This window comes from Heteronotia binoei, chromosome 12 (genome assembly GCF_032191835.1).
Source record: "Heteronotia binoei isolate CCM8104 ecotype False Entrance Well chromosome 12, APGP_CSIRO_Hbin_v1, whole genome shotgun sequence".
Classification (NCBI taxonomy): Eukaryota; Metazoa; Chordata; class Lepidosauria; order Squamata; family Gekkonidae; genus Heteronotia; species Heteronotia binoei.
This window is the reverse complement of record NC_083234.1, coordinates 8,286,731-8,427,013: the sequence shown is the minus strand read 5'-3', so window position 1 is coordinate 8,427,013 and position 140,283 is coordinate 8,286,731. Positions and strand designations below refer to the sequence as shown.

At 50.9% G+C, this 140,283-nt stretch overlaps 5 protein-coding genes and 1 non-coding gene across 8 annotated transcripts in view; 2 read left to right on the top strand and 4 right to left on the bottom strand.

Annotated features, from left to right (window-relative positions):
* Window positions 1–18,587: 18,587 nt before the first annotated feature.
* ALG9 (ALG9 alpha-1,2-mannosyltransferase) lies at window positions 18,588–72,998 on the bottom strand. The gene is given in 16 exon segments (XM_060250453.1): window positions 18,588–19,488; window positions 27,954–28,084; window positions 29,864–29,993; window positions 31,126–31,273; window positions 32,607–32,736; window positions 36,355–36,462; window positions 36,464–36,510; window positions 44,187–44,309; window positions 51,681–51,786; window positions 56,356–56,443; window positions 58,412–58,547; window positions 60,108–60,196; window positions 63,226–63,296; window positions 66,077–66,211; window positions 71,119–71,257; window positions 72,784–72,998. Coding segments are annotated over 16 exon segments (1,824 nt in total). The 5' UTR covers window positions 72,903–72,998; the 3' UTR covers window positions 18,588–19,364.
* Window positions 70,390–70,461, bottom strand: TRNAT-GGU (transfer RNA threonine (anticodon GGU)). Its single transcript has one exon. It is a non-coding gene; the product is annotated as a tRNA-Thr (tRNA).
* Window positions 72,999–77,112: 4,114 nt separating the features above from the next.
* FDXACB1 (ferredoxin-fold anticodon binding domain containing 1) lies at window positions 77,113–88,662 on the bottom strand. 2 transcript variants are annotated; one of them, XM_060251128.1, is made up of 6 exons: window positions 88,539–88,662; window positions 86,301–86,495; window positions 84,836–84,992; window positions 82,377–82,580; window positions 81,718–81,876; window positions 77,113–78,482 (listed from the first exon to the last, which is right to left on the bottom strand). In XM_060251128.1, the coding sequence occupies exons 2-6, from the start codon at window positions 86,482–86,484 to the stop codon at window positions 77,306–77,308; spliced, it is 1,881 nt and encodes a 626-aa protein (XP_060107111.1). In that variant the 5' UTR covers window positions 86,485–86,495; window positions 88,539–88,662; the 3' UTR covers window positions 77,113–77,305. The 2 variants fall into 2 exon arrangements, with proteins under 2 accessions (XP_060107111.1, XP_060107112.1); XM_060251129.1 differs by lacking the exon at window positions 88,539–88,662 and adding an exon at window positions 88,404–88,536.
* On the top strand, window positions 88,359–109,897 carry CFAP68 (cilia and flagella associated protein 68). Of its 2 annotated transcripts, none has more exons than XM_060251131.1 (4): window positions 88,359–88,479; window positions 101,710–101,937; window positions 104,293–104,359; window positions 109,536–109,897. In XM_060251131.1, exons 2-4 carry the CDS (start codon window positions 101,713–101,715, stop codon window positions 109,712–109,714), a joined length of 471 nt encoding a protein of 156 aa, XP_060107114.1. In that variant the 5' UTR covers window positions 88,359–88,479; window positions 101,710–101,712; the 3' UTR covers window positions 109,715–109,897. The 2 variants fall into 2 exon arrangements, with proteins under 2 accessions (XP_060107114.1, XP_060107113.1); XM_060251130.1 differs by lacking the exon at window positions 88,359–88,479 and adding an exon at window positions 96,695–96,830 and having other exon boundaries at window positions 109,536–109,735.
* Window positions 109,898–111,415: 1,518 nt separating this feature from the next.
* Window positions 111,416–120,484, bottom strand: CRYAB (crystallin alpha B). The gene is made up of 3 exons (XM_060250858.1): window positions 120,235–120,484; window positions 113,585–113,707; window positions 111,416–111,753 (listed from the first exon to the last, which is right to left on the bottom strand). Exons 1-3 carry the CDS (start codon window positions 120,430–120,432, stop codon window positions 111,550–111,552), a joined length of 525 nt encoding a protein of 174 aa, XP_060106841.1. The 5' UTR covers window positions 120,433–120,484; the 3' UTR covers window positions 111,416–111,549.
* A 14,057-nt stretch (window positions 120,485–134,541) lies between these two features.
* The window catches only part of HSPB2 (heat shock protein family B (small) member 2), a 20,135-nt gene continuing 14,393 nt past the window's right edge, over window positions 134,542–140,283 (top strand). Inside the window, exon 1 of the mRNA XM_060250958.1 lies at window positions 134,542–134,722. Coding sequence (XP_060106941.1) covers window positions 134,629–134,722 — 94 coding nt within the window. The 5' untranslated portion in view covers window positions 134,542–134,628. The remainder of the gene's footprint in view (window positions 134,723–140,283) is intronic.

Below are 140,283 nucleotides of genomic sequence, written 5' to 3'. Positions count from 1 at the left end.
GCCATTGGCTTGATCCAACATGGCTTCTCTTATGTTCTTATGTGACACAGACTGGATGGGCCATTGGCCTGACCCAACATGGGTTCTCTGATGTTCTTATGTGACACAGAGTATTAGACTGGATGGGCCATTGGCCTGACCCAACATGGCTTCTCTTATGTTCTTATGTGACTCAGTGTTGGACTGGATGGGCCATTGGCCTGATCCAACATGGCTTCTCTTATGTTCTTATGTGACACAGAGTGTTGGACTGGAGGGGCCATTGGCCTGATCCAACATGGCTTCTCTTATGTTCTTATGTGACAGTGTTGGACTGGATGGGCCATTGGCCTCATCCAACATGGCTTCTCATGTTCTACACAGAGTGTTGGACTGGATGGGCTATTGGCCTGATCCAACATGGCTTCTCTTATGTTCTTATGTTTGGGGGGGGGCTCAATATCAGGTGGGTGGGAGTGGCTGGTATCGCCACCTGTTCCCAGGTCTCCTTTGCACTTGGCGGGAGGGGGGGAAGCAGATGCCCACCCTCCCTCCAAGGTTTTGAGGGTCTGCATAGCCCCAGGCAGCAAGTTGGCCAGGTGCCCATGTGCATGGTGTAGTGAAATTAGCTGCCCACCGAGGGCAGTTGTGTGTGGCTCTCCCCACCTTGAGCAGTGACCCACCACTCTACCCACTCACCCTGCTTTTGGAGAACTGCTGCTAAGGTTGGTTTTTCCCCCAGTAAGGGTATTTGTTGGTTTGTGGAGGCAGCAGGAAAAGAGGACAACCCAGCATGAGATAGAATCATAGCGTTGGAAGGGACCTCCAGGGTCATCTAGGCCAGCCCCCTGTTCAATGTTGGAACTTCACAAATACCTACACACACACACATACATCCCCAGTGATCCCTCCTCCAAAAGTTGGCAAAAACCTCCAAGATTCCTCCAAAAGTTGGCAAAAACCTCCAAGATCCCTGGCCAAATTAGCCTGGAGAAAAAATTGTTGCCTGACCCCAGAGTAGGCTTCCCAAACCTGCCGCTCTGGCGGGAGACTTCTGTGTGTTCGCAGCCTCATCTCCCGCTCTTCAAAACTCTGGAAGCGGGGGTGGGGGGTGGAGGGGGGGGGGAGAACATACCTTTAGGCTTCATGGTGTAGAGCTCCTGAGCCGTTTGCAAAATGTCTGCCCCTTTAAGGCTGGGCAGGAAGCAGGAAGGGCTTCTGAGAACGGCCCCTCCCTTTCTTTTGCTTTCGTTTTCACAGGAAGTAGAGTTGTCTGGAGGAAGATCTGGTAAGTGTGTGTATGTGTGAGAGGGAGGGGACAGGGGATTCCCTAGTTTGGAGGCCCTCCCCCCCTTTAGAAAGCGTGGGGGGGGAGGGAAATGTCTACTAGGCACTCTATTATTCCCTATGGAGAACGATTCCCATAGGGAATAATAGGAAATTGATCCGTGGGTATTGGGGGCTCTGGGGGGGCTATTTTTTGAGGTAGAGGCACCAAATTTTTAGTATAGCATCTAGTGCCTCTCCCCAAAATACCCCCCAAGTTTCAAAACGATTGGACCAGAGGGTCCAATTCTATGAGCCCCAAAAGATGGTGCCCCTATCCTTAATTATTTCCTATGGAAGAAAGGCATTTTAAAATGTGTGCTGTCTCTTTAAATGTGATGGCCAGAACTCCCTTGGAGTTCAATTATGCTTGTCACACCCTTGATCTTGGCTCCACCCCCAATGTCTCCTGGCTCCACCCCCAAAGCCCCCAGATTTTTCTTTAATTGGACTTGGCAACCCTACCCCAGAGTGACAATGCGCATTTCCCTGGGTGTGTAAGAAAGGCCCACTGACACAACCCTTCCTGCTCTCCTTCTCATGATCTGCATTGCTGTCTGATGACCATCTAGCCTCTGCTTAAAAACCTCCAAGTCCTACGAGGAAAGGTTGAAGGAGCTGGGGATGTTTAGCCTGGAGAGGAGATGGCTGAGAGGTGATAGGACCACCATCTTCAAGTACTTGAAGGGCTGTCCTAGAGAGGATGGTGAAGAATTGTTTTTTGGTGTTTAAACAATTTCATTGATAACATATGGTAACAATATCTAATTATATCATTACTGTCTCTAACCCATCTGATATTTTCCAATCCCCCCTCCCTCCGTTACTAGACTCTCGCCGAGGTTATATACCGTATATACTCGAGTATAAGTCGACCCGAATATAAGCCGAGGCTTCTAATTTTACCCCAAAAATCTGGGAAAACTTATTGACTCGAGTATAAGCCGAGGGTGGGAAATGCAGCAGTTACTATTCCTGTGGCAGGTAAGGCCACAATGCTGCTTGCAATGAAAGATGAGGAGAATGGTGGTGCAGAACACAAATCAACAATACCAAGGCAGAAGTCATTTCTGGTCAGACTGAAAACACCAGTCCCAGCACGACCCCTCCCCCTTCACTGAGGAGAGGAGAGCAGGGGGCAGCTTTAGCTGTCCTTGGAATTCCGGGGATGCGGGCGGAATAGTGACTCGAGTATAAGCCGAGGAGGGGTTTTTTCTGCCCAAAATTTGGGCAGAAAAACTAGGCTTATACTCGAGTATATAGGGTACTTAAGTTCAGTTATAAAGGTACCCTTAACCAATCAAAGTTCAATATCTTTCTTTTCTCATATTCACATTAAAAAATTGTCCAATGTTTTTTTACATTCCACTCTTTCTCTATATATCCTCTAAATTTCTTCCACTCCTTTTTAAACACATCCAAATCATAATCTCTTAAAGTTCTTGTTAATTTGTCCATCTCACTCATGAGGAATTGTTTTCTGTGGCTCTGGAAGGTAGGACCAGAACCAATGGGTTGAAATTAAATCAAAAGAGTTTCCAGCTCAACATTAGGAAGAACTTCCTGACCGTTTGAGCGGTTCCTCAGTGGAACAGGCTTCCTCAGGAGGTGGGGGGCTTTCCTTCCTTGGAGGTTTTTAAACAGAGGCTAGATGGCCATCTGACAGATATGAAGATCCTGTGAATTTGGAGGGAGGTGTTTGTGAGTTAAGAGCGGTTCCTCAGTGGAACAGGCTTCCTCGGGAGGTGGGGGGCTCTCCCTCCTTGGAGGTTTTTAAATAGAGGCTAGATGGCCCTCTGACAGCGATGAGGATTCTGTGAATTTAGGGGGAGGTGTTTGTGATTTTCCTGCATTGTGCAGGGGGATGGACTATTTGACCCTGGAGGTCCCTTCCAACTTTATGATTCTATGATTCCTTCCTTCCTTCCTTCCTTCCTTCCTTCCTTCCTTCCTTCCTTCCTTCCTTCCTTCCTTCCTTCCTTCCTTCCTTCCTTCCTTCCTTCCTTCCTTCCTTCCTTCCTTCCTTCCTTCCTTCCTTCCTTCCTCAGGAGGTGGTGGGCTCTCCTTCCTTGGAGGTTTTTAAACAGAGGCCATCTGACAGCGATGAAGATCCTGTGAATTTAGGGGGAGGTGTTTGTGTGTTTCCAGCATTGTCCAGGGGGTTGGACTAGATGACCCTGGAGGTCCCTTCCAACTCTATGATTCTATGAAGGAGAGCCCACCACCTCCCCAGGGAGCCTGTTCCACGGAGGAACCGCTCTGTCAGGACGTTCTTCCTAATGTTGAGCTGGAAATTCTTCTGATTTCATTTCAACCATGATGGACTAAACGAAGGAAGGCACAGCTTTCAGTCTGCAAGACCTGAGCAAAGCCGTCAAGGATAAGACGTTCTGAAGGTCATGAAATCATGTGGTTGTCATGAATCAGAAACGACAGCACTTCACAGACACGCACACACACACACACACACATACAGAGGAAGGAGGCTGTACAAGTTGGTGTTTCCCCAACAAACTACAGTAATTCCCAGGATTCCTTGGGAGAAGCCATGATGCTGAGTTGGTGTTCAAAGGTGGGTTCTGTTGGCATAGAGAGAGGTCACTGCCACAAAGCCAGCAGTGGCGAGGGGAAAGGCCTGCGGCTCATTGAGAGGCATCTGCTTGGCCTGCAGAAGGTCCCAGGTTCGATCCCCGGCATCCCCAGTTGAAAAAGATTAGGTAGGAGGTGAGGTGAAAGACCTCAGTCTGAGACCCTGGAGAGCTGCTGCCAGTCTGAGTAGACAAGGTATCACAGGGTCTGATTCAGCAGAAGGCATCTTCATGTGAGCTCTTAAAAGGTAAAGGAAAGTTCCCCTGTGCAAGCACCAGTCATTTCCGACTCTGGGGTGACGTCGCATCACATTTTCACAGCAGAATGTTTATGGGGTGGTTTGCCATTGCCTTCCCCAGTCATCTATGCTTTCCCCCCAGCAAGCTGGGTACTCATTTTACCGACCTCGGAAGGATGGAAGGCAGCGTCAACCTTAAGGCAGCTACCTGAACCCAGCTTCCGCTGGGATCGAGCTCAGGTTGTGAGCAGAGCTTGGACTTCAGCACTGAAGCTGACCGCTCTGCGCCACGAGGCAAATAATTCTGGCTGCCCTCTGGCTCTCCTTTCACGCCCCCCCCCTTTGCTCTTCATAGCCCCTGCAGCGGCCCCCCCTCCCCCTTTTATCATCTCTTTAACTCGCCCTTGTTCTCGTCCAAAGTCCAAACCCTTCTGCTCTTGTTGTGTGAAGGTTTTCTTGAAAAACAAGCACATTGTTGAGCAGCGGCCAGCGGGGCCTGGTTCAGCACTTCCATTCCCCCTCCTGTCAGGACCCTGAGGAACAGCTTCCAACGCCCTGGGATGGTTTGTTTTTCCCCCTTGACTTCTGAAAAGGTGATTGAAACTTTTTAAAAAGTTCCAGTTGCTTTGTTGCATGACCTTGGGCTAGTCCCGCCCGCTCAGCCTCACCCACTTCACGCGGCTGTGAGGAGAAAATAAGAACATAAGAGAAGCCATGTTAGATCAGGCCAATGGCCCATCCAAAATGGAAGCCGTTCTGGGCCCCTTTTCAGGAGCAAGGCAGGGGAGCCGTAAAGAATAATGAAAGGCTGGTTCAAACAGAAGCTCCTCTATGTTGCCAGTTTGTGGGATTGGTCGGTGAGCCTGGCTCCTTGTCTGCCTATAGCTTGCTTGTGAGGGGTGTAAATTCCACACTGCCCTCCAAGAGAGGTCTCTGCCCCAGAGGCTTGCTCCTCTCAGCTGTGACCGTGCAGAAGACCACAAAGGTGGTGAAATGCCCCCTCTAAGCCAGGGGTGGCCAAACTGTGGCTCTGGAAAATGGTGAGCTAGTTCACACCCGCTCTTTCACACATATTGTGTGGCTCTTGAAGCCCCCACTGCCCTGTCGGCTGTCTTGGAGAAGGCATTTCTCTCTTTATATCACTTCTCCAAGCCAAGCCAGCTGGTGGCTTGGAGAATGCATTTAGAGTTAAAGTTGCTTTCTTTCCACCTCCCCCATCTATTTGCATTCCTTCCTTTCCTTCCTTCCTTGCGGCTCTCAAACATCTGACGCTCATGTGTTGTGGCTCTCAAACATCTGACATTTATTCTACGTGGCTCTTATATTAAGTAAGTTTGGGCCATATTAAGTAAGTAAGTTTGGGCTCTAAGCTGTGTTGTCTCGTGAGTGAAAATTCTACTTTGTGAGCTACTGGTGGCATTGAAGTCATACGCTACTGCATAAATGAGTTCGCTCCGGGGCCATCCTTCCTGAGCTAAGACAAAAATGTGTGAGCCGGAGGCTAAAAAATGAGTGGGTGTGAGCTAGTTCACACGCACTCAGCTTAGAGATGTGAGTTTCCAGCTTTCAGCCGGGGGAATGACAGCAAAGGCAGCTCTTTGAGCTGAGCCCTAAAGGGAGAGCAGAGAGGCAGCCACACACAGGAGCTGCAGGCCAGAGATGGGCAGAGCCTTTGCCAGCAGGCAGCCGTGTGCTGAGGGACCTCCATTTAGTCAAGCTTCTAGTCCACAAGACAATCCTCTCTGTGCTTTTTTAACCATTGGAGAGGGTTTAATGCCCAGAGGCAGTTTTTCCGGCTTGTGCTTTCTTGGGCTGCATGGAGAGAGGGGCAGAAAAATCAACATTAACTTTACAAGATGAGGACTCGGGTTGAAATCCAGCAGCGCCTTAGAAACCAGCAAGATTTTCAAAACCGGCTTATCCCAAGGGTGGCCAAACTGACTCGGGAGCCACGTGTGGCTCTTTCACACATATTGGGCGGCTCTCGAAGCTGCACTGCCCTGTTGGCTGGCTTGGAGGAGGCTGCTGCTTGGAGAATGCATTGGAAGTTAAAGTTGTATTGCATAGTGAATGCTATGCATTGATGAGTCGACGGATGAGAGATAACAAGCTCTTTATTAGGTACAGCATAGTGGGTGGCTGCACTACAAGACTGGGAACTGGGCCAACGGGGCCAAACTTATATACATCCCTGGGTTCCGCGCAAGCACGTTATTGGGTCATTCAAATCGGCGGGGCTTGTGATTGGTGCAGGGCAGCAGGGATTTGGCTCCTGCAGCCCATTGTTCCCAAGTCCCCAAGCTCAGTCCGTATGGCTCCAATGTGCCAGGCAGGAACACCCAAAGTCTTCACTTGAGTCCCATACATAACAAGTTGCTTTCTCTCCACCTCTCTCTCCTGCATCTATTTCTTCCTTCCTTCCTTCCTTCCTTCCTTCCTTCCTTCCTTCCTTCCTTCCTTCCTTCCTTCCTTCCTTCCTTCCTTCCTTCCTTCCTTCCTTCCTTCCTTCCTTCCTTCCTTCCTTCCTTCCTTCTCTCAAACATCTGATGTTTACTCTATGTGGCTGTTGCATTAAGCACATTTGGCCACTCCTGGTTTATACTGTAAGGCAGGGATGGCCAACGGTAGCTCTCCAGATGTTTTTTGCCTACAACTCCCATCAGCCCCAGCCATTGGAAGAAGATGATGATATTGGATTTATATCCCGCCCTCCACTATGAAGAGTCTCGCAGCAGCTCACAATCTCCTTTCCCTTCCTCCCCCACAGCAGAAACCCTGTGAGGTGGGTGGGGCTGAGAGGGCTCTCACAGCAGCTGCCCTTTCAAGGACAACCTCTGCCAGAGCTATGGCTGACCCAAGGCCATCTCAGCAGGTGCAAGTGAAGGAGTGGGGAATCAAACCCGGTTCTCCCAGATAAGAGTCCGCACACTTAACCACTTCACCATGCTGGCTGGGGCTGATGGGAGTTGTAGGCAAAAAACATCTGGAGAGCTACCATTGGCCACCCCTGCTAGGGCTTTTGAGAGTCAACGCTCCCTTTCTCAGATACCATCAGACTCCTGAAATCTCATTACCTGCCCCCCCATCTTGAGGGTGTTCCAGGACTCGAATCCAGCCCTTCTAATGCAGACCAACACAGCTGTCCTCTGAAACTATCATTCAGAGGCAGATAGAGCAACCAGTAGGAGAAGAGCTGAGCTGTGTGTGTGAGGGGGGGGTCTTGTCCTCCCCCTTCAACTCCTCTCCTGAAGGCCATCCTCTTTTTTGCCCTCTGCTGGGAATTGGAAGGGAAACACAGCCCTTCGGAGAGCTGGCGGAGGGAGGCAGCCGCTGGGCCGGAGCCAAAACCAACTGAAAGTCAAAGGGCTCCCTGGAGAAGTTTCACTACATTCCTCCCGGCTGGCCGGTCACAAGGCGACTGGAGTGACGCAACCTTCTCGGTTTACTGGAAGCGGCAGCCCCCGAAAGCGCCCAGAAATGCCCCCTGCGCTCCTTCCCAGGCAGGCCGCCCAAGGCTCCTCATGTCAAGACAGCGTGCGGTTGCAATAAAAAAGGCGAACGCCGTGCTGGGAATTATTAGGAAGGGAATTGAAAACAAATCAGCCAGTATCATAATGCCCCTGTATAAATCGATGGTGCGGTCTCATTTGGAGCACTGTGTGCAGTTCTGGTCGCCGCACCTTGAAAAAGATATTATAGCATTGGAGAAAGTACAGAAAAGGGCAACTTGAATGATTAAAGGCCTGGAACACTTTCCCTATGAAGAAAGGTTAAAACGCTTGGGGCTCTTTAGCTTGGAGAAATGTCGACTGCAGGGTGACATGAGAGAGGTTTACAAGATAATGCATGGAATGGAGAAAGTAGAGAACTAAGTCCTTTTCTCCCTTTCTCACAATACAAGAACTTGTGGGCATTCGATGAAATTGCTGAGCAGTCGGGTTAGAATGGATAAAAGGAAGTACTTCTTCATCCAAAGGGTGGTTAACATGTGGAATTCACTGCCACAGGAGGTGGTGGTGGCTACAAGCATAGCCATCTTCAAGAGGAGATTGGATAAAAATATGGAGCAGAGGTCCATCAGTGGCTATTAGCCAAAGTGTGTTTGTGTATATATTTTGGCCGCTGTGTGACACAGAGTGTTGGACTGGATGGGCCATTGGCCTGATCCAACATGGCTTCTCTTATGTTCTTATTGGGAAGTCAGGGGGTTTTTTTTGGGGGGGGAGAGGTGTGAAGAATGCCCCCTGCTGCCCATGGCAGAGGCTCAGGGGTGGCACTGCCAACAGTGAGAGCCAATTTGGTGTAGTGGTGAAGTGAGCGGACCCTTATCTGGGAGAACCGGGTTTGATTCCCCATTCCTCCACTTGCACCTGCTAGCATGGCCTTCGGTCAGCCATAGCTCTGGCAGAGGTTGTCCTTGAAAGAGCAGCTGCTGGGAGAGCCCTCTCAGCTCCACCCACCTCACAGGGTGTCTGTTGTGGGGGAGATTGTGAGCTGCTCTGCGACTCTTCCGAGTGGAGGGCGGGATATAAATCCAATATCTTCATCTACCTCACAGGGTGTCTGTTGTGGGGGGGAAGGGAAAGGAGATTGTGACCCGCTCTGAGACTCTTCGGAGTGGAGGGTGGGATATAAATCCAATATCTTCATCTACCTCACAGGGTGTCTGTTGTGGGGGAGGAAGGGAAAGGAGATTGTGAGCCGCTCTGAGACTCTTCGGAGTGGAGGGCGGGATATAAATCCAATATCTCCATCTACCTCACAGGGTGTCTGCTGTGGGGGAGGAAGGGAAAGGAGATTGTGAGCCGCTCTGTGACTCGGCGATTCAAAGTGGAGGGCAGGATATAAATCCAATTTCTTCTTCTTCTTCCAGGGCTGCCGCCAAGGGAACCATTGTGGGTTGCCACCAGTGTTCCCTCTAAGCTGACTTAGTGTGAGCTAGCTTACAGTTTTTTAGCCTCCAGCTCACACATTTTTGCAGGACCAGATCTGCATGGTTTTTTGGGGGGGCGGGGGCAAAATTAAAAAAATGACATCCCCTTATGGGCCCATTCTAATTCATGGACCCATAGAATAGAATGGACTCTATACCCAATTTGGCACCGCCTGGGGAAAGCACCCCCCTTTCCCTCCACTCCAGATCCAGCCCTGCATTTTTGTCTCAGCTCAGGAAAAATGGCCCCGGAGCAAACTAATTTATGCAACAGCTTACAGTTTTTATGCCAGGAGCTCACGAAGTAGAATTTTTGCTCACAAGACTCCAGAGCTTAGAGCAGGGGTGTCAAATTTATTTGTTATGAGGGCCAGATCTGGCATAAATGAGACCTTGTCGGGCTGGGCCATAAAATGTATTGCCAGGGAGCTGAAATATAAACTTTATAAGGGACACAGACCAACACAATTACAGATTTTGTATCTCTCCCATGCGGTCGAGGGAACTGGGCAAAGGGAGCTGTGGCTCTTTCTCTCCCTTCCCAGGAGATGAGGAGGGGGCACAGCCACAGTCAATAGAAGGAAAAGGGGGCTTGCTCTGTCGCTCCTGTGCGATTGAGCAAGCCTGGCAAAAGCAAGCTGTGCTGTAGAAGGAAGCGAGAGAGAGTGAGAAGGAAGCAGACTTGCTCGCGGGCCTGATGGGAGCCCTTCAGGGGCCTGATTTGGCCCTGGGCTGTATGTTTGACACCCCTGGCTTAGAGGGAGTATTGAGATGGAGGTTTTAGTACTACAGAGATTTATGTTCATAAATGGCGTAGGAAGCAAGTAATTGCGGAATTCGCATCTTGGATGCTTGTGGGAGCCCTGACAGTGACCTAAGTCCCTCCCTTCAGACCACCCTATTCCCGCCCCGCCCCCATCATAGGGTGAGTGGCCACGAAGGAAAGAGCCTTCCAGTTGGCAGCAACCAGGAAATCATGCTGCCAACGGGTCATTTTGAAGATGCACAGAAGACGACAACGACTGCAGATTTATACCCCGCCCTTCTCTCTGAATCAGAGACTCAGAGTGGCCTACAATCTCCTTTCCCTTCCTTTCCCACAACAGACACCCTGTGAGGTGGGTGGGGCTGAGAAATCTCTCCCAGAAGCTGCCCTTTCAAGGAAAACTCTGCCAGAGCTATGGCTGTCCCAAGGCCATTCCAGCAGCTGCAAATGGAGGAGTGGGGAATCAAACCTGATTCTCTCAGATAAGAATCCGCACACTTAACCACTACACCAAACTGGCTCTCACAAGGACAGCTCTGCAAGAGCTATGGCTGACCCAAGGCCATTGCAGCAGCTGCAAGTGGAGGAGTGGGGAATCCAACCCGGTTCTCCCGGATAAGAGTCCGCTCACTTAACCACTACACCAAACTGGCTCTCACAAGGACAGCTCTGCAAGAGCTATGGCTGACCCAAGGCCATTGCAGCAGCTGCAAGTGGAGGAGTGGGGAATCCAACCCGGTTCTCCCAGATAAGAGTCCGCTCACTTAACCACTACACTAAACTGACTCTCACAAGGACAGCTCTGCAAGAGCTATGGCTGACCCAAGGCCATTCCAGCAGCTGCAAGTGAAGGAGTGAGGAATCAAACCCGGTTCTCCCAGATAAGAGTCCACACACTTAATCACTACACCAAAATGGCTCTCAGAAGGGCTCCTATTGTTTTTGGCTTATGGGATTCCACTGCTGAGTCAGTAGCTCTCTGGGGCCAGCTTCCTGTTTTGGGGTGTTGGCTGGTTCTGAGTTGTTTAAAAATCTGTTGTCATTGGAGCCGGCTCTCCTGCAGAGGACAAAGGGGTGGGATAGAAATGTTCTCATAAATATTTTGATCAAATGGAGGGTTCAGAATCGAGCATTTTGTGCGGTATTAGCCTCTTATGGCAAGCGCGTGGTGTCCTGGGGTGTTGCTGAAAGTGAGGCCTGGCTACTGCAAAGCTTTTTGTGCGCTGCACCGCCAGAGTTTGGAGTTGCCTCTTGGAACTCTCTGCTCGGCAGAAAGTCTGCTTTTTTCCGTTGTTCAAATCTGTTTGGAGAGTATGACATCCTGAATCCTTCCTCTTCTGGTCTGAGTTGTTTGCCTGAAAGAATCTATTCCCCACCCGCCCATAAGCACTCAAGCCCCCTTCAGAGAGCCAGTTTGGTGTAGTGGTTAAGTGTATGGACTCTTATCTGGGAGAACCGGGTTTGATTCCCCACTCCTCCACTTGCACCTGCTAGCATGGCCTTGGGTCAGCCATAGCTCTGGCAGAGGTTGTCCTTGAATGAGCAGCTGCTGTGACAGCCCTCTCAGCCCCACCCACCTCACAGGGTGTCTGTTGTGGGGGAGGAAGGGAAAGGAGATTGTGAGCCGCTCTGAGACTCTTCGGAGTGGAGGGCGGGATATAAATCCAAGATCATCTTCTTCATCATCTTCTTCAGTCTCGCCAGCTTTGCCATGGAAGTTTGCCAGTCTCTTATACTCAATGCAGTGACTCCAATCCAATCACCTTTATTGGCATAAATGTGGTGACTCTTTAATGCAGGGGTGTCAAACTCATTTGTTATGAGGGCCGGATCTGACATAAATGAGACCTTGTTGGGTCAGGTTTGCCCAGAGGCAATGCTGCCAACCACTGCCCAGAATCCACTGCTGCAGTTTGGGGCAGTGGTTAAACACGCCAACTCTTATCTGGGAGAACTGGGTTTAATTCCCCACTCCTCCACCTGCAGCTGCTGGAATGGCCTTGGGTCATAGAATCATAGAGTCGGAAGGGACCTCTAGTCCAACCCCCTGCACAATGCAGGAAACTCACAAACACCTCCCCCTAAATTCACAGGATCTTCATCGCTGTCAGATGGCCATCTAGCCTCTGTTTAAAAACCTCCAAGGAAGGAGAGCCCACCACCTCCTGAGGAAGCCTGTTCCACTGAGGAATCGCTCTAACGGTCAGGAAATTCTTCCTAATCTTGAGTCAGAAACTCTTTTGATTTAATTTCAACCCATTGGTTCTGGTCTGACCTTCCGGGGCCACAGAAAACAACTCCACACCATCCTCTATAGGAGAGCCCTTCAAGTACTTGAAGATGGTGATCATATCACCTCTCAGCCGCCTCCTCTCCAGGCTAAACATCCCCAGCTCCTTCAACCTTTCCTCATAGGACTCGGTCTCCAGACCCCTCACCATCTTCGTCGTCCCCCTCTGGACCCGTTCCAGCTTGTCTCTATCCTTCTTAAAATGTGGTGCCCAAAACTGAACACAATACTCCAGGTGAGGTCTTACCAGAGGAGAGTAAGGCGATACCATCACATCACATGATCTCGACACTAGACTTGTGTTGATACAGCCCAAAATTGCATTTGCCTTTTTACCCACCACATCACACTGGTGATTTATGTTCAGCGTATGATCCACTAAGACCCCCTAGATCCTTTTCGCACAGACTACTGCTAAGACAAGTCTCCCTCCCAACTATAGCTTTTGCAGACAGTCCTTGGAAGGGCAGCTGCAGTGAGAGCCCTCTCAGCCCCACCCACCTCACAGGGTGTCTGTTGCGGGGGAGGAAGGGAAAGGAGATTGTGAGCCGCTCTGAGACTCTCAGATTCAGAGTAGAAGGCAGGGTATAAATCCAGTATCCCCATCCCTATCAGTCTGCTGCTCTGGGCCTGTTTGTCCCCGTTGCCATGTTGCTCAGGTTAGCCCAACAGCAGCTCTTTCCTTCCCCTGCTAAAGGAACAGGCAGAGTTCCTGGCGTTCCTGCAGTTGGGCTGCGCTCACTTCCTGGTCCAGCACTGAAATAGCCCTGCGGCTCTCCTACTTAAAACCTCCAAGGCGCGCGGGGGGGTGTGTGTGTGTGTGTTGAGAACTGAACACTCCTTTTTGTTGTTGTTCCCTCGCAGTCGAGTCCGACTCTTTGCGACCCCCTGGACAAAGTCCCGCCAGGCCCTCCTGTCTTCCACCATCCTCCAAAGTCTGCTCAAATTCGTGTTTGTTACATCAGGAACGCTGTCCAGCCATCTCCTCTTTTGCCGTCCCCTTCTTCTTTGGCCTTCTGTCTTTCCCAGCATCAGGGTCTTCTCCAGCGAGTGCTCCTTTCTCATTGGGTGGCCAAAGTATTTGAGCTTCAGCTTCAGCATCTGACCTTCCAGGGAACAGTCAGGGTTCATTTCTCTTAGGACTGACTGATTGGATCTTCTTGCAGTCCAAGGGACTCTCAAGGGTCTTCTCCAGCACCACAGCTCAAAAGCATCTATTCTTCTGCGCTCAGCCTTCCTGATGGTCCAATTCACAATTCACAAATTGTTGTTGTTCAGTCGCACAGTCGAGTCCCGACTCTTTGCGACCCCCTGGACCAAGCCATGCCAGGCCCTCCTGTCTTCCACCATCCTCCGAAGTCAACAACAACAACAACAACAAATTTTATTTGTATCCCGCCCTCCCCGCCGGAGCAGGCTCAGGGCGGCTAAAGTCTGCTCAAATTCGTGTTTGTTACATCGGTAACTCTGTCCAGCCATCTCTTTTGCCGTCCCCTTCTTCTTTGGCCTTCCGTCTTTCCCAGCATCAGGGTCCTTCCCAGTGAATGCTCCCTTCTCGTTGGGTGGCCAAAGGACTGGAGCTTCACCTTCAGCATCTGGCCTTCCAGGGACGTTAGAACTGACCGAGAGGCCTCAGCCACCCGGGAGTGGACGGGGCCCACTGGCCAGGATTAGCCCTTAGCCCCGATGTGATGCAGCCCGATTTCTCTGGGCTTTCTGTACTAACCAGGGCAGCCGATGCTCTGACTGAAGTGACCGTTGCAGCAGTTTGCTCTTGGTTACAGGAGCGGCTGCCGAAAACAGGCAAAGCCCCCCTTGTTTCTTCTGCCCCCCGTTTGGCGGGGTTTGGGGCGGGGGGGGGGGAGAAGGGAAGCTGCTATTTATAAGGCCACCTTGTCTGAGGCAGCAGTTTCCTCGTCTAAGAATAGGCCCTGAGCTCACTGGCGGCGTGACTCACGCTGGGTTGCATCAACCAGCACAGCAGCTCCAGGAGTCGTGACTCGCTGAACTCCCAACTGTTGTTTGCTTTCTTCTCCCCCCCCCCCAAGAAACACACAGAACTTCTTCCCTGCTGTGCTGAGGGGGAAGGGGCAGCCGCCCAGAAAAATCCATCGACGAAGAAAACCGTAGATTTATACCCCACCCTTCTCTCTGAATCAGGCTCAGAGCGGCTCACAATCTCCTTTATCTTCCTCCCCCACAACAGACACCCTGTGAGGTGGGTGGGGGTGAGAGAGCTCTCCCAGAAGCTGCCCTCTCAAGGACAGTGTCTCAGAGCGGCCTGCAATCTCCTTTATCTTCCTTCCCCACAACAGACACCCTGTGAGGTCGGTGGGGCTGAGAGAGCTCTCACAGGGGCTGCCCTTTCAAGGACAACTCTGTGAGAGCTATGGCTGACCCAAGGCCATTCCAGCAGGTGCAAGTGGAGGAGTGGGGAATCAAACCCGGTTCTCCCAGATAAGAGTCCGCTCACTTAACCACTACACCAAACTGGCTCTCATTTATATCCCATCCTCCACTCTGAATCTCAGAGTGCCTCACAATCTCCTTTATCTTCCCCCCCGACAACAAACACCCTGCGAGGTGGGTGGGCTGAGAGAGCTCTCCCAGAAGCTGCCCTTTTAAGGACAACTCCTGCGATAACTATGGCTGACCCAAGCCCATTCCAGCAGCTGCAAGCGGAGGAGTGGGGAACCAAACTCAGTTCTCCCAGATAAGAATCCGCACACTTAACCACTACACTAAACTGGCTCTCATTTATATCCCATCCTCCACTCTGAATCTCAGAGTGGCGCATAATCTCCTATATATTCTCCCCCCACAACAGACACCCTGTGAGGTGAGTGGGGCTGAGAGCCTCTCACAGAAGCTGCCCTTTCAAGGACAACCTCTGCCCGAGCTATGGCTGACCCAAGGCCATGCCAGCAGGTGCAAGTGGAGGAGTGGGGAATCAAACCCGGTTCTCTCAGATAAGAGTCCGCACACTTAACCACTACACCAAACTGGCTCTCCACGCTGATAACATCACCGAGTCACATAAGGAGGCACCTAATCGGGCACCCTCAGAAGGCGGGCACCCTAGGCAATCACCTAGTTTGCCTATTGGCAGGGCCAGCCTTGCTTCTGGGCCAATTCCCTTCAGGTCGCGTGATGAGATCTAGTGTCAGCCCCTCTTTGTAGCCCGGGGGGGTTCCCCTGTGGTGCTAGTGGGCACCATAGTGCCCTGTGACCTTCCCTGGGGCCCGCCAAGTGTTCTTCAAAAGTGGGCCTTTCCAGGTGGAGGTTTTGCCAAGCAAGGCTTGTGATTGGCTGCTGGACACCTGCTTTGCCTGCAGATGGTCCCAGGTTCAATCCCCGGCATCTCCAATTAAAAGGACCAGGCAGGAAGTGATGGGAAAGACCTCAGCCTGAGACCCTGGAGAGCCGTGGCCAGTCTGAGGGCACTAAAGGTATGATTCTGTATATGGCAGCTTCACATGTGTTCAGTGCTGCTTTGAAGAAGATATTGGATTGATATCTTATCCTCCACTCAGAGTCTGAGTGGCTCACAATCTCCTTTATCTTCCTCCCCCAACAGACACCGTTTGAGGTGGGTGGGGCTGGAGAGGGCTCTCACAGCAGCTGCCCTTTCAAGGACAACCTCTGCCAGAGCTCTGGCTGACCCAAGGCCATTCCAGCAGCTGCAAGTGGAGGAGTGGGGAATCAAACCCGGTTCTCCCAGATAAGAGAGCTATGGCTGACCCAAGGCCATCCCAGCAGGTGCAAGTGGAGGAGTGGGGAATCAAACCCGGTTCTCCCAGATAAGAGTCCGCACACTTTAATCACTACACCAAAATGGCTCTCGACTGTGCCGGCAGCTGCCCCCACAGCGCAAAGATCTTCACTAGGTGACCGCAGGCAAGCTTCGATGGCCATTTTGTGGCTCCACCCACTACGTGGTGTCAGGACTCCAAATGCATCTGCAGGCTTTAAAAGGTCGGGTAATCTCCCTGACTTCCATAGTGAAAATCTGTTCCTAGCCAGAGCCGCACCCTCCCTCTCCCACCTCCTCACTGGCCACAGCACCTCTGGTATTCCAGCCTTCTCCAAACCTCATTCTTCCAATCTGAACTGAACTCCCTTTGAAAGAAGGGGGCTGGAGGGACACACTGAGGCGGTCGCCTGTCGCTGGTTCCCCACTGGTGGAAATGGCTCGTATGTTAATACTCACAGGGAAACACACAGCAAATTTCTCTTCCCTCCCCCCACCTCTTGCAATTCAGTTGAATGCAGGGCTCATTTTGTAGCCGGAGCTCCTTTGCATATTAGGCCACACCTCCTCGATGCAGCCAATCCTCCAAGAGCTTACAGGGCTCTTCTTACAGAGCCTACTGTAAGCTCTTGGAGGATTGGCTACATCGAGGAGGTGTGGCCTGATATGCAAAGGAGCTCCTGCTACAAAAATAAGTCCTGCTTGAATGTATCAAAAGAGGACGGCCAGCTCTCAGCCACTGGAGCCGGAGGAACACAGCATCACGTCTGCCTCCATTTTCTCTTCTTAAAAGGAATGCTAAGGGCCTGTTCCATTTGTCTCACGGTAGTTCACGTCTAGGCGGGGCCAGCCCTAGACTGTCTGGCATCCTAGGCAAAGCTAACTTCTGGTGCCCCCCCCCCCACTGATAACATCATTGAGTCACTTAAGGAGGAGCCCAATTTGGCACCCTCAGAAGGACAGCATCTTGAACATATGAAGCTGCCTTCTACTGAATCAGACCCTCGGTCCATCAAAGTCAGTCTTGTCTTCTCAGACTGGCAGCGGCTCTCCAGGGTCTCAAGCTGAGGTTTTTCACACCTATTTGCCTGGACCCTTTTTTGGAGATGCCGTGGATTGAACCTGGGACCTTCTACTTACCAAGCAGATGCTCTACCACTGAGCCACCGTCCTTCCCCTTAGGCAATGGCCGAGTTTGCCTAGTGGCTGGGTCGGTTTTGCTTCTGGGCAAGTTCCCGGCAGGTTGCATGCTGTGTTCCCTCTAAGCTGAGTTAGTGTCAGCTAGCTCACAGTTTCTTAGCCTTTGGTTCACACATTTTCCTCTCAGCTCAGGAACCACGGTCCCAGAGCAAACTCATTTATGAAGAAGTTGAAGAAGATGATGACAATATTGGATTTATATCCCTGCCCTCCCCTCTGAATTTCAGAGTCTCAGAGCGGCTCACAATCTCCTTTCCCTTCCTCCCCCACAACAGACACCCTGTGAGGTGGGTGGGGCTGAGAGAGCTCTTACAGCAGCTGCCCTTTCAAGGACAACTCTTGCAAGAGCGATGGCTGACCCAAGGCCATTCCAGCAGGTGCAAGTGGGGAATCAAACCCAGTTCTCCCAGATAAGAGTCCGCGCACTTCACCACTACGCCAAACTGGCTCTCACAAGGACAGCTCTGCCAGAGCTATGGCTGACCCAAGGCCATTCCAGCAGGTGCAAGTGGAGGAGTGGGGAATCAAACCCAGTTCTCCCAGATAAGAGTCCGCGCACTTCACCACTACGCCAAACTGGCTCTCACAAGGACAGCTCTGCCAGATCTATGGCTGACCCAAGGCCATTCCAGCAGCTGCAAGTGGAGGAGTGGGGAATCAAACCCGGTTCTCCCAGATAAGAGTCCGCGCCCTTCACCACTACGCCAAACTGGCTCTCACAAGGACAGCTCTGCCAGAGCTATGGCTGACCCAAGGCCATCCCAGCAGGTGCAAGGGGAAGAGTGGGGAATCAAACCCAGTTCTCCCAGATAAGAGTCCGTGCACTTCACCACTACGCCAAACTGGCTCTCAGTAGCCAAATGGCTCTCTCACAACTTTAATGCCAGTAGCTCACAAAGTAGAATTTTTGCTCATGAGACTCCACAGCTTAGAGGGAGCACCGGTTGCAGGTTGCCCCAACCTAGCAGTTCAATCGACAGTAATCAGATGCTCTTTTCTCTGGAGTAAAAGCTCTGCGTACCCCCAGCCCTCTTCAAGATGCAAAGGAATCAGAAATAAAAGTTTGAAATGAATAAACAATGCTTCCAACGGAGAGCATTCCCTCCTCCAGGGAAACCTTTCAATTGCCAGAAAATTCATAACGCTGCAGGTCAGCCGCAACCAGGAAATGTTCCTGCTCTTCTCTCCGCCCTGCCGCCAAATAGGTCCGTAATAAATTAGGATGTCCTTGATAAAAAGCAGCTGTCCTCTCCCACCCACCTCCCAGGGTTGACTGAGCTTGTTCCAGAGCAACTTCCTTGTTTGTAAAGCCTTAAATCCCTGCTCCAACCGCAGACAAGAGCCCTTCCCTATAACCCCTGGCAAACGAAACCACCCGCCGCTCCAGACCCTTCTAGGAGATGGGATGCAGATCCGGAGGCCGTGCACACCAAGGCAACGGCTGGGGGGCTGTTGACAAGCCGGGAGGTCAGGAGGGGGGGGGGCAGAGAGAGAAACAGAGAGACAGAGACTCACTTTCAGTCCATGGTCAAATTGTGCTTGGAGGAGGCAAAGTCTAATTTTTTAATGAACGTTACAGACAGTTTCATCACACAGTACAGCCCAAAATAAACAAGCCCGAGGAGGGCCTCGCGTTTCCCCCGACATCTTTGCAATATTCTGAATGTACAGAGCTCGGGCCTTTCCCACAGAGCCTAGATGAAGCTTCTAAACCCCTCTTTGTGGCAGGTGCTGACAAAGACAGCGGGAAGGAACGCCACCTACACAAAAGTCACGTCCTGCTAAATTATGCCACTAACGACATCTGTTTCTGAAAGTGCAAAGTTCTGCTCGCCTCCTCTGGGTCTGTTTTGGGACCAATTTTGTCCGTAGGCCCGAGGGACTTTTCGGAGTTCCTGCAGGCCATCGTGAGTGTCTCTCTTTTGAAGGCCCCTCCGAAAAGAAACAGGAACCTCCCCCCTTCCGGAGCGAGTGAGATGTTCTGCAGCGCAGAGAACAGCTGAAAGACAGGTAGCGCTCTCTTGAGACGGGGCCGCACCTGGGAAATCGTCCCAGACTTCTGCTCCTGTCCCCTCTTTAGCAAGAGAGCAGCAGGGGGACGGCCTAGGAGAAAGCACAGAACCCCCAGCCACGGGCCGATCGTGTCGCCAGTAAGAGCCTGCAGAACGAACAGCCAAAGGGGAATCCTTCACAAGCTCTCTTCCTGGCACCCCTGCTGTCCTCTGTGTACAAATGTGGGGGAAGGAGGTGGGGATTACGGAAGCAGAAAGCCAACCCTTCTGGCTGATTCTCTTAGCCTCCCGTTTTCTTCCGGACTTGCTTCGCTCGCCGGGGCTTCAGGATGGTGTAGTTCACGTACGTTGTGTGCTGGTCGGACAGGAAGGGGACATAGAAGGCCCGGAACAACTTGGAGGACCTGGAAAGACATGCAGCTTTAAAGCTGTACTCTTTTGCTTTCATGTGTGAAAAAGGCACGGCGGCCTTGAGTTCAAATTCAAGTTAATCCCCCAGCCCTTCTGCTTGCTAGTTCCTTGAAAATGTTCAGCTGGATTCGAGTCCAGTAGCGCCCACGAGACCAACGAGATCCTCAGGGTATCAGCTTTGACTCTCGAAAGCTGATACCCCCCAAAATTATCACTGGCCTCTTAAGGTACCCCTGGACTCGAGCCTGGCTTGTCTACTGAAGACCGACACGGCTCCCTTCTTGAAAAAGTTTAGACCCCTTCCTCTCCATCAAGGACCGTCTCTTCCCGTATATGCCCCGGAGGTCGCTTCGTTCGGCCTCCCAAGATCGACTGACTGTCCCCGGCCCAAGAGATGCCCGTCTTGCCTCTACCTGGCCTTTCTTGGTCCTGGCCCCAACCTGGTGGAGTCAGCTCCCTCTGGAGATCCGGGCTCTACCTGGCTTGCTGGCCTTCCGTAGGGCCTGTAAAACGTGCTGTTCCGCCAGGTCTTCGGGTAAGGCGGCGGGCATCTACCCATTAGATCGGTTGGCCTCCCCTACTGTACTATCCTACTGCGCTGTGAAGCTGCATCGTATTGTTATACCATCTTCCTATATGGCCCGGCTCAACCGGCTGAACGTTGTAATCGGTTTTTATTGTTACGCTGTTGGGATTTTATTATTTGCGTTGCGCTCCGCTCTGAGCCCCCCGTGGGGAATGGGCGGAAGAGGAACGAACAAATAATAATAATTTTTCAAAAAGGCAGCTAATCCCAATAAAACCAAGACACCCACGGAAGCAAAACCAGCTGCACTGAAATGACAGCCGTGCAATCCTAAGTCTGGGAAGGAGCAAACTGAAAGTGTTTTGTTTTTACCTCAGGCTCCTGGAAGACTCTCTTCCCGCCTCCTTCCTCCGGCCTTGCCTTTGCTAAGCGCGAGCGGTCTCCCTTGCTTTCTCGGGTTACCAGGCTCTTGTAACAACCCAATATTAATGCTCTTCAGCAACGTCTTCTATCTTAATATATATTTCTATTAAGAGCTTAACCCTATCCAAACATATGCATTTATCCAGACGCACAAGCCTTCTGGAGTTTGCTGGCCAATAGCTCTCTGCAATATTTTTATTAGAAGCAAGCTGTTCTTATAGATCAGGAGTGGCCAGCGGTAGCTCTCCAGACGTTTTTTGGCCACATCTTGCTTCCTCGGCACTGCCTCGTTCCCCAGGCAGAGCTGGAGCGGCAGACTTTTCTCCCGGAGGACTTGCGCCGAGAGGCCCATTAGCGGGCTCTGGGGAGAGTCTGCGAGTCGCAAGCCCTTGTGAGCGAAAGCGAGAGGTGTGCCTTGGGCCTTAGGCATTTGGGCACCCTGCCCCAGGCTCTGCAGTTCTTCCGAGGTGGCAAAGTGGGGGGGGGTCTCCCCTGCAAGAGCCACGGACCCTCAGCTAAGCACAGTACCCCTCCTGCCACCAAAACCGGAGCGCATTCAGCAGACGCTGCCTGCGTAGCCTAATTAGTCGATGGCTTGGAGTGCTCTCTAATTCAATTAGCGGCCCCATTTATCAGAGCCAGTGGAGGGTTGCAGCGGCCCTCGCTGACGTCAATCGGGGAGACTCGGTGTCCCAGAAGCCTCTGGTTCAGCGAGCAGGAATCGAGCAGCTGGGGTCATTTGTTTCCCGAAGCACCGGAGCTGCCGGGGCTCGAAGAACGGAGCGCCCAGTGTTCAGACGGGGCCGCGCCACCCTGTTCCCCCAGCAGCTGCGCAACCCCCTTTCCGGGCCCTTCCTCCCCCCCGCCGCCGAAAGCCAGGATTCGGAAGCGACTCAAAACGAAACTGGCATCTGCCTTGCTCTGTTTGCACGGTCCGCTCTGAGCGCAAAAACACGCGGCCCTGGCACATCTGTGTGACAGGGAACTTTTCGGTCTTAACAACCGATTCTAGAAATTCACCCAGAACGCACGGGGCTGTCATCAGCAACTGTCGTCTGCGAGTGATTATTTGCAGTCCGCCTGGGGCCTAGAGAGGGGGCATCGATGCCGGCTGTTCTGGCATTTCCCCGGGCGGCTGGAGGGCTACGCTTTGCCAGAGGCCGGCGGGGCCAGGCAGCCGGAGGGGCTGCGACTGTTTGCAAACAGCCACGTGACCTCCCTGTGCCTCTCCGGTCAAATTCCTGTATCTGAAAATAGCCGATAGCTATCAACAGCCCACTTTTTAATGCTTTATTTCTTTTTCGGGCTGCTGCGTTCGGGTCAGTGAAGCAGCTGCCAGATCTCGGAGCCTGCCAAAATTCAGGGCTCGCTCCCTTTCGCTCCGCTTTCGAAATTGGAGCGCCCCGTCCTATCGGAACCTCGGCGAAGAACCTCACCCAAAGTCCAGATTTGTATCGAAAACAGCTTCAGGGGGAAACTCTGGCTCTTGTGGGAGTCTTTACAGATTAGTATTTATTATTATTTATTACGTTAGAAGATATTGGATTTATATCCCGCCCTCCACTCCGAAGAGTCTCAGAGCGGCTCACAATCTCCTTTACCTTCCCCCCCACAACAGACACCCTGTGAGGTAGATGAAGATATTGGATTTATATCCCGCCCTCCACTCCGAAGAGTCTCAGAGCAGCTCACAATCTCCTTTACCTTCCTCCCCCACAACAGACACCCTGTGAGGTGGGTAGGGCTGGAGAGGGCTCTCACAGCAGCTGCCCTTTCAAGGACAACCTCTGCCAGAGCTATGGCTGACCCAAGGCCATTGCAGCAGCTGCAAGTGGAGGAGTGGGGAATCAAACCCGGTTCTCCCAGATAAGAGTCCGCACACTTAACCACTACACCAAACTGGCCTCCCAGGGATGGCCAAACTGTGGCTCTGGAGCCACATGTAGCTCTTTCACACATATTGTGTGGCTCTCACTGCCCCATCAGCTGACTTGGAGAAGGCATTAATCTCTTTAAATCCCTCGGAGAACTGCATTTAAAGTTGCTTTTTGTCCGTCTCTCTCTCTCCCCCCCATTAAATTTGCCCTCCTCCCTCCTTGCGGCTCTCAAACAGCTGATGTTTATTCTTTGTGGCTCTTGCATTAAGCAAGTTTGGCCTCCCCCTGTGTTAGACTTATATCCCGCCTGTTCTCCGAACACTCAAGGCGACTAGCAACCTAAGATAACGATGTTAAAACAGTAAAACAATAAAGCAGTCAGATAAAATCGCGATGGTGCTACTTCCTCTATTCAGGCAAGATCATATAGTGTTTCCCTTTCTCCAAAGCCGTCAGATCCTAGGCGGTTGGTACAAATGCGAGACAGAGTCAGGCGAGGCGGCAGCCCTCTCCCGTTTAAACGTCATATGCCATCCGAAACAATTCAGTCTTGCAGGCCCTGCAGAACTGCGATAAGTCCCGCAGGGCGCTGATGGCTTCTGGGAGGGAATTCCAGATTGTTGGGGCTGCCACTGAGAAGGCTCTGGAGGAATTTAACCTAGCCTCTTTTAGCCTAGGGACAGCCGTTGAGAACTTGATCGATTAAATTTTGGCCGAGTCTAAACCATTCCGCACCCCGCCCTTCAAATCCCAAGCCCTTCTCCCTGAACAAAACCATGCGCAGGCAGCAACCGTTAGGTAAGTTCCAAGCTGGAAGACGTGATATCCTGACTGATTCCACCCTTCCCTCTTCAGAAAGGTGCTAGTTATTACTTTTAAAGCCCTGGATGGCTGAGGAACCATTTACTTGAGGGACCCGTCCATCCCCACACATTTCCCAGAGGGTACTAAGATCTGGATCCCAACATCTCCTAGTGATTCCCGGGCTGAGGGAGGCAAGATGAGTGACTACCAGGGATCGGGGCCTTTTCAGTGGCAGCCCCGTCCTGGTGGAATCAACTGCCGGAAGAGGTTAGGGCCTTGCACAACCTCGCCCAGTTCCGCAAGGTCTGTAAGATTGTACTCTTCCGGCAGGCCTTCAATCTACCGTAGGAGAATTCTGGAATAACCACCATCCAGGAACTATGAGGAACATCTAACGTGTCAGCACCAATGCTGCATATCAGGAGTGGTCAACGGTAGCTCTTCAGATGTTTTTTTACCTACAACTCCCATCAGCCTCAGCCAGCATGGCCAATGGCTGGGGCTGATGGGAGTTGTAGGCAAAAAGAACATCTGGAGAGCTACCGTTGGCCACCCCTGCTGTATATTGTTTTAATCTATGTGTTTCAGCTTATATATTTAAATGGTCTTATGGTTTTTATGACTGTGATCATAGCACGCTAGGACTCTGATGTAAGCCGCCCCGAGTCCACCTTGGCGGGGTATAAATCGAATTAAACAGCAACATTAAAGAAACAAACAAAAGCACCAGAGCTGTTCTAAACTGACAGGGACTACAGAGTGGGGGGCAACTGAAAAGCTGCCCCCCCCCTACAAGGCATTACGGAAATTTAGGGAGGGACGGTGGCTCAGTGGTAGAGCATCTGCTTGGTAAGCAGAAGGTCCCAGGTTCAATCCTCGGCATCTCCAACTAAAAAGGGTCCAGGCAAAGAGGCGTGAAAAACCTAAGCTTAAGACCCTGGAGAGCCGCTGCCAGTCTGAGTAGACAAGACTGACTTTGATGGACCCAGGGGGGTCTGATTCAGTCGAAGGCAGCTTCATATGTTCATATGTACCGAGAGTCTGCCCCCTTCTGATGGCGGGACGCAGAGCAAACCAGACTGAGCAGTGGGAGACGCAGACCAAGAGGCTGCCCTTCCCCCCCCCCCCCCCCAACAGCCGACAATCAAGTTTCTCTAGCTGTGAACGCATCTCGCACCGTTCTGATCCTCGGGGAGATTCTCACAGTTGCTGCTGTCCCTCCACCCACTCATCAAGCTATTTTATAAAAGGTAACAATTCGCAGTCACGCTCCATCTTCTTCTTTCTGTTTAGAGAGAGACAGAGGGAAGCGTGGGGAGTTCCGGGGAAGCCAGACGGTTCTGACGAGCCAGGCTGACGGCCGCCAACTGCAGGCTGGCGGGGAGGGTGAAGGGGTTGTTGCAGAGCTCTCGGCGGGGCCCCGCCTCTCTCTTTGGCTCCAAAAGGAAGTGCCCGAAGAATGCCAAGACACGGAGGAAAGTTGGCAGTGATGCTCTGTATTCTTGGTGCTTGGGAGGGGGGGGGGCAACAGTGGGAGGACTTCTAGCGCCCTGGCCCCACTGGTGGACCTCCTGATGGCGCCTGGAGTTTTTGGCCACTGTGTGACACAGAGTGTTGGACTGGATGGGCCACTGGCCTGATCCAACATGGCTTCTCTTAGGTTCTTTTGTCTGGAACAATAATGCTCTGTATTCTTGGCGCTTGGAGGGGCACCAGTGGGAGGGCATCTAGTGCCCTGGCCCCACTGGTGGACCTCCTAATGGCGCCTGGGGTTTTTGGCCACTGTGTGACACAGAGTGTTGGACTGTATGGGCTATTGGTCTGATGCAACATGGCTTCTCTTATGTTCTTATGTCTGGGGCAGTGATGCTCTATATTCTTGGTGCTAGGGCTTCTAGTCTGGCCCATTGATGGACCTCCTGATGGCACCTGGGTTTTGGCCACTGTGTGACACAGAGTGCTGGACTCGATGGGCCATTGGCCTGATCCAACAAGGCTTCTCTTTTGAACTGGCATAGTTGAACATTCCATTAAGACTACACAGAGTGTTAAAGCTGCAGTACTGCAGTCCCAAGCTCTGCTCATGACCTGAGTTTGATCCCCAGTGGAAGCTGGGTTTTCTGGCAGCCGGCTCGAGGTTGACTCAGCCGTCCAGCCTTCCGAAGTCAGTCAAATGAGTCCCCAGCTTGCTGGGGGGAAAGTATAGATGACTGGGGAAGGCAATGGCAAACTACCCCGTAAAAGGTCTGTCATGAAAACGTTGTGAAAGCAACGTCACCCTAGAGTCGGAAATGACTAGTGCTTGCACAGGGGACCTTTCCTTTCCTTGTGTGTTTGAGAACTGAGATGTGCTTTCCGGTTCCCAAATGGTTGTGTGTGGGTGGCTTATGCGCTGTTAAGTCCATAAGTGGTTATTAGCCACAGCATACTGCTAGAACTCTCTGTCTGAGGCAGTGATGCTCTGTATTCTTGGTGTTTGAGGGTGGGGGGCACAGTGGGAGGGCTTCTAATGTCCTGGCCCCACTGGTGGACCTCCTGATGGCACTTGGGGTTTTGGCCACTATGTGACACAGAGTGTCGGACTGGATGGACCACTGGCCTGATCCAACATGGCTTCTCTTGTGTTCTTCTGTGACACTGAGTGTTGGACTGGATGGACCACTGGCCTGATCCAGCATGGCTTCTCTTGTGTTCTTATGTGACACAGAGTGTTGGACTGGATGGACTACTGGCCTGATCCAACATGGCTTCTCTTATGTTCTTCTGTGACACAGAGTGCTGGACTGGATGGACCACTGGCCTGATCCAACATGGCTTCTCTTATGTTCTTCTGTGACACAGAGTGCTGGACTGGATGGGCCATTGGCCTGATCCAGCATGGCTTCTCTTGTGTTCTTATGTGACACAGAGTGTTGGACTGGATGGACCACTGGCCTGATCCAACATGGCTTCTCTTATGTTCTTCTGTGACACAGAGCGCTGCACTGGATGGACCACTGGCCTGATCCAACATGGCTTCTCTTATGTTCTTATGTGACACAGAGTGCTGGACTGGATGGGCCATTGGCCTGATCCAACATGGCTTCTCTTATGTTCTTCTGTGACACTGAGTGTTGGACTGGATGGACCACTGGCCTGATCTAACATGACTTCTCTTATGTTCTTATGTCTGGGGCAGCGATGCTCTGTCTTCTTGGTGCTTGGGGGGGGCACAGTGGGAGGGCTTCTGGTGTCCTGGCCCCACTGGTGGACCTCATGATGGCACCTGGGTTTTTTGGCCATTGTGTGCCACAGAATCTTGGACCGGATGGGCTACTGGCCTGATCCAACATGGCTCCTCTTAGGTTTTTATGACCAGGGCTGTCAAGGACAGCAGAAAAGAAGAAATGGACCCCTGGGAGTGAAAGCATGGGATCGAATTCTCCTGCCCGCCCCCCCACCCCCCATCAACTCAACCTCTCGTGGTAGAGCAGGTGGAGGGGGCAAGCAGCCCATGGTTGCCAGAAGATACCCCAGCCAAGTAGTAGAAGAGGAGAGGAAGGTTTTATACACCGCTTTTCTCTACCTGAAGGAGTCCCAAAGCAGCTTACAAAGCAGCTTTCCCTTCCTCTCCCCCCACAACAGCACCCTGTGAGGTAGGTGGGGCCGAGAGGGATCTGAGAGAATGGTGACTGACCCAAGGTCACCCAGCTAGCTTCCTGCAGAGGAATAAGGAATCAAATGTGGTTCTCCAGACTGGAGTCCACCACTCTTAAACACGACATGATGCTGGCTCTTAGGGCCAGATTCCTTCTAGAACTTGAACAGGGTTCCACGGTTCTGTTTCCACTGCAGTTCTGGTCGCACCCTGGGTCATGGTGAAGGAAAACCACTGGGGACAACTTCAGCCCACCCCTCAACAGCGGTGCCCGTGGTGTGGCTGTCACTACACAGAGAGGGGCCTCTGCAGACAAGTCCACGCATGCATAAAGAGACCCCAGCAGGCCTTTCTCCCCCCAGGAAGCGATGCCCAAGTGTCAACAGTTTCCCCCACTGCACCCAAGAAGATGAAGACAACGTTGCATTTATGTCCCACCCTATACTCTGAAGAGTCTCAGAGCGGTCACAATCTCCTTTACCTTCCTACCCCCACAACAGACACCCACCTGTGAGGTGGGTGGGGTTGAGAGAGCTCTCCCAGATGCTACCCTTATAAGGACAACTCCTGCAAGAGCTATGGCTGACCCAAGGCCATTCCAGCGGCTGCAAGTGGAGGAGTGTAGTGGTTAAGTGTGCCGACTCTTATCTGGGAGAACCGGGTTTGATTCCCCACTCCTCCACTTGCACCTGCTAGCATGGGCTTGGGTCAGCCGGAGCTCTGGCAGAGGTTGTCCTTGAAAGGGCAGCTGCTGTGAGAGCCCTCTCAGCCCCACCCACCTCACAGGGTGTCTGTTGTGGGGAGGAAGGTAAAGGAGATTGTGAGCCGCTCTGAGACTCTTCGGAGTGGAGGGCGGGATATAAATCCAATATCTTCATCTACCTCACAGGGTGTCTGTTGTGGGGGAGGAAGGGAAAGGAGATTGTGAGCCACTCTGAGACTTTTTGGAGTGGAGGGTGGGATATAAATCCAATATCTTCATCTACCTCACAGGGTGTCTGTTGTGGGGGAGGAAGGGAAAGCAGATTGTGAGCCGCTCTGAGACTCTTCGGAGTGGAGGGCGGGATATAAATCCAATATCTTCTTCTTCTCCCAGATAAGAGTCCACGCACTTAACCACTACACCAAACTGGCTCTCTCCAACATACCTTTATCTGCTTCCCACAGAGCTGGGATTCAATGGCCACTTACCTGGAACTATCTAGGAAAGGCTTGTAAGCAATACTGATCCATTCGTCCTTATTAGCAGCGTATCTCGGCTCCCGGGGTGTTTCCACCGGCGTGTCTAAATCCACCAGGTAGTGGCATTTGGAAATGTCAAACTGGGAAGAGAGGGAGAGTTCAGGTCAGCACCCTCTGCCTTTGCGAGGGTCAAAGGTCCCTGCAGTGGGGTTTTGCGGTGGTTGTTTGGTGCCTTCGAAACACATGCTGTTGCCTGTGCGATAACACATACAAACAACGCTTGGGGCCTCTTTGGCGTGTCGCAACACGCTGATGAGCAGGCAAATGAGCCGGGTTCTCCTGCATGCTTGGACATGCCAAAGAGCCCGGAAATTTGCCTTCTGTTTGGAAGCAACAGCTGCTGAAATCCCACTGACTTGATTTCTACCGTGGATTGTTCAGAACCGGGGCGTCGGGAGCACCGCAGCTGGAAGGAGGGTCGATTCTGAACAGCCCCCAAGACTATGTCTGTTTCACTGGTTTTATGCCTTTATCTGTTTCGTAGAATAAGCTGGCAACAAATTCTTTCTTAGGGAGCGCTGAGAGTCACGTTACCTGCTACAGAACCCAAAGCAATCAGAGAATCCCCCCTCAGGTCATGGAGGAGGAGGACTGCAGATTTATACCCCACCCTTCTCTCTGAATCAGAGACTCAGAGCGGCTTACAATCAACTATATCTTCTCCCCCCATAACAGACACCCTGTGGGGTAGGTGGGGCTGAGAGGGCTCTCCCAGCAGCTGCCCTTTCAAGGACGACCTCTGCCAGAGCTATGGCTGACCCAAGGCCATTCCAGCAGCTGCAAGCAGAGGAGTGGGGAATTAAACCCAGTTCTCCCAGATAGGAGTCCACACACTTCACCACTACAACAAACTGGCTCTCACAAGGACAGCTCTGCAAGAGCTATGGCTGACCCAAGGCCATTCCAGCGACTGTAAGTGGAGGAGTGGGGAATCAAACCCGGTTCTCCCAGGTAAGAGTACGCGCACTTAACCACTGCACCAAACTGGCTCTAAGTACAGCTCTAAGTACAAAGCCACAGAGGGGAAGTTCAAGCTTCACATCGCCATGAGACCTCAAACCGGAATGCCAGGCTGGGGTGAGGCAATGAAAGAAACAAATACTGTGGTGTACTGGCTAACAATGTTTGATAAAACCATTTAAAAACCTTTTTAATATCTTTTTTGTACTTCACTAGAAATAACAAGTCCATTCTCACATTCCGATATCACAAGAAAGGTCTGTGAGTACCTGGATGCAGGCTCATTTCGTCAATGGACTTCCTTGGGAGTAATCCTTCCTATATTTCTTCCAAGGTTACCAGCCTCTTGTAACAACCCAATATTAATGCTCTTCCGCAACGCCTTCTATCTTAATATATATTTCTATTAGGAGCTTAACCCAATCCAAACATATTCATTTATCCAGACGCACAAGCCTCATCCTGACGCAATAGCTTTCTGCAATATTTTTATTAGAAGCAAGCTGTTCTTATAGATCAGGAGTGGCCAACGATAGCTCTCCAGATGTTTTCCCCTACAACTCCCATCAGCCCCAGCCATTGGCCATGCTGGCTGGGGCTGATGGGAGTTGTAGGCAAAAAACACCTGGAGAGCTACCGTTGGCCACCCCTGTTATAGATGGCCAATTGCTCTGCTACTCTCTATAATCATTCATTCATTCATTCATTCATTCATTCATTCATTCATTCATTCATTCTTAGTTTCGAGCAAGCCATTCTCTTGACAGCAAATTAGCTCAAAGCCACTTAAGTGTAAAATTTTAAGCAGGCCAGTCCTGGGCTTCTTCTCTACTAGCAAATGCTCTATTCCAGCTGGGGTGAGGGACTCTGAGTCAGAGGACAGAGGTGGTGATACTCACGTATCGGGAGGGCTCTTCCCGGTTTTGGTCGTTCATATCGGCCGGAATGATGCGGGTGGCCGCCGGTCCTTTGGCAAAGGGTTTGGGCAACTGGCCCCGGAATTCCGATGGAATAAACTGAAGCTGCCAGCTACAGCCGTTGGGAGGGAAAAGGCGGATTAAAACCTGGGGTATTCTTCTTCACTTGCAAACAACCAATCCCAAGCAAGGGGCAGACTTCAGAAACTAAGCAGGGTCGACTTCGGCAAGTACTCGGATGGACTTGGAATATCAGCAGTCGGGGTGGCAGAGGCAGGCTTTATTCAGCCACCTCCAGGGCCCCAACGGGTCAGTCATTAGAGGTCGCCATGACTTCCAGGTATACACACACACATTTTAAAAATGCCAAAATAATAATAAAAATAAAAAAGGCCTGCCAAGCAAGGTACAGACTGCTCTAGACTGGCCCATGCTCTGCCTTCTGTGGCAGATTGATATGATCCCGCTGCGCATATGGCAAGCGGGTGAATTTTTACAGCCTCGTAATTAATGTTCCCTCTCAGCTTCAGAGCCTTGTGAGCAAAAATTCTACTTTGTGAGCTCCTGGCATGAAAGTCGTGAGCTGCTGCGCCAATTACGGTGCTCTGGGGCCATCTTTCCTGAGCGAAGACAAAAACCTGTGAGTTCAGTGGCACCTTTAAGACCAACAAAAATTTATTCAAGGAACGAGCTTTCATGTGCAAGTTTCTGAAGTGTCTGAAGAGGTGTGCTGGCGCACGAAAGATCGTGATCCTGTCGTGCATATGGCCATCAGGTGAATTTTTGCAGCCTCACAATTAATGTCCCCTCTCAGCTGCGGAGTCTTGTGAGCAAAAATTCTACTTTGTGAGCTCCTGGCATTAAAGTTTGTGAGCTACGGCATAAATTAAGTGCGGTCTGGGGTCATCCTTCCTGACCTAAGACAAAAATGTGTGAGCTGGAGGGCTAAAGATCTGTGAGCTAGCTCACGCTAACTCAGCTGAGAGGGAAAACTGTGAGTCACAATCCCTTCCTATTATTGCTACCCAATACTGGCCCCGATCCTTTTCTCTGTGGCTTGCAGTAGCTGAAGCCCAAGTCTTAACAGGTATCCGAGCATGCGCAGAGGATGTGGCAGTCGGGGTGGGCTGGCCCACTCACCAATTTAACCTTGGCTGCCCTCGTGGGCAGCATAATGCCCGGGTATCGGAAAGGGGCAAAGACACCTGCGATCGACTCTGCTCAGATTCCACCGCAATACTTACTTCTCCGGCAGGAGGAAGCTGCTGGGAAACCGATACCATTCCTTGCCGACGCAAACGTGGACCGGCCTCCCCTCCGGCACTGTGTGGATGGAGGGGTTGGTAGCAATTCGATGGAATTCCGGGTAAAGGTCAAGAGGGCCGTGGTAACCTGCAGGGAAGAAATATTCTCGATCAGGGACCGGACAACGCTCGGAACCACTTAAAACGGAGAGGAGCAGCCCAAAACTGTACAGGGGAAGGGAGTGTTCCAAAGTCTTGAGACGCAAACATCCTCCCCTCCCCCAATCAATTCTCCTTTAATGGCCACTTCAGGCTCAGAGAAATCCAACTGGGCTGAGCCTGTAAACAGAAGGCGGTGCTGAAAGCTGCAGACTTCGCCTAATTCAGTCCTTGTAATGACAAATGCCCGTGGCACAGAGTGGAAAGGCTGCAGTACTGCAGTCTGAACTCTCTGCTCACGACCTGCGTTTGATCCCGGTGGAAGCTGGTTTCAGGTAGCCGGCTCCAGGTTGACTCAGCCTTCCATCCTTTGGAGGTTGGTCAAATGAGACCCCAGCTTGCTGGGGAGAAAGTGTAGATGACTGGGGAAGGCAATGGCAAACCATCTCGTAAAAAAGTCTGCCGTGAAAACGTTGTGAAAGCAACGTCACCCCAGAGTCGGAAACGACTGGTGCTTGCACAGGAGACTACCTTTACCTTTAATGACAAAAAAACCTCTCACCTGGGTGGCTCAGGCTAGAATCATAGAGTTGGAAGGGACCTCCATGATCATCTAGTCCAACCCCCTGCACAATGTAGGAAACTCACAAACACCTCCCTCCCTCACAGGATCCACATTATTGTCAGATGGCCATCTAACCTCTGTTTAAAAACCTCCAAGGAAGGAGAGCCCACCACCTCCCAAGGAGGAAGCCTGTTCCACTGAGGAATCGCTCTAAAGATCAAGAAGTTCTTCCTAATGTTGAGCCGGAAACTCTTTGGATTTAATTTCAACCCACTGGTTCTGGTCCTACCTTCTGGGGCCACAGAAAACAATTCCACCCCATCCTCTATAGGACAGCCCTTCAAGTCCTTGAAGATGGTGATCATATCCCATCTCAGCCGCCTCCTCTCCAGGCTAAACGTCCCCAGCTCCTTCAACCTTTCCTCATAGGACTTGGTCTCCAGACCCCTCGCCATCTTCATCGCCCTCCTCTAGACCCGTTCCAGCTTGTCTATATCCTTGTTCTGACGGTGCCCCCCAAGATCCCTGGTCTGAGGCTTTGGTGAATCTCCAGCGCAAAGGAGCATCTGAGTCAGTCTCCAAAGACTCCTCTCTCCACAGGCGCAGCACCTTCTTGGGGTGCAGGCGGCCCCCGCGCTCCCCCAGGCAGCCTGGGAGGGAGCCTGGCGGCATGAGCAAGGAGCAGGCCACCTCGGAAACTTTTGGGGATATCTGCTGATGGTTTTGCAACTAACTAAGAAAGCTTTCCTGCACCAACCTCTGAACAGCGCCACGGAGCGAGACAAGGAGAGCAGCCCGAAGACGAAGACGGTCCCCAGCGCCAGCCAGTTCGAAGAGACGGTGTAGTGCTCCAGGCGGTAGCGTTGGAATATAAAGTGGTAGCACTTCTGAGGAGCGGAGAGGGAAGACAAGAATGGCACTGAGGCTCCAAACAAACAAGGTGGCCGGTGGGGCGGTGGGGGTGGTGCAGTGGTCAGAATGTCTGTCTAGGACAGGAGTGGCCAAACTTGATTAACATAAGAGCCACATAGAATATGGAGCAGAGGTCCATCAGTGGCTATTAGCCACAGTGTTTGTGTGTGTGTGTGTGTATTTTGGCCACTGTGTGATACAGAGTGTTGGACTGGATGGGCCACTGGCCTGATCCAACATGGCTTATTCTTATGTTCTTATAGAATAAATGTCAGATGTTTGAGAGCCTCAAAACAAGAATGTCAGAGTTTGGAGGAGGGGAGGGGAGGGGGAGGGGAGGAAGGAAGGAAGGAAGGAAGGAAGGAAGGAAGGAAGGAAGGAAGGAAGGAAGGAAGGAAGGAAGGAAGGAAGGAAGGAAGGAAGGAAGGAAGGAAGGAAGGAAGGAAGGAAGGAGGGAGGGAGAGAAGGGAAGGGAAGGGGGGGAGGGAAGGGGGGAGAAGGGAAGGGGGGAGAAGGGAAGGGAGGGGGGAGGGAAGGGAAGGGAGGAGGGAGCGAGGGAGGGGGGAGAAGGGAAGGGAAGGGGGAGAAGGGAAGGGAGGGGGGGAAGGGAGGGGGAGAAGGGAAGGGAGGGGGGGGAAGGGAGGAGGAAAAGGAAGGAAGGAAGGAAGGAAGGAAGGAAGGAAGGAAGGAAGGAAGGAAGGAAGGAAGGAAGGGAGGGAGGGAGGGAGGGAGGGAGGGAGGGAGGGAGGGGGGAAGGGAAGGGAAGGGAGGAAAATACATGAGGGGAGAGAGAAGTGGAAAGAAAGCAACTTTAACTTAAATGTTCTCTCCAAGCTGCAGGCTGGCTGTTGGAGAAGTGATTTCAAGAGAGAACTGCCTTCTCCAGGCCAGCTGATGGGGCAGTGAGGGCTTCAAGAGCCACACAGGATGTGTGAAAGACCCAGGCCTAAATCTCTGCTTTGCCACAGCAGCTCACGGGGTGCCCTTGGGCCAGTCCCACCCTCTCAGCCCGAGAAGCAGAGCAGAGCCAGGTGTTGCTCGAAGAAGCAGAACAAAGTCAAGAGTCCAGCGGCACCTTTTAGGCCAACAAAGTTTCATTCGGGGTGTGAGCTTCGTGCGCATGCATACGCAGAATGAAACTTTGTTCCTCTGAAAGATGCCGCTGGAGTCACACTCGGTTCTAAAGAGAATGATACAATAAGCGGCTTTGGGGTCCCCCGTGCAGAGAACGGCAGGCCTGGAAATCGCGTCAATAAAATGAGAATTTATGGGGTGGAGAAGTGAGTCAGGCAGAGTCTGCTCGAGGCCACTTCTCACATCAAGTTATCTTTGCACTGGTGCAGGAAAGGACCTTCTCACAGGCCGGGCACCACGTCACCCCGACTTCCAAATATAGGCACCCATTGCAGAACTCCCTGGGGTGCCACCTTCAAACGGGCACGCCTTGAACATCTCCCCCCCACTCCAGTTATCAGGTGCGAAACATCCCAAGGAATACTTGAGACCTGGGCCGCATCCACTGGGCGGCTCACTGGGCAGTCTCTCCACTCTGCTGGCTGCTCTGAATCCTTCTCCGATCCCAGACGAGCGTGCCAAAGTAGGGAGACGTCAGCAGAGAAGCCGACCGGCCACGGAGCAGGCCCGGCTTGGTGCTGCCTCTTCTCCTCTTCTTTCCCAAAAAAGGCAGGCCTGCCCGCACTAATGCCAGTTTGCTTCTGGGCTCAGCTCAAAGTGCTGGCATTGACTTTTAAAGCCCAGAATGGCCTGGTACCAACAGACCTCACAGACCACCTCCTTCCAAAATACAAAATTGACTCACTCCCGGTCATCTCTGGAGGCTTTGGTTGCTCCTGTCATTCTGAAGCCAGACGGATAGCAGCCCAGAATGGGCCTTCTCAGTCAGGCTACCAAAACTGGGCCTCCTTCCCAGAGAAATCTGTCTGTCTCCCTCTGTCAGCGTCTCTCACCAGGAGGAGAAGACTTCTTTGTTTTGTGTGGCATAACCACCCCCCCCCTCCAGTAACAGTTACTCTCCACCTTCTAGTGTTGCTTATGTGTTTCAATCAGGGCTTTTTGGGAGCAGGAACGCACAGGAACGCAGGTTCTGGCTGCCTTGGCATCAGGGGGTGTGGCCTGATATGCAGATGAGTTCCTGCTGGGCTTTTCCTACGAAAAACGGAGCCCCGGTTTTAATTATTTTATAATTTTAACTGCATTTTTTAATCGATCATATGTTTTAAAATTATTTTAAGTTCATCGCCTCGTGAACCCTGTTGGAGTGTGAGGTTCGGGGTGCGCACCACACAACTGGGCGGCCCAGGGAGAAAACAGGAGGCGAGGAGGCAGCTTTCATTCCCCAACGGCCAAAACGAGAAGGGAAGCAAACGCCCCGGGATATTCTGCAGTTCTGCTGGGCAGAAAGCAGAGACGACGGCAGGCCTCTCGCCGTCCAAACTGCCGCCAGGAGAAATCAACCGCCAGGGCTGTAAAAAATGGCTGCTATTCATGTCACTCAATGAAGCAGAGCATTCTGGCTGGACAGAAAAAGATTGCACAGGGGACGGAGTGCCCAAATGGAAGGCTGCTGCGGAGAGGGAGAGGGTGAGAGAGAGGGAGGGAGAGAGAGAGAAAGGGAGAGGGAGGGAGAGAGAGAGAGAGAAAGAGAGAGGGAGGGAGGCAGAGAGGGAGGGAGAGAGAAAGGGGGAGGGGAGGGAGGGGGAGAGAGAGGGAGGGGGAGGGAGAGAGAGGAGAGAGAGGGAGGAGGCAGAGAGGGAGGGAGAGAGAAAGGGGGAGGGAGGGAGGGGAGAGAGGGGGAGGGAGGGGGAGGGAGAGAGAGGAGAGGAGGGAGAGAGGGAGAGGGAGGGAGAGAGGGGGAGAGGGAGGGAAGGGGAGAGAGGGGGAGGGAGAAAGGGGGAAGGAGGGGAGAGAGGGAGGACGGAGGGAGGAAAAAGGGGAGAGAGGGAGAGGGAGGGAGGAAGGGGAGAGAGGGAGGGAGGGAGGAAGGGAGAGGGAGGGAGGGAGAGAGAGAGAAAGAAGAGAGGGAGGGAGGCAGAGAGGGAGGGAGAGAGAAAGAGGGAGGGAGGGGAGAGAGAGGGAGGGAGGGGGAGGGAGAGAGAGAGAGGAGAGGGAGGGAGAGAGGGTAGAGGGAGGAGAGAGGGAGAGAGAGGGAGAGGGAGGAAGGGGAGAGAGGGAGGGAGAAAGGGGGAAGGAGGGGAGAGAGGGAGGGACGGAGGAGGGAGGAAGGGGAGAGAGAGGGAGAGGGAGGGAGGGAGGAAGGGAGAGAGGGAGGGAGGGAGGAAGGGAGAGAGAGGGAGGGAGAGGGAAGAAGGGGATGAGAGGGAGGGAGAGCAGAGAGAAAGGGAGGGAGGATGAGAGAGGGAGGAAGGAGAGAGAGAGAGAGAATTTTGCAGAGATTCTGAGAATTTGACTCCGGAGCAGCTCACCCTGCCAGGAGCAGCTTCTTGCCCTCGTGGCTGCCAAGGCCTCAGGGGTGCTGTGGCAGAGTTTGGGCCTCAGGAGTCTTTCTGGGCTGCCTGCTGTCCGGACCCCTCCCCCACCCCTCCCCTGCCCCCCCGCCTCCCACAAAAACGCACCTGGAGGGCCGAGAGCCCCACAGCTCCACAGAGACAAATGAGGGGGTAGATGGGGTACAGGAATCTCTCTTCTTTGTGGGGCTGGCTGAAGAAGATCAGGATCCAGATGGTACATGGGAGAAAGCGTCAGCCAGTAAGGGCGGCCCAGGTTCTGAACTGGAAGGCACAAACAGGCGGGGCTTGAGGAGGGAAAGAACCTGGGAGGGGCTTGGTTAGGTTGGAACCCTCCCTCTGCCCAGCTCTCCACCGGCTGCTTCACCTTTCTAGCAAGGGCTGTTTGAGGAGGAAAGGGATCCAGGCTGCTAAAGAGTGAGCATGATCTGAGCGAGGGTTGCCAACTCTGGGTTGGGGGAAACCTGGAGATTTGGGCAGAGCTAGGGGAGGGGAGAGACCTCAGTGGGGTGAAATGCCACCAAGCCCACCCTCTGAACTGAAGCAGCCATTTTCTCCAGGGGAACCGATCTCTGCAGTACCGCTGTCATTTTGGGAGGTCGTGATGCCCTCCTTTGAACACAAGATGCTGGAGCGTGGAAGAACAGACAAGAGACTCTCCGTGTTGCAAAACAATTCTCAAAATATAATCACAATGCTTTCCATTCACAACATAGTATTACAATGTAAATTTCAGCAACAAATTCAGCGACAAATACCATCCAAAGCGTACAACTTCGCTACTGTCCATAAGATGATATCAGGTTCTTTCCAACAATACAGTCCGACGATGCAAAACCGTTCCGTTCTCGTTTTGGATCCTTTATGATCCTTCCTTTGGGACCGTCTTATTAATTTTGAATGCAGTAGTCGGATGGTGCCTTATTTCTTTACTATACACTGTTTTCCAGGCTGGTCTCTGGTTTATTTCATTACTAGAACGCTACTGTTTCTTTCTCCTTCTTTCAGCATTTCATTGTTTCACTGGGTTTCATTGCTGAAAGATGGAGAAAGAACAGTAGCGTTCTAGTAATGAAATAAATTGGAGAAAGCCTGGAAAACAGTGTATAGTAAAGAAAAATTTCTGCTGGAGACCGCTGCCAGTCTAAGTAGACAAGACTGACTTTGATAGACCCAGGATGGAGAGGGGCCATGGCTCAGTGGCAGAGCATCTGCTTGGTAAGCAGAAGGTCCCAGGTTCAATCCCCGGCATATCCAACTAAAAAGGGTCCAGGCAAATAGGCATGAAGAACCTCAGCTTGAGACCCTGGAGAGCCATGAATGGGGCTGTGGCTCAGTGGTAGAGCATCTGCTCGGTAAGCAGAAGGTCTCATGTTCAATCCCCGGCATCTCCAACTAAAAAGGGTCCAGGCAAATAGGCGTGAAGAACCCAGCTTGAGACCCGGGAGAGCCATGAATGGGGCTGTGGCTCAGTGGGTAGAGCATCTGCTCGGTAAGCAGAAGGTCTCATGTCAATCCCCGGCATCTCCAACTAAAAAGGGTCCAGGCAAATAGGTTATGAAAGACTCAGTTGAGACCCTGGAGAGCTGCTGCCAGTCTGAGTAGACAAGACTGACTCTGATGGACCGAGGGTCTGATTCAGTAGAAGGCGGCTTCATAATGTTCATAAGTCACTTTGAGAAAAGCAGGGTATAAAGAAGAAGAAGAAGAATTGCAGATTTATATCCAGCCCTTCTCCCTGAATCAGAGACTCAGAGTGGCTTACAATCTCCTATCGTATTCCTCTCCCCACAACAGAAACCCTGTGAGGTGGGTGGGGCTGAGAGGGCTCTCACAGCAGCTGCCCTTTCAAAGATAGCTCCTGCGAGAGCTATGGCTGACCCAAGGCCATTCCAGCAGGTGCAAGTGGAGGAGGGGGGAATCAAACCCGGCTCTCCCAGGTAAGAGAGCTCTGGCTGACCCAAGGCCATTCCAGCAGCTGCAAGTGGAGGAGTGGGGAATCAAACCCGGGCTCTCCCAGGTAAGAGAGCTCTGGCTGGCCCAAGGCCATTCCAGCAGCTGCAAGTGGAGGAGGGGGGAATCAAACCCGGCTCTCCAGGTAAGAGAGCTCTGGCTGACCCAAGGCCATTCCAGCAGCTGCAAGTGGAGGAGTGGGGGAATCAAACCCGGCTCTCCCAGGTAAGAGAGCTCTGGCTGACCCAAGGCCATTCCAGCAGCTGCAAGTGAACAGCGAGGAATCAAACCCGGCTCTCCCAGGTAAGAGAGCTCTGGCTGACCCAAGGCCATTCCAGCAGGTGCAAGTGGAGGGAGTGGGGAATTAAACCCGGTTCTCCCAGATAAGAGACTCACAACACACTTAACCACTACACCAAACTGGCTCTCACTCTTCTTCTTCCTGTACTTATAATTAACAATCACTCTCCAGTTCCAGAAACATCTCTCTCCTAATTTAGAAATATAATAATAGGAAAATCAAAATCAAAAAGCCTGCTCTCTGGGATTTGCCACCTACCTACAGAGTGCAGCAGAAGTTCATCCAAATACTCTAAGAAGCTTAAGATATCGAGGGGGGAAAGATGCTTTCTTAGGGATGGGCTCTTCCAAACCCTTCCCTGTCTACTTACAGAAGCAACTGCAAGAACACAAGAATTCTCCAGCACTTGCCTCGCTCTTTACTTCGGCTTCCCCCCCCCCCTCCCAGTTCTCCCCTAAATTAAGCAGGAAGTCATTTATTGGGAAATAACAGCAATTACTCCAATTTGTGAGGGTTGCGGAGGCAGCTTTGATCCACGTCAAAAATGTGAATTGCCCCGCAAAAGAGACTGCTTGGTGGTGTTAAACAAATCAAAGGCTGTGAGCGTTTCGCACACCCACAAGGAGTGCCGGAGAAGGGACCCCCTGCTGGCGAGGTACACGAAGCAGAAAAGGAACAAAATGTGAAATCTCGGCCTCTGCTGAGGAGCTTAGCCGGAGAGAGGTGGGTGTGTGCTTCCAACAGTCAGCACAAGGCTCGACGCATACTGTGTGCATCTGGTGCTCTCTAGTGGCCGTCCCTGAAAGTAAAAAGGTAGTCCCTGTGCAAGCAGCAGCCGTTTCCGACTCGAGGGTGACGTTGCTTTTACAACGTTTTCACGGCAATTTTTTTACGGGGTGGTTTGCCATTGCCTTCCCCAGCCATCTACACTTTCCCCCAGCAAACTGGGGACTCATTTGACCAACCTCGGAAGGATGGAAGGCTGAGTCAACCTCGAGCCGGCGACCTGAAAACCCAGCTTCCGTCGGGATCGCTCAGGTCTTGAGCAGAGCTTAGGACTGCAGTACTGCAGCTTTACCACGCTGCGCCACAAGGCTCTTTCCCTGAAAGTACAGGCTATTGTACATTGTATTTACATGTTGTTAGCCGCCCTGAGCCTGCTTTGCGGGGAGGGCGGGATATAAATAAAAAGTATTATTATTATTATTACCGTGTCTGACCAGGAGTTGGAGCAGCCTCTGGGGGGACCTTATGAAGCTGCCTTATATTGACTCAGACCCTTGGTCCATCAGGGTCAGTAATATGACTGGAAGCGGCTTTCTAGGGCAGGGGCGGTCAAACTTGCTTAACGTAAGAGCCACACAGAATAAATGCCAGATGTTTGGCAGCTGCAAGACCATGAACTTCAGATGTTTGAAAGCTGCAAGTCAGGAAGGAAGGCAAATAGATTGGGGAGGAGGAAGAAGAAGATATTGTATTTATATCCCGCCCTCCACTCTGAAGAGTCTCAGAGCGGCTCACCATCTCCTTTCCCTTCCTCCCCCACAACGGACACCCTGTGAGGTAGATGAAGATATTGGATTTATATCCCGCCCTCCACTCCGAAGAGTCTCAGAGCGGCTCACAATCTCCTTTCCCTTCCTCCCCCACAACAGACACCCTGTAAGGTAGATGAAGATATTGGATTTATATCCCGCCCTCCACTCCGAAGAGTCTCAGAGCGGCTCACCATCTCCTTTCCCTTCCTCCCCCACAACAGACACCCTGTAAGGTAGATGAAGATATTGGATTTATATTCCACCCTCCACTCCGAATCTCAGAGTCTCAGAGCAGCTCACAATCTCCTTTACCTTCCTCCCCCACAACAGACACCCTGTGAGGTGGGCGGGGCTGGAGAGGGCTCTCACAGAAGCTGCCCTTTCAAGGACAACTACGAGAGCTATGACTGACCCAAGGCAGTTTCAGCAGGTGCAAGTGGAGGAGTGGGGAATCAAACCTGGTTCTCCCAGATAAGAGTTCGCACACTTAACCACGACACCAAACTGGCTCTCCTAAGGAAGAGAGAGGTGGAAAGAAAGCAACTTTCTTTAAATGCATCCTCCAAGCTGCCGGCTGGTTCGGCTTGGAGACGTGCGTTAAAGAGAGAAATGCTTTTCTCCAAGTCCTCCGATGGGGCGGTGGGGGCTTCAAGAGTCACATGATGTGTGTGGAAGAGCCACGTGTGGCTCCTGAGCTGCAATTTGGCCACCAATGTTCTAAGGCAAGGGTGTCGAACACATTTGTTACGAGGGCCGGATCTGATATAAATGAGACCTTGTCGGGTGGGGCCATGTGTGTCCCTACTTAAGATTAGGTAGCAGAGATATAAACTTTGTAAAGGACACAGACACAAATATATATATATCTCAAGAAACCCTTAAAACATAATTTAAACGTTAGCACTTGTTGGTCTTAAAGGTGCTTTCTTTGTATTTCTCCCATGGGATCCAGGGAACTGGGCAAAGGAAGCTCTGGCTCTTTCCTGCTTTCCCCAGGGGACCAGGAGAAGGAAGGAAGAGAGGCTTGGCTTAGTAGCTCTGTTGTACGATTGAGAGAGACTGGAAAAACAAGCTCTACCATCCCCTCTTCCTCAGGGGAGGAGCCTCAGCCAATGGAGAAAACAGAGGCTTTGCTCTGTAGCTCCTGTGCGATTGAGGAAGCCTGGCAAAGCAAGCCGGGATGCAGAAAGAAGCAAGAGAGAGGGGAGAAGGAAGCAGAGGGCAGCCCATTGCCCGGGGGCCTGATAGGAGCCCTCCGGGGGCCTGATTTGGCCCCTGAAGGGCATGTTTGACACCCCTGTTCTGTGGTTTCAGGCAGAGGTCTTTCCCGTTACCTACCGCCTGGCCCTTTTGACCACAGAGGCCGGGGACTGAGCCTGGGACCTTCTGCATGCCAAGCAGAGGTGCCCCCACTAAGCCCTGCCATCTGCTGGCTCCTGGGATGCTCTCCGAGCTCCAAGTGGCCCTTGATCTGATCCAGGAACGCACTTCCTGTGTTCTTAAACAAAAGAGGAAGCCTGGGATGGTTTCACAGACGAGTTGGGCCACAACGGCTGGCGCTCCTGCTTTGCAATTCAAATGCCCAGCAGAGGTTGGTGGTGTTGCTAGCTTTAAAAAAAAAAAAATCAAAAGTAAACCATAGCAGGTTCTCCCTGCGAGACCACGCCTTGAATTCTTTTACAGATCCCTCCCCTGCCACTTCAGAGTGATCTGAACTCTCTGCTTACGACCCGAGTTCGATTCCAGCGAAAGCTGGATTCAGGTAGATGGCCAAAGGTTGACTCAGCCTTCCACCCTTCCGAGGTTGGTCAAATGAGTACCCAGCTTGCTGGGGGGGGGGGGAGTGTAAAAGACTGGGGAAGGCAATGGCAAACCACCCTGTAAAAAGTCTGCCGTGAAAATGATGTGAAAGCAACGTCACCCCAGAGTCGGAAACGACTCGTGCTTGCACAGGGGACCTTTCTTTTCCCTAGCTCTTGGAACTCCGTGGTGCAGAGTGTTAAAGCTGCAGTACTGCAGTCCTAAGCTCTGCTCATGACCTGAGTTCAATCCCCAGTGGAAGCTGGGTTTTCAGGTAGCCAGCTTGAGGTTGACTCAGCCTTCCATCCTTCTGAGGTCAGTCAAATGAGGACCCAGCTTGCTGGGGGGGGGGGGAAGCGTAGAGGACTGGGAAAGGCAATGGCAAACCACCCCGTAAAAAGTCTCCAGTGAAAACGTTGTGAGAGCAACGTCACCCCAGAGTCAGAAACGACTGGTGCTTGCACAGGGGACCTTTCCTTTCCCCCACCACTTATACTTGGGGAACTTTTCAAGTGAGGAACGTGGGCATATCTCAGCCCCCCCTGGCACAGCAGGCACGTGGGTTGCAAGGACATGTTCCCCAGAGGCCAGAACAATGTGGGGTGGAGGGCAGGCTTGCCAAATTTTGCTAGTTGGTTTTCAGAGGCTGCGACTACACACACTCCGTAATGCACCTTCAATCCACTTCCGATGCACTTTCCAACTGGAGTTTGCCAGTTCAGGCAGTAAAATGCAATTGAAAAGTTGTTGGCTATTCTTAGAGAAAAATATTATTTAGCAGAGCTAAAAACGAGCAGCGCGGCAAAAGAATACACAGCCGTCGTGTGTGTGGTTAAAAGGATATGATTGCTTTACTGAAAACTACAAGGGGAGAGTAAACTGGGAAGAAAAATAACAGATTAGGGTTTGTAGAATCTTTCGGGATCAAGTGCCGTGTTCTACTGGAGAAAGTTTTCCTTCCAGACGTTTCGTTCTCAGCTGCGGAGAACATCCTCAGTGGCGTTGAGGATGTTCTCCGCAGCTGAGAACGAAACGTCTGGAAGGAAAACTTTCTCCAGTAGAACACGGCACTTGATCCCGAAAGATTCTACAAACCCTAATGATGTTACCAGCCGTGAAAACCTGAAATCTTTGGAAAAATAACAGACACTAACTTCCAACATCTTTACAGCTAGAGAACAAATCTAGGAATGGCTTCTCTTCTTCAAGCTTAGACAAAGGGAGGAAGAGATGCCATGAAAAGCAGAATAGGCACTGCACTGATTGCCACTCAGAACACTCAATTGCAGGTCATCTAACTAAGACCTCCTACAGACTTCCGTGGGCTTTTGCTCTAGCTAACAGGTAGGTTACAGTAAACACATGGCGGGATGGTGGCTCAGTGGTAGAGCATCTGCTTGGTAAGCAGAAGGTCCCAGGTTCAATCCCTGGCATCTCAAAAAAGGGTCCAGGCAAATAGGTGTGAAAAACCTCAGCTTGAGACCCTGGAGAGCCGCTGCCAGTCTGAGTAGACAAGACTGACTTTGATGGACCCAGGTGGAGAGGGGCCATGGCTCAGTGGTAGAGCATCTGCTTGTAAGCAGAAGGTCCCAGGTTCAATCCCCGGCATCTCCAAAAAAGGGTCAGGCAAATAGGCGTGAAAACCTCAGCTGAGACCCTGGAGAGCCGCTGCCAGTCTGAGAAGACAATACTGACTTTGATGGACCAAGGGTCTAATTCAGTATAAGGCAGCTTCATATGTCCATGTGACTTCCTGTTGACCGACTACAACAAGGATAACTCTTATAATTACTGAAGTGTTGCAGATTTTCACATCCCAACAAAAGTGCACTGGAAGTGGATTGAAAGTGCATTATTTAGTGTCTGCGACTGCAGACGGAATAACCCAGATGCGGAATTACAGCTTAGCCCAGTCGAGACATCCACAACCATGGAATTAAATGCCCAGAACTATGGAAACAAAAAGGAGAAAGGTCAAATGGGCACGGTGGGAGAGAGGGGGAGAGGAGGCAAGGAGCTGTTTAGTGGGCACCAAAGACCCTGACCCCTGGGGGGGCCAGTCCTACTCAGACCCTACTTTAGCCTTCCGAGGTGCCATTTTCCAGGAGTGTACTGTTTTCTCTGTGCTCATAAAGTTAGGAAACCAGCTTTAACGTTTTGGGTCGGGCCCAAGATTCCCAGCAGAAGAAATTCTGCAAAGTTTGCTCTCCCAAACCCCTGTTCCCCAAGAGGGCTGCGGAGGCATTTGCCGAATTCCGGTGGGGGGGGGAGGGGAAGCACCACTCTCTTCAAGCCCTCTGCGTGAGTGTCCCCCGCCTGACCCCCAAGCAAGGGCCCGCGGCACTCACCGTGAAACTTCTGCAGCAGACTCTCCATGAGCAAGGTCAAGGGCAAGGCCAGGAACGCCAGCGCAAAGGCCACGTTGAAGTTCAAGAAGCCGTTGACAAAGTAGAAGGACCAGGGCTCCGTGCCTGGGGAGAAGCACACGGAAGAAGAAGAAGATGATATTGGATTTATATCCCGCCCTCCACTCCAAGGAGTCTCAGAGCGGCTCACAATCTCCTTTCCCTTCCTCCCCCACAACAGACACCCTGTGAGGTGGATAAGATATTGGATTTATATCCCGCCCTCCACTCTGAAGAGTCTCAGAGCGGCTCACAATCTCCTTTACTTTCCTCGCCCCTCACAACAGACACCCTGTGAGGTAGATGAAGATACTGGATTTATATCCCACCCGCCACTCAAAGAGTCTCAGAGCGGCTCACAATCTCCTTTACCTTCCCCCCACAACAGGACACCCTGTGAGGTAGATGAAGATATTGGATTTATATCCGCCCTCCACTCTGAAGAGTCTCAGAGCGGCTCACAATCTCCTTTATCTCCTCCCCCACAACAGACACCCTGTGAGGTAGATGAACATATTGGACTTATATCCCACCCTCCACTCCGAAGAGTCTCAGAGTGGCTCACAATCTCCTTTATCTCCCTCCCCCACAACAGACACCCGGTGAGGCGGGTGGGGCCTGGAGAGGGCTCTCACAGCAGCTGCCCTTTCAAGGGCAACCTCTGCCAGAGCTATGGCTGACCCAAGGCCATTCCAGCAGGTGCAAGTGGAGGAGTGGGGAATCAAACCCAGTTCTCCCAGATAAGAGTCCACACACTAACCACTACACCAAACTAGCTCTCCCTCCAAGAGGCCTTTGGGTGGGCACAGTCCAGAGGAACTGCTGTACGGAACCACAATACACTTCTTCAGGTCTAACAGGCCACACTCCGCTATCAGAAAACACAATCTCAGGGCAAAGGGAACGCTACAGCATGAAGAGACTCTGATCATCATTTCCAGCCCTCTTCACACGTTATTTTTCGGTGCATGTGCAAGATTTTGTCTGCCTAGAAGTACAAATTTAACAAAACAGCCTACCTGAAATCACCCACGCGTCTGATTCTTCGGGGGGTTGGAATTGAGTTTGGGCTACCTGTTGAACAGTCGCTCGACGGCAAGACCAGGTATGCAGTCACTGATAATGGAAAGGCCACAGCTAGCTCTCAGAGGTGAACGATTTGATGAGGGACACCCCCTCTTTTCCTTTCCTAGAGCCTGGGTTTCTAAGTAGGCTTGCCAGCTCCAGGTAGGGAAATTCCTGGAGATTTGGTGTGGAGAGACCTCAGTGGAGCACAATGCCATCCGGCCTACCCTCCAAACAGCCATTTCCTCCCGGGGAACTGATCTCTGCAGCTGGGAGATCCAGGGCTTTTTTTTTGTAGCAGGAACTCCTCTGCCTATTAGGCACACCCCTTTGATGTAGCCAATCCTCCAAGAGCTTACAGAGGCCCTGTAATGAAGAGCTTGTAAGCTCTTGGAGGGTTGGCTGCATCTGGGGGGGTGTGGCCTAACATGCAAAGGAGTTCCTGCTACCTCCCGCCCAAAAAAGCCCCGTTGATTGTTATTCTGGGAGATCTCCAGGCCTCACCCGAAGGCTGGCAACCAACGTCCCCAGTCTCTTTGCTGCTGTCCTTTCTGATGCCATACTCGGTCCTTTCGCTGCACAGAGCCGTTCACATGACTCTCTGCTGGCTTTCTACCAGCTCTGGAAAGAGGGCTCGTTTTCCTTCCTTAAACTCCGGTCCCTCCTCAACGCCAATCCCTCCTCAACTGGGCCGTAACTTCTACCACCGCCGTGGCCCTCTTTTGTTCTCACCCTGGCACTGGGGGAGCCACCTGCTCTCAAACCTGAAAGAGACGGGAAGCGAGACCAGCCGTCGCCTAGCAACAAGCCCTGGCAAAAGGCCTCAGTCTGCCATAGTAGCTGGCAGAGCCGTCGTGGGGCTCGCACGGCTGGCACCGGCTCTCCCACCCCCGCCTGCTAACGACAAATTCTTCCGTCCCCCCCTTCTCAGCCGTTCCTCCCCACCCTGTTTGTTTTTGGCAACGGCGCGTTCCCGATTTAGAAGCCTCTGCAGAAGCGCAGGATGTTTCAGGGATTAGAATAGTTCTGGGGTGACGCCTCGTTGCGTGCGTGGGGATATAAAAAGGCTGCTGGGAACAAAAGCCCTCGGGTTCCTCCCGCCCCGAGTCAGAAAGAGTCACCCGACAGCTGCACGGGGCGGGGAAGGGACCCTGTGAACCTGACACCTCGACTCACGTTCCCCACCGCAGCTCTCCTCTTCCTCCTCCAGGGTCAGCCCCGCGACACCACAAGGACCGTGTGCCAAGGAACGTGTGGCACGGGAAGAAGAAGATGATATTATATCCCGCCCTCCACTCCGAAGAGTCTCAGAGCGGCTCCCAATCTCCTTTCCCTTCCTCCCCCACAACAGACACCCTGTGAGGTAGATGAAGATATTGGATTTATATCCCGCCCTCCACTCCGAAGAGTCTCAGAGCGGCTCACAATCTCCTTTATCTTCCTCCCTCACAACAGACACCCTGTGAGGTAGATGAAGATATTGGATTTATATCCCGCCCTCTGCTCTGAAGAGTCTCAGAGCGGCTCACAATCTCCTTTACCTTCCTCCCCCACAACAGACACCCTGTGAGGTAGATGAAGATATTGGATTTATATCCACCCTCCACACCGAAGAGTCTCAGAGCGGCTCACAATCTCCTTTCCCTTCCTCCCCCACAACAGACACCCTGTGAGGTAGATGAAGATATTGGATTTATATCCCGCCCTCCACTCCAAAGAGTCTCAGAGCGGCTCACAATCTCCTTTCCCTTCCTCCCCCACAACAGACACCCTGTGAGGTAGATGAAGATATTGGATTTATATCCCGCCCTCCACTCTAAAGAGTCTCAGAGCGGCTCACAATCTCCTTTACCTTCCTCCCCCACAACAGACACCCTGTGAGGTGGGTGGTTCTGGAGAGGGCTCTCACAGCAGCTGCCCTTTCAAGAACAACATCTGCCAGAGCTATGGCTGACCCAAGGCCATTCCAGCAGGTGCAAGTGGAGGAGTGGGTAACCAAACCCGGTTCTCCCAGATAGGAGTCTGCCCACTTAACCACTACACCAAACTGGCTCTCACAAGGACAGCTCTGCCAGAGCTATGGGTGACCCAAGACCATGCTAGCAGCTGCAAGTGGAGGAGTGGGCAACCGAACCCAGTTCTCCCAGATAACAGTCCACGCACTTCACCACTACACCAAACTGGCTCTCCGGCCTCTCTGACCTCCGTACGCGTCCTGCCTTGCAAGTGAAGGTCTGCGGGAGCCATGCCCCTTGACCAGTGTTCCCTCTAAGCTGGGTTAGCATGAGCTAGCTCACAGTTTCTTTAGCCTCCGGCTCACACAGTTTTGTCTTCGCTCAGGAAGGAGAGCCCCAGAGCGTGCTAACTGATGCAGAAGCTCACCACTTTCATGTCGGTAGCTTGCAAAGGGGAATCTTTGCTCACCAGACTCTGCAGCTTAGAGGGAACGTTGCCCTCGACACGGAAGAGGAGCTGCAGAATGACCCTGCCTGCAGCCCGGAGACCTCTGCGGGTCCAGGAGGCCTTCGTGGGCCAGAAACAAGGGAGGGGGTGCTCCGATGGTCTTTGCCCTCAGGACAGTGGCGCCTGCTTCAAGATTCCGCCTCCTTTGAACATGAACATATGAAGCTACCTTGTACCGAATCAGACCCTCCTGGGTCCATCAAAGTCAGTCTTGTCTACTCAGACTGGCAGCGGCTCTCCAGGGTCTCAAGCTAAGGTTTTTCACGCTTATTTGCCTGGACCTTTTTTCGTTGGAGATGCCAGGGATTGAACCTGGGACCTTCTGCTTCCCAAGCAGATGCTCTAACCACTGTGCCACTGTCCCTCCCCTTAAGACATATGAACATATGAAGCTGCCTTCTACCGAATCAGACCCTCCTGGGTCCATCAAAGTCAGTCTTGTCTTCTCAGACTGGCAGTGGCTCTCCAGGGTCTCAAGCTGAGGTTTTTCACGCCTACTTGCCTGGACCCTTTTTAGTTGGCGATGCCAGGGACTGAGGTTGGGACCTTCTGCTTACATATGAACATATGAAGCTGCCTTATACTGAATCAGACCCTCGGTCCATCAAAGTCAGTCTTGTCTACTCTGACTGGCAGCGGCTCTCCAGAGTCTCAAGCTGAGGTTTCTCATGCCCACTTGCCTGGACCCTTTTTAGTTGGAGACGCTGGGGATTGAACCTGAGACCTTCTGCTTCCCAAGCAGATACTCTACCACTGAGCCACCGTCGCTCCTTAGAACATATGAAGCTGCCTTCTACTGAATCAGACCCTCCTGGGTCCATCAAAGTCAGTATTGTCTGCTCAGACTGGCAGTGGCTCTCCAGAGTCTCAAGCTGAGGTTTTTCACGGCCTATTTGCCTGAACCCTTTTTAGTTGGAGATGCCAGGGATTGAACCTGAGACCTTCTGCTTACCAAGCAGATGCTCTACCACTGAGCCACCGTCGCTCCCCTTTAAAGCTGCTGATGTTCCTGAGAGCCGGTGTGATGCAGCTGTTAGTGTGCTGGACCAGGATCTGGGAGAGCCAGGTTCAAATCCCTGCCTTGCCATGGAAGCTCGCTGGGTGACCTTGGGCCAGTCACACACTCCCAGCCTAACCTATCTCACAAGATTGTCATGAGGATGAAATGGAGGAGAGGAGAGGAGAGGAGGCCACCTTGGGTCCCCACTAGCGAAAAAGGTGGGGCGTAAGGAGATGAGGAGATTGGATTTGTACCCTGTCATTCACCTCTTGAATATCAAGAGTGGCTCACAATCTCCTTTATCTTCCTCCCCCACAACAGACACCCTGTGAGGTGGGTGGGGCTGAGAGAGCTTTTACAACAGCTGCCCTTTCGAGAACAGCTCCTACGAGAGCCATGGCTGACCCAAGGCCATTCCGGTCAGTGGGTGGTGGATGGGAGGCGCCAGAGTGGTGGGGAGATGGGGGCCACTAGAGCAGCAGCTGCAGAGAGAGTGGGGGCCACGAAAGTGGTGGGGAGACTGGGGCCATACAGCCGGAAGGGGGGGTTGAGTGGAGCGGCTGGCCACCCCCCACGGCTATGGGCCTGATGGGGACCTTCTGCATGCCAAGCAGAGCTCTTCCACTAAGCCACATCCCCTCCACCACAGTCACGCACAATGTACCCGATACGTCAAAAGCAATCAATTTTTGGCAACCAATCCAAAGCTTTCCTGTAAAGTCGCAAGGAGGCAGAAGAGGGAAGACCCCCTTGGTGTGCCAGAGTCCTACGCCTGAGCCGGCAGCTCCCTCCCACCCACCAAGCTCCAAAGCGAAGCGCGGCAGGACCTGTCCCGACACGCCCATGCTTGAATCATCCTCCCAAGCGGCAGTCAGCGCCGACACGCAGGCTCCAGGCCCAGCATTCAATGCCTTTCCAGGCAAGCTGCTCCTTTGTTCGCAGGGGGACGTTATATAAGCACCACTCTGAATTATCTTGGAGCTGCACTGGTCCCTGGAGGGCAATGTGGAGCCAGCTCACGCTCACGCACGAGATGCAGAAAGGTCAGGCTGATTACACCGATGAGCGCAAAAGCGGGCTCCTGGGTCTTACTGCAACGCATTCGAGCCTTGTGGTGCAGGGACCAAGGACACCCAGAAGGACAAGCTGCTGTCGTGCGCTCAGCACCCCACAGGCCATGCACCACATGCGAGCCAATGCCGTCCGTCTGGAAGCATCGAGCCTGGAGGCCACGCAGAGCACAGAAAAACCACAGCAGCAGCGCGAGGCTAGAGGGAACAACAGTTTGACTGAACGCGAAGCAGTTCTGTACAGAGGAACGATCGAGGCAGTGAAGTTTCTCGACTCGGCCGAGACACCAAACGGCGAGCGAACAAAGCCAAGGGGATGGCTCAGCAAGAGAGACGTGCTCCTGAAAGTTCCCCACAACGATTCTAGAGGGGGCACCCCACCACTGCAGCCCGTGCTCTCCCACAACCTGCAATGCTCCATTCTTTCTATATAGATCAGAACAGCGTGGCAGAAACACACTCTGAGCTTGCAAAGGGGCATCTTTTCCCAGTGTGCTTCTCTTGCACTTGTCTGGCTTAGTACAGAGCAGGGGTGGCCAAAACTTGCCTAACGTAAGAGCCATATACAATAAACGCCAGATGTTTTGAGAGCCGCAAGACAGGAGGGAGGGGAGGGAGGGGAGGGAGGGAAGGGAGGGGAGGAAGGGGAGGAAGGAAGGAAGGAAGGAAGGAAGGAAGGAAGGAAGGAAGAAGGAAGGAAGGAAGGAAGGAAGGAAGGAAGGAAGGAAGGAAGGAAGGAAGGAAGGAAGGAAGGGAGGGAGGGAGGGAGAGGGGGAGGGAGAGGGGGAGGGAGGGAGGGAGAGGGAGAGGAGGAAGAGAAATGAGGGGAGGGATGGAGAGAAAACAACTTTAACTTTAAGCGCATTCTCCAAGCCACCAGCTGGTTTGGCTTGAATAACGTGATTTAAAGAGACAATGCCTTCACCAAGCACATAATATGTGTGAAAGAGCCACATGTGGCTCCTGAGTCACAGTTTGGCCACCCCTGGCAGAGAGGGGAGGGGAGGAGGGAGGGGAGGGGAGGGGAGGGGAGGGGAGGGGAGGGAAGGGAAGGGAAGGGAAGGGAAGGGAAAGGGAAGGGAAGGGAAGGGAAGGGAAGGGAAGGGAAGGGAAGGGAGGGAAGGAGAGAAAACAACTTTAACTTTAAGCGCATTCTCCAAGCCACCAGCTGGTTTGGCTTGAATAACGTGATTTAAAGAGACAATGCCTTCACCAAGCCACATAATATGTGTGAAAGAGCCACATGTGGCTCCTGAGTCACAGTTTGGCCACCCCTGGCAGAGAGGGGAGGGGAGGGGAGGGGAGGGGAGGGGAGGGGAGGGGAGGGAAGGGAAGGGAAGGGAAGGGAAGGGAAGGGAAGGGAAGGGAAGGGAAATGAGGGGAGGGAAGGAGAGAAAACAACTTTAACTTTAAGCGCATTCTCCAAGCCACCAGCTGGTTTGGCTTGAATAACGTGATTTAAAGAGACAATGCCTTCACCAAGCCGCATGATATGCGTGAGTCCCAGTTTGGCCCCCCCTGGCAGAGAGGGACAAAACCAGCAAGGTGGTCTGGATGGCCTCTGTCCCCCCTGCCTAAGTGACCTTGTTTGGTCCAGCCTCGTTTTCAGTGGTGCAAATGAAGTCACACAAAATCCAAGGGGTCTCCACGCGAGTTGCACGGAGGGTGGCCAGCCCAGAGCTGGGTTGCAACTAAGGATCCCCCGGGCGCAGCCAGCTGCAGAGGCTAAAATTCCCTGGGCCAGCCAGCGGTGTGAGCCAGTCCCAAAGCACGTCTGGCCTCAGCAGCCCCTCCCTCCCCCCCGCAAAAGCACATCTGGCAATCGGCAGGAAGACTCACCATACAGATCCGGTCCGTGCGGCGTGAAGACGTTGTACAAGACGATGTTGAGCGGCGCAATCACCAGCTTCCCGTAATGATAACTGTCGGCCGCCACGAGGGGCACCTTCAAGAAGCAGGACAGAGTTTGTAAGTTCTCTCACGCTTTGCACGAGCGAAGAGCAGCATTTGAATTCTGTCTGTAAAGCTGAAGGTGCACACTGATCAGGACGTATCGTGGCTGTAAAGTGCCAGCGAGCCACAGCTGACTTATGACGGCCCCGGCAAGGGGCTTTCGAGGCAAGTGGGAAGGAGAGGGAGTTTGCCATTGCCTGCCTCTGCAGAGTCTTCCTTGGTGGTCTCCCTTCCAAGTACTGACCCGGCTTAGCTTCCAGCTTATGGCAAAACCAGCAAGGGGCTTCCAAGGCAAGCGAGAAGAAGCAGAGGTGGTTTTGCCATTGCTTTCCTCTGCAGAGCCTTCCTTGGTAGTCTCCCTTCCAAGTACTGACCCCGGCTTAGCTTCCAGCTTATGGCCACCCCAGCAAGGGGCTTTCAAGGCAAGGGAGAAGCAAAGGTGATCTGCTATTGCCTTCCTCCGCAGGGCCTGCCTTGGTGGTCTCCCTCCCAAGTACTGACCCGGCTTAGCTTCCACTTATGATGACTCCAGCAAGCGACTTTTGAGGCAAGGGAGAAAGCAGAGGGGGTTGGCCCCTGCCTTGCTCTGCAGAGCCTGCCTTGGTGGTCTCCCTCCCAAGCACTGATCCTGCTTAGCTTCCAGCTTATGGCCACCCCAGCAAGGGGCTTCCAAGGCAAGGGAGAAGCAGAGATGGTTGGCCATGGCCTTCCACTGCAGAGCCTTCCTTGGTGGCCTCCCTCTGAAGAACCAACCCTGCTTCGCTTCTGAGATCTGACGAGGTCAGGCCTTAACATGCCACCTTCCTTCATAAGAACATAAGTGGAGCCATGTTGGATCAGGCCAATGGCCCATCCAACACTCTGTATTACACAGTGGCCAACAAAAGCCCAAGTGCCATCAGAAGGTCGAAGGTCCTTCAGTGGGGCCACTGAGAAGTCCTCACACTGTTGCCCCTCCCAAGCACCAAGAATACAGGTCATCACTTGCCCCAGACAGAGTTCCAACAATACGCTGTGGCTAATAGCCACTGAGGGACCTCTGCTCCATATGCTTATCCAATCCCCTCTTGAAGCTGGCTATGCTTGTAACTGCCACCACCTCCTGGGCAGTGAATTCCCCGTGTTAATCACCCTTTGGGTGAAGAAGGACTTCCTTTTATCCATTCTAACCTGACTGCTCAGCAATTCCCCCAGAACTGAGCAATTCCCCCAGATTACAGAACTGCAATTTACAAGCTGGCTATGCTTGTAGCTGCCACCACCTCCTGTGGCAGTGAATTCCACGTGTTAATCACCCTTTGAGTGAAGAAGGACTTCCTTTTATCCGTTCTAACCTGACTGCTCAGCAATTCCCCCAGAACCGAGCAATTCCCCCAGATTACAGAACTGCAATTTACAAGCTGGCTATGCTTGTAGCTGCCACCACCTCCTGTGGCAGTGATTCCACGTGTTAATCACCCTTTGGGTGAAGAAGGACTTCCTTTTATCCGTTCTAACCTGACTGCTCAGCAATTCCCCCAGAACCGAGCAATTCCCCCCAGATTACTGAACTGCAATTTACAAGCTGGCTATGCTTGTAGGTGCCACCACCTCCTGTGGCAGTGAATTCCACGTGTTAATCACCCTTTGGGTGAAGAAGGACTTCCTTTTATCCGTTCTAACCTGACTGCTCAGCAATTCCCCCCAGAACTGAGCAATTCCCCCCAGTTTACAGAACTGCAATTTACAAACTGGCTATGCTCGTAACTGCCACCACCTCCTGTGGCAGTGAATTCCACGTGTTAATCACCCTTTGGGTGAAGAAGGACTTCCTTTTATCCGTTCTAACCCGACTGCTCGGCGATCCCCCCAGAACAGATTACAGAATTGCAATTTACATTGAATGTAGGACGGCTACCAAACCCTGCATCCCTGACACGGGTTAACGCCCTTTACCGTGTAACAGGCGGTTGTTTGCCACCTTTCTCCTTGCGGCACTCAAGGCGGTTTACAATAAAATCAAACAGTCGTGTGACACACATAAGAGACAACAGTTTAAGATCTCAATTAGGACTGTCAATAAATAAATAAATAACCCAATTAGTCAAACGCTGTCCTAAACGAATCTGTCTTCCACTCTCACTTAACCCTATGGCGCGATGTCATCACGACGTGTGCTTTCCTGGCACTGTCCGCATTGTTATCTGCTCCCGGCAGAGAGGTTCAGGGTGGAAACCCACAATGAGATCACATCCTGACTTGGGATGAACGATACCCCACAGGATAGAGCAGAAGTGGAGAAAGTGACACAGGGATTGCACTTTGGGTGGCGGCAACCCTGTCTGGCATAACATAAATTCTGTTTTTACATTTGTAAAAAAAAAAAGGTCAAGGTAGTCCCCTGTGCACACACCAGTCATTTCTGACTCTGGGGTGACGTTGCTTTCCCAATGTTTTCACGGCAGACTTTTTACGGGGTGGTTTGCCATTGCCTTCCCCAGTCATCTACGCTTTCCCCCAGCAAGCTGGGTCCTCATTTTACCAACTTCGGAAGGATGGAAGGCTGAGCCAACCTCGAGCCGGCTACCTGAAAACCCAGCTTCCGCTGGATCGAACTCAGGTCGTGAGCAGAGCTTGGACTGCGGTACTGCAGCTTTAACACTCTGCGCCGCGGGGCTCTTTTTACATTTGAGAGCCCCCCAAAGTTGGGCTGGCTAGTTCAACGTTGACTCTCAGACCCTCTTTTGGGGCTCTTATTGTTGAGTGAGGCACCCAGGTGACAAAGCAGAACAGCTCAGCAGAAGCCGCAACCAGCCAGCTGAGCCTCCGTCTCACTCGCTTTGAGGTTTCTCCGGAACTCCCTTCCGGCCTCGCTTCATGGTCTCGCTTCCTTCAGACTCCTCCTCCTCCACCACCACCTACTTTCTCTGCTTCTCATTCTCTGCACCATCCCTTCCCACCTCCCTTGCCTTTGAGGTCCCTGCTCCTTTTCCTCTTCTACTTCTTTCTCTGGGATCTTTTACTCTTGGGCCCGCGTGAAGCTTTAATCCCATACAAAGCGACAACTTTATTTATTTTATTCGCTCGATTTATATTCCGCCCTATCCCAAAAGGTAAAATCAAACCGATACAGAACAACTGGAACCGATACAATCTGTAAAATCAATAAATACAGTCAAAACTGTAAGACAGGGGTGGCCAACGGTGGCTCTCCAGATAGGGTTTTTTTGCCTACAACTCCCATCAGCCCCAGCCATTGGCCATGCTGGCTGGGGCTGATGGGAGTGGTAGGCAAAAAAAAACATCTGGAGAGCTACCGTTGGCCACCCCTGCTGTAAGAGAAACTTTCCACACAGAATCTGGACCTGTCGTGAGCTGTGGGCCTGGAGGCCACACACTCCCAGTCGTTTCCCCAGGTTTCTGAGGCTTTCTGCTCCCAGAGCTGGATTAACAATTAGGCCATGTAGGAACTGGCCCTAAGGGCCCTCATGCTTTTAGGGGCACTGCGTCAGCTTTCCCTCCTCTCTCCGTTTCCCCCCCCCGGCTTGCAGCCCTCCCAGCCTGAACATATGAAGCTGCCTTCTACTGAATCAGACCCTCGGTCCATCAAAGTCAGTATTGTCTTCTCAGACTGGCAGCAGCTCTCCAGGGTCTCAAGCTGAGGTTCTTCACACCTATTTGCCTGGACACTTTTTTTGGAGATGCCAGGGATTGAACCTGGGACCTTCTGCTTCCTGCACGCGCAGCCAGCAACTGAGCTGCTCTTTGCCCGACTTGCCTGGTGCGGCTGCTGCTGGCGTTGTCGCCAAGTTTGCCTCTCTCTGCCTCTCCCCTGCAGCTTAGGAAAAGGGGCTTTCGAGAAGGTGCCTGCAGGCTGCGACGGGGGCCGTGGGTGGTGGGGCAGGCAGATAATTTGCGATGGGCCCCCTAAGATTTTGACTGCCTAGGGGCCTCCATAGGGTTTAATCCAGCACTTGAGTCTGCTCCTGTGGCCCTCCTAGCTTATTGTTATGAGCTTACCAGACCTTAGGTGGAAGATTCCATTTTAGAACGCTCGCTTATATTTTAAAAAAACTTCCCTACAAACGGAACACAAACACAGCAAGGAAAGTGCAAAAGTAGAAACTGGAATTCGCCCGCAGAAATGTCTGCCGCAGTGGAGATCGTCCCACCCCCTCTGTGTCCTGCATGTGGCCAACCGGGCCAGAAGCTTCACTGCCACGAGTGACAAAGAGGCACTGGGGGTGGGGGGGGGGGGCTAAACAGAACCCAGACTTTCAAAAGAAAAATCCCCCTTCGCTTGTTGCTGACTGATGAAGAAGGGAACCGGTTTCTACTTCTGAACTCTCTTGTCCACGTGAACACCCATTGCTCAGGCACTGCTGTCCCTCTCTCGAAAGGAGCAGAAATGTTGAGAAATGTTGACCTATCTGCCCTGGCTTCAACGAGGAGTGGGTGAACGGTATGAAGGGTGAAAGTCTCTCCTGACAGAGATATCTGATACTGGTTCATGCGAAAGATGCGGGAGACAGAGATGCCCGCACTCCTCCCTCCTCAGCCCCGGCCAGTTGTGGAAACTCACCAGGAAGACAACCAAGGCCACGAGGGACCACTTCAGGAAGCTCCTCCATCTTCTCTTGAGTATCAGGAAGTCAAAGGCAATTGGAAGCCTAGCAAGAGAAACACCCGAGAGGACAGTTTTGTGGGAGGACAGTTTCAGAGGGCACATGAGAACTAGATTCAAGACTACAGTGTATATATTCAAGATCACAGTGTGTATATATATATATAAATTATTGGCCACTGTGTGATACAGAGTGTTGGACTGGATTGACCTGATCCAACATGGCTTCTGTTCTGTTCTTATGTGACACAGAGTGTTGGACTCGATGGGCCAGTGGCCTGATCCAACATGGCCTCTCTTATGTTCTTAAGACTAGCAGAATTTTAGAGACCAGCAAGATTTTCAGAGCATGAGTTTTCAAGAGTTTGATGGTATCCAAGGAAGGGAGCTTTGACTCCTGAAGGCTTATACCCCCAAAATCTTGCTGGACTCAAATTCAGCTATGAGAGGACACAGAGATGCTTTATGGGATGACTCCCTTCCCCAACCAAAGGAAACCCCTTGTGATGGAAGAACAGTCGGGAAAGAACTTCTAGTTGTTCCTTCTGAACTCTGTTTTTTTTTTGGGGGGGGGGGTGGAATTACTACTGCATGAAATCTTCAAAGCACGACATTGCAGCCTTTTAAGACAGAATCTGAACGAGCCGCCCTCGGAACTTCTCTTTCAAAATCGTGCAAATCATGGGATGCGCTTGAAAAATGCTAGCCGAAGTACTGCATAACTCCACCAGCTACAGCCTCGGCGCTGGAAAGTCCCCTTCATCTCAAAGGCAGTGCCCACACGTTCCTGCGCTTTCCTCTACAATTTTGAAGGTTAGAAACAGAGTTGGCTAAGAGACTCCTAAGAACTCACCAAGCGTCGCAGCATCTGCAGAGAATTCAAATCACTGCCCAAAATGACAAACCTCAAGACATGCAACTACACAGCTGCATCCAACACACATATACAAGCAGCTGGAGAGCCAGTTTGGTGCAGTGGTGAAGTGTGGGGACTCTTATCTGGGAGAACTGGGTTTGATTCCCCACTCCTCCACTTGCACCTGCTGGAATGGCCTTGGGTTAGTCATAGCCCTGGCAGAGGTTGTCCTTGAAAGGGCAGCTGCTGTGAGAGCCCTCTCAGCCCCACCCACCTCACAAGGTGTTTGTTGTGGGGGAGGAAGGAAAAGGAGATTGTGAGCCGCTCTGAGACTCTTCGGAGTGGAGGGCGGGATATAAATCCAATATCTTCATCTACCTCACAGGGTGTCTGTTGTGGGGGAGGAAGGTAAAGGAGATTGTGAGCCGCTCTGAGACTCTTCGGAGTGGAGGGCGGGATATAAATCCAAAATCTTCATCTACCTCACAGGGTGTCTGTTGTGGGGGAGGAAGGGAAAGGAGATTGTGAGCCGCTCTGAGACTCTTTGGAGTGGAGGGCGGGATATAAATCCAATATCTTCATCTACCTCACAGGGTGTCTGTTGTGGGGGAGGAAGGGAAAGGAGATTGTGAGCCGCTCTGAGACTCTTCGGAGTGGAGGGCGGGATATAAATCCAATATCTTCATCTACCTCACAGGGTGTCTGTTGTGGGGGAGGAAGGGAAAGGAGATTGTGAGCCGCTCTGAGACTCTTCGGAGTGGAGGGCGGGATATAAATCCAATCTTCTTCTTCATATTTACAAAACTGCAAGGTGGCTTTTAAAGGGGAATTAAGACAGATTCATGGAGGACTGGTCCACCAGTGGCTACTGCTTGCCAGGGCGATTAAAGGGAACCTCCACATCCTGAGGCGGCCAACTTCTGAATCCCCTTGCAGGCACTCAATTTACAAAATTTAGATCGCCAATCAGTGCTCAATAGCTGAAACGTTAAACCGGTGGTGCCTTTCCACCCGCCTATCTAGCCTTCTCATGCCCAATGAAAGCATCATCATCATCACATTTTATTTGTATCCCGCCCTCCCCGCCGAAGCAGGCTCAGGTCAGGAACACCTCCAGGCACAGGGGGAAGCACTCACGCCCCGTCGCCATTCGCTTACCCAAGTGCTGCGCTGAAGGGCCAGCCAACCAGGGCTCCGGCAGCCACTCCCATCACCGCCAGAGAGATCTTATCCGTGTACCACCCTGTCATCGCTACGACTGTGCTGTACATGCAGAAGCTGCTGGGGAGGAAGGCTGCAAAGCAGAAGGAGTGGGAGGAGTAAAAAACTATATCCAGAAAAAAATCTCCTGTACCTCCGAGGTTTCTTTCAGCACAGTCAGGTCGCCGGAAGTCTGTTTGGCAGAGGACTAGCAACCGAGTATAAAACTCAGTGCCCTTTCCAGAATCCTGAAATGTCAGCATTTATATTTGCCAAAGTTTCTGGCCCTCGCTGTCGTGGAGACAGGCTTGAAAGAGCACGTGCAGTGTTAGTTGAGCCTCGGAAGCCACATACAGGGAGGAGAGCAGCTAAACATGGAGCACCGCTTTTGTTTCTCAACACAACTCCCTGCTTTTTCCACAGAGACCCCCTTGGCGGCTCACGCACTTCCATCTTTCTCTCCCACCACAGTCTGGGACCCCTGTGCTTAAGTGACTGCAGCAGCTTTCCTGGGAAGAAAGGCCGAAGAGGCTGTGCCTTTTTTTGGATTTGAAAAGACGCGGCGAAGGGAAGGACGGAACAGAGGCTTGTAAAGCCTTGCATGGGATTGAGAAAGTGGACGCAAATAATTTCCTTCCTCCCTGAATACCAGAATTTGAGGGCATCCAATGAAGCTGACGGGTAGGAGGTTCAGGACAGACAGAGCAATTAAAACATGGAATTTGCTGTCAGAGGATGTAGCGATGGCCACAGGCATAAGTGGCTTTAAAAGAGAATTAGACAGATTCACTGAGGACTGGTCTATCAATGGTTACTAGCCCTGGTGTCTAAAGGGAGCCTCCACATTCAGAGGCTGTCAACCTCTGAATCCCAGTGCCAGAAGGCAACATCAAGGGAAGGTCTGGGCCTCTCTGCCCTGCAGTTCACTTTCCAGAGGAACTGGTTGGCCCCTGTGTGAGACAGGATGCTGGACTAGATGGACCCTCACTGGTCTGACCCAGCAGGGCTCTTCTGATGCTCTTCTCAGGGGAAGGCCTTGGCCCTTCTGCCCTGTTGTTGGCCCTCCAGAGGAACTGGCTGGCCACTGTGTGAGACAGGAGGCTGGACTAGATGGACCCTCCCTGGACTGATCCATCAGGGCTCTTCTGATGTTTCTCTCAGGGGAAGGCCTCAGCCTCTCTGCCCTGTTGTTGGCCCTCCAGAGGAACTGGTTGGCCCCTGTGTGAGGCAGGAGGCAGGACTAGATGGACCCTCCCTGGTTTGACCCAGTAGGGCTCTTCTGATGCTCTTCTCAGAGGAAGGCCTTGGCCTCTCTGCCCTGTTGTTGGTGCTCCAGAGGAACTGGCTGGCCACTGTGTGAGGCAGGAGGCAGGATTAGATGGACCCTCCCTGGTTTGACCCAGTAGGGCTCTTCTGATGCTCTTCTCAGGGGAAGGCCTCAGCCTCTCTGCCCTGTTATTGGCCCCCCAGAGGAACTGGCTGGCCACTGCATGAGACAGGATGCTGGACTAGATGGACTCTCCCTGGTCTGATCCAGCAGGGCTTTTCTGGTGTACCAAAGCAAAGCAAATCCTGCTAGAAATCTCCTTCATCACCAAATGTCCAAGATCAGACTAGCCCCAACAACCCTCCACCTGTTCCCTTCTTAGCTTACCAGCCGCTGAGCAGAACATCCCAGTGCTGAGGACTAAGAACGCCAACATCAGGCGGCTGACGTGCAGCCCGAATTTCTTGCACACTGTCCTGGGGAAACAGAGGGAAGAGCATAAGAGAGCGCCGTTGCACAGAAGAATCAACAGCCAGTGCAGTTGGAAATGCATAGCAGACGTTACTTTTCTCCCTTTCTCACAATACGAGAACTTGTGGACATTCAATGAAATTGCTGAGCAGTTAAGAACATAAGAACATAAGAGAAGCCATGTTGGATCAGGCCAACGGCCCATCAAGTCCAACACTCTGTGTCACACAGTGGCAAAAAATTTTATATACACACATACACTGTGGCTAATAGCCACTGATGGACCTGTGCTCCATATTTTTATCTAAACCCTTCTTGAAGGTGGCTATACTTGTGGCCGCCACCACCTCCTGTGGCAGTGAATTCCACATGTTAATCACCCTTTGGGTGAAGAAGTACTTCCTTTTATCCGTTTTAACCTGTCTGCTCAGCAATTTCATCGAATGCCCACGAGTTCTTGTATTGTGAGAAAGGGAGAAAAGTACTTCTTTCTCTACTTTCTCCATCCCATGCATTATCTTGTAAACCTCTATCATGTCACCCCGCAGTCGACGTTTCTCCAAGCTAAAGAGTCCCAAGCGTTTCAACCTTTCTTTATAGGGAAAGTGCTCCAGCCCTTTAATCATTCTAGTTGCCCTTCTCTGGACTTTCTCCAATGCTATATCCTTTTTGCGGTGCGGCGACCAGAACTGCACACAGTACTCCAAATGAGACCGCACCATCGATTTATACAGGGGCATTATGATACTGGCTGATTTGTTTTCAATTCCCTTCCTAATAATTCCCAGCATGGCGTTGGCCTTTTTTTATTGCAAACGCACACTGTCTTGACATTTTCAGTGAGTTATCTACCATGACCCCAAGATCTCTCTCTTGGTCAGTCTCTGCCAGTTGGGTTAGAACTGATAAAAGGAAGTACTTCTTCACCCAAAGGGTGATGAACACATGGAATTCACTGCCACAGGAGGCATAGCCAGCTTCAAGAGGGGATTGCATAAGCATATGGAGCAGATGTCCATCAGTAGCTATTAGCCACAGCTTATCGTTGGAGCTCTCTGTCTGGGGCAGTGACGCTCTGTATTCTTGGTGATTGGGGGCGGGGGGGGGCACAGTGTGAAGGCTTCTAGTGTTCTGGCCCCACTGGTGGACCTCCTGATGGCACTTGGGGTTTTTTGGCCACTGTGTGACACAGAGTGTTGGACTGGATGGGCCATTGGCAAAAATCAACATGGCTTCTCTTATATTTTCATGTCTGGTGCAGTGATGCTCTGTCTTCTTGGTGCTTGGGGGGGCAACAGAGGGAGGGCTTCTGGTGTCCTGGCCCCACTGATGGACCTCCTGATGGCACTTGGGTTCTTTGGCCACTGTGTGACACAGAGTATTGGACTGGATGGACCACTGGTCTGATCCAACATGGCTTCTCATATTCTTATGTCTGGGGCAGTGATGCTCTGTATTCCTGGTGCTTGTGGGAGAATAGTGGGAGGGCTTCTAGTGTTCTGGCCCCACTGATAGACCTCCTGATGGCACTTGGGTTTTGGCCACTGTGTGATACAGAGTGTTAGACTGGATGGGCCATTGGCCTGATCCAACATGGCTTCTCTTATGTTCTTCAGACTGCCCCCCTAGCGAGGTTTTCACTCCCCCATTTTGCCATCCCTGCAAGCCAACCGGTAGGCGGTGCTAGATCCCAGCTCTCCTGCCTCATTCACAATTCATAGATGGGAGTTCCGATCTTGGGAGTATTTTCTTTAAACTCTTTGTTAGCATGAGGCCAGCCTGGTTGCGACAAGAGCTGCGATGGGAATTACCACTCGGAAGAGAGAATAAATGCTTCATTTCTTCGCCCAAAGGGTAATGAACACGCGGAATTCACTGCCACAGGAAGTGGTGGCGGCTACAAGCATAGACGGCTTCAAGAGGGGCGTGGATAAACATAGGGAGCAGAGGTCCATCAGCAGCTATTGGCCAGAATGCATAGGTGGAGCACAGAATGATGCTCTGCATTCTCAGTGCTTGGGGGGCAACAGTGGGAGAGCTCCTGGAGTTCCGGCTTCACTGGTGGACCTCCTGATGGACCTGGGGTTTGGCCACCATGTGACATATTGGAATAGAGAAGGAGAAGAATTGCAGATTTATACCCCGCCCTTCTCTCTGAATCAGAGTCTCAGAGCGGCTTACAAGCTCCTTTATCTTCTTCCCCCACAACAGACACCCTGTGAGGTGGGTCGGGCTGAGAGAGCTCTCCCAGAAGCTGCCCTTTCAAGGCCAACTCTGTGAGAGCTATGGCTGACCCAAGGCCATCCAGCAGGCGCAAGTGGAGGAGTGGGGAATCAAACCCGGTTCTCCCAGACAAGAGTCTGCGGACTAAACCGCTACACCAAACTGGCTCTCTAGAGGGGCCACTGGCTTGAACCCAACATAGCTTCTCTTGTGTTCAGTTTGGTGTAGCCAGTTTAGTGGAGTGGTTAAGTGTGCAGACTCTTATATGGGAGAACTGGGTATGAATCCTTACTCCTCCACTTGCACCTGCTGGAATGGCCTTGGGTCAGCTCTCGTAGGAGTTGTCTTTGAAAGGGCAGCTGCTGTGAGAGCTCTCTCAGCCCCACCTACCTTGCAGGGTGTCTGTCGTGGGGGGAGAAGATAAAGGAGATTGTGAGCCATTCTGAGACTCTGAGTGGAGGGCAGGATATAAATCCAATATCTTCTTCTTCCTATGCTCTTTCGTATTTTTCTACATTTGCAGTCTCCCTTTTACACTGAGACTCGAGCATGCAAGTTAATGCAATCAACAGCATAAGACATCTAAGAAGCAAATGCTTATGGATTTACTATTTTGGTTTCTAACCAAATCCAGGCTTCAAGGCAGGTTTATAAGAGAAAACAGATATAGAGCAAAAGCATTCGCTTATCTGTACATGCTCCCGTTATGCGCTATGGCACGCAACTGCAAAACATTCTCGCAAGGATGTCCGTCAGCAGCTGCGCTATTCACACAAAAAAAGCACGCAGAGAAAGCATCTCCTATACTCACTTATAAAAGTAAAGTTCACAAACGCAGCTCAGGAAGGCCAAGAGGCAGCGAACAAAGTAGAAGATGAGGACCTGGGGAAAACAGAATGCTTTTAGGAATAGCCAGACCCAGCTGTTTCAGCCCACTGGTAAGACACTAGAAAGCCGGGACAATCAGAGAACAACAACAACAAATAATGATTCAAATCCAGTAGAGTCTTAAAGACAGGTATTTTCAAGGTATAAGCTCTGACTCTTGAAAGCCAAAGATGCTGGAAATCCTACTAGACTCGAATCCAGATCTTCTACTGCAGACCAACACAGTAACTCATCGGGGGGAAAAAAAAAGAATTAGCATAATTTAAGGCGGCTTGGAATTACATATGGTTTGGAGGAGCTTCACCGCAAGAATTACCCTACTAAGCGAGCAAACTGGTTTTAGTTTCAGACGCATCATCGCCACGACCCTGTGGATATGGAGTTATTACATCCATGGAGCAGAAACCACTACACTGAGAGTTGGATTCAACTGGTTTGACCAACGGTCTGCCGCAGCTGTACCCGACGGGTTCAATTTGCAATGGATCAGAACGTGGATGACGAGCAGCGTTCCCTCGAAGCGGAGTTAGCGTGAGCTAGCTCACAGATTTTTAGCCTCCAGCTTACACATTTTGTCTTAGTTCAGGAAGGATGACCCCGGAGCACACTCATTGATGCAGGAGCTCACGGCTTTAATGCCAGGAGCTCACAAAGCAGAATTTTTGCTCATCAGACTCTGCAGCTTAGAGGGAACATTGATGACGAGTCCTTTAAAGAAAGGGTGGACTCGGGAAGGCAGCTGAAAACAATAAGCAGCCACAGCCATACAGTACAGAACTTACCTTAGAAGAAGAAGTAGAAGAAGATATTGGATTTATATCCCGCCCTGCACTCCGAAGAGTCTCAGAGCGGCTCACAATCTCCTTTCCCTTCCTCCCCCACAACAGACATCCTGTGAGGTGGGTGGGGCTGGAGAGGGCTCTCACACCAGCTGCCTTTTCAAGGACAACCTCTGCCAGAGCTTTGGCTGATCCAAGGCCATGCTAGCAGGTGCAAGTGGAGGAGTGGGGAATCAAACCCAGTTCTCCCAAATAAGAGTCCACACACTTAGCCACTACACCAAATGAGAGTCCACACACTTAGCCACTACACCAAACTGGCTCTCACAAGGACAGCTCTTTGAGAGCTATGGCTGACCCAAGGCCATTCCAGCAGGTGAAAGGGGAGGAGTGGGGAATCAACCCCGGTTCTCCCAGATAAGAGTCCGCACACTTCGCCACTACACCAAACTGGCTCTCACAAGAACAGCTCTTTGAGAGCTATGGCTGACCCAAGGCCATTCCAGCAGGTGCAAGTGGAGGAGTGGGGAATCAAACCCGGTTCTCCCAGATAAGAGTCCGCGCACTTCACCACTACACCAAACTGGCTCTCACAAGGACAACTCCTGCAAGAGCTATGGCTGACCCAAGGCCATTCCAGCAGATGCAAGTGGAGGAGTGGAGAATCAAACCCGGTTCTCCCAGATAAGAGTCCGCACACTTAACCACTACACCAAACTGGCTCTCACAAGGACAGCTCTGCAAGAGCTATGGCTGATCCAAGGCCATTCCAGCAGCTGCAGGTGGAGGAGTGGGGAATCAACCCCGGTTCTCCCAGATAAGAGTCTGCACACTTCACCACTACACCAAACTGGCTCTCACAAGGACAGCTCTGCAAGAGCTATGGCTGATCCAAGGCCATTCCAGCAGTTGCAAGTGGAGGAGTGGGGAATCAACCCCGGTTCTCCCAGATAAGAGTCCGCAAACTTCGCCACTACACCGAACTGGCTCTCACAAGGACAGCTCTTTGAGAGCTATGGCTGACCCAAGGCCATTCCAGCAGGTGCAGGTGGAGGAGTGGGGAATCAAACCCGGTTCTGCCAGATAAGAGAGCTATGGCTGACCCAAGGCCATTCCAGCAGCTGCAAGTGGAGGAGCAGGGAATCAAACCCGGTTCTCCCAGATAAGAGTCCACACACTTCGCCACTACACCAAACTGGCTCTCACAAGGACAGCTCTTTGAGAGCATTGGCTGACCCAAGGCCATTCCAGCAGGTGCAAGTGGAGGAGGGGGGAATCACACCCGGTTCTCCCAGATAAGAGTCCGCACACTTCACCAACACCAAACTGGCTCTCCATAGACATACAGAATGCTATCAAATGCTGCAGGATAAGGATTGGCAGCGGCATTCCAACAAGAGACTTCAGGTGACATTATTATTTGGAAAGCCGGGGTGAGTAGAACCTGAATTGAGGCTGGCTTGTTAAGCCAGCTTTTCCAGTCTGTATATGCTAATGTATAATTTTAATATTTCTTTGTTTAAAAAAAGGCACATCAACACCACTGAACCCATAAGAGTAAAAGACGGTCCCCTGAAGAAAGGTCTTCCTGAAATGAAATTGGGCCGGAAATCATTGAACTTTAAACAATATATATATATATTTCTGGACAGTAGGCGTGTTGTGTTATAGATGGCATTTTTGTCTGTATTACTGCTAAGAAGTTTTGGAAGAAACAATTTGTGGAAAACATTGAATAGGTTTTCTATGCGGAGTATAAGCGCTGTTATTTTGCCGTTTCTTTTGCTTCCGCGGTCTCGTTCTCCGCTGACGAAACCAGTCATGAACGTCAGAGGCTGAGTCACACGGAAGATCAGCCGTGTCAGGACTCAGAACCACCAGCTAGAAAACTCAGCTGGCCAGGCCCCCCCCCCCCCCCTGCAAATAAGCTCTCACTTTCTCTATATAGCAGGAGAGAAAAATTCTTGGCAGGAGAGTTCTGAGGATGTACATTACCTTGTTCGTTTGCAGGACTCTGGCATGGAAAAGAGCTGGCAAGGCGTGGAGCCACAGGTAACCGTAGGAGCGGATGGCGTAGGCGGGAGAATATTCCCAGGTCTGGAAGCCTTTCCCATAGATGAGGTAGTGTGTCTAAAAGAATCCAGCGCAAACACAAGTCAGAAGGTTGTCGGCTCTTTCACACACATTGGGTGGTTCTCAAAGCCCCCACTGCTCTGTTGGCCAGAACAGAGGAGGCATTTCTCTCTTTAAATCACTTAAATCTCTCCTTAAATCACTTAAACGCCAAGCCAGCTGGCAATATGGAGAATGCACTGAAAGTTAAAGGGTTTTTTTCCAACTCTTCCTTTATTTAGCCGGGACTCCGGCAACTGCACTGGCTGCCGATAGTAAACCGGGTTCATTACAAGGTGCTGGTTATTACCTTTAAAGCCCTATATGGCCGAGGACCTGCCTACCTTAGGGACCGTCTCTCCCCACGTGTTCCCCAGAGAGTACTTAGATCGGGATCACAAAATCGGTTAGTAATCCCCAGGAGGCCTGATTGAAATCAACTAGAGACAGGGCCTTCTCAATCATAGCCCCAAGCTGGTGGAACCAACTACCAGATGAGGCGAGGGCCGCAGTTCCGCAAGGCAGTTCCGCAAGGCCTGCAAGACTGTCCTCTTCCGGCTGACATACAATTGACTGGCACCGGTATTTAAGAGCTGTGGAAGAAGGCCGTCGCCATCAGAATAGCACCAACCTAATAGTCTGTTTTTCTGTTTTAACTGTTTTAATCATTGTTATTTTATTACCGAATGTGTATTTTTAATACTTATTAATTTACTGTTTCTGGGATTTTATGTTGTAAGCCTGCTTCGGTGGGGAGGGCGGGATATAAATCAGATCAAATAAAAATAATTTTTTAAAAAAAATTATTTATTTTATCAAATTTATATCCCGCATTTCCCTAATGGGCTCAGGGCAGCTAACGGCAACAAATTAAACCACATAAAAACAATGTTTTTAAACATTAAAACAACTTCCTTCCTTCCTTCCTTCCTTGTCTTGCAGCTCTCAAACATCTGACGTTTCTTCTACGTGGCTCTTATATTAAGCAAGTTTGGGCCATCCCTGCTCTAAGCTGTGTTGTCTCGTGAGTGAAAGTTCTACTTTGTGAGCTACTGGTGGCACTGAAGTTGTGCGCTACTGCATAAATGAGTTCGCTCCGGGGCCACCCTTCCTGAGCTAAGACAAAAAATGTGTGAGCCGGAGGCTAAAAAATGGTGAGCTAGTTCACACCCACTCAGCTTAGAGATGTGAGTTTCCAGCTTTCAGCCGGGGGAATGACAGCAAAGGCAGCTCTTTGAGCTGAGCCCTAAAGGGAGAGCAGAGAGACAGCCACACACAGGAGTTGCAGGCCAGAGATGGGCAGAGCCTTTGCCAGCAGGCAGCCGTGTGCTGAGGGACCTCCACTTAGTCAAGTTTCTAGTCCACAAGACAATTCTCTCTATGCCTTTTTAACCATTGGAGAGGGTTTAATGCCCAGAGGCAGTTTTTTCGGCTCGTGCTTTCTTGGGCTGCATGGAGAGAGGGGCTCTTAAGTTTGGCCATCCCTGTTGTAGACTTTAGCCTGGGAGTCCCTGACTTTTTGGAGCTTGCAGGCACCTTCCAAATTCTGACACAATGTGGTAGATGCAGCAGCAGGAGGAGCCAGACATACCATGGATGACGCAGCAAAGATCCTTTTGCTATGGTGGCCGCTGCTGTCAAAGCAATGTTTTTGAAAAACTGACACAGCCGATCAAATCTCCAACAGCCAAACACCTTTAAGGGGAAAGCCCCATCTTGCTCGCTTTCTTAAAACGCTTGGGGCTCTTTAGCTTGGAGAAATGTCGACTGAGGGGTAACATGATAAGAGGTTGACCATATTATGCCTGGGATGGAGAAAGTAGAGAAAGGACTTTTCTCCCTTTCTCTCAAAACAAGAACTTGTGGGCATTCGATGAAATTGCTGAGCAGTCAGGTTAGAATGGATAAAAGAAAGTACTTCTTCACCCAAGGGGCGATTAACACGTGGAATTCACTTCCACAGGAGGTCGTGGCAGCTGCCAGCATAGACAGCTTCAAGAGGGGATTGGGTAAGCATATAGAGCAGAGGTCCACCAGTGGCTATTAGCCACAGGGTATAGATGGAGCTGTCTGTCTGGGGCAGTGATGCTTTGTATTCTTGGTGCTTGGGGGGGCACAGTGGGAGGGTTTCTAGTGTCCTGGCCCCACTGATGGACCTCCTGATGGCTTCTGGGGTTTTTTGGCCACTGTGTGACACAGAGTGTTCGGCTGGATGGGCCACTGGCCTGATCCAACATGGCTTCTCTTGTGTTCTTATGTCCAGGGCAGTGATGCTCTGTATTCTTGGTGTTTGGGCAGGGGGGGGGGAGGCACAATGGGAGGGCTTCTAGTGTCCTGGCCCCACTGGTGGACCTCCTGATGGCACTTGGGGGTTTTTGGCCACTGTGTGACCCGGAGTGTTGGACTGGATGGGCCATTGCCCTGATCAAACATGGCTTCTCTTCTATTCTTAAATACATTTGGAAGGTGCCATGAAAGGCGTTGGCAGGTGCCACGGCGCCCGCAAGCACCAAGTTGGAGCACCCTGCTTTGGTTTAATCCACACAGACAGAGTTAAGTCTGGAATGCTACGCCATTTACAGCCAGGTTTGGACCTAGCTTTGCAAAGGCCCTGGTAACAACCAAGGAAATAAACATCTGTGCCACCATGCTCATGCATCAAATTATTCCCTAGACCACGCCCCAGCCATAATGTACGCTGGATTGAACATCCACCCATTCATAACCCCAACAGGACATCCCATAGGACAGTGGCCCCCAATCTTTTTGGCACCAGGGACCGGTTTTGTGGAAGACAATTTTTCCACGGACCAGGGGGTTGGACGACGCTGGGGGTTTTGCCATCCCAGGCTGCCCCCCAGGCCCATGCCACACCCCTGCTCCCCATAGGGGTCTTTAAATGGGGGGAGACCCTAATGGGGAGCAGGGATGTGGCATGGGCCTGGGGGGCAGCCTGGGATGGCAAAACCCCCAGTGTCGTCCACCCCCCTGGTCCGTGGAAAAATTGTTTCTGTCTATAAATGAGGCTAAGGTCACAGCAGCCCGGGACTCTGCAAGAGGAGGCAGCCTTGGAGCGAGGCCATGCTGCCTCTTTAGTCCAGGGCTGCTCTGCCTCATTCCGGGGCCCGGTTGCTAGCAGGCCACGGACCGGTACTGGTCCATGGCCCAGCGGTTGGGGACCCCTGCCATAGGACATTCAGAAGCCCAACAGGACATTCGCTCTACGTGGGCCTACCCTTACGCCTGACTCGGAAGTTGCAGCTGGTGCAAACACAGTAGCACGCTCATTGTCTATGACACCTTTACGGGCGCATAGTCAGCTGGTCCTGAATTGCGTTGGCTGCCAACGGAGCTCTGAATCAGGTTCGGGGTTTCTGCTTTTAACCTTTAAGGCCCTGACTGGTCAGGGACCAACATACCTGCAGGACCATCTCTCCCCATACATCCCACAAAGAGCCTTTAGATTGGCTGATGTAGGTCAGCTGGTAGTTCCCTGCCCAAAACAGGTCAGTTTGGCCTCTGTGAGGGCCAGGGCCTTCTCAGCTCTGGCCCCAACCTGGTGGAATGAGCTCCCCGTAGAGATCGGGGCCCTGCGGGACTTGCTACAGTTCCACAGGGCCTGCAAGATGGAGCTCTTCCACCAGGCTTTACGCTAAGGCCATGGACGCTTGATAGATCAGCTCCACCCGCTGCAGCTGGCCCAGACCTGTTCTTTAACTGCTCATGAATGATACAAACTGCACTGAATTAGATCTAGAATATTGATGAACGGACTCAGGCAGCTCTCGCCATCTTGTTCTTCTACATTGGAGTGGCCAGACTGTGGCTCAGGAGCCAAATGTGGCTCTTTCACACTTCTTGTGTGGCTCTCCAAGCCCCCACTGCCTGATCAGCCAGCTCGGAGAAGGCATTTCTCTCTCTAAATTACTTATGAAGCTGCCTTCTACTGAATCAGACCCTCGGTCCATCAAAGTCAGTATTGTCTACTCAGACTGGCAGTGGCTCTCCAGAGTCTCAAGCTGAGGTTTTTCACGCCTATTTGCCTGGACTCTTTTCAGTTGGAGATGCCGGGGATCGAACCTGGGACCTTCTGCTTACCAAGCAGATGCTATATCACTGAGCCACAGCCCCATTCATGGTTCTCCAGGGTCTCAAGCGGAGGTTTTTCAGGCCTACTTGCCTGGACCCTTTTTAGTTGGAGGTGCCAGGGATTGAACCTGGGACCTTCTGCTTACCAAGCAGATGCTCTACCACTGAGCCACAGCCCCACTCATGGCTCTCCAGGGTCTCAAGCGGAGGTTTTTCATGCCTACTTGCCTGGACCCTTTTTAGTTGGGAGATGTCAGGGATTGAACCTGGGACCTTCTGCTTACCAAGCAGATGCTCTGCCACTGAGCCACAGCCCCTCCCCTGACTGGCAGCGACTCTCCAGGGTCTCAAGCTGAGATCTTTCATGCCTACTTGCCTGGATCCTTTTTAGTTGGAGATGCTGGCGATTGAACCTGGGACCTTCTGCTTACCAAGCAGATGCTCTACCACTGAGCCACCGTCCCTCCCTTCTACTTCTCCAAGCCAAGCCAGCCAATTTTTTGGAGAGTGCATTTAAAGCTAAAGTTGCTTTCTTTCCACTTCTTCCTCCTCCCTCCCTCCCTCGGGGCTCTCAAACATCTGACATTCATGTCTTGCGGCTCTCAAACACCTGACATTTATTCTATGTGGCTCTTACGTTAACGAAGTTTGGCCATCCCTGTTCTACATTGTTACACATTATTTTATACTGAGAAAATTTTATCTTTTATATTCTTTTAATGATATATTATATTTTATTCTGTTTGTAACCCACCCTGAGCCTTCTTTGGCAGGATGGGTGGGATAGAAATCCCATCATTCAATCAAATTTCAGTTCAAGCGAGAAAGCCACTCACAGGTTCCCAGTAGTTATACGTCTCATCGCAGTCGGAGATGTTACTCAACAGAGCAGCGCAGAACCTGGCTGAGATCAGACATTTGAAAGCGGTGGATCCTTCGGGGGCCCAGACGTGTCCTGCTTTGCTCCCAGACCCCCTGGCCAAGAGACAAAAGTCACAGGGGTTAGCTCGGTTAATCTAGAAGGTGAATGAACAAAGAAGCTCAGGAAATCACTCCAGATTTAAATGGAGCATTTCTGAACATTTGGACTTACCCAGAAAGACTAGCATCTACATTCTAAAACAATTATTGAGTCCAGCGGCATCTTTAAGACCAACAAAAAGTTTACTGAAGATATGATCTTTGGTGTGCAAGCACACCTCTTCAGATACTTCACAAACGTGCACATGAAAGCTCATACCTTGAATAATTTTTTGTTGGTCTTAAATGGTGCCACTGAACGCACACATTGTTGTCTTCACTCAGGAAGGATGACCCCAGAGCACACTCATTTATGCAGCAGCTCACAACTTTAACGCCAAGAGCTCACAAAGTAGAATTTTTGCTCACAAGACTCCGCAGTTTACAGGGAACATTGCCAGGATGCTAGTTTCTGCAAGCAGAATAGCCTAATCCCTAATCATTTACAGCCTTTTAACAATCCATATTTGTTGTTTGCATTGCGAATATACATCTATCAAAACCAGTGTGGTGTAGCGGTTAAGAGTGCCAGACTAGGATCTGGGAGACTCAGGTTCGAATCCTCACTCGGCCACGGAAGCTCCCTGGGGGACCTAAGGGCACTCTCAGCCTAACCTACCTCACAGGGTTGTTGTGAGGATAAAATGGAGGAGGGGATAATGATGTAACCCGCTGTGGGTCCCCATTGCGGAGAAGGAGGAGTGTAAATGGAGGAAACACAAAAATGCACACACAGTATTATGTGCCCCAATGAAGCAGGACACAAAACATTGAAAAGAAATATAACATTTATGCTTGACAGTCAAACCCCACCCTGCTTTCGACCCGCGAGGGCCACTGACTCTCCCCTCTGACAAAGAGCCTCAGCCCACCCCCAAGCCTCGCCGCGCCCCTCATATTTCTCAAGGGGGGACCCCTCCCTCCTTCCCCACAGCCCCCATTTACCTCAGGTGACCCTCGCACCCACAGCCCCCTCCCCGTGACCCCCAATTCCTCCTCATATATTCATTTCCCCCCCTAGCGTTGCCAAATCCAATTCAAGAAATATCCGGGGACTTTGGGGGTGGAGCCAGGAGACTTTGGGGGTGGATCCAGGAGCAAGGTTGTGACTAGCATAATTGAACTCCAAAGGGAGTTCTGGCCTTCACATTTAAAGGGACGGCACTCCTTTTAAACGCCTTCCCTCCTTTGGAAATAATGAAGGATAGGGGCACCTTCTTGGGGGGCTCATAGAACTGGACCCCCAGGTCCAATCTTTCTGAAACTTGGAGGGTATTTTGGGGAGAGGCATTGGATGCTATGATGAAAATTTGGCGCATCTACCTCAAAAACAAGCCACCCTAAGATCAATTCTCCATTATATCCTATGGGAATCAGTCTCCGTAGGGAAAAATGGAGCACCCAGCAGACATTTCCTCCCCCCCCCCCCTTCTGAGGGTCTCCAAACCGGGGGATTGGCAACCCTACCCCCCTCCACCTACTCGGCTTTGGCCTCCTCGGCGGCCGGCGGGGGCGCCTCCTCTCGCTGCCTGGGGGGCGCCGCCGCCGCCGCATCCCCGCCGCCCCCTCGAGGCCGCTGCCGGGGCCCCTTGGCCGCCATGCCGAGTGTGGGCAGGAATCCAGGCGAGCGGCCGCGCTCCTCCCCTGCGGGGCCCGGCGGGACACGTCAGAGTTTGAAGCCAGCGGCCGCCATGGTAAGTGTGGGCGACGCCGGGCGCATGCGCCACGCCTTCTCTGCGCGCGATTGGTCGACCTGCTCCGGCCCCCAGGTTGCGAAAGGGGCTCGTGCGAGGAGGAGGGAGGAAAGGGGAGGGGGAGATTCTGCACTGGCTCCCGTGAATGAGGCTGCAAGAACATTTTAAAAGCCGGGTTTTGACACACTGGAACGTAAGAGAAGCCCTGTTGCATCAGGGCAATGGCCCATCCAGCCCAACACTCTGGGTCACACAGTGGCCAAAAAACTCCAGGTGCCATCAGGAGGTCCACCAGTGGGGCTAGAAGCCCTCCCACTGTGCCCCCCCCCAGCAGCAAGAATACAGAGCATCACTGCCCCAGGCATAAGAACACAAGAGAAGCCCTGTTGAATCAGGCCAATGGCCCATCCAGCCCAACACTCTGGGTCACACAGTGGCCATCAGGCGGTCCCTCAGTGGGTTTAGAAGCCCTCCCACTGTGCCCCCCCCCAAGCACCAAGAATACAGAGCATCACAGTTACAGACAAAGACGTCCAACTATACCCTGTGGCTGCCTCTGGTGAACCTCTGCTCCAGATGTTTAACCAATCCCCTCTTGAAGCTGTCTATGCTGTAGCCACCACCACCTCCTTTGGCAGCGACTTCCACATGTTAATCACCCTTTGGGTGAAGAAGGACTTCCTTTTATCCGTTCTAACCCGACTGCTCAGCAAATTCATTGAATGTCCACGAGTTCTTGTGAGAAAGGGAGAAAAGGACTTCTTTCTCTACCTTCTCTATCCCATGCATAATCTTGTAAACCTCTATCATGTCACCCCGCAGTCGACGTTTCTCCAAGCTAAAGAGCCCCAAGCGTTTTAACCTTTCTTCATAGGGAAAGTGTTCCAACCCTTTAATCATTCTAGTTGCCCTTTTCTGTACTTTTTCCAATGCTATAATCTCTTTTTTGCTATATCATCTTGCACAATGCTATAATATCTTGCAAAAGTTGCTGGGAATTAATTTACAGAAGGGTGTAGCACAAGGGAGGGCATCTGCTTGGCGTGCAAAAGGTCCCAAGTTCAATCCCGGGCATCTTCAGTTGAAAGGACCATTCAGGAGGAGTCAGATACAATCCCCCACATATTTCTAGGACAACTGTTGGCATGACTTACCCTTGAAACCGTGACTTATCCTGGCCTCAAATCTAGATTCCCCACAAAATCCCCAAATCCGTTCTTTTTCTGTAGCCCACATTATTATGTCCTCTTCAGGGTTTTGGTTCCTATGCTGTGGGGGGGGGGGGGGGGAGAGAGAGAGGACAGGCTCAGCTCAGGTTGCCAACTTCCAGGTGGTAGCTGGAGACCTATTAGAGCTGACCTCCAGGCAACAGAGAGAAGTTCACCTGGAGAAAACTGCTGCATTGGAAGGTGGACTCTATGGCATTATATTTCATTGAAGTCCCTTCCCTCACCAATTTCCACCCTCCTCAGGCTCCACCCCCAAAATCTCCCAACCCAGAGCTGGCAACTCTATGGTGCCAAATATTCACTGGTGAGTAAAGAACGCTCGTCACATACTCAGCAGCATTCATTCCTTCACACAGATGAGTGGCCATAAGATGATGAAAACATGTATCAGGTCAAGCAAGACTGAGCCCAGTGGGAGGGCTTCTAGAGTCTTGGCCCCACTGACGGACCTCCTGATGGCACCTGGTTTTTTGGCCACTGTGTGACACAGAGTGTTGGACTGGATGGGCCATTGGCCTGATCCAACATGGCTTCTCTTATGTTCTTATGTGTGACACAGAGTGTTGGACTGGATGGCACCTGGGGTTTTGGCCACTGTGTGACACAGAGTGTTGGACTGGATGGGCCATTGGCCTGATCAAACATGGCTTCTCTTATGTTCTTATGTGACACAGAGTGTTGGACTGGATGGGCCATTGGCCTGATCCAACATGGCTTCTCTTATGTTCTTATGTGACACAGTGTTGGACTGGATGGACCATTGGCCTGATCCAACAGGGCTTCTCTTATGTTCTTATGTGACACAGTGTTGGACTGGATGGACCATTGGCCTAATCCAACATGGCTTATGTTCTTATGTGACACAGAGTGTTGGACTGGATGGACCATTGGCCTGATCCAACATGGCTTCTCTTATGTTCTTATGTGACACAGTGTTGGACTGGATGGACCATTGGCCTGATCCAACATGGCTTATGTTCTTATGTGACACAGAGTGTTGGACTGGATGGACCATTGGCCTGATCCAACAGGGCTTCTCTTATGTTCTTATGTGACACAGTGTTGGACTGGATGGACCATTGGCCTGATCCAACAGGGCTTCTCTTATGTTCTTATGTGACACAGTGTTGGACTGGATGGACCATTGGCCTGATCCAACATGGCTTATGTTCTTATGTGACACAGAGTGTTGGACTGGATGGACCATTGGCCTGATCCAACAGGGCTTCTCTTATGTTCTTATGTGACACAGTGTTGGACTGGATGGGCCATCGGCCTGATCCAACATGGTTTCTCTTAGGTTCTTTCTGCTCCTTGCCTTCCAGGCAAATTGCCAACTTCAAACAGATGGGACAAGCCAAATGTAGTATGCCCTTTCTACCTGATGCTTTTGTTAGTCAGCGCTGATATTAAAGGAGAGCTGCTGAATCAAGGACTGAAGGCTGGAATGAGACCCGGTCTCATCCGAGCTTTCTGCTGGTCCACACCGATTAGCTAGTCAAGGACTGGCTGGTGTTTGGCCTGCAGAATGGCACTCCTTTCTTCTCTCCCTGTTGCGGCTGATTCTGTACTCTCTTGCTTTAGTCTGAGTAACAACTGCAATAATCCTCTCTGAAAATAAAACACGGCATTCGGGCATCTGTGAGGGCGGCAGCTATAAATGGCTCTGGCTTTCGTCTCACATTCTTTCCCCATTGTGCCACGTACAGGTGCGGGCAGTGCTGAGAACTGCTTATTAGGCAAACCGATTAGTCAAGTAAATGATAGCTGGAGCTTTGCTTCCATTCAGTGCAAGCAAAACGTCCCTGTCAGCAGATTATGCTTGCAGAGGGAGGCGGGTGGTTTCACCCCTCCCCACCCCCCGTCATTACAGCCCTCCTGTGACCTATAGCTTTCTGTCCACAAGTCCCACAACTCCAGGGATCCTCTGGCATGGTGTGGAGACAGTGGACAGGAAGAAGATATTCTAGAAGAATTCTTATGGGATTGGATAAGCATATGGAGCAGAGGTCCATCAGTGGCTATTAGCCACAGCTTATCATTGGAACTCTCTGTCTGGGGCAAGTGATGATCTGTATTCTGGGCACTTGGGGGGGGGGGCAACAGTGGGAGAGCTTCTAGTGTTCTGGCCCCACTGGTGGGCCTCCTGATGACGCATGGCTTTTTATCCACTGTGTGACACAGTGTTGGATTGGATGGGCCATTGACCTGATCCAACATGGCTTCTCTTATGTTCTTATGTCTGCAGCTCAGAATTCTTGGTGCTTGGGAGGCAACAATGGGAGGGCTTCTAGTGTCTTTGCCCCACTGGTGGACCTTCTGATGCCACCTTGTTTTTTGGCCACTGTGTGACACAGAGTGTTGGACTGGATGGGCCACTGGCCTGATCCAACAGGGCTTCTCTTGTGTTCTTATGTCTGGGGCAGTGATGTTCTGTATTCTTGGGGTTGGGGGGAGCAACAGTGGGAGGGCTTCTAGTGTCCTGGCCCCACTGGTGGACCTTCTGATGGCGCCTGGTTTTTTGGCCACTGTGTGACACAGAGGGTTGGACTGGATGGGCCATTGGCCTGATCCAACATGGCTTCTCTCCATTTCCCATAAAACTAGAACCCAGAGTCATCCAGTGAAGCTGAAAGATGGGAGATTCTGGACAGACACAAGGAAGTATTTCTTCACCCGATGTGGAGTTAACTTGGGGAACTCACTGCCACAGGACATGGCCATGGCCACCAACTTGGGCGGGGCTTTAAAAAGCGAGTGGACAGATTCATGGAGGACAGGGCTATCAAAGGCTACTAACCTTGATGGTTATCTATGCCCTGCAACGCTAGAGGCAGTGTGCTAAGACGCCTTGAGTTCCACACGGTAGAAAGGCAGCTAAGAAATGTTTTAAATAAATAAGATGGTTTATTTATTTTCAGCAGTATCTCACTGAAGCCTTTGCAAAAGGCATATGCTTGACCTGACATAACACTCTGGATCAGAGTCCTCTCCCACGCAAGATCCAGATGTTCCACGTCAAGTCTGGATTACGAGCACAGGCTAAACCAGTCCGTGGAGATCAAAGCGAGGATAAGGAGCTACCTAAGAGTCACATGGAGGGAACGCACCATCTCCTCCCGAAGCTTCAGCTGCATCGCTGCGGCTTGCTTGCCTGTCAGGGCTTTGTCGCAAGACTGGTAAGTGATCCGATAACAGAGGCTGGTCTGCGCCGTCTCCGGGTGCTGAAACCTGTCGAGCAGTTGAACAGACACAGCCAGTTCACAAGATGTGTGCCTGATGATGGCATGAAGCTGGGCTTCGTTAAATCTTTCCGGTTCTGGAACCCAGAAGCTGAGGTCATGCACGTAGGAGGGCGGATAGAGAGAAAAGCTCTTGAAGCAGCCTAACTTCCCTCCCGGAAACTGATGGAGGAAACACTCATCAGAGGTCCAGAGCATTCGCCAGTCGCAGATGCCGCAGACGTGCATGGTGAGAAGATCGAGGTTCAATGAAGCGTACACCATTTCCCGGTCGGTGCCCGTCAGCCGGCGGGAAACTAAGCCGACAGTCCCCACGCAGCAACTTTTTGGTTCAGGATCAGAAGCGTCGAGTTTGAGAGCGATTAAATATTTCCGTTTACAGAGCTGTGGTTCGGAACTCACGAAGGCGCTGAGTTCGGCTGGATCCGGCTCATCTGTTGTGCAACCCAACTGAAAACCCAGAGCCTTAAGCAATGGGTTTAACGTTCCAGTAAGGCTTTCCACAAGAAACTGCACGGGTGCGTCTTCTGAACCTTTATTAACTGCACAGATAAAGAGAGCCTCGTGAAAAACGGGCAGCGTGCAAGGCGAGATCTTGCATTTCCTAAACACGGGCCCGCTGAACGCCAGGAAGGTCTCAGGAGGAAACTCTGTTTGTTGCACTATTGTGGGAAGAAAAACCAGAAGGGAAGGTCTCAGATAGAATTGTCTCAAGAACCGGTCCCTGTTTTTTAAGCTGCTACCTCCGTCTGTACCATCCCAGTAGGGAAACCCCGAAGGAAAGGTTTCTGTGCCCCTCATATTCTTCTCAGCCACCGACTCAGTATCTGGATTTCTTTCAGCAACAGGAACCATCCAAAGGGCATCCGGAGGGAAAGAGGAATTGCCACTGTCTTGGAACACCAAAGGAAGCGGACAGTTTGCCTTCAGAATGGGGAACGATTTGCCAAGTCCTTCAAGGAGTTTTTCATTTACTGTTCTGACAGGATGCGCTGAACTCACATCCAGAAAAGCCCTATTTAAAACAATAAAACAGGAACGCATTGTTATTGGTCAAGCCATTAAACAACAATACACAACCCCAAACGCGTGCAAAGCGCTTTATGATCCGCAGCCCGTTCACAATCACCCCCAATTTATTGGTGCAATGACTTTTTAGCAGAAGAAGAAGAAGAAGATATTGGATTTATATCCCGCCCTCCACTCCGAAGAGTCTCAGAGCGGCTCACAATCTCCTTTACCTTCCTCCCCCACATCAGACACCCTGTGAGGTAGATGAAGATATTGGATTTATATCCCGCTCTCCACTCCGAAGAGTCTCAGAGCGGCTCACAATCTCCTTTCCCTTCCTCCCCCACAACAGGCACCCTGTGAGGTAGATGAAGATATTGGATTTATATCCCTCCCTCCACTCCGAAGAGTCTCAGAGCGGCTCACAATCTCCTTTCCCTTCCTCCCCCACAGCAGACACCCTGTGAGGTAGATGAAGATATTGGATTTATATCCCTCCCTCCACTCCGAAGAGTCTCAGAGCGGCTCACAATCTCCTTTCCCTTCCTCCCCCACAACAGACACCCTGTGAGGTAGATGAAGATATTGGATTTATATCCCGCCCTCCACTCCGAAGAGTCTCAGAGCGGCTCACAATCTCCTTTCCCTTCCTCCCCCACAACAGACACCCTGTGAGGTGGGTGGGGCTGGAGAGACCTCTCACAGCAGCTGCCCTTTCAAAGACAACCTCTGCCAGAGCTATGGCTGACCCAAGGCCATGCCAGCAGGTGCAAGTGGAGGAGTGGGGAATCAAACCCGGTTCTCCCAGGTAAGAGTCCCCACACTTAACCACTACACCAAACTGGCTCTCACAAGGACAGCTCTGCCAGAGCTATGGCTGACCCAAGGCCATTCCAGCAGCTGCGAGTGGAGGAGCGGGGAATCAAACCCGGTTCTCCCAGATAAGAGTCCGCTCACTTAACCACTACACCAAACTGGCTCTCCTTGTGCTCTCCTTGCAGCAAACAGGTATCCTCCTGATAACTCCAAGGCAGGCTGAACTCGGCCTTCTATCAGCGTTGGCATCTCCCCCTGAATAATAATGCTTGAGAACAGAAGGCGAGCTCATCTAGTGGTCCATCTAGTCCACCATCTTGCCTCACACAGGGGCCAGCCAGTTCCTCTCGAGGTCCAGCAACAGGGCACACAGGCTGAGGCCTTCCCCCAGTGTTGCCTCATGGCTCTGGGATTTAGAGATTTAGTGCCCCTGAATGTGGAGGTTCCCTTCAGTCGCCATCACTAGCAACTACTGCTAGACTTATCCTCCATGGATCTATCTAATTCCCTTTTAAAGCTGTTTATGCCAGTGGCCGTCGCTGCATCTTCCGGCAGCACACTGCAATCATCTCCTGTGTAAAAATAGTGCTTCTTGGTCTTTTGGTTATGATCAAGTTTGTATCTTCCTTGTCCAAGGTCGCTTATTTCTTAAGTCCCAAATTCAACAGAGATCCCTTTATATCAGGGGTCCCCAACCCTTTTCAGCCTGTGGGAGCCTTTGGATTTCTGACGCCGGGGTGGTGAGCACAAACACAAAATGGCTGCTGGGGAAGGTGGAGCCAACCACAAAAAACAGTCAACGTGGGAGGTGAAGCAGATAGAGCGGCAGACATAACCAAGTGCAGGGACACAAGGAGTAATTTTTCAAAACTTCACTGGGCAAGGAGTGTAAGAAGAAGAAGAAGACGATAATTGGATTTATATCCCACTCTCCACTCCAAAGAGTCTCAGAGTGGCTCACAATCTCCTATCTCTTCCTCCCCCACAACAGACACCCTGTGAGGTAGATGAAGATATTGGATTTATATCCCGCCCTCCACTCCGAAGAGTCTCAGAGCGGCTCACAATCTCCTATCTCTTCCTCCCCCACAACAGACACCCTGTGAGGACTCTCACAGCAGCTGCCCTTTCAAGGACAACCTCTGCTAGAGCTATGGCTGACCCAAGGCCATTCCAGCAGCTGCAAGCGGAGGAGTGGGGAATCAAACCCAGTTCTCTCAGATAAGAGTCCGCACACTTCACCACTACACCAAACTGGCTCTCCGGAGAACAAAACCAACACGGGAGACAGCTTTCGCTGCAATGGTGTTATTTTAATCTGCCAGCTAATCAGATCTCCAATGACCAATCAGAAACACTGTTGGCAGGAACCCTATTTGGCCCCACCCACTTTTGAAAATGAGTCCCCAGCTTGCTGGGGGGGGGGGGAGTGTAGATGACTGGGGAAGGCAATGGCAAACCACCCCGTAAAAAGTCTGCCGTGAAAACGCTGTGATGCAACATCACCCCAGAGCTGGAAGTGACTGGTGCTCGCACAGGAGACTACCGTTACATTTTTTTTTTACTTTCGAAAAACACTTGGCAGGCACCAGAAAAGGTGACATTGGAGGCCCCTGCTTAATGTCACACCATCTTTAAATACATTTACGAGTCCTTGATTATTTATTTACTTTACTTTTAGTCAACTTTTATCATTAAGACTCAAGGCAGAGTACGCAGATTAAGGTTAACCTGCAAACTTAAAACATACAAATTTGTAAAGAAATCCCACTGAAATCAACAGATCTTACATCCAATCCGATATGTTCAGGTTGCAAGAATGGACCGCGATGGGTATAAGTTAAGACTGTATAATTTCTACTTAAAATCATAGCAATCAATTGAGTTTCTATGCTGTACATCAGAGGTCCCCAAACTCCAGGCCACGGACCAGTAGTGGTCCATGGCCTGTTAGCAACAGGGCCATAAATTGTATAATTATTTCATTATATGTTACAATGTAGTAATAAGAAGAAGAAGACAACACTGGATTTATATCCTGCCCTCCATTCTGAATCTAAGAGTGGCTTACAATCTCCTTTATCTTCCTCCCCCGCAACAGACACCCTGTGAGGTGGGTGGGGCTGAGAGAGCTCTCCCAGAAGCTGCCCTTTCAAGCACAACTCTGCAAGAGCTTCGGCTGACCCGAGGCCATTCCAGCAGCTGCAAGCGGAGGAGTGGGGAATCAAACCCGGTTCTCCCAGATAAGAGTCCGCACACTTAACCGCCACACCCAAATAAAGTGCACAACGGTATCATCCCGAAACCATCCCCCAGTCTGTGGAAAAATTGTCTTCCACAAAACCGGTCGCTGGTGCCAAAAAGATTGGGAACAGCTGTTGTACATGGTCAAAGTGACGAGATTTAGACATTTAGCGACAAACCTGTTGATCTTATCTTGAAAGATTTCCGGAACCCGGAAGGAAACCAATTTGCCTTCCAGTTCTGTTTGAGAGCTCAGAGGTCTGGGAAGCAGAAGCGGCAGGCTCTGGATGAATATGTGATTCAAAGCTCCTTCCACACAGAAGGATTTATCCTGACTCCTAAACATAAATGAGGCAGGAATCTGCTGAAGTAAAGGAACTGACAATTTAAAGTAACACAAACAACAGACAGAAACGTAAAATTACACGCACTGAGAACTACAGATGGTAAATGTGAGACTGGCTCAAAATTCAAAGCAGGTTTCTCTAGTTTTTTTTTGCTATTGCCTTCCCTTTACCCAAATTTACACAGGACCTAACGGAAGGTAGAGAACCTATGGTACGTTGTGAAATATAGATTCTACTACCACAGGACAATAAATAGATATATCAATAATAAAAAATCTTAAATCGCAGGAATCTTCAGATTGACGCAATCGAAATAACAGAAGCAGGAACATTACATGCATTTCTCCAGATAAAGTCACGGGCCTACAGTTTCTTCAAAACAAAAACCATTTTAAGAGGCAGGGACAGATAATAAAAACCTCAGTTGCCATGGCAACACCTAAAGGGACATCTGGAGTCCCAACGACTACTGTGCAGCATCTGCGCCTTACCTGTAGCCCGTGCATTTATATCCGCCGGCATCCCTGGTGCTAAATGGATGAACGTCGTTCAGAATGAATCCCCCCTCTGCTGCCATAGCGACGACTTGCCAACTGTTGTGCCACTCCCTCCTCGGCTGGTCCGCAGGGGTACCGCCCTGTCCCCTACAAAGCGCCACGTGGACTTCTCCCTTCTCTGCCAGAACCTCTGCACAGCTGGAACAAAACAGCCAAGTGAGGAGCAGGATTCAGCAGCTCGCTTGGCCTGATCTCAAGAAGCCTCTGAGCAGCATTGCTTTTAATGATGCAGGAAGAGAAGAACGGAAGAGTTACGCTTCCAGAAGAGAGGAAATAAACTGTTCAGATAATCGACTGATTACTTGGCCTGCTGTGGAATTAAATAAATATATATTTACAGTTGATATGCCAAGCATCGATATTTCTCAACAATCAAGCTTTTGTTCTTTAATCAAAAGTTGCTTTATTGTAAAAACTCCATAGCCTGGCCGAGGACAGACTCCTTGGAAGTAATGACGCACACAGTGTTGAATAGTAACTTATAGGAGAACTTCAAAAGGATAGCTTACAGATAACTTCAAAAGAATAACACAGAGATGCAATTTGAGTCACGGGTTCAAAGGCTACTCGCTAGTATCTCTTTTATGGCTAAGGAATGTCAGCTAATAAAAACATCTACCTTTCTCACACATTCTCTGAGAACCGACAAGACCTGGCTGTGTGAATCTGGAGGAGAGGCACTCTACACTGTTAATACAAGGTTACTCTAAACATCCTGGGTCCAGATGGATTTATTATGCACCCTTTGGTTAGAGAAGGGGTGGGAGTTCTGCTTTGTATCTGGCCTGTTTACTAGGCACATAAAAACAGCATGCTTGACATGATAGAACAGAGATTCAAACAGGTAGCAAGTGACTGGCCATATACAATCTCTCACTGAGACCAATTCTGCACTTAGCACTTCCCTCCCTTCTGTGCAGAGCTCAAGGTGGCTCTTTTCCCCTGGATCCTGCATTGGCATCTCTGGAGCGGGGCCACATGTTCCTTGCTTGCTCCCTGCCCTGCGCAAACTCGAGAGCCGAAAACAAGACCGAGACAAAGGCTAGTGCGGAATCGGTCTGAATCTCAGCAACTTTCTGCTTATCAAATACCTTACAGAGGCCAGAACTGGGAATTTTATCAGAAAAGATGTAAAAATGAGGTCCCCACTCCACACAGCTTTTGGTTTACAGCTTGTGACATTTCCCCTCCTCCTTTAAAACCCCCAGGCATGTTTTCCTTGACCATACTGAGTGTTTGCTTCCAACACTCTGGGTAAAACTGTTAACCACCGCAGGCTCAAAACAAAGGTTCATCATAAAGCGTTTCACCTGAACAAGTCTTGTGCAAACCCACCCACCCCATTTATATGCATTGGTTTTGTGGTTAAGTGCGCGTCCTCTTATCTGGGAGAACCGGGTTTGATTCGCCACTCCTCCACTTGCAGCTGCTGGAATGGCCTTGGGTGAGCCATAGCTCTGGCAGAGGTTGTCCTTGAAAGGGCAGCTGTTGTGAGAGCCCTCTTCAGCCCCACTCACCTCACAGGGGGTCTATTGTGGGGGAGGAAGGTAAAGGAGATCGTGAGCTGCTCTCAGACACTGTCCTTGAAAGGGCAGCTGCTGTGACAACCCTCTCCAGCCCCACCTACCTCACAGGGTGTCTGTTGTGGGGGAGGAAGGGAAAGGAGATTGTGAACTGCTCTGAGACTCTTCGGAGTGGAGGGCGGGATATAAATCCAATATCTTCTTCTTCATTAGTTATTTATCACACTTTGAAGAATCTGACTCTTAATGGTTTCATTCTGATACCTTCTTTCGAGAAGAGAGTTTGCAGGAGGCTGAACAAGGATCTTAACGATGCTGAACCGAACAAGCTCACACACAAACACAGTAACAGAAGAGAGACCGATTTCCCACTAGCTTTATGCCACTCTCACTCTCCTCTGCTCCACGGGGCTTCAGTTGGATTTCACCCTATCTGCTCCGGGGCTGCGACTCGCTCTGCCTCTTTTGTGCAGCAAACAAGAGCCTCTAAAAGCCAGTTTCTGTTTGCCACGCGAACAAGGCGAAGCTAGTTGCAGCCCTGGGGTAGATAAGTGTGAAATCTGACGGAAGCCCTGCGGAGGAGAGGAGCGTGACAGCGGCATGAGGCTAGTGGGAAATCAGTCAGAGTGTCCTAAATTACTTCACTTGGTCCTCGTGTGTGTGTGTGAACTGATGTCAAGTCTCAGCTGACTTACGGCAACCCCACAGGGTGTTCCAGGAAAGAGGCCAACTGAGATGGATTGCCACTGCCTGCTTTGCCACAGAGGCCTTGGAATCCCTTCGTGGAATCCAAATACTTACCAGGGCTGAGCCTACGTACCTTCCAAGATCTGATAACATCAAGCTAGTTTGGGCTGTCCAGCTCCTTACCTGCAGAAAAACCCGGCCAGGAGCTCTTTGTTCTTTTTCACTCCAGCTTTTCTCCCGCAATGGGGGAAATTGAAATAGATGCGATCAAAATCCCCCTCTGCTGGCCAAAAGCGCTCCTTCAGTTTGACGCAATCGACGCAGAAGTGAACTTCAGCTCCTGGGAAGTACAAGAGGAAAGGCAGGTCGCTTAAAATAATAAGAGCTCATCCAGGCACAAGAGAGTTTAACGGACCCTGGACTAGCATCAAGATACGGAACGCAAGGTCATAGACCTTTGGAATTCTTCCTCTGAACCTAAATTCAGAATACGGGCATATGAAGCTGCCTTCTCTTGAATCAGACTGTTGGTCCATCAAGGTCAATACTGTCTACTAAGACCAGCAACAGCTCTCCAGGGTCTCGGGTGGTGCTCTCTGACATCATCTGTTACCAGATCTTTTAAATCAGAGATGCTGGAAGGAGGGAGATCACTCATGCGCACATATGAAGCTGCCTTCGACTGAATCAGACCCTCGGTCCATCAAAGTCAGTCTTGTCTACTCAGACTGGCAGCGGCTCTCCAGGGTCTCAAGCTGAGGTTTTTCACGCCTACTTGCCTGGACCCTTTTGAGTTGGAGATGCCGGGGATTGAACCTGGGACCTTCTGCTTACCAAGGAGATGCTCTACCACTGAGCCACCGTCCCTCCCCTTAGACATATGAACATATGAAGCTGCCTTCTACCGAATCAGACCCTCCTGGGTCCATCAAAGTCAGTCTTGTCTTCTCAGACTGCCAGCGGCTCTCCAGGGTCTCAAACTGAGGTTTTTCACGCCTATTTGCCTGGACCCTTTTGAGTTGGAGATGCCGGGGATTGAACCTAGGACCTTCTGCTTACCAAGCAGATGCTCTACCACTGAGCCTTGGCCCCTCTCCACCCTGGGTCCATCAATGTCAGTCTTGTCTACTCAGACTGGCAGCGCCTCTCCAGGGTCTCCAGCTGAGGTTTTTCATGCCTACTTGCCTGGACCCTTTTTAGTTGGAGATGCCAAGGATTGAACCTGGGACCTCCTGCTTATCAAGCAGATGCTCTACCACTGAGCCATGGCCCCTCTCCACCCTGGGTCCATCAAAGTCAATCTTGTCTACTCAGACTGGCAGCGCCTCTCCAGGATCTCCAGCTGAGGTTTTTCATGCCTATTTGCCTGGACCCTTTTTAGTTAAGAGATGCTGGAGATTGAACCTGGGACCTTCTGCTTACCAAGCAGATGCTCTACCACTGAGCCACTGTCCCTCTCCTCTGTGTCCTCCCCCTCTGCTAGCCAGGACAAAGTGCTGCAGCAATAAGTGCACGTGGGCTCATCAAGCTGTGATACAAGAGTGTCTTCTTCAACTGGTCCCAAAGGAAATGGCTTTCCAAGCCCAGCAATCAGAAGTTTCACATTAAGTGGGGAGGGGGGGGGTATGCATGCGGGAGGGGACATTACCTCTGTTCCTCAGATACCGAATGTTGGTTTTAGCAAGTTCTTGCCTGGAGACGACATCTTCACTCTCATAGCAGGTAGCAACGATGTGAGTCTCGTCACCCCATGCGTCACACAAACCGGCAGAGAAAGAAAAGTTTCCTTCTCCAACTAGGAGGAAGCACTTCCGAGGATTCAAGGACCTCATGGTGGCCTGATCTTGAGGAGGAAGAAAATAATGGCAAGTTGGTTCCAGTGGATGTCCCAAGCCATCCCCAGTTACAGACATGCCAGAAAGACTTTCTGGGGATTCCAAAGCCATCTGGACAGGTCTGTTACCACCACTCAGAGGTAGGGAACGTTGGCTCTCCAGATGTTTTTTGCCTACAACTCCCATCAGCCCCAGCCATTGTCCATGCTGGCTGTGGCTGATGGGAGTTGTAGGCAAAAAACATCTGGAGAGCCAACGTTCCCTACCCCTGCACCACTGAAGAGAAACCGCCTCCCTCTCTGGAAACACAAAGCAGAAAGCCAGTGTTGGTGAAGTCTCTCCACTCTCCTGGCTCTCCACAAACTATGCAAAAACTGAATTCAAGAGGCCTTTTCTGCACAGGTAACAGGGTTACACTGGACAAAATGGTTCACAAGCTTACTTGGATAAATGATCAGGGACTGTGGTCTATACTGCTCTGTACAGCTTGCTGTAAAGTAGGTGTCCTATTATGTAATTTTTGCACCGCATATATGTGTCGCGTTCGCCAACACTGGCTCCTGAACCTCTACATTTTATTGTGCTTTCTTTCTTTCTTACCCCCCCTCCCCCCAAAAAACCTTGCTTCTGGGCTCCATTGTTCAAACCTCCTGTGAGAATTTTGCTGAACTCTTAAGATCTGACAAACTTTCTAATATTTTCCCCCACAAAAAAAAAAATGGGGTAATAACCAAAACATATTATGCAGGAAGATGGAAATCTTCATCATGCCACTGTGGCCACATAGGAGAAAGTCATTTTAAAAGTATGACGGGAGGGAGGAAGGTTTTCTTATGACAATGATAATTCAAGTATCGTTTTAAGAGAGGTGCTGAGCTGATATAATTTAGTACACTTTCCTGTGATGTCAGGGGTATGTGGCATATGCCGACGAGTTGTGCAGATGAGCTCCGGCCCCTTTTTTTCTACAACACGACCCCTGCACTGAGGTATACATACCCAGGGCTTTCTTTGTAGCAGGAATTCCTTTGCATATTAGGCCACAGCCCCTTGATGTAGCCAATCCTCCAAGAGCGTACAGGGCTCTTCCTACAGGGCCTACTGTAAGCTCCAGGACTGGCTACATCAAGAGGGTGTGGCCTAACATGCAAATGAATTCCTGCCACAAAAAAAAAAGCCCCGGGTATGTCCCAATGGACCTGGGTATACCCTTCCCCAAACCCAGACTCCACCCTCAAATCTTCAGATATTTCCAAAGCAGGAGTTGGCAACCCGAATCCCCCCCCCCACCATGATTGCAATTTTAATAGCGACCATTATGCCTTCTCCGGAGCCTTTCAATGCAGGATGGTTCAAATTAGGGTTGCCAATCCCCGGGTGGGGGCAGGGGATCCCCCGGTTTGGAGGCCCTCCCCCTGCTTCAGGGTCATCAGAAAGCGGGGGGAGGGGAGGGAAATATCTGCTGGGAACTCTATTATTCCCTATGGAGATTTATTCCCATAGAAAATAATGGAGAATTGATCCACGGGTATCTGGGGCTCTGGGGGGGGGGCTGCTTTTTGGGGTAGAGGCACCAAATTTTCAGTATAGCATCTAGTGCCTCTCCCCAAAATACCCCCCAAGTTTCAAAAAGATTGGATCAAGGGGTCCAATTCTATGAGCCCCAAAAGAAGGTGCCCCTATCCTTCATTATTTCCTATGGAAGGAAGGCATTGAAAAGGTGTGCCGTCCCTTTAAGTGTGATGGCCAGAACTCCCTTTGGAGTTCACCCTTGATCTTGGCTCCACCCCTAATGTCTCCTGGCTCCACCCCCAAAGTCCCCAGATATTTCTTGAATTGGACTTGGCAACCCTCGTTCAAATACTGGCCAGCATCGGACCAAAGCCCCCCAAAAGCGGAGGAACCCCTGCTGAGACCTGGCAAACGGTCCAAAAGCCAAGGAGGGGAGAAGGAACCGCCTGCAATCCCGCCCTTTCTTTTTCAGCCCTTCAGGTAGCGCTGCACAGAGCAGCCCCATCTGCTGCAACCGGCTTCATTATCCTTATCCTTACTATTCCAGAGAAGGCGGGGCTAGCGAGGAGCGCCCGCAGCCAAGAGACCCCTGCTCAGCGTGGCCCAGCAGCCCGCAGCGCCGCTCCTCGTGCGTCACTTCCGGCAGCAGCCGGGCCTTACTTCCGGCGCGCTCCTCCGTGCCGGCTTGGGGGTTGCCGTGGCAACCGCTGCCTCGGCCTGTCCGTGGCTCCGGCTTCGTCGGCGGCAGGAGGCATCCCGACCTCCACCTCGGGGCTCCACTTGCCTTGAGACGGGGTTGGGGCTTCGACTGAACCGCCTCGGCCACGAGCAGTCTACGCCCCGGCTTCTCGCCTCTCGGGTTCCTAGAAGCAGCTGAGAGTGCTGGGCTTTAGGGTTGCCAACCTCCAGGTGGGGCTTGGACTTCTCCCTGGATTGTAATTTAGCTCGTTCTGCAAAGATCAGGTTTCCCTGAAATTGGGGTTGCCAACTCCAGGTTGGGAAATACCTGAAGATTTTTTTTGGGGGGGGGGAGTCTAAGGAGGACAGGGTACTAGGGTTGCCAAGTCCAATTTAAGAAATATCTGGGGACTTTGGGGGTGGAGCCAGGAGACTTTGGGGGTGGAGCCAGGAGACATTAGGGGTGGAGCCAGGAAACATTGGGGGTGGAGCCAAGATCAAGGCTGTGACAAGCATAACTGAACTCCAAAGGGAGTTCTGGCCATCACATTTAAAGGGACCTTTTCAATGCCTTCCTTCCATAGGAAGTAATGAAGGGTAGGGGCACCTTCTTTTGGGACTCATAGAATTGGACCCCCTGGTCCAATCGTTTTGAAACTTGGGGGATATTTTGGGGAGAGGCACTAGATGTTGTACTGAAAATTTGGTGCCTCTACCTCAAAAAACAGCCCCCCCAGATACCCGCGGATCAATTCTACATGATTTTCTATGGGAATAAATCTCCATAGGGAATAACGGAGTTCCCAGCGGACATTTCCCTCCCCCTGCTTTCTGACGACTCTGAAGTGGGGGGGGAGGGCCTCCAAATCAAGGGATCCCCTGCCCCCACCTGGGGATTTGCAACCCTACAGGGTACAGGCGTGGGGAGCGACTTCAATTGGATATAATCAGGGGTCGTTTTGTAGAAAAATTTGTGGTGGAGCTCATTAGCATATGCTGCCGCCACCCCCACCAGCCAAAAGCAAGAAAGGAGAGCCCCAGGCAAGCGAGGCCTGCTAGGACTGGCTAGAGATCCAGCCAGCCCAAGCAGGCCTCGCTCGCCTGGGGCCCTCCTGGGCTGCCTTCCCCCCCCCCCCAGTCAAAAGGCCAGTCAGCTACCCGCCGCCCAAAATCACATAAGTGGAGAAAGGGTGGGGCGGGCTTCTCCAGGGGTTAATAAGGGCTGCTGGGGGTGTGGCAAAGTCCCTGGTGGCTGGCTGGCTGGCTGTCCACTCTCCTAATCCAGGGATTGTTAAACAGCTGCACCAACTATTCAATGGACAAGGTGGGGAGGAGGAGGGGGAACCCTCAGAAAGGTTCAGGAGCTGCGCTCCTGTGAGCTGCCGAATTCGAGGTCTGGGTATAATTCCGTAAGTCCGCCTTTTCAAGCAGCCATGAATGCTTGCCCGGAGATCAGTTATAATAGCAGGGCAACTCCGGACACCTCCTGGAGGTTGGCAACTCTATGTTGGAGGAGATAGGCTTGCCAGCTCCAACTTGGGAAATACCTGGAGATTTTGGGGGGTGGAACCTTAGGAGGGCAGGGTTTGGGGTGGGAAGAGAATCCAGTGGGGTACAATGCCATAGAGTCCACCTTCCAAAGTGGCCATTTTTTCCAGGTGAACTGATCTCTATCCCCTTGCCATCTTGGGGGGAATTGGGAAGGGCACTCCAAGGGTGGGTGGGATGCACACGATGTCTTTCTTTGGCGATTTCCCCCCCCCCCCGCCCACCAGCCAGCTGGCCAGCAGTGGATCAAAGCCCCCAAAAGCGGAGGGACCCCTGCTGGAGCTGGCAAATCCTACCTGCAGATCAGTTGTAATCCATTGGCAGCCCTACCAAGAGGAAGGAGTTGCTTTGGAAGGTGGATTCTATGACATTATAGCCATCTGAGCTCCCTCTCCAATCTCAGACTTCCCCAGGCTCCACCCCCAAATCTACAGGAATATATCCCAACCCTGCTGGTTAGATTATCTGCATCTGCAAACTCGCGCCCAGCACAATTATTTAGAATAATCGGGGATCTTATAACGTTGCCTCAAGGCAAACCAAACGTTAGAGAATTGGAAATAGGCTGTGAGGCATTTGCGAGATATTTTGCAGATAAAATCTCGTTGCTCCGCCAAGACCTGCCTACCACCTTGGATACAGTGAGTGAAATTGAGGTTCCGTGCCTGTCTTCAGGTTTAGTGCTGGACCACTTCGACCCGCTCAGCCTGGAGGAAGTCGACAGAATCCTCTCTGCTGCTCGCCCGACAACATGTGATCTGGACCCTTGCCCCTCCTGGCTGATTAAATCTTGCCAGGGGGAGCTTAGATGTCCTTTACGGGACATCATAAACAGGTCCCTCTTAGAGGGGCAATTTCCAACACCCCTAAAAGAGGCCTTGGTCCGCCCTCTCTTGAAAAAAGCTACAGCAGACCCGGCCGAATTGGCGAACTATCGACCGGTGTCTAATTTACCGTTTCTAGGTAAAATTATTGAGAGGGCTGTGGCGTTGCAGCTTCAGAGGTTTCTGGATGACGCTTCTGTCCTGGACCCATGTCAGTCGGGCTTCCGGCTGGGCCATGGGACGGAGACGGTGCTGGTCGCCTTGGTGGATGACCTCCAACGGCAACTGGACCGAGGCGGCGTTGCGGTGCTGATGTTGTTAGATCTGTCGGCTGCATTCGATACAGTCGACCATCGGCTACTGACGCGCCGCCTCGCCGACATTGGGGTTGAGGGGTCGGCCTTGCAATGGCTTTCCTCCTTTCTCCTAGGTCGGGGACAGAGGGTGGCTATTGGGGGGGAACGGTCCCGGAGGCGCACACTGGATTGCGGGGTGCCTCAGGGAGCAGTTCTCTCCCCGATGTTGTTCAACATCTATATGCGCCCCCTCGCCCAGATTGCCCGGCGGTTTGGGCTGGGTTGCCATCAATATGCAGATGACACCCAGCTCTATCTACTAATGGACGGCTGGCCCGACTCCGCACCAGGGAATCTCGACCGGGCTTTACAGGCTGTTGCGACATGGCTCAGGCTGAGTGGGCTGAAACTGAACCCAGCGAAGACAGAGGTCCTTTGCGTGGGTCGCGGCGCTCTGGGAAGGGAAATAGCTCTCCCGGCCTTCGATGGTGCGCTATTGAAAGCAGCGCGCCAGGTAAAGAGCCTGGGTGTTTTACTGGAGCCTTCACTATCAATGGAGGCCCAGATAGCAGCCACTGCCAAGTCAGCATTCTTCCATCTGAAGCGGGCAAGGCAGTTGGCCCCTTTCCTCGAGCGCCGGGACCTCGCAACAGTGATCCACGCAACGGTCACCTCAAGATTAGACTACTGTAATGCCCTCTACTTGGGGCTACCTCTGTGCCGGACTCGGAGACTGCAGCTAGTGCAGAACGCGGCAGCCAGGCTGTTGCTGGGGCTCCCAAAACGGGAGCATATACAGCCGGGGCTGCGTGAACTGCACTGGCTGCCGATTGTATACCGAGTCCAGTACAAAGTGTTGGTCGTTACCTTTAAAGCCTTATATGGCCGAGGACCTGCCTACCTGAGGGACCGTCTTTCCCCATACGAACCCCAGAGAGCACTGAGGTCAGTCGGGAAAAATCTAATGACCATCCCCGGGCCGAAGGAGATAAAATATCAGAGCACCAGAGCACGGGCATTCTCGATTGCGGCTCCTACTCTGTGGAACCGACTCCCCGAGGAGGTGCGGGCCCTGCGGAACCTTGAGCAGTTCCGCAGGGCCTGCAAGACCGTCCTTTTCAAATTTGCACACCCGGACTGTTAGGAAGATCAGAAATTAAGGAGCCGCCAACGCGGTTGAAGAACTATACCGCAGAATAACTGTATTTATTGAACTGGTTTTTAATGTTATTAAGTTTATTGTTGATGTTTTATATTGTTAAACTTAAAGGTTTTATTATTATTATTGTATGTTTTTATAAAATGTTGTTAGCCGCCCTGAGCCTGCTGAGGTGGGGAGGGCGGGATAGAAATAAAAAAAAATTTATTATTATTATTATTATTAGATCAACCCGGCCAGGGTTTTAGCTGCTCAGCCAGGCTGTTCTTGGTGTGATGAGCCAGGAACGAGGCCTCCATGTGCAGAGGCAGTGTACCTCTGAGCTCCAGTTGGACCCTGGCCCTAATCCAGAAAGGCAGTTTTTATGTTTTGAGCTCAGCTCTGTGATGAATTGGGGCTCAGACCTTGTTTTTAGTTCCAGCTGAGGACTCAGCCCTGGAAGCTTCCTGAACAGAGCAAGAAGCTGCTGTGTACTTTCTAAAAAGGCTATCATTGATTAGTCAAAACCAATGTTCCCTGGGCTGGGAGGGATGCTGTCTGGTAAACAACTTGCAGTTCCTCATTCTTATGCATGCCTGATTGCCTCTCCCTGTCTCTTTTTTAAATTAAAAGTTTTATTGAATTTCAGTTATAGGGAAAGGGAGGGTTTTACAGGGAGTTTGGGAGAAACAGGGTTGGAGGATGAGGACAGAAAACCTCTCTTAATTACATTGTCTTTCCCATTACATATACGGTACATCTGATTCAAACATCAATCAGTCTATGTATCATTTACAATTGGTATTTTCTATTTTGTCTCTTATAACATTTCTATTCTCTAGAATTCTTACTTTGGCTTACAACTACGCATTTCCCAAAATTGCTTCATCTTATTCAGTATATTATACAGTACTCACTCCTTATTTTATGCATTCTTTATGTACAAACGTGATATTTCTTAGTGCCACAATTTCCACACCTGTACTGCACCGAACCAGTCATACAATGGTTGCTAAATTTACAGATATTAAAAGAGAGATTTTTAGTAGAAGCCAAAAAAGAAATCATAGTGTTTTTTGAACAAAATTTGAAAGAAGATACACCAAGACAGATAATCTGGGATGCCTTTAAAGCTTTTTTTAGAGGAATTGCGATTCGATATTCAGCAAAATGGAGAAGAGAAAAAAATAAAGAATATGAAACACTGACAGGAAAACTGGAAGTACAAGAAAAAGAATTTAAGATAAATTTGCAACAGGAGACAAAAACTAACATACAGATTTTGCAGCATCAAATAAATCTGCTGTTGATGGAAGAAGTAGAACGGAAATTGAAATGGGAAGGACAATCCTTTTTTGAAAATGCAAATAAAGTAAGCAGATGGTTGGCTTATAGACTGAAATAAGAGAGAAGAAAGTACTAACAGCCTTGAAGGATGAAAACAATGTAGAGCAATATAAAAGTAACCAAATTGAACAAATTGTAAAAACTTTCTATGAAAATTTATACAAAAAAACACAAAGGTTCAGAGTTCCTCTATACAAGAAGAATATATTAAGGAAACAAAGAAAGAGGAGCTTTCGAAAGGACATCAAATAATATTGAATAATCCAATAACAGTCCAAGAGATTATCGGCATAATTAAAGAACAGAAAAATAATAAAACACCGGAACCAGATAGACTACAGACAGAATTCTATAAAAGTTTTGAAGATGTTTTATTATTACCATATAAAATGCTACTAGAAAAAATAACGTTGATATCGGAAACACCAGCCTCATGGAAAGAAGCAATGATATCTATAATACATAAAGAAGGAACAGACCCGAAAGATATTAGAAATTATAGACCCATCTCATTATTAAATGTGGATTACAACATTTTTGCATCTGTTTTGGCTTCAAGCTTGAAGAAAGTTTTGATGAGTACAATAAATGAAGACCAAATGGGATTTTTACCAAAGAGGCAGATGAGAAATAATATGAGAACAGTATTGAACGCATTGGCGTACTTTCAACAATATCCAGATAAACAGGCGGCCTTTATTTTTCTAGATGCAGAAAAAGCCTTCGATAAGCTGGACATTTATGATGAAATGTTTGGAGGGGATAGGCTGCGGTAATCAATGTAAGCGATGGGTACAATCTATCTACACAAGAATTATGGTGAATGGAGCAGTGACAGATCAAATTAAGATTGAAAAGGGAAGAAGACAGGGCTGTCCGCTGTCACCTTTACTCTTTATTTTGATGTTGGAATATTTAAATGAACAAATACGGTCTGATGAAGAAATAAAAGCAATTAAAACTAGGGGGGAATCCTATACATTTCAAGCGTTTGCTGATGACTTGGTTTTCATAGTGGAAGAGCCATTAACATCTATAAAAAGACTTAAGGAGAAATTGGAGAAATTTGGAGCAGTCGCGAGTTTTAAAGTGAATTATAAGCCTCTCGCTCTCTGTGTGCATGTTTTCTATGTTTCCTTCCCTATGAAGAAAGGTTGAAACGCTTAGGGCTGTTTAGCTTGGAGAAACGTCGACTGAGGGGTGACATGATAGAGGTTTACAAGATAATGCACGGGATGGAGAAAGTAGAGAAAGAAGTACTTTTCTCCCTTTCTCACAATACGAGAACTCGTGGGCATTCGATGAAATTGCTGAGCAGACAGGTTAAAACGGATAAAAGGAAGTACTTCTTCACCCAAAGGGTGATTAACATGTGGAATTCACTGCCACAGGAGGTGGTGGCGGCCACAAGCATGGCCACCTTCAAGAGGGGGTTAGATAAAAATATGGAGCAGAGGTCCATCAGTGGCTATTAGCCACAGTGTGTATGTGTGTGTATATATATATATATATTTGGCCGCTGTGTGACACAGAATGTTGGACTGGATGGGCCATTGGCCTGATCTAACATGGCTTCTCTTATGTTCTTATGTTCTAATACTAAATCCTGTGAATGAATATGGTTGAAAGAAGTTGTATAGCCCTATTCCGAAGCATAGTTAACTAAAATTAAAATTACAGATTGTGGTTTAACAATTAAGGCCTCTTTGGGGGGGTGGGAATAAAATAAATAAAAATAAAACCCAAGGTATGCATTAGGCAAATGATCTTGGAAGATGTTGTAGTGACCAGCTTAGTGTGGGTAGGGTTGCCATTTCCAGGGTGGGAGATTCCTGAAGGCTTGGAGGTGGCGACAGGGAGGTGAACATAAGAGAAGCCATGTTGGATCAGGCCAACGGCCCATCAAGTCCAAGGTGGGATTTGTGGGGGGGGGGGGGGAGGAACCTCTGTGGAGTTATAATGCAATAGAGATCACCCTACAAAGCAGCCATTTTCTCATGGGGAACTGACCTCTATAATTATAATTCCAGAAGATCTCCAGGCTTCATCTGGATGTTGTCCTGAAGAAGAAATTGGATTTGTATCCTGCCTTCCACTCTGAATCTCAGAGTCTCAGAGCGGCCTACAATCTCCTTTACCTTCCTCCCCCACAACAAACAGCCTGTGAGTTAGGTGGGGCTGAGAGAGCTCTTCCAGAAGCTGCCCTTTCAGAGACAGCCCTGCGAGAGCTATGGCTAACCCAAGGCCATTCCAGCAGCTGCAAGTGGAGGAGTGGAGAATCAAACCCAGTTCTCCCAGATAAGAGTCCACACACTTGACCACTACACCAAACTGGCTCTGCCTTAGGTATAGGTGTGTTATTGTTTCAGCTATTTATTTAATTTATTGAGATTTACGTCCTGTTTTTTGACCTCAGCATCCTCAGAGCAGTTCTTTTTAAAAAAAAAACCACACACCACAATCCCCTTGCTTAATTTGGGGAGGGACGGTGGCTAAGTTGTAGAGCATCTGCTTGGTAAGCAGAAGGTCCCAGGTTCAATCCCCGGCATCTCCAACTAAAAGGATCCAGGCAAATAGGTGAGAAAAACCTCAGCTTGAGACCCTGGAGAGCCACTGCCAGTCTGAGTAGACAAGGCTGACTCTGATGGACCCAGGGTCTGATTCAGTATAAGGCAGCTTCATATGTTCACTCAGAAACAGTTTTAAGTTCAAGCTTTTTATCCCATAAATGTCCTGAACCGGTGACATCAGTCTTCACTAGTGATCATAGAATGATATCACAAACAGATCATTGGCCTTTCTGTCTGCCTGCTCCAGCTCTTCTCTGGTCTTGAGGCTGCCGGGGCCCTTGGGAGTGCTTTAATCGCAGCCCCTCTCCTTTGAGACTCTGAGACCCAGAGGCAAGACTCCAGCAGGGGAAGTCTTGTTAGTCCCAAGGAGATGTGGGACTTCGATGACAGCAGCAGTTCATATAGTACAACTGTTACTTCTGACTCAGAGGTATTATTCGGCAATACCATCGTTCAGAATATCCGCTCAGTCTATCCAAGGGTGTGTTCAAAGTTTCCTTTCTCCCTGGAATAAGAGCATCTGAGTTTTGCCTTCCTATTAGACATTTTCGGGTGGTTTTAGTTGTCTTGGGCTCTGTGATCCCCATGGTCCCTCTTAAGCTGTGGAGCCTTGTGTGCAAAAATTCTGCTTTGTGAGCTACTGGCATTAAAGTTGTGAGCGAGAGATTTCCCCTACTGCATCAGTTAGTTTGCTCTGGGGCCCTCCTTCCTGAGCCAAGACAAGAACGTGTGAGCCGGAGGCTAAAACTGGAGAGCCAGTTTGGTGTAGTGGTTAAGTGCGCAGACTCTTATCTGGGAGAACTGGTTTTGATTCCCCACTCCTTCACTTGCACCTGTTAGCATGGCCTTGGGTCAGCCATAGCTCTCATCTGGGAGAACTGGGTTTGATTCCTCACTCCTCCACTTGAAGCTGCTGCAATGGCCTTGGGTCAGCCAGAGCTCTGGCAGAGCTGTCCTTGAAAGGGCAGCTGCTGGGAGAGCCCTCTCCAGCCCCACCCACCTCACAGGGTGTCTGTTGTGGGGGAGGAAGGGAAAGGAGATTGTGAGCCGCTCTGAGACTCTTTGGAGTGGAGGGCGGGATATAAATCCAATATCTTCATCTACCTCACAGGGTGTCTGTTGTGGCGGAGGAAGGGAAAGGAGATTGTGAGCCGCTCTGAGACTCTTCAGAGTGGAGGGCAGGATATAAATCCAGTATCTTCATCTACCTCACAGGGTTTCTGTTGTGGGGGAGGAAGGAAAAGGAGATTGTGAGCCGCTCTGAGACTCTTCGGAGTGGAGGGCGGGATATGAATCCAATATCTTCATCTACCTCACAGGGTGACTGTTGTGGGGGAGGAAGGGAAAGGAGATTGTGAGCCGCTCTGAGACTCTTCGGAGTGGAGGGCAGGATATAAATCCAGTATCTTCATCTACCTCACAGGGTTTCTGTTGTGGGGGAGGAAGGAAAAGGAGATTGTGAGCCGCTCTGAGACTCTTCGGAGTGGAGGGCGGGATATGAATCCAATATCTTCATCTACCTCACAGGTTGACTGTTGTGGGGGAGGAAGGTAAAGGAGATTGTGAGCCGCTCTGAGACTCTTCAGAGTGGAGGGCAGGATATAAATCCAGTATCTTCATCTACCTCACAGGGTTTCTGTTGTGGGGGAGGAAGGAAAAGGAGATTGTGAGCCGCTCTGAGACTCTTCGGAGTGGAGGGCGGGATATGAATCCAATTTCTTCTTCTTCTTAAAAAACTGTGAGCTAGCTCACACTGACTCAGAGGGAACAGCTTACTGTCAGTCACACAGCGAAGACCTTTGTAACATGGTGGCTTCAACTACGTAAGCGGCGCTCTCAAAAATCCTCACAGCCAATCAGATCGCCAGCGGTCAATCAGAAACCTTGCTGGGAAAAACCCCCCAGCAAATTGGTCTGAAGCAGCAGAACAAAGTTTGAATCTGGTGGCGCCTACAAAAGTTTTATTCTGGAGCTAAGCTTTTGTATGCACACACACTTCGGGATCAGCTACAGAGGGAGGTGAGGAGCTACCCTTCACCGCCAGTCCTTAAGCAGCGACTCAACAAACACGCTCTAGGGATGCTCTAGGCCAGGGGTGGCCAAACTTGCTTAAGAGCCACATAGAATAAATGTCAGATGTCCGAGAGCTTCAAGGCATGAATGTCAGATGTCTGAGAGCTGCAAGAAAGGGAGGGAGGAAAGCAAACAGGAGGGGGAGAGGTGGAAAGAAAGCAACTTTAACTTTAAATGCATTCTCCAAGCTGCCAGCTGGCTTGGCTTGAAGAAGTGATTCAAAGAGACAAATGCCTTCTCCGAACTGGCTGATGGGACAGTGGGGGTTTCAAGAGCCACACAATATGTGTGAAAAAAACCACATGTGGCTCCCGACCCACAGCTTGGCCACCCTTGCTGTAGGCTGATCCTGCATGGAGCTGGGGGTTAGACTAGATAGCCTCTATGGTCCTTCCAACTCTGTGATTCTGTGCGAATAAAACTTCATTGGTCTTAAAGATACCCCTGAACTCAAACTTTGTTCTGGAATAAATTACGTTAGTCTGTAGGGTGCCACGGGATTCCTTATGGCAAATGCCGCGGTTTATTTTGGGGAACACTTTTTTGCATTTCCCCCCACTTCCCCTTTTCTCTTTTTTTTTTCATTTTAAACATTTATCAGGTTGAAGTGGACAGTTCTTTATGATAGATTCTCTTATATCAATACTTAGCATTGATGCTAGAGAAAATTCTTCTTCTTAATGTTAACCCATGTAGCGCTTTCTGTTTTCCAAGTAATTCATCTACTTTTCTCTTGTAGTCCTTACAGCATGCCAGCAAGGTAGGCCACCAGGCCTCGGATTCAGCAGGAGCTCACAGGAGCACAGCTCCTGAACCTTTCTGAGGGTTCCCCCTCCTCCTTCCCACCTCTCTTGTCCATTGAATAGTAGGTGCAGCTGCATAACAATCCCTGGATTAGGAGAGCGGGCGGGCAGCCAGCCACCAGGGGCTTTGCCACACCCTCAGTAGCCCTCATTAACCCCTGAAGAAGCCCGCCCCACCCTTTCTCCACTTCTTATGTGATTTTGGGTGGTGGGTAGCTGACTGGACTTTTGACTGAGAGGGTGACCCAGGATGCCCTAGAAGGCCTCGCTTGCCTGGGGCTCTCCTTTCTTGCTTTTGGCTGGTGGTGGGAGGGTGGCAGCATATGCTAACGAGCTCCACCACCTATTTTTCTACAAAATGACTAGGCCACTATGATTATTTCCAGATTGCAGATGAGTGGGTGACGTGTTTCTGTCCTCCTCATGAGTTTGCAACTGAGATGGGGTTTCAACCGGCAACCTCGTGGACCACCGCTTATTCTCTTATTCCCTCCACCGTGCCATCTCCCACATAATGCTATAAGCCTGTTCCTTGTATTCATAAAACAATGGACTTTTTATCTCCTGCAGATGTAAGAGGGTATTCTTATCGTGAGAGAGGACACTCACCAGCGAAGAGATTCTGGGCGCTTTCCTAAAGGGACAGTGACTGTTCCATTGTGGCAGCATGTCACGCTCGGCTCTTTTTGCAAATCTGAAATGTGTGGCTGAACACGAGTGACACGCAGATAACAAACTGCCTAAATCGGAACTGATGCTGTGCTTGGTACTCTGAAGGCTTTTGGATTGTTAAATCTGTGGAGGCCATTTCCCAAGCGTGCTTGCACGCTTTCTGCCTCTCAGGTGCTCTCAAAATCCTGAAGGCGACCAGCAATACTACGTCTTTATCACGTCACTGAGGGGAGTATTTTTTTTCCCCCAAGTCCACGGCTTGGGCAGACAGACCTTTTGGCTTTCCTCTTCCTTGCCCCTGAGTTCCTCTCAGATTTCTTCCTGATGCATGTTCTGTCCTCACAGGGTTGCCAATCTCCAGGTGGCGACTTGAGATCTCCCAGAATTACAACTGGAGCAAGCAGCCGCTTCGGAAGGTGGACTAGATGGCCATCTGACAGCAATGCTGATCCTGTGAATTCGGCAGATCATGAGAAGGAGGGCAGGAACAGTTCCATCAGTGTTTAGTTCTCATGGCCCTTTCTTAAACACCCAGGGAAATGCTGATTGACACTTTGGGGCCAGTCAGCAGTTTTTCTCCAGGCCAGTTTGGCCAGGGGTCCTGGAGGTTTGTGCCATCTTTTGAGCATGAAGCAAGGGTCACTGGGGATGTGTGTGTGTGTGGGGGGGGAGGCATTTGTGAAGTTCCTGCATTATGCAGGGGGTTGGACTAGATGACCCTTTAGGTCCCTTCCAACTCTATGATTCTATGGCATTATACTCCATTGAAGTCCCTCCCCTTCCCAAACTTCTCCTTCAGGCTCCACCCCAAAATCTCCAGTATTTCTCAACCTGGAACCGGCAAGCCTAGACTAGTTGTAGGATCTTTTAAAGTAAATTTGCAAAGTTATATTTTTTCCTGCATAACTGGGGAGTGCTCAGAATATGTAGAAACCCTTTCATTATCCGGCTGGGAGTCTACAACAATGTTCCCTCTAAGCCACAGAGTCGTGTGAGCAAAAATTCTACTTTGTGCCCTACTGCATTAAAGTTACGAGCTACTGGCATTAAAACCGTGAGCTACTGCAGAGAGCCAGTTTGGTGTAGTGGTTAAGTGTGCAGACTCTTATCTGGGAGAACCAGGTTTGATTCCCCACTCCTCCACCTGCAGCTCCTGGAATGGCCCTGGGTCACTCACAACTCTCACAGAGTTGTCCTTAAAACGGCAGCTTCTGTGTGAGAGCTCTCTCAGCCCCACCTACCTCACAGGATATCTGTTGTGAGGGAGGAAGGTAAAGGAGACTCTGAGATTCAGAGTGAAGGGTGGGGTATAAATCCAATATTTAGGGGAGGGACAGTGGCTCAGTGGTAGAGCAACTGCTTGGGAAGCAGAAGGTCCCAGGTTCAATCCCTGGCATCTCCAAAAAAGGGTCCAGGCAAATAGGTGTGAAAAACCTCAGCTTGAGACCCTGGAGAGTCGCTGCCAGTCTGAGAAGACAATACTGATGGACCAAAGGTCTGATTCAGTATAAGGCAGCTTCATATGTTCATATACATAAATGAGTGTGCTCGGGGGTCATTCTTCTTGAACTAAGACAAAAATGTGCGAGCTGGAGGCTAAAAACCTGTGAGCTAGCTCACACTAACTCAGCTTAGAGGGAATACTGGTCTACAATCAGGTTCTCAATTCTTCATCCAGCTGTAACTTTGAGAATTATTTGGGTGATGGCCTGGCTGTTAAATGAGACCTCCTGTTTCCTTTCTTCCCCGTTGTCTCCCTAGACCATGTCCCTCTCTTGCTTCTTTAACCCTCACCATGGCTGTTTGCTGCACGCCGACGGCCACGGGGAAACGTGGACAGACTGGAACAGCACATCCAAGTTCTCCCAGTATGGCTGGAGGTGCACCACCGGCGAAGACTCTTACTCGAACAAAACTCTGCTGGGTAACTGGAATCAGGAGCGTTATGACATTCAGAGACTTGTGCAGCCCAAACCCCTCCCGTCCCGGGTAAGAGCATCCAACCATCAGACTCCTAAGCTTGCAAAGGAAGAAGAGTGCTTTATGCTCTAGCATTTCACATTTAATTTCTAGTGTGACAGATGATTAAAGCACAACCTTGAAAGAGGTTGACAATAATGGGTGCTTTCACACATGCTAAATAATGCAGTTTTGATCCATTTCCGAGACTGATTGCAAGTGGATTTTGCCATTTCACAAAGTAAAATTCAGTTGCAGAGTGCCCTGAAAGTGTATTGAAAGTGTATAAAGAGTGTGCAAAAGCACCCGATGTTGGACTGGGAAGACCTGGGTCCAGATACCTGGTCCTCCAGGAAACTCAGTGTGATCTTGGGCGAATCACTTTTAGCTTTGGAACACGTGTAATTTTTCTACATTCAATTCTGCCAATGGGGATCCAAAGTGGCATCCAGTGTTCTCCATTTTAGCCCCATAACAACCCTGTGAGGTGGGCTAGACAAAGAAGGGTGTGACTGGCCTCAGGTCACCCAGCAAGTTTCCTGGCACGGTGGTGATTCATACCTGTGTGTCTCAGATCCTAGTCCAACACTAACCGCGATGTCATGCTGCCGCTGTCTGATATACATATATCGATCTGATAATGTAATGTCAAAGTCAGTTTGGTGTAGTAGTGAAGTGCGCAGACTCTTATCTGGGAGAACCAAGTCTGATTCCCCACTCCTCCATTTGCAGCTGCTGGAGTGACCTTGGGTCAGCTACAAGTTCTCTCAAAGCTGTTCTCTCAAGAGCAGTTCCCTCCGAGCTCTCTCAGCTCCACCTACCTCACAGGGTGTCTGTTATGGGGAGAGGAAGGGAAAGGAGATTATAAACTGCTCCGAGACTCCTCTGGGTAGTGAAGGGCAGAGTATAAATCCAGTCTCCTTTTTCTTCCACCCTACGGGTCCCCAACATAGAGCCCATGGGTACCATGGCATCTGCTGCCCCCTTTTCTGGCACTCGCCAAGTGTTTGTAGGAGGTGGGTTGGGCTAGATAAGGCTTTTGCCCAGCAAGGCTTCTGATTGGTCGTTGGAAATTTGATTGGCTGTGCAGATTTTTTTTAGAACGTTGCTTTGGCAGCAGCTCCCCTGTGTGTCTGAAGTGAAACTGCAGCAGCTGGGGGTTTTTTTGCTGCGCTCACCACACTGCGTCAGAATTTCACAGGTGCCCCCAGGCTCAAAAAGATTGGGGACCCCTGATATATCTGATAGGGTGGTAATGGGGAGAGGGGAGCCCCTGAATCCCTTGAAGAAAAAGCGAGATATGAATGTCATGCATTGGTTGATAAATTACGTCAGAAAAATGGCTGCATCTCGGACAGGCCCAGGCTGAGGAATCTCCCAGACAGTGGTCTTAAAGATGCCACTGCTCACCTTGAAAGAAGAACAGTCTTTAAAAGCAACACAAGGGGCGATAACAGATGGGCAGCTAGGGGCGACTCAGAGACGCCTCAGAAACCGACCCAGAAAATCCTTGCAAACGCGAACATCTGCCACCCGGCCTCATCCTGTACTCACCCCGTCCTCCGGCAGTCTCAGAGCAGCTCAAAAAGTGACCGCCATCGAAGTGGTAGTGAGTTTTTGAGCCGCAAGCCAGTCGCCTTTCGGCATCTGGGTGGGGAAGTGCGCAAGAGAGGTGCCTCGGCGGTGTGAAAGCGCTCCAAGCCATTCCCAGCTTTGTGTTTGTGTGTGTGTAAAAACTACCCAGAGCGCTTGAGCACATGAGTGCTTGACTCGTCGGGGGAGAAAAAGAGCCGTTTGCCCTCTGAGGCACCCTCCCACCCCACCCCCCACCCCCGCCTGATCATGCCAAGCCACCTTGCAGGTGGGATGGGGGCGCCTGACCAGGGAGCGTGTGGAGAGTTCAGGACAGCTCTTTTTGAAGCCTCCGATCTGCCCCTAAATGCCCGTCTGTTATCACCCTAACATTCCTTAGCATGCTCTGGTCCCAGTTCTCTGGGACTCCGCGCAGCCCCCCACGTGCCGTTTCTTTAAGTCCTGAACTGACGTCGTGGGCTATGACCGGGAAGAACCGGGTTCAAATCCCCACTCCACCAGGAAGCTCCGCGAGTGTTCTTGGGCCAGCCGCACGCTCTCTCAGCCTCACCAGGTGAGGATAAAATGGGAAAGGGGGGACTCACCTATGCTACTGTGACCTATTTAGAGGAAGATTGAGATACGTGTGATGTGGATCCAGTGCTTTCTCCGTAGCTGATTATTGCACTCTCTCTGCAAGAGTTTGTCGATGGAGATATTCTGTCAAGAGGGCTCTGCTTATTGAAGAATCCACATGGTTTAATTCAGATGCCTTCTTAGCCACATGGCACTAAATCTGGACTTCCCTTTCAGTTCAGCCACTACTTCGAGTCCACCTACACAACGGATTATTCCAAGGAAATGCCTCACAGTACCAGAAGTAGGTGTCCAAAACCGAAACCCAGGCGCAGATCTCGAAGGGGGAGGGGGGACCCAAACGCCCAGCTGCTCCCTCCCTCATTGCTGAATCTTCTATACCCCGGATATTTTGGGACCCTTTGGATGAGTTGGATTGTAACTTTTCAAAATAGATAAATATTCTTAATAGATTAAGATCAAGACCCCCGTGGGGCAGAGCGGTAAAGCTGCAGTACTGCAGTCCTAAGCTCTGCTCACGACCGGAGTTCGATCCCGGCGGAAGCTGGGTTCAGGTAGCCAGCTCGAGGTTGGCTCAGCCTTCCATCCTTCCAAGGTCGGTAAAATGAGGACCCAGCTTGCTGGGGGGTGGGGGGGTGGGGAGGAAGTGTAGATGACTGGGGAAAGCAATGGCAATCCCGGCGGAAGCTGGGTTCAGGTAGCTGGCTCCAGGTTGATTCAGCCTTCCATCCTTCCGAAGTCAGTAAAATGAGTCCCCAGCTTGCTGGGGGGAAAGTGTAGAGGACCGGGGAAGGCAGTGGCAAACCACTCCATAAAAAGTCTGCCGTGAAAACATGAAAGCAACGTCACCCCAGAGTTGGAAATGACTGGTGCTTGCACAGGGGACTACCTTTACCTTAACAGATTAGCTCAAATCAGAGAAGGACACAAGCAATGTACCTTCCAGGTTGCAGAGTATAATCTGAAGTTGGGGTAGAAATCATTGACTTCCACAAAGCCAAGGGATCAAAGCGCACTGTCCCAAAAAGGGACACTAAGACTAACCCAGCGGAATGCAGCCAGATGTGCAAGAGAACTTATTGGCTGTCAAAGATTTCAGGTTTTCACGGCTGGTAACATCATTAGGGTTTGAAGAGTCTTTCGGGATCAAGTGCCGTGTTCTGCTGGAGAAAGTTTTCCTTCCTTTCCTTCCTTTCGTTCTCAGCTGCGGAGAACATCCTCAGTGGCGTTGCAGCCGGAGCAGGCGCTCAGACCTTCTTGGCTGCTGTGCATTGAGTGAGGCCAGGGCTGTTGGGGAGCTGCTATTTCTAGGCTGGAGGGGGTGTGATGAAAGGGCAGTTGGTTTGTGGGTGTGCCCATTGTTTGGTGGGGCTTCCTGGAAGGGTAGTGATAAGGAAACTGGCTGTTGAATGTGACCATTGTTCTGTGTTAATTGCTGGGAGGGTTGGAAGGGGTGTGAAGATAAGGAAGATGGTTGTTGACTGTGCTGATTGTTCTGTGGAATTTGCTGATTGTTCTGAGACTTTCTGCAATTTATAGTCTGTAGGGTGTTTTGCAGAGCTGGGTACCAAGATTGGTGGATGAAAATGCCTTCTTCCTTTCTGTTAAAATTGTGCTGGTGTTTGTAAATCTCAATAGCTTCTCTGTTCAGGCGGGTATGATAATGTGAGACCGTAGAAAGGACTTCAGTTCTTTCAAAGCGGATGATGTGGTCTCCTTCTTGAAGTGCATGTTCAGCTGCAGCTGATTTTTCTGGCTGAAACAAGCGACAGTGTCTCTTGTGTTCGGTGAGACGGGTGTTGATACTGCGTTGGCTACCCAAGAGTCAAAACTCCCTTTGTTAGCAGATTCCTGAGGGAGGCCTTAAGACCCGGTCAGAAGGTGGGATCCCCATTCCTTCTTGCACCTGGCAAAGGGAACTCCGACTCTGAAAAGCCTGTGCAGCTTCATTTCGATTACTGTGTACAATTCTGGTCACCGCACCTCCAAAAAGATATTCTAGCACGGGTGTCCAACGGTAGCTCTCCAGATGTTTTTTGCCTACAACTCCCATCAGCCCCAATCAGCATGGCCAATGGCTGGGGCTAATGGGAGTTGCAGGCAAAAAAACATCTGGAGAGCTACCGTTGGCCACCCCTGCATTATAGCATTGGGAAGAGTGCAGAAAAGGGCAACTAGAATGATTAAAGGGTTGGAACACTTTCCCTATGAAGAAAGGTTAAAACGCTTGGGACTCTTTAGCTTGGAGAAACATCAGCTGCGAGGTGACATGATAGAGGTTTACAAGATTATGCATGGGGCAGAGAAGGTAAAGAAAGACGTACTTTTCTCCCTTTCTCACAATACGAGAACTCGTGGACATTCAGTGAAATTGCTGAGCAGTCGGGTTAGAACAGATAAAAGGAAGTCCTTCTTCGCCCAAAGGGTGATTAACATGTGGAATTCACTGACAAAGGAGGTGGTAGCAGCTACAAGCATAGCCAGCTTTAAGAGGGGATTGGATAAACATACGGAGCCGAGGTCCATCAGTGGCTATTGGCCACAGCTTATCGTTGGAACTCTCTGTCTGGGGCAGTGATGCTCTGTATTCTTGGTGCTTGGGGGGGCAACAGCGGGAGGGCTTCTAGTGTCCTGGCCCCACTGGTGGACCTCCTGATGGCACCTGGGTTTTTGGGCCACTGTGTGACACAGAGGGTTGGACTGGATGGGCCATTGGCCTGATCCAACATGGCTTCTCTTATGTCCCCTGGAAATTGAGTTGATCTTTCAGGTGCTCCTGAACTCGAATTGTCTAGTGAGCGATGGATATCAGAGCATAAGGGAGGGAGCATGGTATGAAAAGCAGGAAGCAGGTATTCTCTATGTTCAAAGGGAGACCGGCCGAGACGTCTCTATTTCTGTAGCCTTTGGTGCAATGACATCTTTTTTGCCCGTACGTGCAATCCTTAATGCAGAGATAGGATGAAAGCTCACTGATTTCAGCAGACTTGGAAGGGGGTTACTGCACACAGGGTGGCACGGCAGATCTCCCGAACGCTGTCTCCGCTGCACCATCAAATCCCTGCCAACTTCAGACTGAGACTTTAACGTGTCCGGCAACACCTTTTTTCCTGTCTCCCCCACGGCCCTTCTTGTCTAACATCCAGTCTGAAGAAGAGTTCTGCGGACAGATGAGCCTGTGCGCTATTTCGGAGTGTTTTTGTAGACTTTCGCCCAGGCCAAATCCCCTTCCTGTTCTCTTTGATACCAAATCTGAGACAGATACAAGATTTGCAGGTAAAAAGGTCAAGGTAGTCCCCTGTGCAAGCACCAGTCGTTTCCAACTCTGGGTGACGTTGCATCACAATGTTTTCACGGCAGACTTTTTACGGGGTGGTTTGCCATTGCCTTCCCCAGTCATCTACACTTTTCCCCCAGCAAGCTGGGGACTCATTTGACCGACTTCAGAAGGATGGAAGGCTGAGTCAACCTGGAACCGGCAACCTGAACCAGCTTCCGCTGGGATCAAACTCAGGTCATGAGCAGAGGGCTCCAACTGCAGTACTGCAGCTTTACCACTCTGCACCATGGAGCTCTTAAAGGAAAGGTCCCCTGTGCAAGCACCAGTCGTTTCCGACTCTGGGGCGACGTTGCTTTCACAACGTTTTCACGGCAGATTGCCATTGCCTTCCCCAGTCATCTGCACTTTCCCCCCAGCAAGCTGGGTACTCATTTTACCGACCTCAGAAGGATGGAAGGCTGAGTCAACCTGGAGACAGCTAGCTGAACCCAGCTTCCGCCAGGATTGAACTCAGGTCATGAGCAGAGAGCTTCGACTACATTACTCTGCACCACGGGGCTTTATAGATTTGCAGGTGCCCGCCTGCAAATAAGCAAAAACAACAACAGGCCGTGCCTTTTCTGTTGTGGCCCCACTTGTGGACTGGCCTGCCTGAGGTCAGGATGGCTCCCGCTCGCCTGGCTTCCCACAAACTAGGCAAAAACTGAATTATCCAAGAGGGCTGCCCTGTGCAGGCAATAGGGTAGCACTGTACAAAATGAGTCACAGAGTTACTTGGACAAAACCTTACTGACTAGAGCCTATGCTACTGTGTATAGTTCGCTATGGGTCATCTCCCGCTACGTCATGCTGCATCATTTAATGCGTCGTGTTAACACCTACGCTTTGCTTCAAGTTCTGTTTTTAGACTTCCGGTTGGCTCGACAACCCCAGTTTTATTTCATCGTTTACTGAATGTCCCGTCCTGATTATTGTATCGACTGTCTCTGTCAATGCTCCCTCTAAGCTGTAGAGTCTCGTGAGCAAAAATTCTGCTTCGTGAGCTGCTGGCCTGGAAGTTCTGAGCGACTGCATCAATTAGTTTGCTCCGGGGCCATTTTTTCCTGAGCTAAGACAAAAATCTGTGAGCCAGAGGTTAAAAATCTGTGAGCTAGCTCACACTAACTCATCTTAGAGGGAACGCTGGTCTCTGTGTAATCTGCCTTAAATCGCAGAGAGAAAGGCAGGGTATAAATAACGCTAATACATAAATTTTGTATGTCGTTTTGCACACGTAAGAGCCCCGTGGCGCTGAGTGTTAAAGCTGCAGTACTGCAGTCCTAAGCTCTGCTCACGACCTGAGCTCGATCCCCGGCGGAAGCTGGGTTTTCAGGTAGCCGGCTCGAGGTTGACTCAGCCTTCCATCCTTCCGAGGTTGGTAAAATGAGTACTCAGCTTGCTGGGGGGAAAGTGTAGATGATTGGGGGAGGCAATGGCAAACCACCCCATAAAAAGTATGCCGTGAAAACGTTGTGAAAGCAACATCACCCCAGAGTCGGAAACGACTGGTGCTTGCACAGGGGACCTTTCCTTTCCTTTGCACACATACAAACTACAAAGTGATCAATAACCAGTATCAGCTGATTCCCCCCCCCCCCTACACACACACACACACCATTGTTCTTGTGATCCAGCAGGGCTGCCTGTCTGGCTTTTTGTAGTTTGCAGCGGCAGGAACTTGAGACTTTAGCTTACTAGAAACTAGGGTGGGCGTTGCCTTCTAGGCCAGGGCCTTTTCGGTCCGGGCCCCTACCTAGTGGAATGAGCTCCCGCTGGAGATCCGGGCCCTGCGGGACATATCAAGGTGTCTCAGGGCCTGTAAGACGGAGCTCTTCCACCAGGCTTTTAATTAATCCAGCGGGCGTCCTCTGAAAGTAATCACTTCCCCCAGCATTTCACCATTATGCTGTTATGTTGTTAGCCATCAGCCACGTGCTGTTTACTGCCTATGTCTGTAAGATTGTCTACTGTGCTGTTCCTGCTTTGTAACGTCTTGTATTAACTCTGTTGTTTTATTGTTGTGAGCCACCCTGAGCCTACTTGCGGGATAGGGCAGGGTATAAATCTAAAAAAATGAAATGAAATGAAATGTTGTTGGCCTCTGGCATGTGCTTAGCCTTTTGCGTTTCCCTGCTCTTAGGAGTTATTCGAGAGCCTCACTGGTTCCCAGGACACCAGCCGGAGCTGGAGCCTCCTCCGGTCAAGCGAACGGCTCGGTCGTGCTACATGATAGACTACGAGCCTCCTCGGGGCAAGGGACCCAACCTGGTGGTCGGAGAGAAGCCAAAGGAACCCGAAGAGACTCAGCCAAAGCAGTAAGCATCGGGAGAGGCCTCGAGACACCTGACTTGAAAGGCCTCGCTCGCTCATGTGATCTGATGACTTCCTCGCCCAGGCTAGGCTGTCCTGCCGCATCACAGGCTACGGGTTGTAATTAAAAGGATGTGTTCCCCCCTCTGCCCCCTCAAGCATTGAAAAGAAAATTCTGATTAGCAATTGTGACTCAGTGCCTCTACTGTTCTTTCGCTGCTATCATTTGTGAAAACCTGTTTGACATCCTAGCGTACCGGCTATTACATCCTGCGTAGTTGCACAGCCGGTGGTAGAAGAACCTGGGTTTTTAAATGAAATGTTCGGCTGTCTGGTGGTAAGCGAATGGAACTCTGTGCATGCTCAAAAGAATGTCAAGACAGCCAGGCTGGTTCAGACCAATGCAGCATCCTGTTTCCAGCTTTGACCCATCAGATGCTACCCGGAAGAAGAAGTAGATATTGGATTTATATCCTGCCCTCCACTCTGAATCTCAGCGTTTCAGAGCGGTCACAATCTCCTCTACCTTCCCCCCCCCCCCCCCCCCGAACAGACACCCTGTGAGGTAGGTGAGGCTTTCAAGGACAACTCCTGCGAGAGCTCTGGCTGACCCAAGGCCATTCCAGCAGCTGCAGGTGAAGGAGGGGGGGAATCAAACCTGGTTCTTCCAGATAAGAATCTGTGCACTTAACCACTACACCAAACTGGAAGGTGGTATCCCTCACCTGTTGACTGTTCCCCAGTGTTTGACGATCAGAGGTTTTCTGCCTCTGAACCCAGCCGCTAATGGTCAATGATAGCTCTCCCCCGCCACAAATCTGGCTAAACCCCTTTGAAGCCCATCTAAAACACCTTCCATCACCCCATCTCGTGGCTGTGAATTCTGCAAGCTGACTGTTCCCATTGTGTGAAGTAGCTTTTTATTTAGTATGTCCTGAATCTACTGCCAGCCAGTTTCCCCAAGGTGATCTCAAGTTCTGATAATACGGGAGAAGGAGAAAAGTTCCTCTCTGTTTGCTGCCTTCACAACATGCAGAACTTTGGAGACCACATTGCCCCTTTGAAGAAGAAGACTGCAGATTTATACCCCGCCCTTCTCTCTGAATCAGAGACTCAGAGCGGCTTACAATCTCCTTTATCTTCTCCCCACACAACAGACACTCTGTGAGGTGGGTGGGGCTGGAGAGGGCTCTCACAGCAGCTGCCCTTTCAAGGACAACCTCTGCCAGAGCTATGGCTGACCCAAGACCATTCCAGCAGGTGCAAGTGGAGGAGCGGGGAATCAAACCCGGTTCTCCCCGATAAGAGTCCGCACACTTAACCACTACACCAAACTGCCTCTCTTGTGGTGGGGCTTAGAGAGCTCTCGCAGCAGCTGCCCTTTCAAGGACAACTCCTACGAGAGCTATGGCTAACCCAAGGCCATTCCAGCAGGTGCAAGTGGAGGAGTGGGGAATCAAACCCGGTTCTCCCAGATAAGAGAGCTCGGGCTGACCCAAGGCCATTCCAGCAGGTGCAAGTGGAGGAGTGGGGAATCAAACCTGGTTCTCCCTGATAGAGCCATGGCTGACCCAAGGCCATTTCAGCAGGTGCAAGCGGAGGAGTGGGGAATCAAACCCGGTTCTCCCAGATAAGAGTCCACACACTTCACCACAACACCAAAAGGCCTGCCCAGGCCCTACCACTGGAAGGAGAAACCAGCAGATGCTCATACATTGGTTTATTTGTCAGTAAACAAGCTCATCTGCATATCTCCGCACAAATAAACAAGCTGGGATTGCTCGCTGCGCACAGACAGAAAGGCTTTCTTGGGTATAAAAGAGCGGTGGGCCCCAAAGAGCTGTTTACTTCCTTTGTCCGCCTGCTAGGGCAGCTTTTTCCTCCCGGGTGATGGGGATGGTGCGCTCGGGGATTTCCATTGGTTTTCTTGGTCCGTTCACCGTCAGGACGCCATCAGAAGAGAGGGAGGAAGTGACGGCGAGGGGATCCACGTCAGCTGGGATCTTGTATTTCCTGTTGAACTCTCTGGCTACGAAGCCTTGTTCATCCTGGGGGGGTGGGGGACAGTTAAACCAAATGTGTAATTGGCTGGTTTTTTCAAGACAAGGAACACAGAATTCCTAAGAAGATTCTCATGCAGGCAGTGATGAGTCCCGTACCCATCTAACCTCTCCTGCCAGGAACCCATGAAACTGCCTTCTACTGAATCAGACAAGGTCAGTCTTGTCTACTCAGACCGGCAGCCGCTCTCCAGGGTCTCAGGCAGAGAGCCCCTTTACATCACCTACTGCCAATGTTTTTTTCTAAGCTGGAGATGCCGGGGATTGAACCTAGGACCTTCTGCATGCTAAGCCGATGCTCTGCCCCTGAGCCATGGCTTTTGCTGTGAGGAGAAACCAGAGCTCAGTGTTAGCACACATGCTTCATATGTGCAAACTCCTAGGTCCAGTCTCCAATATCTCTAATTAAAAAAATATCTTGCTTTATAGGTTTGGGAATAAGAACATAAGAGAAGCCATGTTGGAGCAGACCAGTGGCCCATCCAGTCCAACACTCTGTGTCACACAGTGGCCAAAAAACCAGATGCCATCAGGAGGTCCACCAGTGGGGCCAGGACACTAGAAGCCCTCCCACTATTCTCCCCCCAAGCACCAAGAATGTAGAGCATCACTGCCCCAGATATAAGAGAAGCCATGTTGGATCAGGCCATGGCCCATCCAGTCCAACACTCTGTGTCACACAGTGGCCAAGAAACTCAGGTGCCATCAGGAGGTCCACCAGTGCGGCCAGGACACTGTAAGCCCTCCCACTGTTGCCCCCCCCCCAAGCACCAAAATACAGAGCATCCCTGCCCTAGGCAGAGTTCCAACAATATGCCGTGGCTAATAGTCACTGATGGACCTCTGCTCCATATGTTTGTCTATGCTTGTAGTCGCCGCCACCTCCTGCAGCAGTGAATTCCATGTGTTAATCACCCTTTGGGTGAAGAAGTACACCATCAGAAGAGAGGGAGGAAGTGATGGCAAGGGGGTCCACATCAGCTGGGATCTTGTATTTCCTGTTGAACTTTCTGGCTACAAAGCCTTGTTCATCCTTTGTGTGTGTGGGGGGGGGGGGGAGACAGTTCTAACCAGACTGCTCAGCAATTTCATCGAACGCCCACGAGTTCTTGTATCGTGAGAAAGGGAGAAAAGTCCTTCTTTCTCTACTTCCTCCATCCCATGCATAATCTTGTCAACCTCTATCATGTCACCCCCTGAGTCGACGTTTCTCCAAGGTAAAGAGCCCCAAGCGTTTTAACCTGTCTTCACAGGGAAAGCGTTCCAACCTTTTGATCATTCTAGTTGCCCTTTTCCCCACTTTTTCCAATGCTGTAATATCTTTTTTGAGTTGGGATGGCGTCTGCCTCGGAGACAGCCTGAAGAACTGCTGCCTGTCAAAGTGGGTTTTATTGAACCCTCTTTCATGTTTCAGCTAAGGCCTGCTTGGACTTTCTGAAACCCCTTAGCTGCCAGCCAGGGCTTTCTTGAACTAATTGGACACTCTTACGCTTTAGGTAGGAGGTTCTTGGGCTTCAGCCAGGTAAATGGTTGGGCTCCCAACATCCTCTTAGCCTCGGTCACATAAATGGGCTTCACTTTGCAGAGGACCCTCCCTCCGTAATCCTCTGCCTGAAGAGGCACAGTCTGTTCCTCTATGTTCTACCCCCCCCCCCCCCCCCCGTTTCTCCTCCTTGTGTGAACCAGAATTATGAGGCCCTCATGCAAGAGGAATAACAAAACCGTGTTGACATCCCCGTCCTTGTTCCAAAGGCTCAGTTCTTCTTTTCCTCCCACCCTCGCCCCCGTCTTCCGGCTAAGGGTGTCGACCACCACTGACCTGTCGTTCCTCGTGTTTTCCGTGGATTTCGATCATCTCTCCCAGGACCTTGACTTTTAGCTCCTCAGGAGAGAAATGCTTCACGTCAACGTTTACAGAGAATTTGTCCTTATCCAGTCGCATCTGAACATAAGAACATAAGAGAAGCCATGTTGGATCAGGCCAATGGCCCATCCAGTCCAATACTCTGTGTCACATAAGAACATAAGAGAAGCCATGTTGGATCAGGCCAATGGCCCATCCAGTCCAACACTCTGTGTCACATAAGAACATAAGAGAAGCCGTGTTGGATCAGGCCAGTGGCCCATCCAGTCCAACACTCTGTGTCACATAAGAACATAAGAGAAGCCATGTTGGATCAGGCCAGTGGCTCATCCAGTCCAACACTCTGTGTCACACAGTGGCCAAAAAAACAGGTACCATCAGGAGGTCCATCAGTGGGGCCAGGACACTAGAAGCCCACTTTACCCCCCTCAAGCACCAAGAATACAGAGCATCACTGCCCCAGACAAAGAGTTCCAACAATACACTGTGGCTAATAGCCACTGATGGACCTCTGCTCCATATGTTGATCCAGTCCCCTCTTGAAGCTGTCTATGCTTGCAACCACCACCACCTCCTGTGGCAGTGAATTCCACGTGTTAATCACCCTTTGGGTGAAGAACTACTTCCTTTTATCCGTTCTAACCTGACCGCTCAGCAATTTCATTGAATGCCCACGAGTTCTTGCATTGTGAAAAAGGGAGAAAAGGACTTCTTTCTCTGCCGTCTCTATCCCAGGCATAATCTTGTAAAAATCTGATGACAAAACAGTCTGGATAAGGCAATCATACCGATTAAAAAAAAGGTTCCGTATGTATTGAAATGCTGTGGCCGGACCTGCCTGTCCCACATTGGTCTTGTCAGCCACCAGCGAGCCTGCAGCAAACGTGGACTATTGCACCCTTCTTAAATCTTCGTTCGCGAAGCCAAGCCGAGAGAGAGAGAGAGACAACAGCCGGGCATCATGCGTCAAAGAAATAGTTACAGGACTCAGTCTATCAAAGATGGAGTCCCCCTTAGTGTGTATGCCTGAGATCCTGGAAATCTGCTAAGTAGACAATATTGATCTTAATAGACCAACAGTCTGCCTTACTATAAAACAGCTTTGTGTGTCCTGGATGTCGCCAAGCTGGAAGAATGCCTGTCTAAGATGTCTGTCCACAATTTGTTCAGAATACGGCAGCCCCCAAAACATTCAGTGTAAGACACAGAGAACACACAAAGTTGCCTTATACTGAATCAGACGCTTGACCCATCAAGGTCAATATTGTCTACTCAGACTGGCAGCCACTCTCCAGGGTCTCAGGCTGAGGCCTTTCACATCACCTCCTGTCTGGTCCTTTTAACTGGAGATGTTGGGGATTGAACCTGGGATCTTCTGCATGCCAAGCAAAGGCTCTTCCACTGAGCCACGGCTCCTCCTCCTGGCTCTCCAGGGTCTCAGGCTGAGGTCTTACCCATCACCTGCTGTCTGGTCCTTTCTAGTTGGAGATGCCGGGGATTTAACCGGGGACCTTCTGCATGCCAAGCAGATGCTCTGCCACTCAGCTGCAGCCCCCTTCCCACCAGCTTCCTTCCCTTGATTTCATGAGTCATCATCGGTAGGCTTAGAGCAGGGGTGTCAAACTCATTTGTTATGAGGGCCGGACCTGACATAAACGAGACCTTGTCAGGCCAGTCCATGGGTGTCACAAAATGTATTTCCAGGTAGCAGAGATATAAATTTTATAAAGGACATAGACAAACACAGTTAAAGATTGTTTAAAATCATGCTGAAGACATGAGCACTCATTGGACTTAAAGGTGCCGATACTGGATTTATTTCCCACCCTTCGCTCTGAATTTCAGAGTCTCAGAGCGGTCACAATCTTCCTCCCCCAACAACAGACACTCTGTGAGGTGGGTGGGGCTGAGAGAGCTCTGACAGAAGCTGCCTTTTCAAGGACAACCTCTGCCAGAGCTATGGCTGACCCAAGGCGATTCCAGCAGCTGCAAGTGGAGGAGTGGGGAATCAAACCTGGTTCTCCCAGATAAGAGTCCGCACACTTCACCACTACATCAGCCTGAACCTCCACGTTCAGAGGAAGCAAACCCCAGACCGCCATACACACACACACACACACACTGTGGCTAATAGCCACTGATGGACCTCTGCTCCATATTTTTATCTAGCCCCTTCTTGAAGCTGGCTATGCTTGTAGCCGCCACCACCTCCTGTGGCAGTGAATTCCACATGTTAATCACCCTTTGGGTGAAGAAGTACTTCTTTCTATCCTTTTTAATCTGACGGCTCAGCAATTTCATTGAATGCCCATGAGTTCTTGTATTGTGAGAAAGGGAGAAAAGGACTTCTTTCTCTACTTTCTCCATCCCAGGCATCATCTTGTAAACCTCTATCATGTCACCCCGCAGGCGACGTTTCTCCAGGCTAAAAAATCTCAAGCGTTTTAACCTTTCTTCATAGGAAAAGTGTTCCAAACCTTGAATCATTCTAGTTGACCTTTTCTGCACTTTTTCCAATGCTATAATATCCTTTTTAAGGTGCAATGACCAGAACTGCACATAGTACTCCAAATGAGACCGCACCATCGATTTATACAGGGGCATTATGATACTGGCTGATTTGTTTTCAGTTCCCTTCCTAATAATTCCCAGCATGGCGTTGGCCTTTTTTATTGCAATCGCACACTGTCTTGACATTTTCAGTGAGTTATCTACCACGACCCCAAGATCTCTCTCTTGGTCAGTCTCTGCCAGTTCACACCCCCATCAACTTGTAATTGTAGCTGGCTTAGCTCTGATCTGACTTAACTTCGCTGCTGTTATATTCTCATGTTAATAGAAGATGTGAATGGTGCCAAGGAGTTCCCAGAGTTCCAGCCATTCACAGACCTAATTCCTGCACTCGCCAGAGCTAGAACAGAACAGCGGTTATTTATTTATTTCTGTCCCGCCTTTCTCCCCCATGTGGACTCAAAGCAGCTTACATGATTCTCCTCTTTTCTATTTTATCCTCGCACCAACCCTGTGAGGTAGGTTAGGTGGAGAGCTGCGTGACTAGCCCAGGGTCACCCACCAAGCTTCCTCAGCGGAGTGAGGATTTGAATGTGGGTTTTTAGATCCTAATCCAACACTTTAACCATTGCACCTCTCTAGCATTCATGAGTTCAAAGAGCCGGGTTAAAAACCCCATTAATAGGTAGACAGTCGACCGCCCTATGCATTTGGAAGGATACCTGTCGACGTTGTTGCCAGACTGTGGCGTTATTCCGCTTTGGAAACCTGCTTAAACTTTAACCTGGCTGTCCTTCAGAAGCGGTGGGCCCAATCCCCTAAGAAGTTCTCTTGTACCACGGAAACAAATACTCTTGTGCAGCCCCCACTCATATCAATGGGCTTGCTCAATTTCCCAGTGTGGAAAGTCGGCCCAAAGTTAGGCCATTTGCACAAGCAATTCTAAAACTGGTTTTGTTTTCGTCTCCAGAGTCTCTTATTTGAAGGTAGAATCTTGCTCTGAATTTGAAATGTCTCTCTTTCAAGTTTTTGCCTGCACGAACAGCTTTACAGAGTTCTGTTTCAGTCTTAAAAATTATTCTTATTACCGCTGGTGGAAGCAATTGCTTTTAGTAACCAAGAAAAGAGGGAATGCGGATTACTCTTATCGTTAACAATTTTTAGGTTGATTTTATCATTTTATCCAGAGGAGTTCAGCCATGACAGTCTCTTGCTGCAAAATGGTAAGAGCCCAATAGCACCTTTAAGACGAACAAATTTTACTGTAACTTAAAACTTTCGAGAAACACAACTTATGCTACAATAAAAGACGAAGAGAGCTGTGTTTCTCGACAGCTGATGCTACAATAACATTTGTTCGTCTTAAAGGTGCTACTGGACTCTTTGCTTTTTATCATTTTAAACATTTTTATCTATCTATTAACTTCATGTGTATTCTCTGACTCCCCCCCCCCTCCAACGGGTATCCCAAGGCACTTACATCCCTCTGCTCATCTCCGTTTTATCCTCACAACAACCATGTTGTTAGGCAGAGAGCGTGTGACTGGCCAGCGAGTGTTCATGTCACGAGCGGGGATTCGAACCCGGATCTCCCAGATCCTAGACCAGCTCTAACCACTGCACCGTATTGCTTCTCTCTTTTACAGCCTCCTTAACATCACCGATTCTTACTTTTGGTCTAACAATCCCGCCAATCAGTAGCTAAAGGCAGGCCCGTAGCTGGGGGGGGGGAGGCCTGTGGGGGCACTGCCTTCTGACTTCCAGGGGGCCCTCTGGGGTGCAACCTGCTTTTATCTCTCTCTTTTTGTCATGACTGAGTTGGCGAAGCATTATCAGTGGCAACTGGAGCTGGGAGAGAAGAAGAAGAAGACTGCAGATTTATACCCCGCCCTTCTCTCTGAAACAGAGAGTGGCTTACAATCTCCTATATCTTCTCCCCCCACAACAGACACCCTGGGAGGTGGGTGGGGCTTAAGAACATAAGAGAAGCCATGTTAGATCAGGCCAATGGCCCATCCAGTCCAACACTCTGTGTCACACAGTGGCAAATTTGTTTTGTGGCTAATAGCCACTGATGGACCTCTGCTCCATATTTTTATCTAAACCCCTCTTGAAGGTGGCTATGCTTGAGGCCGCCACCACCTCCTGTGGCAGTGAATTCCACACGTTAATCACCCTTTGGGTGAAGAAGTACTTCCTTTTATCCGTTTTAACCTGTCTGCTCAGCAATTTCATCGAATGCCCATGAGTGCTTGCATTGTGAGAAAGGGAGAAAAGGACTTATTTATCTACTTTCTCCTTCCCATGCATTATCTTGTATCTGAGAGAGCTCTGACAGAAGCTGCCCTTTCAAGGACAACCTCTGCCAGAGCTATGGCTGACCCAAGGCCATTCCAGCAGGTGCAAGTGGAGGAGTGGGGAATCAAACCCGGTTCTCCCAGATAAGAGTCCGCGCACTTCACCACTACACCAAACTGGCTCTCACAAGGACAGCTCTGCCAGAGCTACGGCTGACCCAAGGCCCTTCCAGCAGGTGCAAGTGGAGGAGTGGGGCATCAAACCCGGTTCTCCCAGATAAGAGTCCGCGCACTTCACCACTACACCAAACTGGCTCTCACAAGGACAGCTCTGCCAGAGCTACGGCTGACCCAAGGCCCTTCCAGCAGGTGCAAGTGGAGGAGTGGGGCATCAAACCCGGTTCTCCCAGATAAGAGTCCACACACTTCACCACTACACCGAACTGGCGGAGCCGAGCAGGACACGGTGCACTGCAGCACCAAAAGCAACAGGTGGAGAGGAGGGAGGAAGAGGAAGCTGTGTGGGATGGGCTGGGGAGGGGGGAACAGATGGAGCTGCTGTGGGGGAAACCGCCTCCCCCACCCCGATTCCACACAAAGTGCAGTCCCTTTTCGACTCCAAAGTTTTAGGGTTGGCTCTTTCGACTTGGCCACTTCTAGAGCCTCCAGCTTTTGCCCCTACCCCAGGAAGCTTCTGAGAAGCGGGAAGCCCTGCAGTGGATGGGAATGGGTGCCCCCCCAACTTTTTTTTGAAAGCCCCCTCTGATTTTTAAAATCCTGACTACGGCCCTGGCTAAAGGGATTAATAAGGATTAGTGAATTAATAAAAAGTAAAGCTAAAGGTAGTCCCCTGTGCAAGCACCAGTCGTTTCCGACTCAGGTGACGTCGCACCACGACGTTTTCACGGCAGACTTTTTTACGGGGTGGTTTGCCATTGCCTTCCCCAGTCCTCTACTCCAGGGGTCCCCAACCCCCGGGCCATGGACTGGTATCGGTCCGTGGCCTGTTAGCAGCTAGGCCGTGAATTGTATCATTATTTCATTATATATTACAATGTAATAACAGAAATAAAGTGCACAATTGTATCATCCCAAAACCATCACCCCCACCGGTCCGTGCCAAAATTGTCTTCCACAAAACCGGTCCCTGGTGCCAGAAAAGTTGGGGACTGCTGATCTACACTTTACCCCCAGCAAGCTGGGTACTCATTTTACCGACCTCAGAAGGATGGAAGGTGGAGTCAACCTTGAGCCGGCTACCTGAACCCAGCTTCCGCCGGGATCGAACTCAGGTCTTGAGCAGAGCTTAGGACTACACTACTGCAGCTTTACCACTCTGTGCCGTGGGGCTTTCTTCAGCAAGCTGGGTACTCCTTTTACCGACCTCAGAAGGTTGGAAGGCTGTCAACCTTGAGCCAGCTACCTGAACCCAGCTTCCAGCGGGATCGAACTCAGGTCGTGAGCAGAGCTTAGGACTGCAGTATTGCAGCTTTACCACTCTGTGCCATGGGGCTTTCTTCAGCAAGCTGGGTACTCATTTTATTGACCTCGGAAGGATAGAAGGCTGAGTCAACCTTGAGCTGGCTACCTGAACCCAGCTTCTGCCGGGATCGAACTCAGGTCGTGAGCAGAGGGCTCCGACTGCAGTACTGAAGCTGACCGCTCTGTGCCACAAGGCTCCTTAGTGAATTATTAGGGACAGGGATTGTGACCGGTACAGGTAGTCTTGGGGGGGGGGCGGTCCATGACTGCTGGGGTTGGGATGTTAAAGTGCGTTCAACAAGGGGGGGATATTACCTCCGAGAATCTGTTCTCTACCCAGCTGGGCAGCCTTAGGAGGGAAGGTCTCAGGAGCAAAGGGCTGAGCGCCGAGGTGCCGGGGAACAGCTCCGATTCCCCAATGTGGTCTCCGAAAGCCTGGTTGAAGAGGCGGCTGGGCGAGAGGCTGGACAAAAGGGGTCTGCGGAAGAAAGGATGGTGAACGGAGATATCCATCTGGATCGGTCCAAGAGGAAACCCTGGGCAGCGATGTGAGTCCCGCCGGCCGAGAGGCGGGATTTTATACCCTGTCCGGCAGCAGGCCTGAGCCCTCTGGAACCGTGATGTCAGGTGTTTTATTGTCCCTGCTCCCCGATCTGCACCATTCCACACGGCCTGCCCGATTAGCTGGGGATTTGCTTGCTCCACGGCTGGCATTGCCTAGGGAGGGGTGGGGGGTGGGGAGAACACAGCTGAATTCCAGCAGGTCAGCAAGAAACGGCATTCCCCGTTCCCCACCCTCCTGTGAAAAGTCCAGGATCCGGCTGGCATCTCTGCCCTCTGCAAATGCCAATAGAAGCCATGCAGTTGGTACCTTTGTCTTGCAAACAGGGGAACAAAAGAGACTTTTGTCTCTGGCCAGTTTGTGATGATGCCACGCCGCGCTGCCAGGGAACAACAAGCTCCGTAGTCCTCGTGTGGGCTGAGTTCGAGCCGGATGTCACCCGGATAAAGCTTTCGTATAATGCAAAACACAGGGTCACCCGATGCAGCTGATGAGTCATAGCCCCAGAATTGACATTATTCACCTGCGGAACTCTCTGCCACTAGATACAGGAGTCCTAAACAGTCCTCCTAAACAGCTGGCTTCAGTGGGCTTAATGGTAAAGGTAGTCCCCTGTGCAAGCACCGGTCGTTTCCGATTCTGGGGTGACGTTGCTTTCACGTTTTCACAGCAGACTTTTTATGGGGTGGTTTGCCATTGCCTTCCCCAGTCGTTTATGCTTCCCCCCCCCCAGCAATCTGAGTACTCATTTTACCAGCCTTGGAAGGATGGAAGGCTGAGAACCTTCAGCCAGCTACCTGAACCCAGCTTCCGCTGGGATCAAACTCAGGTCGCGAGCAGAGCTTGACTGCAGTACTGCAGCTTTACCACTCTGCGCCATGGGGCTCTTCTTAAAGGTAAAGGTAGTCCCCTGTGCAAGCACCGGTCGTTTCAAACTCCGGGGTGACGTTGCTTTCATGTTTTCACAGCAGACCTTTTTACGGGGTGGTTTGCCATTGTCTTCCCCAGTCATTTATGCTTCCTCCCCCAGCATGCTGGGTACTCATTTTACCAACCTTGGAAGGATGGGAGGCTGAGTTAACCTTGAGCCGGCTACCTCAACCCAGCTTCTGCCGGGATCGAACTCAGGTCGTGAGCAGAGCTTGACTGCAGTACTGCAGCTTTACCACTCTGCGCCACAGGGCTCCTCATGGGCTTAGAAAAGTGTAATTCTTTTTAGGATTGCGCTGTTAGAGCCGTTTGAGGATTACATTAGAAACAAGGAGGGGTCTAGCTCCTTGCTCAGACCTGAAGCAAAGCCAGGTGTCTTTTTTGGGAGGGCAGTCCGTGCTAGGGTTGCCAGCCTCCAGGTGAGGCCTGGGGATCTCCCACTTTAACAACAGATCTCCAGCCGGCAGAGAAAATGCCTGCTTTGGAGGGTTTGTACCCTGCTGAGGCCTCTCCCGGATCCGCCCCCAAAGTCTCCAGGTACTTTCCAACACAGAACTGGCCACCCTAGCACTGCTGCCCAGAATTCCAGGAAGAAAGAGCAGAACAAACACAACATCAGCGTAAAGGAAGAGCCACTCGTTTTTGATCGTTTGTTTTACCGGCTGCTCGCAACCAATTTATGCCGAAGTCTGAAGGGTTTTCAAGGCAAGAGACGTTCAGAGGTGGTTTGCCATTGCCTGCCTTGGAATAGACTTCCTTGGTGGTTTCCCATTGCCTGCCTTGGAATAGACTTCCTTGGTGGTTTGCCATCCACGTACAAACCTGGGCCGTCCCTGTCTAGCTTCTGAGACCAGAGAAGATCAGGCTAGGCTGGCCTATCAAGGTCAGGGCCCCACTAGTTTAAAAAGGTAAAGGTAGTCCCCTGTGCAACCACCGGTCATTTCCGACTCTGGGGTAACGTCGTTTTCATGTTTTCACGGCAGACTTTTTTACGGGGTGCTTTGCCATTGCCTTCCTCAGTCATCTACACTTCCACACACACACACACCCCCAAGCAAGCTGGGTACTCATTTCACCGACCTCGGAAGGATGGAAGGCCGAGTCAACCTGGAGCTGGCTACCTGAACCCAGCTTCCGCCGAGATCGAATTCGGGTCACGAGCAGAGAGTTTGGACTGCAGTGCTGCAGCTGACCACTCTGCGCCGCGGGGCTCTCTAAACTTCCACTAGTTTGGGTGGCTTTAAAAAAGAGTTCGGCAGACAACCTCTCTGTTGGCAGGCTTCAGCCGAGATATCTAAACATAGGACCCCTCTGTAAGGACACAGTGTACCTTCTGGATACGATGGCAGGAATAACCAGGGGAGAAGAGACACCTCTGAGCAATAATTAGTGTTGCCAAACTCCAGGTGGGGCCTGGAGGTCTCCTGGAATTTCAACTTGATATTCTGGACTATTGATCCCCTAGAGAAAATGGCAGCCTTGGAGGACAACTCTATGATATTATATCCGGCGGAGGTCCCTCCCCTGCTCAAACCCTGCCTTCCCCAGTCTCCATTCCCACCAATCCCAAGGCATTTCCCAGTCAGGCACCCTAGGCGAGGCTAATTTCTGGCACACTGAGAATTTCACCCAGTCACCTGGTGGGGCGCCCAGTTTGGTACCCCCAGAAGGCCGGCGCCCTAGGCAGTACCAAGTTTGCCTATTGGAAGGGCCGGCCATGTTCCTAATGCAGTTCCGCTTGCAACCGTTCTGGGGCATTCTGTTGTTTTCCATGGGAACCAGAATGCTGGGCCTTGGTTTGTTCCGAATGGCAATTCCTCGTGTTCCAATAGGCTTCCCAACCCTCCCGCCCTGGCGGTGGACCCCCGAATTTTCAGCCTTCTCCCCCGCTCTTAAAAAATCTGGGGGCAGGGGGAGAGAGAACATACCTGTAGGCATCATGTTGTTTTACAGCTTGGGATCCGTTTTTAAAATGTGTCCCTTTAAGGCTGCACAGGAAACAGGAACGGCCCCTCTCTTTCTTTTCCTGTGCAGCTTGCTTTCATTTTCACAGCGAGCAAATTCTGCTGGGAGAAGACCAAGTACGGTAAGTATTTGTGTGTGTGAGAGAGAGAGGGAGGGGGCAGGGAGGGGGGATTCCCTGGTATGGAGGGCCCCCCCCTTTAGAAAGCGTAGCGGTGGGGAGGAAAATGTCTACTAGGCACTCTATTATTCCCTATGGAGAACGATTCCCATAGAGAATAATAGGGAATTGATCCATGGGTATTGGGGGCTCTGGGGGGGCTATTTTTTGAGGTAGAGGCACCAGATTTTTAGTATAGCAGCTAGTGCCTCTCCCCAAAATACCCTCCAAGTTTCAAAAATATTGGACCAGAGGATCCAATTCTATGAGCCCCAAAAGATGGTGCCCCTATCCTTAATTATTTCCTATGGAAGAAAGGCATTTAAAAAGGCGTGCTGTCCCTTTAAATGTGATGGCCAGAACTCCCTTGGAGTTCAATGATGCTTGTCACATCCTTGCTCCTGGCTCCACCCCAAAGTCTCCTGGCTCTGCCCCCAAAGTCTCCAGATTTTTCTTTAATTGGACTTGGCAACCCTAGGTTCCGAAGGCTTTTCGTTCGGCTTCCATTTGCGTGGCATGGAGGGAAACCCTCCTGGTTTCCTTTTGAGTGTTTACTTTCTCAGGCCCCGCCCCCAAACCTGAAACTTTCCCTTCCTATTCATGCAGCTCCTAACGATAGGAGGTGACTCATTTTAACCCCGCTGGGTTAAATTTAAAACCGGGAGTCAGTCCGGTCGCTGCAGGCTCATGAATGAAGACGCTGCAGCCGAGCCAGAGCCTCTGCCAGCCGTTGCGCCACTTGCCAGCTAAGCATGACATGAATGCTGCTAGGCCTGTTCTGATTTCTCGGTTCCTGTTCCTTCGCGCCCCCCCCCCCCGGTCTCTTCATGGGTGTGGCCACATAGGTGGCATCCCTCACCGACAGGTTCCTCTTGCCAGTCCACGCTCCAGCATCCAGGGCAAGCGACTGGCCACGCCCCTGCAGGGGCACCTTGGAATGCCAGGGACTGCAGCTGGAGGCATCAGGAAGCCAAAGCTGGAAAGAGAGTCTTCTTAACCTAGCGGGGCTTTGAACTCATCCAGAAACACGGTGCCTGCTGATAGTGTGCCCTTTTTTATACCACACCTCAAAAAAAGATATTATAGCATTGGAGGAAAGAGCAGAAAAGGGCAACTAGAATGATGGAAGGGTTGGAACACTTTCCCTATGAAGAACGGTTGAAACGCTTGGGGCTCTTTCACTTGGAGAAATGTCGACTGCGGGGTGACATGATAGAGGTTTACAAGATGATGCATGGGATGGAGAAGGTAGAGAAAGAAGGACTTTTCTCCCTTTCTCACAATACGAGAACTCGTGGGCATTCGATGAAATGGCTGAGCAGTCGGGTTAGAATGGATAAAAGGAAGTCCTTCTTCACCCAAAGGGTGATTAACATGTGGAATTCACTGCCACAGGAGGTGGTGGCGGCTGCAAGCATAGCCAGCTTCAAGAGGGAATTGGATAAACATCTGGAGCAGAGGTCCATCAGTGGCTACTAGTCACAACATATTGTTAGAACTCTCTATCTGGGGCAGCGATGCTCTGTCTTCTTGGTGCTTGGGGGGTGGGGGCAACGGTGGGAGGGCTTCTAGTGTCCTGACCCCACTGATGGACCTCCTGATGACACCTGGTCTTTTTGGCCACTGTGTGACCCAGAGCGTTAGACTGGATGGGCCACTGGCCTGATCCAACATGGTTCTCTTAGGTTCTTATACAACAGAGCTGAAATTTGATTTTGCATTTGGGTCATTGCTTGGCAGAAGGGTTGCAGGTTGACATGTTGCCTTTTGGATATTTCCAAATTCGGTGTCAGGATTCAGCTTTTCAGGAACACTTTCCCCCAAAGCTTGCGTGTCTTGCAGGTTACTGTTAAGGAAATGATGTTGCCTCAAACCCATGTGCGACACAACAATTGGCTAAACATATATCTTGTCCACATGTGGCTCTCAAGCTGCAGTCTGGCCACCCCTGTGCTCACATCTCCTTCAGAAGGCAGCTTTGTGTGTTCATATGATGTAGCCCCGGCTGAGAGGGCTCTCACAGCAGCTGCCCTTTCAAGGACAACCTCTGCCAGGGCTATGGCTGACCCAAGGCCACGCTAGCAGCTGCAAGTGGAGGAGTGGGGAATCAAACCCGGTTCTCCCAGATAAGAGAGCTCTGGCTGACCCAAGGCCATTCCAGCAGCTGCAAGTGGAGGAGTGGGGAATGAAACCCGGTTCTCCCATATAAGAGAGCTATGGCTGACCCAAGGCCATTCCAGCAGCTGCAAGTGGAGGAATTGGGGAATCAAACCCGGTTCTCCCAGATAAGAGAGCTCTGGCTGACCCAAGGCCATTCTAGCAGCTGCAAGTGGAGGAGTGGGGAATGAAACCCGATTCTCCCATATAAGAGAGCTATGGCTGACCCAAGGCCATTCCAGCAGCTGCAAGTGGAGGAGTGGGGAATGAAACCCGATTCTCCCAGATAAGAGAGCTCTGGCTGACCCAAGGCCATTCCAGCAGGTGCAAGTGGAGGAGTGGGGAATCAAACCCAATTCTCCCAGATAAGAGGGCTATGGCTGACCCAAGACCATTCCAGCAGCGGCAAGTGGAGGAGTGGGGAATGAAACCTGATTCTCCCAGATAAGAGAGCTATGGCTGACCCAAGGCCATTCCAGCAGCTGCAAGTGGAGGAGTGGGGAATGAAACCCGGTTCTCCCAGATAAGAGAGCTCTGGCTGACCCAAGGCCATTCCAGCAGGTGCAAGTGGAGGAGTGGGGAATCAAACCCTGTTCTCCCAGATAAGAGAGCGATGGCTGACCCAAGGCCATTCCAGCAGGTGCAAGCGGAGGAGTGGGGAATCAAACCCGGTTCTCCCAGATAAGAGAGCTATGGCTGTCCCAAGGCCATTCCAGCAGCTGCAAGCGGAGGAGTGGGGAATCAAACCCAGTTCTCCCAGATAAGAGAGCTATGGCTGACCCAAGGCCATTCCAGCAGCTGCAAGTGGAGGAGTGGGGAATCAAACCCAGTTCTCCCAGATAAGAGAGCTATGGCTGACCCAAGGCCATTCCAGCAGCTGCAAGTGGAGGAGTGGGGAATCAAACCCGGTTCTCCCAGATAAGAGAGCTCTGGCTGGCCCAAGGCCATTCCAGCAGCTGCAAGTGGAGGAGTGGAGAATCAAACCCGGTTCTCCCAGATAAGAGAGCTCTGGCTGGCCCAAGGCCATTCCAGCAGCTGCAAGTGGAGGAGTGGGGAATCAAACCCAGTTCTCCCAGATAAGAGAGCTATGGCTGACCCAAGGCCATTCCAGCAGGTGCAAGTGGAGGAGTGGGGAATCAAACCCGGTTCTCCCAGATAAGAGAGCTATGGCTGACCCAAGGCCATTCCAGCAGCTGCAAGTGGAGGAGTGGGGAATCAAACCCGGTTCTCCCAGATAAGAGAGCTATGGCTGACCCAAGGCCATTCCAGCAGCTGCAAGTGGAGGAGTGGGGAATGAAACCCGATTCTCCCAGATAAGAGAGCTATGGCTGACCCAAGGCCATTCCAGCAGGTGCAAGTGGAGGAGTGGGGAATCAAACCCGGTTCTCCCAGATAAGAGAGCTCTGGCTGACCCAAGGCCATTCCAGCAGGTGCAAGTGGAGGAGTGGGGAATCAAACCCGGTTCTCCCAGATAAGAGAGCTCTGGCTGACCCAAGGCCATTCCAGCAGGTGCAAGTGGAGGAGTGGGGAATCAAACCCGGTTCTCCCAGATAAGAGAGCTATGGCTGACCCAAGGCCATTCCAGCAGCTGCAAGTGGAGGAGTGGGGAATCAAACCCGGTTCTCCCAGATAAGAGAGCTCCGGCTGACCCAAGGCCATTCCAGCAGCTGCAAGTGGAGGAGTGGGGAATCGAACTCGGTTCTCCCAGATAAGAGTCCGCCCACTTAACCAGGACACCAAACCGGCTCTCTGAGAGGAGCTGCCTTTCACTGCCTGAGACCCTGAAGAGCGGCCACTCGTCTGAGCAGGCAATACTGACTTTGATGGGCCAAGGGTCTGATTCACGCGAGAACGTATGGGGAGAAACCCTAAGTGGCAATGCGGGGGGCGGGGTTGGCGGTACAAGGCAGTCCTCTGCCCCGTAGCTTCAGGTCCCGGCCCCGGAGAGCTGAGAGAGCCCAGCTGAGGCCGGTCCTCCCTCTCTGGTTTCATCCTCTGTCCGCAAGGCAGACAGTCTGCCTTTGCACCTGCTGCTCTCAAAGAGGTTCTCCTGTTTCATGCCAGGAACATCTTTTTTGCAAATATTAATAACTTTCTAATCGGCTTAGTCATGCAGGCCAAAGCGAGGCTGTCCCCTTGCAGTCTGTTTCGCATTTCTGCACCAGCAGAGCTTAAGAAGTGCTCCATTGGCGCTTCTGGAAAGCCAGCTTGGTGTAGTGGTTAAGTGCGCGGACTCTTATCTGGGAGAACCGGGTTTGATTCCCCACTCTTCCCCTTGCACCTGCTGGAATGGCCTTGGGTCAGCCATAGCTCTCTTATCTGGGAGAACCGGGTTTGATTCCCCACTCCTCCGCTTGCAGTTGCTGGAATGACCTTGGGACAGCCATAGCTCTCTTATCTGGGAGAACCGGGTTTGTTTCCCCACTCCTCCGCTTGCAGCCGCTGGAATGACCTTAGGACAGCCATAGCTCTCTTATCTGGGAGAACCGGGTTTGATTCCCCACTCCTCCACTTGCAGCTGCTGGAATGACCTTAGGACAGCCATAGCTCTCTTATCTGGGAGAACCGGGTTTGATTCCCCACTCCTCCACTTGCAGCTGCTGGAATGACCTTAGGACAGCCATAGCTCTCTTATCTGGGAGAACCGGGTTTGATTCCCCACTCCTCCGCTTGCAGCCGCTGGAATCACCTTGAGACAGCCATAGCTCTCTTATCTGGGAGAACTGGGTTTGATTCCCCGCTCCTCCACTTGCACCTGCTAGCATGGCCTTGTGTCAGCCATAGCTCTGGCAGAGGTTGTCCTTGAAAGGACAGCTGCTGTGAGAGCCCTCTCCAGCCCCACCCACCTCACAGGGTGTCTGTTGTGGGGGAGGAAGATAAAGGAGATTGTGAGCCGCTCTGAGACTCTTCAGAGTGGAAGGCGGGATATAAATCCAATATCATCATCTTCTTCTTCTCTTGCAGCTGGGGTTGCCAAGCCCAATTCAAGAAATATCTGGGGACTTTGGGGGTGGAGCCAGGAGACTTTGGGGGTGGAGCCAGGAACAGGGTTGTGACAAGCACAATTAAACTCCAGAAGGAGTTCTGGCCGTCACATTTAAATGGACAGCACACCTTTTCAATGCCTTCCTTCCATAGGAAAGAATGAAGGATAGGGGCACCTTCTTTTGGGGCTCATAGAATTGGACCCCCTGGTCCAATCTTTTTGAAACTTGGGGTTTATTTTGGGGAGAGGCACTAGATGCTATACTGAAAATTTGGTGCCTCTACCCCAAAAAACAGCCCCCCCCCAGAGCCCCAGATACCCGCAGATCAATTCTACATGATTTTCTATGGGAATAAATCTCCATAGGAAATAATAGAGTTCCCAGCATACATTTCCCTCCCCTCCCCCTGCTTTCTGGTGACCCTGAAGCGGGGGGAGGGCCTCCAAACTGGGGGATCCCCTGCCCCCACCTGGGGATTGGCAACCCTAGTTGCAGCGGGCCTGTGAAGCTGCCTGCTTTGTAAAGGGAAACAGAGGCTGAGGCTGGCAGAAAACTGGGCTTTGAACTTGTGTCTCCATACAAGCCTAATATAGCAAAATAAACTGATGCTTTACTCAGGATGCCAATTCCCAGGTGAGGGCAGGAGATCCTCCAGTTTGGAGGCCCTCCCCCCACTTCAGGATCATCAGGAAGGAAATGTCTCCGTTATTCCCTATGGAGACTGATTCCCATAGAGTATAATGGAGAATTGATCCGTGGTTATCTGGGGCTGGGGGAGCGGTCTTTTTTGAGTTAGAGGCACCAAATTTGCATCATAGCATCCAATACCTCTCTCCAAAACACCCTCTAAGTTTCAAAAAGGTTGGACTAGAAGGTCCAATTCTATGAGCCCCCAAAGAAGATGCCCCCATCCTTCATTATTTCCAATGGCGGGAAGGCATTTAAAAGGTGTGCGGTCCCTGTGATGGCCAGAACTCCCTTTGGAGTTCAATTATGCTTGTCATAACCTTGCTCCTGGCTCCACCTCCAATGTCTCCTGGCTCCACCCCCCAATATTTCTTGAATTGGACTTGGCAACCCTATGCTTTACTGGGAAGAGAGTCCCCCTGATTATGACATTGTCTTGGATCCTGTCGGCTTTTATGAAAGAACAAGAGAGGAGAACTCTTTTCATCCTCAGAAAGATTCTGCCGGGCGCTGTGGAGGGGGGAAGCTGCAGTGAGGAGGGGAATCAGGCCAGATCGCCTTTCTCCCTTTTGAGCCTCCTGGAAAGCTGGTGGGATCCAGCCATTGTTGGATTGCATTTATTTTGTTATCCCCAGGGGGGATCCAGGTTGGTACTTGGAAGGGAGACCACCAAGAGGCAGGCAATGGCCAACCACCTCCACTTCTCCCTTGCCTTGGAAGCCCCTTGCTGGGGTGGCCATAAGCTGGAAGCTAAGCAGAGTCAGTGCTTGGGAGGGGGACCACCAAGGAAGGCTCTGTAGAGGAAGGCAACGGCCAACCCCCTCTGCTTCTCCCTTGCCTTGGAAGACCCTTGCTGGGGTCACCATAATTTGGAAGCTAAGCAGGGTCAGTGCTTGGGAGGGAGACCACCAAGGAAGGCTCTGCAGGGGAAGGCCATGGCAAACCACCTCTGCTTCTCCCTTGCCTTGGAAGCCTCTTGCTGAGGTCACCATGTCGGCTGCAACTAGACAGCAACAGGAGGGAGCTCCAAAGGCTCTTAGAATATCCCTTCTCCATTTCCTCATAACAACCCTGAGAGGTCGGCTAGGCTGAGAGAATGCAACTGGCTAAACGTCACCTTCCTTGGAAGAAATGAGGATTCGAACCCAGGGCTCCCAGCATCCTAGACTGACACTATCCACTGCCCCACAGCTATGTTATCATATTTGTATCCTGACCTTCCTCCCAGCAGGGTATTTTTTGGGGAGAGAGGTGGTGTTCCTCATGTTATTGTCTTGGCTGTTCAGTAAGAAAAAAAAAAGATTGACTCAAGGCTACCCTGTGAGCTTTCCGGCTGAAGCATGAGGAGGGGTGCTTCTCACAGATCGACATTGCAAAGAAATCTCACAGGTCTACACTGCTTGCAATAATGTTGAGGGATACTTCAGAGTGCTGTCTTCTGTCACCCCAGAGTGCAGGGAAACGACTGGTGCTTGCACAGGGGACCTTTCCTTTTCCTTCTGCCTATTCCCACAAGGTCGTGCTTCCAGCTTGGTGCTATGGTTAAGAGCGGCAGACTCTAATCTGGAGAACTGGGTTCGATTCCCCGCTCCTCCTCCACATGCAGCCAGCTGGGTGACCTTGGGGCAGTCACTGTCCTCTCGGAGCGCCACCTACTTCACAGGGTGCCTGTTGTGGGGAGAGGAAGGGAAGGCGATTGTAAACTGCTTTGAGACCCCCTTCAGGTAGTGAAGGGCAAGATATAAAACCAACTCCTCTTCCTCCTCCTCTTCTTTCTCTTTCTCTTCTTCTTTTTCTTCTTCTTCTTCTTTCTCTTTCTCTTCTTCTTCTTTTTCTTCCTCCTCCAATGCACAGTGAGGTTGACACTGATGAGGATTTATTTAAAGGGACAGTCGACCCATTCAGAAGCAAGTACTGATAAAGGGCACCCATTTTGGGGACTGGGGAGCCAGGCGGCCGGACAACATAGACATGCTTCTTTCTTCAGCATTGCCCCTGCCTTGGATTCAGATGACCATCCCCAGAGGTCATGATTCCAAAAGAGCAGCCATCTCCGTCTGTTGCAATAAGAAGAAATCGCAGTTGTGGAGTCCAACTAGACACCGTCTCCTGAGACTTTAACTATGGTGGTGAAAAGCGCTGTTGAGGCCCTATGGGACATTCAAGGCATGAGACTACAGGGGTGGTTGGCCATTGCCGCCTCTGCATAGCGACCCTGGGCTTCCTTGGTGGACTCCCATTCAAGTTGGAACCAGAGATGGCCATGTTTAGCTTCCGAGAGCTGATAAGATCAGGCTAACCTGGGCTGTCCAGGCCAGAGGGTCTAATTAAATGCCAATTCAGTGCTTTTTTGCAGCAGGACCTCCTTTGCCTATTAGGCCACACACCCCCTGATGTAGCCAATCCTCCAAGGGCTTTCAGAGCTCTTCTTACAGGGCCTACTGTAAGCTCCTGGAGGATTGGCTACATCAGGGGGGGTGGCCTAATAGGCAAAGGAGGTCCTGCTAGAATTCCTTACAGGGCTCTTCGTACAGGGCCTACTGAGAGCTCCAGGAGGATTGGCTGCATCAGGGGCCTAATAGGCAAAGGAGTTCCTGCTACAAAGAAAGCCCTGAATGCCATCCAGTTCGGCTAATTTATCCCATAGGGATCGACTTCCTTGGCGATCTCCCAACCTGGGCCAACCCTACATACCTTCTGAGATCTGATGAGATGAGGCTAACCTGGGTCATCCAGATAAAGGCAAGAGAGGGACAGAGATGGTTTGCCGATGCTGGCCTCTGCCTTGCACCCCAGAGACGTCCCTGGCTGGTCTCCCATCCAAGTACTGACCAGGGTCATCCCTGCTTTGCTTTCAAGATCTGGCAAGACTGGGCTCGCCTGGGGCCGTAAAGGTCAGGGTTCTGGTGGCTGAAGCAAGCCCAAGAAGTGCCCCTGTGAGATGGGAATTGAAAACAAATCTGCCAGTATCATCAGGCCCCTGTAGAAATCGAAGGTGCGGCCACATTTGGAATACTGTGTACAATTCTGGTCACCGCACTTTGAAAAGGATATTATCTCTCTCTCTCTCTCTCGGCTTGGCTTCGCGAACGAAGATTTAAGAAGGGTGCAATAGTCCACGTTTGCTGCAGGCTCGCTGGTGGCTGACAAGACCAATGCGGGACAGGCAGGTCCGGCCACAGTGGCTGCAGGGAAAAGTCTGATTTAGGGTTGGTCCTGTAGCAGTGCGATTCTTCCTCAATCTCCTTTTGTCCTCAAGACCAGCTATGCGTGTGTTCTCAAAGGAAGAGACAGCCTGGTGGATGGTGTGCCTCCATGCTTTGCGATCTGAGGCTAGGTCAGACCACTGGTGATGGTTGATGTGACAGGTGCTAAGGGATTTCTTCAAGGAGTCCTTGTACCTCTTCTTTGGTGCCCCTCTATTTCGATGGCCGGTGGAGAGTTCGCCATACAGGGCAATCTTGGGAAGGCGGTGGTTTTCCATCCTAGAAATATGCCCTGCCCAGCGCAGCTGCGTCTTCAACAGCAGTGCCTCGATGCTGGTAACCTCTGCCCGCTTGAGGACTTCAGTGTTGGTCACAAAGTCACTCCAGTGGATGTTGAGGATGGTGCGAAGGCAGCGCTGATGAAAGCGCTCAAGGAGTCGCAGGTGATGACGGTATAAAACCCACGATTCGGAGCCATAGATGAGGGTTGTCATCACAACCGCTTTGTAAACATTGATCTTTGTGCCTTTTTTCAGATGCTTGTTGCTCCACACTCTTTTGTGCAGTCGGCCAAATGCGCGGTTTGCCTTTGCCAGCCTGTTGTCAATCTCCTTGTCGATCTTGGCATCTGAGGAGATGATGCACCCCAGGTAGCTGAACTGCTGGACTGTCTTCAGAACTGATTCACCCACAGTGATGCAGGGAGGGTGATAATCTTCCTGGGGTGCAGGCTGGTGGAGAACTTCTGTCTTCTTCAGACTAACTTCTAGGCCGAATAGCTTGGCAGCCTCTGCAAAGCAGGACGTCATATGCTGCAGAGCTGATACCGAGTGGGAGACGAGTGCAGCATCATCAGCAAACAGTAGCTCTCGGATGAGTTTTTCCATTGTCTTGGAGTGGGCCTTTAGTCGCCTCAGGTTGAATAGGCTGCCATCGGTGCGATAGCGGATGTAGACACCATCGTCCTCATCTAGATCTACTGCGGCTCTTTGAAGCATCATGCTAAAGAAGATCGTAAAGAGAGTTGGCGCGAGAACGCAGCCTTGCTTTACACCTGTGCCTATTGGGAAGGGCTCCGAGAGGTCGTTGCAGTGTCTGACTTGGCCTCGCTGGTCTTCGTGTAGCTGGATGATCATGCATATTATAGCATTGGGAAAAATGCAGAGAAGGGCAACTAGAAGGATTAAAGGGTTGGAACACTTTCCCTTTGAAGAAAGATTAAAATGCTTGGGGCTCTTTACCTTGGAGAAACGTCGACTGCGGGGTGACATGAGAGAGGCTGGCAAGATTATGCCTGGGTTGGAGAAAGTAGAGAAAGAAGTCCTTTTCTCCCTTTCTCACAATACAAGAACTCGTGGGCATTCGATGAAATTGCTGACAGTCGGGTTAAAACGGATAAAAGGAAGTCCTTCACCCAAAGGGTGATTAACATGTGGAATTCACTGCCACAGGAGGTGGTGGCGGCTGCAAGCATAGCCAGCTTAAAGAGGGGATTGGATAAAAATATGGAGCAGAGGTCCATCAGTGGCTATTAGCCACAGTATATGTATGTATGTATATGTTGGCCACTGTGTGACGCAGAGTGTTGGACTGGATGGGCCATTGGCCTGATCCAGCATGGCTTCTCTTATGTTTTTATGGGATGAGGGCTTGGGAGAGAAGCAGGGAGCGGCAACCGCTCATCTTGCACCATCCAGTTTTCATGCCCTGCATTCCGGTTCATTGTCCAGTTGTCCTGGCCGGCCTGGGAGGGGTGGGGGGAGGAGAGCGTTCCCCCAACATTTCTAACAGCTGCAGCCACAGTGTCACCGTCTGCCTCCTGCCGCCTTCCAGCAGCGGAAAAAAAACCCCGCCTGTGGTGGAATGCGGCAAGGAGCTTTGGGCCTTCCCCGAGGGGCTCAGCGTTCCAGGACCCGGCTGTCTATTTCGGTCCGTGTTTCATCACGCACTCCTCCCCCTGGAATTCAGCTTGACGAAAACATTGCAAATCTGGCCGGGGCTTCTACTCAGAGAGAGTGAAACAGGTACAACCGAAAGGCCCACCGCCCGGCAGAGAGCATGGCCGAGCGCACCGTGCCTCACGCTTACCCCATGAGCGCAGAGTACGAGTTTGCCAACCCCAGTAAGATCTATGATCAGAACTTTGGAGAAGGTAAGAGGGAGGGAGGGAGGGAGAGAGGCAGGAGGGAGGGGGAACACCCATGCTGGACGCAAACACACCCTGATGGTTTCAAGGGAAGGCCAAGGTCTTCAAGGGAAGAGAGCCAGTTTGGTGTAGTGGTTAAGTGTGCAGACACTTATCAGGGAGAACCGGGTTTGATTTGCCACTCCTCCACTTGCACCTGCTGGAATGGCCTTGGGTCAGCCGTAGCTCTGGCAGAGGTTGTCCTGGAAAGGGCAGCTGCTGTGAGAGCCCTCTCCAGCCTCACCCACCTCACAGGGTGTCTGTATGGGGGAGGAAGAGAAAGGAGATTGTGAGCTGCTTTGAGACTCTGTCCTTGAAATGGCAGCTGCTGTGAGAGAGCCCTCTCCAGCCCCACCCACCTCACAGGGTGTTTGTTGTGGGGGAGGAAGGGAAAGGAGATTGTGAGCCGCTCTGAGACTCTTCGGAGTGGAGGGCGGGATATAAATCCAATATCTTCATCTACCTCACAGGGTGTCTGTTGTGGGGGAGGAAGGGAAAGGAGATTGTGAGCCGCTCTGAGACTCTGTCCTTGAAAGGGCAGCTGCTGTGAGAGTCCTCTCAGCCCCACCCACCTCACAGAGTGTTTGTTGTGGGGGAGGAAGATAAAGGAGATTGTGAGCCGCTCTGAGCGGAGGGCAGAATATAAATCCAATGTCGTCTTCTTCTTCTTCTTTTCCTCCTCCTCCTCCTCTATGATTTATTTATTTGATTTACACTCGGCCTTTCTCTCCCGTGGGGACCCAAATCAGCTTCTGTGGTTCTCCTCTCCTCCACAATGATCTTGTGAGGTAGCTTAGGCTGACACGAGGTCACCCAGTGAGTTTCCGTGCAGAGCGGAGAGCTGAACCCGGGTTTAACCGCATCTTGGTCTGATGCTTTGACAACCACACTCCTGGAGACTCCATTCTTAAAAAGCAAAAGAAAGAACAACTTAAGGCAAGGATGGTGAAACTGTGGTTCAGGAGCCACATGTGGCTCTTTAACACATATTGTGTGGCTCTTGAAGCCCCCAGCACCCCATTGGCCAGCTTGGAGAAGGCATTTGTCTCTTTAAATCACTTCCAAGGCAAGCCAGCTGGTGGCTCAGAGAAGGCATTTAAAGTTAAAGTTGCTTTCTTTCCACTTCTCCTTCCCCAATCTATTTACCTTCTTTCTTTCTTTCTTTCTTTCTTTCTTTCTTTCTTTCTTTCTTTCTTTCTTTCTTTCTTTCTTTCTTTCTTTCTTTCTTTCTTTCTTTCTTTCTTTCTTTCTTTCTTTCTTCTCTCTCTCTCTCTCTCCCTCCCTCCCTCCCTCCCTCCCTCCCTGTGCTTTATTGCAGCTCTCAAACATCTGACGTTCATATTTTGAGGCTCTCAGACATCTGATGTTTATTCTGCGTGGCTCTGACATTAAGCAAGTTTGGCCAGCCCTGCCTTAAGGGATAATTTCAGGTGAGCAGCTGTGCTGGTCTGCAACAGAAGCGCAAGATAGGAGTCCAGTAGCATCTCAGATACCAGCAACTTTTCTGAGATGGAAGCTTTTGAGAGCCAGGCGGGTAGCGGACGAAGGGATCTTTGACTCTTGCAAGCTCAAACCCTGGGAATCTGGTTGGTCTTTAAGGTGTGCCTGGACTCAAGGGCATGTTTGCATTTAATGTCCCACCCCCCCGTGTTATCTGTGGGAAAGCGTGTGCAGAATACAGCTCTAGAGCATGGTCAGGTGGCCATCGCAGGCCGCTGTTCCGATCACAGAAGGACAAATAAGCTTCTGGAGTTATTCAGAAGTTCACAGCCCGGAAGGAAGATGGGGGAATGGAGGAGCATGCGGAAGTTTACGGTTTGTAGCAGCTTAAGGTGGAATGAAGGTGGTGTGACGAGGGTCATGCTTGGCGCTAAATAGTCTCAGGACAGAAGGCACCAAAGGCTGAAAGAATCATGGCTTTCAAGTAAAGTAAAAGGTAAAGGTGCAAGCAGCGGTTCCTCAATGAAATTCAATGAAATTGCTGAGCAATCGGGTTAGAACGGATAAAAGGAAGTACTTCTTCATCCAAAGGGTAATAAATACATGGAATTCACTGCCACGGGATGTGGCAGCGGCTACAAGCATGGACAGTTTCAAGAGGGGATTGGATCAACATCTGGAGCAGAGGTCCATCAGTGGCTATTAGCCACAGCGTAATGTTGGAACTCTGTCTTGGGCAAGTGATGCCCTGTATTCTCGGTGCTTTGGGGGGCACAGTAGGAGGGCTTCTAGTGTCCTGACCCCACTGGTGGACCTCCTGATGGCACTTGGGGGTTTTTTTGGCCACTGTGTGACACAGAGTGCTGGACTGGAGGGGCCATTGGCCTGATCCAACATGGCTTCTCTTTTGTTCTTATGTGACACAGAGTGTTGGACTGGAGGGGCCACTGGCCTGATCCAACAGGGCTTCTCTTATGTTCTTATGTGACACAGAGTGTTGGACTGGAGGGGCCACTGGCCTGATCCAACAGGGCTTCTCTTATGTTCTTATGTCTGGGGCAGTGATGCTCTGTCTTCTTGGTGCTTGGTGTGGCACAGTGGGAGGGCTTCTAGTGTCCTGGCCCCAATTGTGAACCTCCTGATGGCACTTGGTTTTTTTGGCCACTGTGTGACACAGAGTGTTGGACTGGATGGGCCATTGGCCTGATCCAGCATGACTTCTCTTCTGTTCTTATGTCCTTACCGACCCATGGGGTGATGTCACATCAGGCCGTTTTTTTGGCAGAGCTTTACAGGGCAGTTTGCCATTTGCCTTACCTTTGCAAAGCTTCGATGTGTCCCCAAAATGCTGTTCCAAAGTACAAGCTCCAGTGGCGTGAGTCGTGTTGCACTGCATAGCGGGGCAATTCTGGTGATCTCTTTTCAAGCTGCTTTTCTACTAGTGCGAGAACCCCAATTATATTTATTTATCTACTTCATTCTTATCCCACTTTTCTTCCCCCTGGAGGCCCAAAGCGGCTGACGTTGTTCCCCCTCCCTTCCATTTCATCCTCACAACAACCCTGTAAGGTAGGCTAGGCTGAAAGGCTGTGACTGGCCCAGGCTCACCCAGCAAGCTTCCACCAGCATAGGTGGGATTTGAACCTTCATAGAATCATAGAGTTGGAAGGGACCTCTGGGGTCATCTAGTCCAACCCCCTGCACAATGCAAGAAACTCACAAACACCTCCCCCTCAATTCACAGGATCTTCACTGCTGTCAGATGGCCATCTAGCCTCTGTTTAAAAACCTCCAAGGAAGGAGAGCCCACCACCTCCCGAGGAAGCCTGACCAAGTTCTATGAGGAAATGTTGAAGGAGCTGGGCATGTTTAGCCTGGAGAGGAGGCGGCTGAGAGGTGATAGGATCACCATCTTCAAGTCCTTGAAGGACTGTCGTATAGAGGATGGTGTGGAATTGTTTTCTATGGCCCTAAAAGGTAGGACCAGAACGGGTTGAAATTAAATCAAAAGAGTTTCTGACTCAAGATTAGGAAGAATTTCCTGACCGTTAGAGCGATTCCTCAGTGGAACAGGCTTCCTCAGGAGGTGGGGGGCTCTCCTTCCTTGGAGGTTTTTCAACAGAGGCTAGATGGCCATCTGACAGCAATGAGGATCCTGTGAATTTAGGGGAAGGTATTTGTGAGTTTCCTGCATTGTGCAAGGGGTTGGACTAGATGACCCTGGAGGTCCCTTCCAACCCTATGACTCTACGATTGAACCTGGGACCTTCTGCAAGCCAAGCTGATGCTCTACGGCTGAGCTATAGCCCCTCCCGAGGTGTTTTCTCAGGACCAGAGTTTCAAGTGAGATGGAACAAGACCTTTCCGACCCTCTCTGAAAAGGCACAAGAGAGGAACAAGCATCAGCTTTTCCTGAGCTCCAGCTGAAAGGACAAGGCAGGAGGTGATGTGGGAAACCTCTTTGCCGGAGACCCTGGAGAGCTGCTGCCAGTCTGAGCAGACAATACTGACCTTGATGAACCAAGGGGGGGGGGGGTCTGATTCAAGGTAAGACAGCTACGGTATGAGAGTTCTATTCAGGGGAGGAGGGTCATGGGTCACTGGTATAGCATCTGCTTGACCTGCAGAAGGTCCAAAGTTCAATTCCATCAGTGGCTAAAGGTAAGTTGCTGCAGCCATTTTGTGACTGCTTCTGCCTCTTGAGGCCGCCATTTTGCGGCTGCGTCTGCCCCAGTTTGGTGTAGCGGTTAAGTGTGCAGACTCTTATCTGGGAGAACCAGGTTTGATTCCCCACTCCTCCATTTGTGGCTGCTGGAATGGCCTTGGGTCAACCATAGCATTCATAGGTGTTGTTCTTGAAAGGGCAGCTTCTGAGAGATATCTCTCGGCCCCACCCACCTTACTACATGGTGTCTGTTGTGGGGGAAGAAGAAGATATAGGAGATTGTAAGCTGCTCTGAGTCTCTGATTCAGGGAGAAGGGCAGGGTATAAATCTGCTGTCTTCTTCTTCTTCTTCTCATGCCTCCTCCTCGAAATAAGGGAGACTGCCACGGTGCAGATGAGACCTCCTGGTAAAATTGGTTTTATTTCATTTAGCAAGATGTGAAGCAAGAAGGCTGTAGCTGGTGAGCGGCACTGCTACCGGTGGGGGAATGAGATCCTCCTCTGTTTTTCCCTACTGATGCAGGACAGTTTTAGGATGTGGTTGGCAAGAAGCAGCTTTCAGAACCCTCTGCCACCAGGTAGCTTTGGGCCATCTCCATTATACGGTGGAAAGCTGAGCTGGTGGGTTGCACACAAAGCCCCAACAGACTGGCAAAGGCTGGCAACAGCATAGCAAAAGCATGCGGAAGGCAGCAGGAAGCTATTTAGCTAGGGTTGCCAAGTCCAACTCAAGAAATATCTGGGGACTTTGGGGGTGGAGCCAGGAGCAAGGGTGTGACAAGCATATAGTAATTGACCTCTAAAGGAAGTTCTGGCCCTCACATTTAAAGGGACCGCACACCTTTTAAATGCCTTCCCTCCATTGGAAAGAATGGAGGATAGGGGCACCTTCTTTTGGGGCTTATAGAATTGGACCCCCTGGTCCAATCTTTTTGAAACTTGGAGGGTGTTTTGAGGAGAGGCACTGGATGCTATGCTGGAAATATGGTGCCTCTACCTTGAAAAACAGCCCTCCAGAGCCCCAGATACCTGCGGGTCAATTCTCCATTGGTCTCCATTGGGAATAATGGAGTGCTCAGCAGACATTTCTCTCCCCTCCCCTTGCTTTCTGATGACCCTGAAGTGGGGGGGAGGGCCTACAAACCGGGGGTTTTCCTGTCCCCACCTGGGGATTGGCAACCCTATATTCAGCTCACTTAAAAGTGCCATCGGGACAGGGTGAAATAGGGTTGCCAAGTCCAATTCAAGAAATATCTGGGGGCTTTGGGGGTGATCCAGGAGACTTTGGGGGTGGAGCCAGGAGACATTAGGGGTGGAGCCAAGATCAAGGCTGTGACAAGCATAATTGAACTCCAAAGGGAGTTCTGGCCCTCACATTTAAAGGGACGGCACACCTTTTCAATTCCTTCCTTCCATAGGAAAT

What these genes read in the sequence shown, in the direction of transcription:
- CFAP68 (XM_060251130.1), top strand. Translation starts at nt 96,771, where the DNA reads ATGTGGGACTTCGATGACAGCAGCAGTTCATATAGTACAACTGTTACT. An exon ending in CCAAACCCCTCCCGTCCCGG is followed by an intron (nt 101,938 to 104,292) that starts GTAAGAGCATCC and finishes CTTCCCTTTCAG; the next exon opens with TTCAGCCACTACTTCGAGTC. An exon ending in AATGCCTCACAGTACCAGAA is followed by an intron (nt 104,360 to 109,535) that starts GTAGGTGTCCAA and finishes CCCTGCTCTTAG; the next exon opens with GAGTTATTCGAGAGCCTCAC.
- CRYAB (XM_060250858.1), bottom strand. Translation starts at nt 120,432, where the DNA reads ATGGATATCTCCGTTCACCATCCTTTCTTCCGCAGACCCCTTTTGTCC. An exon ending in TAGAGAACAGATTCTCGGAG is followed by an intron (nt 113,708 to 120,234) that starts GTAATATCCCCC and finishes TCTTATGTTCAG; the next exon opens with ATGCGACTGGATAAGGACAA. An exon ending in GAAAACACGAGGAACGACAG is followed by an intron (nt 111,754 to 113,584) that starts GTCAGTGGTGGT and finishes CCACCCCCCCAG; the next exon opens with GATGAACAAGGCTTCGTAGC.
- FDXACB1 (XM_060251128.1), bottom strand. Translation starts at nt 86,484, where the DNA reads ATGAGGTCCTTGAATCCTCGGAAGTGCTTCCTCCTAGTTGGAGAAGGA. An exon ending in TCGGTATCTGAGGAACAGAG is followed by an intron (nt 84,993 to 86,300) that starts GTAATGTCCCCT and finishes TGTACTTCCCAG; the next exon opens with GAGCTGAAGTTCACTTCTGC. An exon ending in TTTCAAGATAAGATCAACAG is followed by an intron (nt 78,483 to 81,717) that starts GTTTGTCGCTAA and finishes TGTTTTAAATAG; the next exon opens with GGCTTTTCTGGATGTGAGTT.